General features: G+C 33.4%; 1 protein-coding gene, 2 long non-coding RNA genes and 2 other non-coding genes across 7 annotated transcripts; 2 read left to right on the top strand and 3 right to left on the bottom strand.

Annotated features, from left to right (window-relative positions):
- Positions 1-39615: 39615 nt before the first annotated feature.
- Positions 39616-41773, top strand: LOC141455446 (uncharacterized). The gene is made up of 2 exons (XR_012459292.1): positions 39616-39744; positions 40884-41773. It is a non-coding gene; the product is annotated as an uncharacterized lncRNA (long non-coding RNA).
- A 31356-nt stretch (positions 41774-73129) lies between these two features.
- On the top strand, positions 73130-143442 carry LOC141455376 (uncharacterized). The gene is made up of 3 exons (XR_012459235.1): positions 73130-73349; positions 139908-140199; positions 142817-143442. It is a non-coding gene; the product is annotated as an uncharacterized lncRNA (long non-coding RNA).
- On the bottom strand, positions 78025-78096 carry TRNAA-CGC (transfer RNA alanine (anticodon CGC)). The gene has a single exon. It is a non-coding gene; the product is annotated as a tRNA-Ala (tRNA).
- On the bottom strand, positions 102162-102295 carry LOC141456601 (U4 spliceosomal RNA). The gene has a single exon (XR_012459887.1). It is a non-coding gene; the product is annotated as a U4 spliceosomal RNA (small nuclear RNA).
- Positions 131262-134010, bottom strand: LOC141455883 (protein rolling stone-like). Of its 3 annotated transcripts, XM_074131341.1 has the most exons (4): positions 133803-133973; positions 133085-133204; positions 132702-132963; positions 131262-131915 (listed from the first exon to the last, which is right to left on the bottom strand). In XM_074131341.1, exons 2-4 carry the CDS (start codon positions 133116-133118, stop codon positions 131324-131326), a joined length of 888 nt encoding a protein of 295 aa, XP_073987442.1. In that variant the 5' UTR covers positions 133119-133204; positions 133803-133973; the 3' UTR covers positions 131262-131323. The 3 variants fall into 3 exon arrangements, with proteins under 3 accessions (XP_073987442.1, XP_073987441.1, XP_073987443.1); XM_074131340.1 differs by lacking the exon at positions 133803-133973 and having other exon boundaries at positions 133085-133264; XM_074131342.1 differs by having other exon boundaries at positions 131780-131915; positions 132851-132963; positions 133085-134010.
- Positions 143443-144179: the final 737 nt, after the last annotated feature.

The following is a 144179-nucleotide window of genomic DNA, read 5'->3' as shown; positions in this document are numbered from 1 at the left end:
GAAGGTACCGAATGACAACTCTGTACGCTTTCTCGCTCTGTAGCTGGTAAGTATGGTAATCAGCTCTCTTTTCTGAAAGATATCGAATGATCATCCTATAACTCTCGGTGGTACTAGGGTTGATGACTAGGTCGGTTATCCGTGCTTTGAATGTAAATGCATCTTTTCCTACTAGGTTTGATAATACACCACATAGGTCAGAAAATTTAGTTACATTTCTGACATATATCGGGGGGGGCTTGGGTTCACGCTGGGGCGCTGGCGCTGAAGGTGCTGCCTCCATTTCGTCTGGGACAGCTATTGGTGAGAAAGGGTTATATGATATAACCCCAGGAGGGGCTACAATATTGTTTTCCACCGCTTGTGTGCTAAAATGTTGTTTGCTTGTAGTTGAAGAAGTTGATGCTCCCAATTGTGAGGGTGGTGGTGGTAAATTTTTATTTGATCTTGTTTGCATCTTTTTCTTCATCTTGGGAGGTGAATTTCCTGTCGTGCTCGATCTTTTCTGAGTGATAGACGCTCTAGACGTTACTGACTCGTTGTCTGAGCTGGCAGTATATTTATCGTCGGCAAGGTCCATAAATAGGACCACATACGACGCCGGTTAAGATGCAAACAATTCCCCCGTATATAACTATGGGTACATATATTTAGGGAAAATTTAAATTAAATTTAAAAAAAAAAAAAAAAAAAAAAAAAAAAAAAAAAATTACGAGAATTAAATTTAAGACTAAATTATTCTTACAGATTACTATTATAAAGAGAAGAGAAGTTATGTACAAGGGAGAGAAAAAGAATTTATATACAAGAGAAATATTTACAATTTGTATAATACAATAGAGGGATTAGTGCAGTGCGTATGAGTGAATGCACATATTTACTTTGTGGAATAAACTTTTAACTTACTTCTCTATAGTTCTTCAGTCAATTGTTTCTTTTTTTTTTTCTTTAATTACACCTTCCACTAATCACCTTTCACGCACTAACTATATCAGTTAAATAGAACTCAATGAGAGCTTTATTTTGAATCTAACTAGCACTATATACTAGGTAGTTTTCATTAAGAAAAATGAATGAAAGTACAGAGCGATGTGACTCATATGGCTGCACACAGCGTACTCCCACTTAGATTTTAAACAAAAAAATCAGTCATTCATAATTAATAACAATCAGTTTTTAAATTGGCCTACCTAAATGATGTAATATTATTCAACATTACGCTTTTTTATGCAGTTATTGATGATCCACCCATATACAACTATCCTACCGGAGAGTTTTAATTTCCTTCAAACCTTCTAGGGCATCTGCGTCATTCAATTATCGAGAAACATCATTATACAAAACGTTCAAACTAGTATTGGTTACATTGGCTCAAGAAACAGTTTATTATCCTCCTTGCAATGATAGGATGACGGTTCCGGAATGCTTTCTACCAAGATTTACCTGGTAGGTTATTATTGAAAGGGTTCGGTATATCTAGTTTTTTAATAAGTTGCCACACACTCATCAGTAGATAGCTTTTAGTGATGGGAAACCCAGCTCTGGCAACGGACGTGATCCACAAAACTAAAAAAAAATCCTCTTCCGCAGAGGAGAGTGCTGTACTTGGCTCTATTCGTCTGCTGACTAAACTTTTTTGGGTCATGGTTTTGCTGTGAAATGGGGCCCATATAACTCCCACAGAAAAAACAACAGATTATTCGTACGAAATTTTGTGCTCTTACACACTCTATTTTACTGAGTAGTATGCTATAGTTTTCTTGAGTACAGATCCATTACATGAGAAGATATTGAGAATTGAAATTTTTTTGGGTCATGGTTTTGCTGTGAAATGGGGCCCTTATAACTCCCACAGTAAACAACAGATTATTCGTTTGAAATATTATGCTCCCACACACTCTATTTAACTGAACAGTATGCTAGAGTTTTCTTGAGTACAGATCCAAACTTGAGAAGATATTGAGAGTTGAAATTTTTTTGGGTCATAGTTTTGCTGTGAATTCGGGCCCTTATAACTCCCACAGTAAACAACAGATTATTCATATAAAAATTTGGGCTCTTACACACTATATTTTACTGAGTAGTATGCTATAGTTTTCTTGAGTACAAATCTATTACGTGAGAAGATATTGAGAGTTGAAATTTTTTTGGGTCATGGTTTTACTGTGAAATGGGGCCCTTATAATTCCCACAGTAAACAACAGATTATTCGTATGAAATTTTGTGCTCTTACACACTATATTTTACTGAGTAGTATGCTACAGTTTTCTTGAGTACAGATCCATTACTTGAGAAGATATTGAGAGTTGAAATATTTTAGGGTCATGGTTTTGCTGTGAAATTGGGCCCTTATAATTCCCACAGTAAACAACAGATTATTCGTATGATATTTTATGCTCTTACACACTCTATTTTACTGAGTAGTATGCTATAGTATTCTTGAGCACATATCCATTACTTGAGGAGATATTGAGAATTGAAATTTTTTTGGGTCATGGTTTTACTGTGAAATGGGCACTTATAACTCTCACAGTAAACAACAGATTATTCGTATGAAATTTAGTGCTCTTACACACTATATTTTACTGAGTAGTATGCTATAGTTTTCTTGAGTACAAATCCATTACTTCAGAAGATATTGAGAGTTGAAATTTTTTTGGGTCATTGTTTTGCTGTGAAATGAGACCCTTATAATTCCCACAGTAAACAACAGATTATTCGTATGAAATTTTGTGCTCTTACACACTATATTTAATGGGCGAGGGGGTGGAGGTATGTTTTATCAGCTGGTATGTGGTCCGCCATCTTGAGTACTACAGTTGGTATGAAGCCCGCCATATTGACGTCATCAGCTAATACGAGGTCCGCCATCTTGTGTACTACAGCGGTTAAGCCATTTTGTAGGAGGATTGTTTGGCCAATGAATATGATGACAGAGAGGTGTGATAAAGGTAGGTTTCATGTAATAGTAGTATGGATGGGTGGGGTGTGTAAGGTGGTGTCGTTGCATTCGCCGATTAATGGATTAAGAAGGGGGAAGGGGCGTGGCCTAAAGCCCTTATTCTATTTCCTGATTGGTCGATTAAGAAGGATTGGGTAGGGGTGGTGGTGTCGTCGAATTCGCTGATTGGTCGATTAGGAAGGGGTGGGGGTAAATGTGATGTCGACGAAATTGATGATTGCCTGGGAGGGCAGCCATCTTGCACATTTTAGGTGTGTCGATGATAAGTCAACAATAGGAGGCGTTGCTTAAACCCTCGCCCAATTCGATGATTAATCAATAAGGATGGGCGGGGGTAGGGTTGGGCGGAATGGGGATGGTGGCCATCTTGCACAAAAAAGGTGTACATTTTAGTTGCGCCAGAACCGCCATTTCCCCTCTACTGGCGCTAGCAGGCTTTGGGACGCCGTTATCCTATGATTGCGGTGCCACAGGAGTGGATCACTTGGTTTTTGTAGCATCTAATGCTAATCAGGGGGATAGCCCACTAAATTCGAAATTTTAGAATATAAATGTAATATTTAATTATAAAATAAATTTTCGAATTATTTTTATGTGCATCTGAGGGCATTGGGAGCTTTTTTAAATGCACTACCGGCCTGCGGACTGCATTCACTGTCAATTTCCGGACAGTGAGCTGTAAAAACTCCCAGGTAGAGGAAACGTAAGGGTACTTTAAAATCTTTTAAATAGTTTACATTGAAAATTGGACATTAGTGGTGGTTTTGGATCTAATTACCAAATGCTATTATTTTGAATAACCTTTGTTGTGAGTGCCCAATAATAAAAAGCCTGGAATCTAATTATGGTTAAATCAACTCATTGAACTGCTGCGAATCTCCCTAGAAAAGAAACCCTACCTTGTACAAAATGGCGGAAATTAGTTCATTATATAATATTCTGTTAGTTAGTTTATTGTTAGTACTTTAAATAGGTTGGATCTTGGATTTATCTAACAAAGAGGCATTTTAGAACCGGCGGTAATAGAAGCAGAGCCAATAGAATGTGCTTATCAAGTTCAATGTGAGAAGATATATCCGAAAACAATCAATAATAAATAATTTTCCATTCCACTTTTGAGATCATTCTATAGAGATCATAAATCTCAGTCAATGTGAAACAAATTAGAAAAAAAAATAATAATTTCGAGTGCCCCAGTAAAATAATGTCATAAGGAATGGAACAGTATTGGTTCAAAGTTGGAGCTTAGTCTAGCTGTCTTAAGTAAAATTCAAAAATCTTTATTTGTATATATTACCAAACTTCACTAAAGAATATTAACATTTATAGGCTCTAAGAAATATCATCCCACATCATTATTTGACAATATAAAACGTATGTATTGTCATGCGCATTGAGACTGCCATTCATAATTCACAGCATGCTAAAAACCACACCCACCCTGTCTGAAATTCAAGTTTTCCCTCTTTGTGGTGAATGTATAAAAAAAGACCTATTGTTCTCAACTCGATAATCGATTTTGCCAAGCAGATCTGGAAATTATGTCTCCGTTCATAGAAAAGAATTATTTCTTTTAACTCCCAAATAAAGAAAAAAAAATGAGTTTATTTGTTTTCTGCTTTTTTTTTTCGTATAAAAAATGCAGGTTTTTTTAATTCAGATTTTAGATTTATGTAAATCTGTGCAAGCATAAAAAGCCATTATCAAAGTTAATTTTTGAATATTAGCCCAGATTAATTACTATCTGTTATTATTAGTGCTTGATTACTACATAAAGTAACAATCACTTTAATCGAAAAATGAACTTAAACCGACGATTTTTATTCAAAAACTAAATAACAAAATCATAGAAGTATGTTGGTGTACGCATCACCGTCTAATCAACCCTTTACTTAACTTTTTAAACTGTAAGTTTTTGTTAAAGACTGAAAATTAGTAAGATATTATAATGCAATGATGATAATGCAAGATATAATGTAACTATCATTAGGATATTGTCAGTTGTAAATAAAAACTATTTTTAACTGTGATTTTTTTTTATTTTTTATTTATTTGTAATTTACAATCTGCAGACAGCTGTATACAAACAGTAAATATGGAGAGAGTGATGAACTGGTGCGGGAGGAGAGAAACTACCCAGCGGTAGCACTCTCTATAGGAGAGAGGAGAATGTGTGGAGGAGAATACGAGGAGGAGAATGTGAGGAGGAGAATACGAGGAGGAGAGAGGAGAGATCGAAGAATAATGATTCCTAAATCATCTGAAGACCCAGCTTCATCCTACAAGGAAGTCGCAGAGCCACTGGCGATTCAGTTGTCGAGGAGTATTAGGGATCAGTCAGAGGAAGCGAGAGACAGTACAAGAGGATTAGAGCTAGTCGAGAGAGTAGTATGGGATTTTTGATATTTAGTCTTGGCGAGTTGGTCCATAAAGGGAATGTTGAGTGACCGTAGAAAGGAGCGTCAGCTATCTGTCGGAGGAGTTTTGATTGAAATGTTTTGTACTGTCCGTATGTTTGTAGGTTTGGCTCGACCCCGCAGCTCTAGTCCGAACTGTGAAATAGATTTGATTTAGATAGAAATAGAATAGTTGATTTAATATAATAAACAAAATAATATTCTTTAAACAGGACGCAGGAACTAGGCCCAAATTAGACGTTATCCCTTCATAACACACACTCTCAACATAAATCTCGAAGCTATCCACATTAACTTGAAACCAAACGGTCTCCTTAACGTATCCTCTCAGTGGATAGTATCCCTGAGTGGCCCCTAATCCATATCAATCGAACTGTCTTTCCGCTAAGACCCGCTCTCTTCAGTTGAACTCTAAAAAAGTATAAACTATAAATGAAATTAATTTTAATAATAATAAAACACTATATCCATAAATATCTATTTAGCATTTAACGTTACGCACTGTGTGTAACAAAAACGCGTACAAAACTAACCAATGAGTGTAAAATAGTAAATGATAAAATATGCAAAGCATAAAGAGATAACGTACGAATATTTAAATAGACCTAAACGCTACATTATATATATATATTTACACAAATGCATGTATTTGTGTTTTTGCGTTTTGTGTGTACGTATGAAGAAAAGCAAGTTCCCACACCTCCACAGGGGAGTTCCTGGTCGACGTGGCGTCCGATCTAACATATTTCCGAAGCTAGATTGAGACATATATGTTGAATTGATAAAACATTTTATTTATGTAAAGATTTGCCCACCCCTCTTCCTGTCCGTACATTGTAAAACTATATACGTGGCTTCTCTTGTTCTTCTAATATAACAAAAGCAAAAAGGTTTTGTAACATGACAATAGACCTTGATATAGTACATGGATATAATAATTTTCGTATCGGCCATCTTAGAAAAGTAGCTTGTGTTTCAGTTAGGAATTTAAATTTAATAAAATCAGGTTGTGTATTTTGGCGGGGGTGTATAACTAGATTTATTTCTATTGCTGTTCTTTTTTTTACCATTTATTTATTTACTTTTTTCCTCCTCAGTATCGGATGTGATTAACACACCTGGATATTGATGTATCTCTTAATTCTGGTCTATCTGTGCCCTTGGAATTCAAGGTGTACTAGGTTCCTACTTAGAGGTCACAGTTGCTCATTAATATGTCACAATATAGAAAGATTTAAACTTATTGGGTGACAAATTCATTGTTTCTAGATAAGAAACTGAATTAACATCACATTTAGTTGACTTGATGAATTTTTTTAATCACATTTGGCATTGAGCTAGACCAGGGATGGCGAACCTTTTTGAGACGTGGGTCAAATTTTTATCATTTTTTTTTTTTTAGTCTAGCTCTTGGGTCACTAATGCCCATTTGCACAAGGTTAAGTTTAAAAATTTTAAACTGAATATTTTCAAAACTAAACATCTTTAAAATTCAGATGGCTTAACGGGTAAAACGGGACGAAACAAGTGCTATGGAAATCTCTTTTTAAAACATAATTGAACAAAACCTTACAAAAGAGTGTTTTTTCTGAAGAAAAATCTAAATATGGTTATTCGTTTTGGGTTATCGATTTTTTTTAACAAACAAAATATGAGTAAAATTATACATTTTATTTGATATTTTGTAAACACTTTTGCTTTAGTTCAAATACTACAAAAGCGTTTGTCGTCATTTGCGTTTTAGAACTGTAATGATCAAACTAAAGGTTATAGGTAGCATTTAAATTGCTTTTGTAAATGCGTGATTGAAAAAAATACAGATAGAATATAAATTATCCACACAATTAGAAAACCTAAATCAACCCGCGTAAACAAACAAATGGTTGCCTAGCAATTGTGGGTCAGTGAAAAAGCTTACGCGGGTCAGTGTCTGACCCGCGGGTCATAGGTTCGCCATCACGCTAGTCTAATCAGTTAGCAAGTAAAATCATTTACTGAAATTCTTCTTAGAATGACGTAGAATTTCCTCTACAGAAGTGACGTAGACATTTTTAGCCGCCAGCGAGGTCTAACATGTATTGTGGACCACAATTTGTGGTACTGGGTTCTATTCCCAAACTCTTTTTCTTCTTTTTTTTTATCTTTTATTTAGTTACAAACAACGCATTTTATTTCGTTATAAGCAACAATGATAACAATAAACAACATATCAGGGTGGAGAAGTTACCCAGCGGTAACACTCCAATAACAATTCACTTTCTACTGGCTCTCGACATCAGAGAGGAGATCACGAGGTCCACTGTCTTTTATGACGTCTAGAAGTGTTGTCTGGAAATGTTCTGGAAGATAGATGTTGTACAAGTGGATTGTGATTTGATTTGTTAAGATGGAATGATTCCCAAACTTAAGTTTAGATTTTTTTTTGCCTAGATTATCATCCGAATGGACTTTACCACCTATTCCGATAAAATCCTGACTGAAGTCTACTAAAACCAGAACTTGTTACTTCTCAGGGAGGAAAAACCAAGGCCTGAGAGCTTTACCCAGGAGTCATTCCCCAGAATTAAGAGTCTGATTAAGCGGACGGGTCTGGAGGGTGAGCTCTAAAGTCGGGGAGCCACAATAGATCCATAGGAGTCGCAGTGGCGTAGGCCTTGAGGCCGCCCTAATTTAATCGAATCTAATCTAAAACCAGAACTACCACAAGGCACTACAAACTTAATACTTGATGATTTTTATTAGCCACACGTTATAGATCGAAATTACAATACCGTTTTAAGCTGATAGTCTAATAAAGATTTCTTTTTAGTTGTCCTAATGTATTTCGACTTTATTCAGGATATCTTAAGACACGATTTCGCTGACGGTTCAAGTGCACTAAGTCATATCGGATACTATACGGTACCCGAGGAGCCACTGGCTAGGACCGCAAAGCTAAGATGTAGTGTGGTACTGGGTACGATTGTAGGACTAGGCCTTGAATTTTATTTAATGGTTAATAAAACGGATTTGTTGTTAAGTACGCTACCTTGTCCCCTCCGTCCAGGACACCTAATTTGGTAGTTGGACGTAAAGCCTGCCTGAAAAATTAGGAATTACAGAAACCTTTTTCTTATTTATTAAGGAAATCGTTTGTAGACTGCAAATCTGACAGCTTTATGACATATTTCCGCAAGAAATGACAAATCCTCTGCATAAATTAAAGAACCAAAACTGAAAATGGTTGAAATCTGACACGAACTGGAAATAAACGAAAAAAGTGTTGCACGTTGTCAAAGAATGTTTTAAATAACATTTGTTTATATTATATGTAGGCGCGCGAAGGCGCTCACACCCAGAAGCGGGAGACGCGAGACTTCTAGAGAGGGTTAGTCCTACCATCTCGACAAGGTTGGACACCAACTGGGGTCAAGGCCGGAAGGGCCAGGGCCGTAAAGGGGACAAACAAAAGGCACCGAGACAACCCCTGCAGATGAAGATGGAGAAAAACTGATGCTGAAGAGAAGAGTGTACAATGTTAAGAATTCGGGAAGGCGGTTAATGCTCCTTCTTCTTGCCGATGAACGAGGTTCACTGTAATCTGGAAGGAACAGAAATTAAAACACAGCAAAGGTGTTTAAGATGCGAGGCTACAGAAGTTTGGCGGGAACCAGAAGCGCGGGAAAAAGCCATGGCGGAAAAGTTAAAAGGGCCGCCAAGAAAAGCTGTGTACGACTGAACATCATATAGCATCAACATCGTATAGCATAAATTTATTAAATTGCAATATAAGTTAGCTAACTTTAATTTAATTATATTGTAAATTTTCTCTTCATTAAAACCTTAATAAATTCATATAGGTAGAATTTTAGTTGTAATAGTTTATGGCAGTGATTGTATTGAAATATGATTTGATTGTTGATTAGCCTTGCACAGCGTCCATAAACTATTGGATTATGAAAGTATTTCTTTAAGTGAGAACTATGGGAATATTCTCTATTGTGGTGGAAGGAGGACGGTCTTTTGTCTTCCTGCGAGAGGACGACACTCGCCCGCGATGGAGGGGTTAATCATATACATAGTCGTTAAAGTATTACCAACAAATCGTATTATCTTCAGAATAAATTTCTAAACTTGTATTATATGGTAATTAATTCTCGGGATACTAGCCCATATTAGGCAATAGGCGGATGGACGCGAGTTCGCTTCTTTCCAAATATTGAACGAATAAAGAAATAAAATAAAATTATAGCGATAAATTGATACAGTGTGTTTGTACAAATGTTTCTGTTGTTTATCTACATAACCAGTGTTGACGTACAATTTACTAAAAAATAATTAGGCGAAAGATAGAAAGTATTTGCAATAAAATAAATTACTATTTGGCCAACGCTTCTGCCCTCTCAGATATTTTTTATGTTTATTTTAACCCTAGCCATAAATGTAGGTTTAAGTGAGAGAAAAAGTAGAAATCTAGACGAACTGGAACCCAATTCGGTATTTTTCCAGTGTATTTTAGCTCACATTTTCCAAATGAAGGCTACCCATTATGTATATTTTAACTTTGGCCTCAAAACTAGATATCAGTGACAAAACTACTGGAAATCTAGACGAACTGGAACCCAATTTAGTACTTTCCCGGAGTATTTTAACCCACATTTTCAAAAAAAAGAAGGCTACCCTTTATGAATATTCTAGCTTTGTCCCTAAAACTAGATAACAGTGACAAAACTAGCAGAAATCTAGAAGAACTGGAACCCAATTTACTACTTTCCCGGTGTATTTTAACTCACATTTTCCAAGCGAAGGCTACCCTTTATGTATATTTTAGCTTTACCTTTAAAACTAGATAACAGAGACAAATCAGGTAGAAACATAGACGTGCTGAAACCCAGTTCGGTATTTTTCCGTTTAATTTAAACTCAAATTTCTCCAAACAAAGGCTAGTCTTTATGAATATTCTAGCTTTGTCCTTAAAACTAGATAACAGAGACAAAACTAGCAGAAATCTAGACGAACTGGAACCCAATTTAGTACTTTCCCGGTGTACTTTAACTCACATTTTCCAAGCGAAGGCTACCCTTTATGTATATTTTAGCTTTACCTTTAAAACTAGATAACAGAGACAAATCAGGTAGAAACATAGACGTGCTGAAACCCAGTTCTGTATTTTTCCGTTTAATTTAAACTCAAATTTCTCCAAACAAAGGCTAGTCTTTATGAATATTCTAGCTTTGACCTTAAAACTAGATAACAGAGACAAAACTAGCAGAAATCTAGACGAACTGGAACCCAATTTAGTACTTTCCCGGTGTACTTTAACTCACATTTTCCAAGCGAAGGCTACCCTTTATGTATATTTTAGCTTTACCTTTAAAACTAGATAACAGAGACAAATCAGGTAGAAACATAGACGTGCTGAAACCCAGTTCTGTATTTTTCCGTTTAATTTAAACTCAAATTTCTCCAAACAAAGGCTAGTCTTTATGAATATTCTAGCTTTGTCCCTAAAACTAGATAACAGAGACAAAACTAGCAGAAATCTAGACGAACTGGAACCCAATTTAGTACTTTCCCGGTGTACTTTAACTCACATTTTCCAAGCGAAGGCTACCCTTTATGTATATTTTAGCTTTACCTTTAAAATTAGATAACAGAGACAAATCAGGTAGAAACATAGACGTGCTGAAACCCAGTTCTGTATTTTTCCGTTTAATTTAAACTCAAATTTCTCCAAACAAAGGCTAGTCTTTATGAATATTCTAGCTTTGTCCCTAAAACTAGATAACAGAGACAAAACTAGCAGAAATCTAGACGAACTGGAACCCAATTTAGTACTTTCCCGGTGTACTTTAACTCACATTTTCCAAGCGAAGGCTACCCTTTATGTATATTTTAGCTTTACCTTTAAAACTAGATAACAGAGACAAATCAGGTAGAAACATAGACGTGCTGAAACCCAGTTCTGTATTTTTCCGTTTAATTTAAACTCAAATTTCTCCAAACAAAGGCTAGTCTTTATGAATATTCTAGCTTTGTCCCTAAAACTAGATAACAGAGACAAAACTAGCAGAAATCTAGACGAACTGGAACCCAATTTAGTACTTTCCCGGTGTACTTTAACTCACATTTTCCAAGCGAAAGCTACCCTTTATGTATATTTTAGCTTTACCTTTAAAACTGGATAACAGAGACAAATCAGGTAGAAACATAGACGTGCTGAAACCCAGTTCGGTATTTTTCCGTTTAATTTAAACTCAAATTTTTCCAAACAAAGGCTAGTCTTTATGAATATTCTAGCTTTGTCCTTAAAACTAGATAACAGAGACAAAACTAGCAGAAATCTAGACGAACTGGAACCCAATTTAGTACTTTCCCGGTGAACTTTAACTCACATTTTCCAAGCGAAGGCTACCCTTTATGTATATTTTAGCTTTACCTTTAAAACTAGATAACAGAGACAAATCAGGTAGAAACGTAGACGTGCTGAAACCCAGTTCAGTATTTTTCCGTTTAATTTAAACTCAAATTTCTCCAAACAAAGGCTAGTCTTTATATTATTATTATTATTATTATTATTATTATTATTTTATATATTTCTCAAAAGAAAAGTGATTTTAAACTGTTTCTGCAAAGAAACTATTATTTTCATTTTCAGACATGACGGCTCGCCTCGGCTAGCTTCTTAAATAAAATGATCAAAGAGAGCCTCTTTTTTTATTACTATGATTTAAGAAAAACTGCAAAGACTGAAGGAAGCGATAATGGCAGTTTTTAGTAAGGGAAAGGCATACGCGCGTTTTATATCTGATTCTTCAAGTCAGTCGCATTGATCAACATATTGAACGAAGAACGAAAGTTAAGTGCTCATGAAACATAAACACTTTTACTAATAAAAAAAAATTGCGAAGAAATAAATATAAGAGGAAAATAATACACATATATAAGTGGTGAAGATAGGCCTCTATATGAGATATTGTTGGTATAGTATAGATCGGGATTCTAGTACATATATATATGTAGTGTATGTGTTATAGAACAAGATAAGTTTTAGATTAGGAGAAATAGTTGTTTAGAAAGACTATGGGCGCCTTAAGTTCGACCTCGTATAAAGTCTTAATCAATTGAAACGGGATCTCTGGCTATATTTATTGAAGATCCGTTTAAAGCGAGTACATTTGCTGATCACTTTATGTCTTTAGAACTGGATCTTATCTTGCTGCAGTTAAGTGCGTATTACAACTAATAAATTTTTAAACTAAATGGAATTCTTACACAGCTAAATGTATATATATATATATATATATATATATATATATATATCTTTTACACTTGGTTTTATAATTAATTTACAACTTCTAAATTAATAGCCCTATTAAATTTGTAAATTACTTATATTTTTAAATATTTACTAGGAAGTGGTTAAATCAATGAGTTTGCGTTTTAAGATTCAAATAAATAATTTATCTGTACAAGAGTACATTTCTGGTGTTAACACGTTTTGACTTTACACTAATGAATTGAGAATGTTTAAAATATTTCAGTTTGAACTTTAATTTTGTACAATATTCACTTATTTGACTGACAGACATTTTTTAATTGAACAAATTTGGAAATCCGTTTTACTTTTATTGTAGTTTAAGTTCTGAATATAAGTGAAAAAAATTAATGTGCGTAAGATCTGAAGCGAAGTTAGTAATAACCAAGTTTGGAAATGCAGCATATTACCATTTACTGCAATAGTAAAAACTAGAAAAACCAAAACATTGCAATTTATAGTTATAGTTAACATTGCAGCTATATAGCAAACTTTTCTCTACAATTCGGTAAAGAATTCATTAAAATATAAACATTACGAAGAGAGATATAGAGGTTTGAAATTTTTTTTTTTTTTAATTTATTTATTTTCACAACTGCAGAATAATTCTGCATCAAGTGAAGCTGATACAACATGATACATAGAATACATACATGAATACATGAGGGGAGAATTCACCCATTGGTGAAGCTCCCAAAGTGGTACAGTTCACTACTGTACATTGGCTCTTACTTCATTTAGAAGATCGCGTGGCCACCTGCGCTTCAACCGCCTGGGAGGATTTCCTGGTAGAGTGGTAAGTTGAGCTACTAGAGGATTAGGATGTGAGGTGATTGATGTGTGGAATTTAAAGTATCGGGATCTTACAGCTTCAGAAACATAGGGAACAAGGAAATCTCGGTGCAAGGTATGATTGGAAACAAAGTAAGGAGCATTAGCGATTCTACGGAGAGTTTTTGACTGGAAGGATTGGATTCTGTAGATATTGGAAGCTTTGGCTGAGCCCCAAAGTTCCATTCCGTAAGTCCAGGCAGGTTTTAGTATCATAGTATAGATAAGTCGTTTATTCTGTAGAGAGAGTTTAGATCGCTTGTCAAGAAGTCTAGAGAGAAGTTTGTATCGTCTGTTCAGTTCTTTCCGTTTGAGTCTAGTATGTGGATTCCAGGTTAGGCGTTTGTCCATGAAGAGTCCTAGATACTTAACACAATCTGTTGTGGGAAGAGGAGTGAGGTTTAGGTAAACGGGTGGAAGGATAGTTCGCCTTAGGGAGAATGTAATGTAATTACATTTATTTTCATTAATTTTAATTCTCCATTTCTTTAGCCAAGGCTCAAGAGATTCTATATGGGATTGGAGGAAGCGGTAGGCAAGGACCGGGTCTTTATGAGGAGAGAGGATGGCCGTATCATCGGCATAAGTAAAAAGGAAGGTACGAGGATTGGTAGGAATATCAGCAGTGTATATGGTGTAGAGTACAGGCCCAAGGACACTTCCCTGGGGAACACCTGCTCGAACTGGGTAACAAGGAGAGTAGGAATTTCCACAGACGACACTAAATAAGCGTCCAGTAAGGTAAGATTGAAGGATGAGAAAATATGTAGTTGGTAGGATGCTCTTGAGTTTGGCAAGCAATCCCCGGTGCCAGACGCGATCGAAAGCTTGAGCAACGTCGAGAAAAACTCCCGGACAATACTGTCCATTCTCAAGAGAGGTTGAGATTACATCCACAACACGATGACATTGTTGGACTGTAGAGTGATGAGCGCGGAAACCAAATTGATGGGACGGAAGTATTTCCTGTGATTCTAGGAGAGGATAAATTCGTTTTAGGAGCAGTTTCTCAAGGAGTTTTCCTAAGATTGGAAGAAGGCTTATAGGACGATAGGACGAAACGCTGTTTACTGGCTTTTTAGGTTTAGGAATCATTATTATTTTGGAGAATTTCCATTGAGTCGGGAAAAATGTGGTTCTAAGTACTGAATTGTATAGGTAGGTAAGGAAAACGATAGCACGTTTTGGCATTTGCCGGAGGACTTGGGCGGTGATAAGATCGTGACCAGGGGATTTTTTCCTAGGAAGATTCTGGATAGCATACTTAACATCAGAAGGAGAGAAAGCTTTGGGAGGAAGTTCGAGAGGTAACGGTCTATTAAGTTCATCTACAATTTTGCTGGTATGTTCGGAGTCGAATATGTTAGTGTGGGGTGTAAAAGTGGTATGTAAGTGTTGAGAGAATAGATCAGCTTTGTCGCGGTCAGTCTTGGTCCAAGAACCATCCTCACGTCTAATTGGAGGTGAAGTGAACTTATACTTAAGTAAGCGTCGTGTAGTGTTCCATAGTGAGTTGTCTGTAGTGTTTAACGCTGCAGTGAATTTTTCGTGCTGCTCATTTTTGTACTTACTCAACTCCTTCTTAACAAGACGTGCTAGGCGATTAAATTTACGTTTGTAAGAAGGTAGTCGTGTGTTTTGCCATAACGATCGTATCCGTCTTTTATAAGTAATAAGGATTCGTATGTCACTAGGTACAAAAGAGAACTGGTCAGGTAGAGTACGAGGTCTTTTATTTGTTGTAGAATTCCGCACACTTTGCTGTATGGCAGAGGTAAAGTTTTCTACTGCACTGTCAATCTGTTCAGGAGTCTTGAGAGGTATTTTAAAGTCTATTGAACTGTCCAGTAAGTAGCGAAAGTTGTCCCAATTGACGATTCCGTCAATCAGTCTCGAAGGATTTTGTTTGAATACAGGTTGAGTGTCTAAGGTAAGTAATACAGGACTGTGATCAGAAGAGAGTTCATCTAAGGTTTCAATGTTGGGATGTAGAAAAGAGATAGGAGTACAAACAAAAAAGTCTAAAATATCTGGAAGTTTGGAGAGTGAAGTAGGCCAATAAGTTGGTTTGAGTGGAGATAAAAAGGAGTAATTCGTTTGGGATAGGACATTGTTCAGTAAACAGCCTCGAGGATTGGACACTCTACAGCCCCATTGTGGATGCTTAGCGTTATAGTCACCTCCTGATAAGAAGCGGGATCCGAGGGACTGGAAAAAGGAGAGGAAATCATTGGAAGATATAGTATGATTAGGAGGGCAGTAAACTGATGCTATTGTCAATTGGAAAGAGTTTATTGGGAGAGATATGACAGTTGATTGAAGAGAATTGGTAGGATTAGTTGGGATCAGATTGTGTTGAAGACAGTTTTTTATTAGAATTGCAGTGCCCCCATGGGCAGTATCATCAGGGTGATCAGTCCTGTGGATAGTGTAGTCGGTTATGTTGAAATAAGATCTGCTAGTAAAATGAGTTTCAGTGATGAGTGCGATGTCTATTCTTCTGTAGTGGAGGAATGCGTCCAGTTCGAGTCGTTGGGAGCTCAGCCCATTGGCGTTCCATAGGAGGATTGAGAGAGAATTGATGTTTGAGGGATTAAGGAGCAAGCCTGGGCAGGAGATTCGTTATTAGGGTGGTAAGGAGGTTAATAAGAGGATTGATTGTGCTCTTTAAGTCACTTAAGAAGGAAGTGATTACAGAAGTAATATCAGAAGTAGGATTTGGTTGAGGAAGAGGTAGTTGTGGCTGAAGCGCAGGTTCACTTCTGAGCATTTGAGCATACGATATTTTAGCATTGGTTGTTGTTGTCCTGTTAACTTCTTTCAGTGCAGGAAAAGCGTTGAGAGATGGTGGCCCTGGATAATCTCTTCTCACAGCCGAAGGGTGCTCGTAGACGGGCTTCGGCCTCCTCATTCTCTGGAGCTCCTTATGAACAGAGCATCCCTTATAGCTGGCAGAGTGATTGTTTCCACATAGAACGCATTTACGAGGGACCGTAATTGGTTTTGGGCATTCCTTGCTGAGGTGGGGTTCTGCGCACTTAGCACAGTAAGGTGGATGCCGGCAGTAGGCCTTAGTATGTCCATATTGTTGGCATCGTTTGCACTGAACGATTTCAAATTGTTTATAAGGCTCTTCAACTCGAATGCGAGTGTAGTTTAAAACTTTCAATTTGAATACATCCTTATTATTATTTTGAGGCTCCAGATCCACAAAAAACAGTGGAAGAGGCTTTTTAGTATTACGGTGAAGCACATTTGTAACATTTCTCGGCAGAAATCCAAGATCTGATAATTCTTGTTTAATAACTTCTGGCGGTGTAGTGTGGTGGAGTGAACGGATAACTACTCTAAATGCTTTATCCTGCTTAAGTTGATAAGTATGGTATTCCGCATTCTTCTCAGAAAGATAATGAATTATCTTTCTGTAATCTTCTATGGTTTTGGCTGATATAATAACGTTATTAATTCTGCACTTGCATACAAAATTATTTGCGCCACATATCTGTATAAGGTCTGCACACAGTTGCATGTAATTAGTAAGATTACTTACGTAGATGGGTGGTGGTTTAGGTATTTTTTCCACCGGTGCTCTGTCCTCGTCTTTTTCATGAGGTGCTAGACAAGCAAAAGGGTTAGAGGATAGTACTCCAGGTGGTGCTACATCAGTGGTCCCCGTCTGACTGTGCATCTGGCTGTCTTTGGTTGGTGTCATGCCAAGACGTTCCTTGCTTGCTTGAACAGTTGTAGTAAAAGGTGACGGAGATAAAGAGCAGGAACTGATCACGGAACTTGCAAGTGGAAGGAAATGATTCCTTAATTTGAGCTTTTTTAGATTTTGGAGAAGTGACAGGAGGCTTTTTTCGTTTTACCATTTTGACTTAATTAAAAAAAAAAAAAAAAAAAAAAAAAAGATTTAACAAATAATAAAATATAATTTAAGGAAAATAATAATAATAATAATTAATAATAATAATAATTAATAATAATAATAATTAATAATAATAATAATTAATAATAATAATAATTAATAATAATAATAATTAATAATAATAATAATTAATAATAATAATAATTAATAATAATAATAATTAATAATAATAATAATTAATAATAATAATAATTAATAATAATAATAATTAATAATAATAATAATTAATAATAATAATAATTAATAATAATAATAATTAATAATAATAATAATTAATAATAATAATAATAAAATAACTATAAAGTATGTACAAAATCGTATTTACATAAAATATATACAGTATAATATTAGATACTATCGATAATAACGATCTTCATGTAGTTCGATTTCAATTCGATAATGTTCGATTTAGTTCAAAGATTTGACACGTTCAGTTTTTGATTCAAATAAGACAGCTAACCTAAAATGATTGTTACATAGTTTCACTCACTTATATCTAAAATATTGCTCGATAGAATTGTGTAAAATTGCACCAAAATGTTTCAAAAATGTTAATTAAAATCTGTGCAAAAAATAACTGAAAAACGTCACTTTTTAACTAGCAAACAACTGAAATGAATTTAGAGCGACACTCACTCCGTCATTACTTCAGCGGTACTAGGTTTGAAATTTGAAGAAATTTAAACAGCACCAAAATTTAACCTCCTATAGGTATCTGTGAAATTATGAACATGAAAAAATTGCAATTTAAATGGCTTATAAAGCAAACTTTTCTCTACAATTCGGTAAAGACAGCGATTGTCTCAAGATAGTTTAGCTGATTTTATCCGACGAATCACGTTTATTATATCCCTTATTATTATTATTGTGAATAATTAACCTCTGCTGATGGATGAAAATCCGAAACGAATGCGAGTTACGTCGGATAAAGTCAGCTAGATTTTCCTACACTGCATACTCAATCACATTTACCAAGAGAGTTTTCTTGAAAATGTGAACTTCAAAGTTAGTAAAAACAAATTAAATAGGACATTAAAACTGACACAAAAAAATAAATCTTGATTTTAGCGTGCTCAGCCCTCTCCCCAAAAAAGGGCAAACCCTCAATAATATTAAAAGTTAATGTTGAAAGCGCAAGTACCTACTGGAGTGCGAGGCGCCACGGTAGCCGAGTTGTTAGAGGCGAGACCTGTAAAGCTAATATGTATTTACTGTGCATTATTTTTGGTGACTGAATCATAGTTTCAATAGGATGAAAAATTAATGTCAGTTTCAGTCATTATAAACTTTATTATGCCCAACTTTCGACCTAGGGACTAGAGACTAGGTCGAAAGCTCGGCATAAAAAAGTAAAGTAATGCCTATTTTTTCAGGCGGGCTTTACGCCCAACTACCAATTAGGTGTCGTGGACGGAGGCGACTAGCAAACATACTTTACTATAAATTTCTTTTATTAACCTTTAAATAAAATCCAAGGCCTAAGACTGGGAATCGAACCCAGTACCACAATTCATATTAGCTTTGCACGTCTCGCCTCTTAACCGCTCGGCTACCGTGGCGCCTAGTAGACAGTAAACTCAAGGGGACGACCTATACCACTTTAAAAAATTTACATTTGCTAACTTGGTAGCTGAACCCAGAGTTAACGAGGCTGAATATTTTGCTTACTCATTAGTTTAAGGCACTATGAAAGCTCGGCATAATAAAGTTTATAATGACTGAAACTGGCATTAATTTTTCATCCTATTGAAACTATGATTCAGTCACCAAAAATAATGATGGAAGCCAATCGAATCAACATTTTCAATGATTGTAAATTAGCCCTGAAGATGACCTAGTCCCTAGGTCGAAAGCTCGGCATAATAAAGTTTATAATGACTGAAACTGGCATTAATTTTTCATCCTATTGAAACTATGTTTCAGTCACCAAAAATAATGATGGAAGCCAATCGAATCAACATTTTCAATAATTGTAAATCAGCCCTGAAGATGACCTAGTCCCTAGGTCGAAAGCTCGGCATAATAATGACTGAAACTGGCATTAATTTTTCATCGTATTAATATGTATTGTGATACTGGGTTCGATTCCCGGTCTTAGGCCTTGGATTTTATTTAATGGTTAATAAAAGAAATTTACAGTAAAGTATGTTTGCTAGTCGCCTCCGTCCACGACCACCTAGTAGGTAGTTGGACGTAAAGCCCCGCCTGAAAAAATAGGCGATTACTTTACTTTACTTACTGGAATGCGTGTTACAGAGGGAAACAAAAGCGCTGCTTTTTGGGGTTTTCTTCCTCAAATATCTATTTCAGAAATAGTATATTTTGACAAAATTTTATTCTACTTAGAATCAGAGCAAAAAAACAAAAAAAAAGTACCTCATCGTTCACCAAAAAGAAGGTTACACAACCAAACTAGCTGCCATTGTGTTGCCTAGTAACAATATTTAACACAATGTAGTACATTGTACATTTATTCTAAATTAGCATTTTTAAAATTTACATAAAGTTTTGCCGTTTGATTTTGCTGGTGTATGCCTATTACTTGACAGTCTGCAGGTAACAATTGTGGTCGGAATTGCTGGCAGTGCAGATAGGTCACTCAATAAATTTTGCTTTTTTCGTGTTGGCTGCGTGCCTCACATCTGAAGCAAAATTATACATACCTTTCACTTATTTTACCTATTATTCCCTAAGTAAAAGTCACATTTCTCCATTCACAATTTCGTCATTAATATGTAACATACGAGTATATTATAAATTCTAAAACATTATGAAGAAGAATATTTAGTAGGAGTATTTTGTTGTTATTATTAGGGTTACGAAAAATAAAAATGTATTCCTATGCAACGAACTGTCGACTTTTATTTCCTATAAGTGTGATAGACTGTAATATTTGTTGCGCAACCAAGATCACAGACTACCCGGTGTGTCTAGAAATACAGGTGACACTACCAGTAGACGGTTTGACTAATAAGCAAAGATTAGCGAGAAAGAACTATTCAGCGGCATCTTTAAACGTCAGCTCCTTTTACTTAGTCAGCTGTTAAGAAGTCTTACAGGAAGCGATTCCAACACTCTAGGTTAGCTCGCTCGCGCTAGATCAGATAGAATTTTAAAGAATCTACTGTAAAAACTTACACGTCTTTTACTATTTAGATTAATAAGAATGGAGATATTCATTCTGTTTTGGGATAGTCCTCATAAAAAGGATGTGGCCATCTAAAGTTTTTTTTAACCAAAATAAAAACAATATTAACGTAACCAAAACAAAGTAACGTAATAAAAAAAAAATTCTTTGCTAAAATGAGGAAATAACCAAAATATAAATTCCTTTCAAATCTTTCAAAAATAAATTCAGCGGCTTCTGAGCATCTTCAACTGTTTAACTCATATTTGTTTCGAAATGGTACCCTAATGCTTCTGGCCACTGACGGGTCTCTACCTTACCTTGTAGAAAACTGTCCAATGCTTATCCCAAACCTAACAGTCTGCCTTCTGATATCAGAGACAGGTTTTGCGAACTTCCTCTCTCAGAATTTGAACTTCTTTCTTTTCAAAGACTCTCGAATCTGCGTTGTGCAAACGTGTGCATTACCCGAGTGGCACACAAAATCTACTCAATAGACTCCTAAATCTAATACTTTTGACACTTTGACAGCAGTTATTAATCTTTATGTTGTATAAATGGTGAACCCTAGTTGGACGTAGCTCCTAGAATTATCAGATCTTTTCTTGAACGATTAATATGGCGCTTTTCATATGTATTTCTCTTAACTATTAACTTCTATTTCAATATTTGTTGGGCATTAATAGATATCCCTTTCTTGGACAGCCATCAAAGTATTGATTATATAGCTGCTATATCCTGAATGTAGGGCGCCACGGTAGTCGAGCAGTTAAAAGGCGAGACCTGCAAAGCTAATGTGCATTGTGGTACTGGGTTCAATTCCTTAGGCCTTGGATTTTATTTAAAGGTCGCCTCCGTCCACGACGCCTAATTGGTAGTTGGACGTAAAGCCCACCTGAAAAAATAGGCAATTACTTTACTTTACTCCTGGATGTAAAGAAGAAAAAGCATACTTCCCTTGGAATAACAAAGGATCTGTGCGTTCTAAATTAGTTTATCCTGAATCTCCAGTTTGAAAAAAAACTTGTCAGAAGAGAATTATAACAGATATACATATAAAAATAAGAATCCTGAAAAGGACTCACCAAGTGGTCAACCCAACATAAATGCAAATCGAACCTAAACTGATGTACTGTTGTAATAATTCAAGCTTGTTCGACATTTTTCACATCTTTAAATAATTCTTCGGGAAATCTTCGTCTGCAATATAATAGTTCATTTAGGAATGCAGGGATTAGAAGTAGTACGGTATGGTCTAATTGAACTCCATCATCTCCATTGCACATATCCATATACCCTAAAGATCTTAACTGAAGAAACAATGGCTACTTCATTCACCTCTCAAGGATGCATTCAGTCTCTCTTCTTACAGACAGCAAAACTTTGTTTACACCCTAGACTTTTTGATGGGAAGTCATCATATTTTTAGTGCCTCTTTATTTCAATTACGAATATATTTTTCATCTATGTTATAAGCACACTATTCGTCGTAAAAGTCATGATCTTCAGTGAATTGAAGATCTTTTTAAGTTGATTAAAACTTTGTTGAAAATCCAAATTAGGATTTAGTGATTGAAAAGGATTTCATTTGAACTCATTTGAAGAATTGTCGAGTACATCGCCGGGACAATATGTACAGACACTATCGATGAAAATTCACTGATGACTTAGAATTGCAATAAAATTAATTGAGAATAACGACACGTCATCATTTGGAAATGTTACAGGACAAGCTGATGATGCAAGAAATTGTCAACCAATTCCCCCCCTCATACCTGTAAACATTTTGGCGGGGTAAATATTTTGTGAGACCTTTGTCAGCAAAGAAGAGACAACCTGCTCACGACCATTCCAAGATCAGAGGTCGCATTTAAATTACAGTTCACGCCTTACATACTATTAGCTGGAGGTCATTAATGTAGACGATTACTTTTTTGAAAGTTTTTGTATGAGTGTGGGTGAGCTAGTTTGACTTTGTAACAGCGTACATTACAAATGTAATCGATTATTTTTTTTTTTTTGCATAATTGCCCTTTCATTTTATTGTAACTATCTTTAGTATTATTGTAATTAAAATGGCATTTCGACTGTTTACCCACACATGTACTTTAAATTGGCAGCATACTGTCTTTCGCCTCCTCTGACATTCCTAACAATCCTCTTCGCCGACTGAATCGCAAGTGGCCCTGCCCTGCAATCTGAAGACCTAAACATCATTAACACTAAACCTACCGACATTTATGCATAACTATTCCTATCATGACCGGTCAAATGACCGCACTTTAAAATCACTTAAATTTCTTATTTTAGAATGAAGATAATAATTAGTTAACAATGAAAAAGCAAAGTTTCTTTTGTTTAAAAATAAATCTCGTAGATTTTACTCTTTTTTGCATCATTTTTTATAATTACAGGCTTCTCAATCGCAAATTTCCCGCATAATTACTTTTTACATTTTAGACAGCATTTTTTAGTATTATTGCTTTTGCAGTATCTTATTTGGCTATTTTCCGACCATTTGTTCTTGTACTAGTATTTGTCATGCTTTTGCAATGTTAACACAAATTTTACCTTGAAATTTCACTTCCGGTAGTTTTTGATACAAACTCCATGCATTTATCCCGGGGCTAAGTCTAGGATATTGAAAACTATTTGTTGAGGCCATCTCCGAAATTTTCTACGGTTATATTTCTTCCACGAGTTGTATTCATTTCTGCTAATTTCAGAGCGGCAAACTCCCCAAGCGGAACTGAAGGTTTCTCTGCTTTCACGTTTTTCCAAAAATGGAAAGCCTTTTATTGCATCGAACGCTAGCCAAGATTTGATACCAAATTTGTCCAGTTTATTTGGCATGTACTGAGTAAATCTGCATCTTGACTTTGTTGGGAACAAACGTCCTTGGAAGAGATATATGCCCTTGGTTAGAACAGTTTTGACTGTTCTCTACGAATTTGTTCCAAAATTTAGAAATCAAAGCAAATTTATCGGTTTGTAAACGATTATTTCTTTGATCCACTCGAATATACCTCGAAAATTTCCGTCTATACATTTCTGCTCACAATGTTTGAGAAGAATGCTCGTCCCTATTTTTGTTCCAGTGAAATGGGCAAAAATCGTACATTTTTCGCCTCATATGCACCACATGCAAACAATAATCCGATAAATGCATTATCAAATTGAGTTTTTGAGAGAATTCTGTTACAAAAATAAATAAATAAATAAAATAAAATATTAAATAATAAGTAAATAAAATGAAAATATTTAGCCGGTCAAATGACCGGTCGCGGTAGTTAAGAGGGACTACAAATTTTTCTCAAAAATCAAATATTAGGAAAAGAAGTGAATATTAAAAAAACAATTGTATACACATTTTAGTAAAAGTCGTGCAGTTTAATGGCGGTATGATAACGTTGTAATTAGAAAATTTAAATCAAATTTAAAAAACAGTCAATTGACCGGTCGTGGTAGGTTTAGTGTTAATATCCTGTAGAGTGTGGAGAGTGCTACCGTTGGGTAGTTTCTCTCCTCCTGCCTTCACGCATTCATTTATCCTATATATTCCTATTTACTCATTGTATATATGTATATATTGATTGTAAATAACTAAATAAATACAAAATAAAGAAATTCATTTATTAATAATATTTAATTTTTTAATTTTTTAGATCGGTGACATTGATGCAAAGAAAACGTAGATTAGAAGCACAGTTTAATTCTTCTTAAAACAATCAACATTTCGTAGCTTAGCCATTACAAAATTCAATATGTAAAAAAAAAGTACGACTGCATTTTATGTATGTCCGTGTTATATACTCGTATTCAAACGACCATTCCTGGCTCATAAAAAATGATTAACTGCTTGATATTTGTTAACAAAAAAAAAATGCATTTACAAAACAGCATAAATTTACAAATAAAGAAGTCGTATAATAAATTATATATACAAATATAAATCAACAAAAAAAAATATAATAAAAATCCTAACTAAATCAAAAAGTTATTAGTCAAAATTGTATACAAGATAATTTTACTACAATAATTTTGTTTGATTTATTTGGATAATTATTAATTCGATGCTTATTCATTGTAGCTGGGGTACAAATCTGTTCATGTTCTAATCTGTGAAACCAAAAAACGCTTATTGTGTCAGTATTATTCCAATTTCCATGGCTCTCTGTTCATTGAACAATGTGTAAAAACTGAAGCTTCTGAACTATGGTTGATTCCTTCACTCATTGAAGGCTTGGGTTCAATAATTGTGAAATGGAAAACATCAAGTTATGATCATGTTTTTTCTAGGATTAGATTTCACTAGAATTAGACCTGGAAAGCTGATAGAACATAATTCATCATTATCATGGTTCTACCCTCTTCACGAAATATTTCTTGTCATTAATGAGTAACCATCGTTTGAGACAGCATGGAATTCTTACACCAAAGGCGTTGACCGTAACCGCCCCAAAAGTCCACTCCAAAGGACTCATATAACCGCGCAGGAATTTATATTCAAATTAATTGATACAATTTTTCTCTCAGAGAGGTTATTTTTTACTATTTACTATAGCAAATAAAATCCTGGGCAAAGAAGTGGCGGATTAAAATGAACTCACAGAAATGCCAGCATGCCACGTTTAAATTCCGGCGGGGCTCCTGTCCACCTGTCCTCTTCAACAGCAATCCTCTTTCTTGTACACAGATCTGGTGCGCTACCTTGGGCTCTACATAGACAAACGACTCACGTGGAACCCATACACTAGACTTAAAAGACAAGCTATGACAAAACGTGCGAAACTGCTTTATAGATTACTTGGACGACGCTCCAAATTGCCCCTTGAACTCAAACGCTTAATATACAGTACTATCCTCAAAGCTATGTGGACTTACAGGACTAGAGTTGTGGTTCAGCCAAACATGCGGACTGTACAAACATTTCAGTCAAAACTCCTCCGACAGATAGCTGACGCACCTTTCTACGGTGACTAACCTCACCCTTCACACCGACCTCAACATTCCCTTCATAGACCAACTCGCCAAGACTAAATACCAAAAATTCCTTACTACCCTAATACTCCTCGCCGACTGAATCGCCAATGGATACAGATTTTAAATTAAAAAATAAATTTAAACAAAATATATATTATTGCATATTGAACTGGTTTTAATCAAAATTCATGCCGAAAAAATTTGCAAATTTATGTCCAGAATTGCAGTAACCAGAAACTCGAGAAAATCTTTTTCCATGTTCTTGAGTTTTAATATAACCAAAAAAAATGGTAATTATTATTTTGATCAAGGACCAAATTCAAAAGTACTTAGATAAATTAATTGCTCATATATTTTTCTTAATTCACGGAAACAAAGGAAATTTGAAGTAATAAATGAATGCAATGTCTAATGAAACCTTAAATTTTGCAGATACTTTTGCACTTTGTATCAGTTATTTCATTAATTTTTTTTAAATAATTGAAAACTTAAACGTACAAAACCTGTAAAGTTCTTTAATTAGCAGTTTCTTTATTACGAATTTTTATAGTCTTTCATGCAAGACATAATAGAATTTTTTACATTAAAAAAAATATGTTAATTATAATTTTATGATTTTTTAATGACATTATTTCATAAAAACATAAATCCATATAAAGAGAAACTAATACTTCTATTTATACGCTACTGTTATTGACCATAATTAGTAAATTTAATTTAAGAATTTTTTACAAAATTAATGAACATTGTCGATAGTTTTTAGATTTCTAGACGAAATATATTTATTAACTAATCCCTATAATTGTTTTTTTATGTGTTTCGAACTATTTAGTAATTTCGTTTTCCAGTTTGTAGTTTACAAAATCAAATTTCCAAACTCTATTAGCGTTCCATCTCAAAATATAGTTGCTGACTGTGTGAGGGAGGTCACATAGAATCTATGTTGTTTGAAATGTTAATGACGTTTTCAAAAGTGTGTCGAGTTAACCAGTAGCTAGCTATTCTATACCAAGCGTTAATTGAAAGACTGTTTGGTAGTTACCATGAGGGGCTCTTCATTGGATTAATTAATTTACATTTTCTGTAATAAAATTGTATCTGAAGTAGGGGTAGCCTAGACAGCGAATACAATTTTTTTGAATTAACTGTAGATGATCGATTAGGCTTGATAATGTGCGTCTCCAAACACTACTGGCATCAAAGAATAGATTCCTAACAGTTGATAGTCAACTGAACTCGTTTCAAATTTTCAAAACGGGTTCTCTGAACTCAATTTCTTTTGTGTGGTTTCGATTATAGGTGAGAGTGGAAACTGAACTTCTCAAAAATTAAGAATGACAGAGAGTTCAGTTTTGAAACTAAGAATTTTGCTCTATCATTGCTAAAACTAACTAAATCCCTTACCTATAATGCAATTTTTTTTTTTTTTTTTTTTAACATGATACGAACGAAGAATTCAATATACGAGTATATTTATTGTAAATTACATAAAATTTATTTGGAATAGAGTGGTACAAGAAATAAACGGTACAAACGATTGGGAAAAAGATTCACATATTACATTAAATAAAGTTAGATATCTTGCTGAGAGGGGGTACCACCTCTTTCACTGCCATTAGCCAACTGCAAACCTTTTTCTTCATCGGATGGTGTAAGAAGGTCTGAGACAAGTGCACTGTCGCTTTCCTGGTGGTCCTTCTAGATGGATTTATTGACTTCGCTCTCAGTTTTCTGGTTCTCACACAAACCTGTATGGATTACGTTACACTAAACCAAATTCTTTTAAGCCAGTTCGCGCTTTCTTTTTTTTTTAATATCTTTATATTTTTATATGTTTATATTATTTGTGTTACCTAAAGATGTTTTGTGTAATAGATAGCAAAGAAGAAAAATAAATTGTACATTTTCTCCATCTTTTTACGATTGTAACCAAGAAATGTACATATATAAAGCATTATATATTTTTATTTTCCTTGTTTGGTAATTCCTCATTTTAAACGCTCCTTAAAATGAACGATTAATGTCTTTTTTACTGTGCCATAACCGTAACATGTGTATCAGTAAAAAGCGAAATACTTTATCAGTCCCAGTTTACCATCAGGAATTAGGACAATCCAGCCCAGATTGGATTGATCATTGATTGCCAAGATCTTAATTCAAATCAGCCGCATATTTTCAAAAAAGAAGACTTTGGAATATATCGTACATCATTGCTGATTGCGAGTTGGAAATAAATGATGGAAAATCGGTGGCTCTCCGCAAAACGCCTTTGCTAGAGATCAAGTTTTGAATACAATTTTTGGAACTAGTTTCAACAAACTGAGTAACCCATTCAGTAAATCCACCCTTTGGGTTGAGGATAGATGGCCAAAACAGAGGCATAAATAGTGAATTGGACTAAAAGATTTTCGTAACAGTATGGTCCTCAAATATATACTTGAAATCTCAATTTCTACAAACATTGTGCCATCCTAACTCTTCTATAAATATTAAGATTCTAAAACCAATATTCAGTTTTTAAAAGTTTTTAAACTGCAAAGCAGGAAATCCTGACATTTTATACATCAAAACTAAAGATTCCTCAAAAATGCACACTAAGGTCTGGACAAGAACTAAAACTATTTCGAAACTCTTTATATTGATTTGCTCCTACCGAAATCCAAATTCCTAAACCGAAAATACCAATTTACAAAACTTTAAGATGTTCTTAAAGATGGCTGCAAGGATTTTATCTTTTTACAATTTGTTCACATATTGCAATCGTGTTGCAAAATCTAACTTTCTACGAAAGGTTTTTTCGCAGTATAACTTTATTAAGGACCAATCCTAAGAGTAGACAGGCCTTCCTTTAAATTACCATTTCAGTTTAATATAAACTGTGAAGCCCGCAAAGCTAATATGTATTGCAGGTTTAGTAGGTTCGATTCCCGGGCTAGGCCTTGGATTTTATTTAACATTTAGCTTAAGAACTTTGTAGTAAAGTATTGTTAGCTAATCGCATCCGTCCACAGCACCTAGTTTGGTAGTCTTTACGGCTTTACTGGGTCTTAAGTATGAAAAAGATAGGTTAAATGAAAGTGTTGATAGAATTTAAAGCTAGAAGGAAATTCCATAAAAGAAAATACTGCACTATGGAATAGATTTATTATTTATCTATTCTTTTTTAAGGCGCGTCCAACATCTAAGGTTATTGGCGCCCGTAGCTTTTATCACTGCACTGTTGGCCTCTGGACAGTGTTCTCACATTACTAAGGAACGGATTTTTATGTATTTAAAAATGCCAAATATTTAACTAAAATATGCATTTATTTTCGTCAATTATGTGGAAAATATGTGATTTTCTTAAAATATTTTCTGGAATATTTAAGTAAAATGGACATTTTTTTTTTTATGAAAATGGATTTTTTTTTGGGGGGGGGCAAGTTATAATTATTTATACAAGAAAAGAATATTTTTACAATTTATAATAATTTATTAGGAACAAAATAATTTGTTTTTACAAGTTATAATGATTTATACAACAAAGAACATTTTTACTATTTATAAAAAGATGTGTTAAATTTTCAATTTTGAAAACTTCACTCTTCGAAATTGTTTGCAACCACATGAAATTTCAAATGTTGGAACGTAAAGTGACGACGATCTGGGCGTAAGATGGACTTCTAACGACTAAAAGATCGTTCAACATCTACAGATGTTATAGGTGCCTTGCTGAAAGAAGTTATCTCGTTGGTTGTAAAGGGTACACGATGTTCTGAGGTGACTTCTGTTCCACTGATAATATCAGAAATCTGGCAGATGGTCTCCCACCCTTTGTTCTTGCTCAGTACTTCTACCAGTTTTGATCTGATCAGATCTCCCTTACTCCCAGGTATTCCTTCCACCTTTTCGATGACTTTTTTAACGTTGGACACGTTTTCTGTCAGTCGAACATTTTGGGACTCAAGTTGGGTAATGGCTTGTGCAAGAAATACGCAATTGTCAGAAATGAATGCAAGGTCGTTCCTTAAATTAGGTTTCTCGAATAAAGACTTGGCTGTATTTATCGCTACTGCTTCGTCTTCGAGATGTGAAAGGACATTCTTGATTTTATTGTAGTTTTCATAGTAATACTGAGCTGCTTCCAGCCAAGTACCCCATCTTGTCAATATTGGTTCTGGTGGAAGGCACAAGTCTGGATAGAGATCTTTTAGCATTTTAATGCGACTTGGTGCTTTTAAAAACACTTTTTTAACCACTGTGATTCACAGTCTGTGGTTCACAGTTCCTGTCAACCACCTCCCAATCATGAAAATATGCCCAAAATGAAAAATATGAAAAATATGTACATATTTTGATTAAATATGTAGAAATATTTATTTATTTTAATCAAATATGTATAAATATGCGATAACATCCAAATATGTGGAAATATGTGAAATAAAAGTAGGCTCAAACGGCTTAAAGAGTGTCAGTATGAATACTTCTAGTTGAAAAACGTCTGAAAATTGCCTAGAAAAAAATATGTAAATACATACGAATCCGTTCCCTACTCATTACAGACAATACTATCCATCACCGGACTGTGAGCTATAAGAAATTCCTAGAAAGAGAAAATCTAAGGGTCGGTAGCTGGATTCGAACCCGGGACCTCCGCGTGGGAATCCAGAATATTGTTAACTACTGAGCTAATCCATTCCCTCTATGGAATTAGGATTTTTGTTTATTTTATGATTGTCTTAACTTCTTTTATACTTTAAATAATGTAAATCAATAATTTATGTTTAGGGAAGATCCACAAAGTTAGGAATAACGTTATAAGTAAATACTATTCTCTGGGAGAATGCTTTGGATTAATAATGGATTAGCCTTGAAATATTTCCTGGAATCGGTAGATAGTCGTATCAAAACATTCCCATTGATTTAATAAGACTAGACACTTGAATTTCCTTCTTGTGATATAATTCAATTTTATTACTTCCTTCCCATATATTAATAAAACGAAATTATCATACTAATGTAATTTATCGTCAGATTTCAAAATGGTAGACACATTTTTATCTAACCTTCTAACCTGAATATTTCAGCAGTGAAGGAATCTTAGAAATGGATTCTTCCAAAATACATATCCCTAAAAGTAACGTACCAAAAACAAAGTTAGCACTTTGAAAAATTCTATGAATTTATTTGTTTCGCTGATATTAGGAATGGCTGTAATTGTAGATAAGATATGAGGAAAAGTAGGAGTGTTGACGGAAGAGGGTCATGAGGAGGAGGGAACCTGGTAGCGAGGAGGAGGAGGAGGATAGCGTGTGTGTGGAGGGGTAACTGTGTCTCATGTAGAGGTCACCAGGTCACAACTTTCTGCCGACTTCATTAGCTTTACCAACACTATGACAACTTTACAATGATCGTATAACTTAGCCATTCATGAGTATCGCACGTGTTCCATCAAACACACGAAGGTATAAATAAATATAAAAATACCATTACAATTTGTATCAAGATTTAATTTATACATTTTGCGATAACTGGTACAAAAATCTAGTAATATATCTCTGTTGATATTTTGAATAGAATTTTAGTTTCATTTCCGAGAGAAAGGTCGCAATGACATTATTTACAGCCAACTAAATTTAACAGAAATATTTTTAACAAATAAGAACGAGGTCTCCTGTCTTCTATATTATCCTCAAGTTCTCTTTTTGAAAGTTACTTCCAATTTTCTAAAAATTCTTCTTTCTTTTCCAATTTTCCCAACTTTTCAGGAGGGCCACAAAGGGAGCACATTTATCCCACTCTACTTTACACAGTGTATTCGTCTGCCTTAACAATTCAAATACTGTCTTCTTCACTTACGCCATAAATCCTCAGTTAAACTGTTCCCCAGGTATTAATCAAGTCCGTAATTATCAAACTCCATAGCCAACAGTCTCTTAGCCAACAATCTCATAGCTAACAGTCTCATAGCCAACAGTCTCATAGCCAACAGTCTCTTAGCCAACAATCTCATAGCTAACAGTCTCATAGCCAACAGTCTCTTAGCCAACAATCTCATAGCTAACAGTCTCATAGCCAACAGTCTCATAGCCAAAAATCTCATAGCCAACAATCTCATATCCAACAACAGTTTCTTAGCCAGTAAATAAAAACAAAAGATAACATTTCAGATTCGAACATTTAAATTTACAGTTGAATCAATAAACGAATAATATAAGCCATTATAATAAAAGATGATGCAGTTAACTGTGGTTGACAAAAAACTGAACTGAACTATAGCAATTAGCCTATTTACGTTTACATAATATTGTATATTTACCCTGTACCTATTCCTGTGTACAACCCCCTGTGGTTCCTGGATTGTAGAATAGGGCCACAGTGTCCTGCGCTTGACGTAAGAGGCGTTGACTCGATACCTTCTATCCTACCTTTTCCACCATTTTTTGCCAATCCTATCCTTTCCTTGTTATTTCGGCCTATCCCCTCTTGGGGGAAGCTCCCCGCCCTCTTGGCTTCTCTTGCGCGGTGAGCCCTATAGTGGAGGGTTCTACACTGGGCTCCCAGGCTGTAGGACAGTACATTGGCCCACGTCGGAGTTGCCTTAATGACCTTATCATTCGGCGCATTTTCTCGTCGGCGGGATAGTATCGGATATTGACCGTATTAGGGACCTGCAGCGGGGAGCTTTGTTGAGGCCATCACCTAAGAGGACGCTGGGCTTGAGAGGCCTCTAGTGCGATGGTAGGGCTTCTCCTCGGGAGAGGAAGGGTTGAATACAGTTTCTTGTTCCCTATCTAGCGTGACAGTTTGAGGAGATGAGAATAAAACTAATTAATTCAAAAAAAAAAATAGAATCGAAAGTGTAAAAACTATCCCAGCAAAGATTGACGCGTGATCTAGACGATGGAGTCTCGACACCCCCCGTTGGGGTGATTCTAGTCCATTCCAGAGGAGCTCGTGGTTAAAAATAACGCCGCCTTCCATCACGCCTGTGGCTAGGTGTATGGCGGAGTTGGCAAATAGGCAGAAGCCTGAAGAGGTCTCAAAAACACTGTCAGGGAAGACGTCGAGCAGCGTGACTGAAGAGAGGCGTGAATCGCAGGCAATCTCGCGAGTACTTGCCGCAGGTTCGATTGGTTCTCCTGAAGAGAAAGATTCGGAAGATACTTTAGCAAGAGTAGGCAAATTTTGGAAAGATAGACATAATTTAGAACGTTTCCAATCTTTCTTCACCGCAGTCAGAGAAATAAAAAGACCACTGTGGCAGATCCCTTTAAATAGTTAACAGATTAAAATAAAAACAAAAGATGAACATTTCAGATTCGAACATTTAAATTTACAGTTGAGTCAATAAACGAATAATATCAGCCATTATAATAAAAGTTAATGCAGTTAACTGTGGCCGACAAAAACTGTACTGAACTAGAGCAATTAGCCTATTTACGAATACATAATACATTTATGTCAAGAGGATGTAGTAATGATTTATAAAAAAAATCGATACTGCACCTCGACCGTACACACAGAGAGGGAAGACTGTTGGATGATTTATTGCGAACCACTTTATGATCGACTCCATTAGAATATTATTATCCAATCAGTTAATGATCATAATAAATATGGCTCAGTTTGTACAGATCAGTGTATCTGCTAGCATTTACTAGCTAGAAGTGCTTATTTATGTCATAATTGCTTTTTCCTTTACATTAGTGAGATTGCCTTTCCTAATGCAAATTACCTTTGAGTAAGTGGTAATGTAATTTAGATTACAAATCTCTATTTTTTATTTTAACATTTGCTCAACTGCTTACTAAATCTCCACGTAATTGTAATTCAGGCAGAAGAAGGAGGAAAATTTATTTAAATTTTTACTGTTTACTTTTCTGTTTGAAAATCTGGAAAATCAAAACGAAAAATGCTCGAAGGAATTAAAGTGTGAATCAATAATTTCTTCTTTTGAGATAAGGAAAATATCTACTTTCATTTCCATAAGAAGTTATTCAAATTGTTAGAAAATTAACTTAAAAATACTTTCTGCTTCAATCAGGGAATTACACCTGATTGGTACACCTGATTGGTACACCTGATTGGTACACCTGATTATAACCCTAAGTCCTAGCGCCGGGATGGCGAACCTTTTTGAGACGTGGGTCAGTCAAATTTTGTTCTTTTTTTTTTTCTGTACTAGCTCTTGGGTCACTAATGTCCATTTGCACAAGAGTTAAGTTTAAAAATTTTAAACTGAATATTTTCAAAACTAAACATCTTTAAAATTCATTTGGCTTAACGGGTAAAACGGGACGAAACAAGTGCTATGGAAGTCTCTTTTTACAAACATAACTGAACAAAACCTTACAAAAGTGTGTTTTATCTGAAGAAAAATCTAAATATGGTTATTTCCTTTGGGTTGTCGATTTTTTTAACAAACAAACAAAATATGAGTAAAATTATACATTTTATTTGATATTTTGTAAACACTTTTGCTTTATTTCAAATACTACAAAAGCGTTTGTCGTCATTTGCGTTTTGGAACTGTAATGATCAAACTAAAGGTTATAGATCATTTAAATTGCTTTTTTCTGCAACCATGTAGGAATGTTCTCATTACTCAATTAAAATCAGCTGTGTAATGCCCAGCTTTACCTCACTAGTGGGGAAAAATTCCCATTAGTGTCACTTTCCTCACTAGTGAGTGAAAAAACTTTATTGTGCTTCCTTGATATAAGAAGTTTTGTTATTAAATATTTTCTGTAAAACTTTAATAAGCTTATTTAACGTAACTAAATAATTAAAAAACGAATATTAAAAAAATAAAATAAAAATTGAAAGGAATATAGAAATAAAAATAATATTTTAATAAATAATTATATATTTTTAATTATAACAGTTAAAAAGGTTATAGTGTTACCTTATAGAAATTTAAAATGGATTCTAGTGATTCCTGTTTAGTTTTTTATTTTTAGTTAATAACCCTAATGGTTGCAGAAAAAATATAATATTTAACTCGAGTGTAAAGTATTTTCCTCACACTTGGCAATTTGCACTTGCACTCGCCTCGCCGTGCAAACCCTGCCTCGTGTGAGAAAAAGTACTACTTTCCACACTTATTAAATAAATAACTATTGTGTCAATGCGTGATTGAAAAAAATACAGATAGAATATAAATTATCCACACAATTAGAAAATCTAAATCAACCCGCGTAAACAAACAAATGGTTGCCTAGCAATTGTGGGTCAATGAAAAAGCTTGTGCGGGTCAGTGTCTGACCCGCGGGTCATAGGTTCGCCATCACTGTCCTAGCTGAATGCGTGAAATAAGATTCGTTCGATACTGGTTCCATATCCAACTCTTTTAGATTGTTACTGCTCACTGTTCAGAGTTGTCTCCCAGTATAAGAACCATTGCCAAGGCCCACTCTGAACTCGAAAATGCTTCTGGTGCCTATGACTTTCAGATATTTTAAAAAAAAAATCGTCATCGCTGAACTAATAAACGGAATTGCAAAGGTTTGATAAGATTGCAATTCGACCTTTTACCTTCAAGAAGAGAAGGAAGGAAGATCTCCTTAAATACACGTTCCTCAACAGTAATATAGCTCTGGCAGTACTAAATTTAATGTACTCCACACTTAACTACCGGAGACAATAATACCAGATAAATAAAAAAGAAATAGATATGTCGTAAATCTTTAAATTTGTCAAAGCCATGGAAATCTGAATTTAGTAACGTACTGTTTAAAAAACAAAAAGAAAGAAATCCCCCCTCTCTAAACCAAATAAAAAACAGATTTAGCTACCAACATTGTATTCAATTCTTGTTTATCTTGTTCAAATCTTTAATAAAACAATACAAACGTTTGTCAAATTGTTCCTTAAGTAAAAATCAAAGGCGCTTTGTTATTGTCTCTAAAAGATAAATACCGTATTAGCTAACCTGTTTATGCGATATCAGTGCTGATAACGTAAACTGGTTATTGAAAATAGAATGTAGTTTTTAAAGGCAAGAAAGACTAGCAAATCCATTTGCCTTATTTTAATGTTGTATCTCTAATAAGGTGTTATCTAAACTGGGTATTATTTATTTTTACTTTTTTTTTTTTGTTATACTGTTATTTCGTAAAGGGAAAATAGCATAATTGTAATTGAACTTCCTCATATGCTATATTTAATGAACTACTCATTAATAGTTTTTTATATGATTCGAAATGTTCCTATTTTAGTTTATTTTTTTATGCATAGAATGTTTTTACATAAGGCACAATCAGTGCTTAAAATCTGACATGATTTATTATTAGAGCGGTTATATCCATGGAATTGGTTTTAATTAGAAAATAATGTTGGTAAACTATTCGGTTAAAAGGAAGGTACAATATTTCCATCTAATTTTGTAAAGCACCATGATGGGTAGCAGAGTAAGCCTCAATAAATTATTTACATTAGTATTAATACTTCATTTATTTTTAGGCAAAAAGAATTTATCAAAATTATTTCTTCATTGAAAACTCACGATAACTTCTCGTAATTTATTGCTCGAGATATTACAAAGAGAAAATTTGGACATCAAGACTATATTTTTTATTTTTATTATTAATTTTCAATATATATTTTTTTATTTTTTGAAATTAGTGTACACCAAAAACCTCACACCTACCTACTACACAGTTAAGATTCATATTATTAAAACTGTCCGGTAGGACAGTTGTATAAGGGTTGACCATCAAAAACTGCACGAAAAAGCATAACGTTGAAAAACACCCAAATTTGACAATTTTTTTCTCTTTTTCTATAAAAGATAAAATTCCCAAATTTTCTTTAAATCTTACTCCAAACCCTCCTTTATATCTGTAATATTTTTGCAACCACCCAGATCTAATAGGTTTCGAGAAAAAAGTTGCCGAATATGAGCAAAAACGGTTTTTTCAAAAAATGTTCTTGTTCTTCTTGTTGTTGTTGTTGTTGTTCTTCTTCTTCTTGTTGTTACCTTTTTTGTAAACAACGTAGCGCCTAAACGCGTGAACCGATTTTCATGAATGAGGTGTCATTCGATTCAATATTTTATGCAGATGTGCCTTTTGGGGGTCCCGACGCTGTACATCGAATGGGAGAGGAGTTAGCCCCCTTTATGTAAGGCCCCCTCCAAAATTATTATTACTAATTACTTTGTAAATCTTGGCCCGATTTTGATAAAATTTGGTAGGATGATAGGGTTAGGGCTCCCCTACGTTACATAAGGGTCTGTGATATCTAATAAATTCTAAAAAATAACTTATTAATGAAAATTAATGCAGTAGAATTACTTAAATTAAAACTGTCCGGTAGGACAGTTGTATAAGGGTTGACCATCAAAAACTGCACGAAAAAGCGTAACGTTGAAAAACACCCAACTTTGACAATTTTTTTCTCTTTTTCTATAAAAGATAAAATTCCCAAATTTTCTTTAAAATAAAGGGCAAACCCTCCATTATAACTGTAATTTTTTTGCAACCACTCAGATCTAATAGGTTTCGAGAAAAAAGTTGCCGAAAATGAGCAAAAACGGCATTTTCAGAAAATGTTCTTGTTCTTGTTCTTCTTCTTCTTCTTGTTGTTGTTGTTGTTGTTGTTGTTCTTGTTACCTTTTTTGTAAACAACGTAGCGCCTAAACGCGTGAACCGATTTTCATGAAAGAGGTGTCATTCGATTCGGAATTTCATGTAGATGTGCCTTTTGGAGGTCTCGACGCTGTACATCGAATGGGAGAGGAGTTAGCCCCCTTTATGTAAGGCCCCATCCAAAATTATTATTACTAATTACTCTGTTAATCTTGGCTCGATTTTGATAAAATTTGGCGTGTTAAAAGGGTTAAGAATCCCCTATGCAACATTGAAGCGACGTTCTGCTCTTACACCTATTAAGGGGAAGTATTGTAATCGTTTCATATTATCACCACGAGAACCTTTTTCATTGAATGAATTGTCATTTATTCAAAATTTACATAGATTTGCATCTTAGAAATCTTGATGCTATGCATCTCAAGGGGAGGCGTTTACCCCAAGGAAGTAAGACCCTCTCTAAAACTATTATTACTGATAACTCTGTAAATTATAGCCCAATTTTGATAAAATTTAGCACGTAAGAGTGGTTAACTCTTCCCTACATGGTATTAAAAGACCATCATGCTCTTAACCTACTAAGAGGAAGTACTGCAATTAATCGACTTGAACCGATTTTCATGAAGTATCAATTCTAATAAATTTAGGGTTAAATATTTTTTGAGTTGTTCTAAATTTTACTTTAGAGGTCTCGACATTATACACGCTACAGAAGAAGGTTGGCTTCACCAATTATTATTAATAATTAAAACTCGGCATAACTATAAATCTTGGCCCGATGTTGTTAAAATTTGGCAGAAAGAAGGGATTAGGGCTTCCCTGTTTAACATCAAAGTGCTATCCTGCTCTTACACCTTCTAAAGAGATGGAGTGCAATCATTTCTAATTTTCGTACCGATTTTTAGGAATTAAATTACATATTTGATTTGAGATTGAATGTATAGATTTATCTTTTAGGTGTTGATGGAACAGAAGCTGTATTATATACCTAATACCTAACTTCAGGCATTAGCCCCACGTTAGTTGGATCTCCTCAAATATTATCAACAAAATAATAATTATTAAAGCTGTCAGTCATTGCCCGATTCTGATAAACTATTCAGTTTAAAGAGGGTGGGTTTTCTCTACTTCAATGCCAATGCAATTGATCAAATTTTCAACTAGAATTTTCATCTGAAATAACCCTTTTAAACTACTTTGAGTCTGAAAAAGTAGTTCTTAAGCAATAATTTATATTTTTGTGTGATATTAAGGTTTGCAGAAAATTTCTAACTGAAAGGATGAATTTTATCAAAACATTTTTCTATTTATCGCTATTTTATCAAAAACGGCTCCAACAATTTTTTTTTCAACTTCGTCAACTATTTATCCACCTTAATACATATGCTTTATTTTACTCATTTTCCAGAAAAATTAGTTTGCGGAACGAGAGAACAGTAACTTGAAGCGTAACTTCCGGTACTAACATTCTCTTAGAGCAACGACGCTTACACAATATCTGTAATTTTAAAACTCATTTTATAATTCAAAATGTAAAGAAAATCTGTTAACCGTAAATGCAACTTTACAGAATAAACTTTTCGTGTTTTTTTTTAAAATTATAATAATGAGTAGAGATTTTATATTTCGCACTTTTACTTGAAACGTTCCTCTTCCCCCTCCCCCAAAATAATTGAATTTGGATTCTGGAAAATCTATGGCATTGATATCAAATGTAAGCGAGGCTGTCAAGAACCAGAGCATTATTAAAATGTTGGATTTTTTTATCAAACGTGAATAGATCTATGAATTTTCTTATAACATTTCCGGGAAGATTCTGCCTAAGGCATTACTGGGAGACAGGTGATGTCAAGTTTCCCTCTAGAGTTTCGTTTAAGCATGATGAGTGTCCTAACTACCTCAGTAGTACTCGTATTAAGAGTAAAATTAAGCATTTAATAAAGAAAATAAATCGAGCGGAAGTGCCGCTTTACTGAATAAAGTTTGTTGTTTTTAACACCTTTTTTTATTTTACATAAGTTTTCAGTTGCAAGGAAATATTAATACGAAAATAGCGAATTAATATTAATTGCGTGTCACAGGCCGAGTTGTGTGAGTGTTCCTCCTTTTTTTTTAATGTTTAATTTTTTATTTGTCGCTGAATAGAAATAATAGTAATAATAATTACAATTAATATTAAAATTAAGTTCGGTTATAAACAAATCGATAAATACAAAAATGATGAAAAAACCTGTGAAAAACTAATTGCAAAAATAAATGAAAATGGATCTACGTATTCTAATTAATGATAATAGAGTAATTTATATAAGTTTGTATGTATATGTATATACAAATATTACTAATCCCTAACGTATTTCTATAAAATATAATCAGACTTCAACCTTTCCAATACGTGCAAAACAAACATGCACGAGGATGTTTGTTTCTAAGTCAGCAAGTTGCATCAAGTTCGAACATATCACGGCATGACTTCCCCCCACCATCACTTTTTGAGCTTGAGACAATTGAAATCTAATCCAATTCAAACGTCTTTTAGCTTTTGTTGAAAGAGGTGCTTGCCAATTTACGCTAATATATTTCTTACTAGAAATCTTTTCTGAAGACTTCATACATACATCTTATTGGATTTGTAAGTAGATATTTTGGATTTAATTATTAAGATTAATCTAATTCAGAAACTAGCCGAACTAGAGTGTTGAATAGTTACATGTTCCTATTAATTATTATTCCTTAACTTGCGATGTCTTGCCGAAAAGTGAGCCTAGTTCTGATTAATAATTTAAATTTAATACTGTTGCTAATTGCTATTATAAAATGCATATTGTCTAAATAATTTTTTTTTTTTTTTTTTTTTTTTTTTTTTTTTTTTTTTTTTTTAACAAACTTATTCTGTATATTGCTTTTGCGTACTGCTGATAGGGATAGATTCAATCGTGTAGATTTTACACACCGAGTACTAATAGAGCTATTAAAGATCCGCCACCGGAAGTATCGTTTTATTAATTAATTTTAGTAAAGCGAAAGAAAGTTGATGATATGATAAGAAAGTAATAAAGTCACGGAAAAAAGTAGCGATTCTGGCTACATTGAACATAACAGGAAAGTAGCTCATAATTCAATTTTAGCGGCCGATAAAAATTTACAAAATAAACAAAATTAGCTATGCGAACAGTTCGATTCTCAGGACCTACTCTTACCACAATTTACGAACTATCTTCAAATTTAGAATTTTCTCGGAAAAACTGCCGGAAAACACAAAAAGTTTTACAATAAAGTGGTATTTCCGCTAATTTCAACAAATTTGGAATGAAACATAAATATTTATAATTCCTGTTTAAATTAAAAAGCCTGACGCAGATCCAAGATATACTACTGTATATAGTGCTGAGGTTCTCCTGTTCTTTTAATCTGCGTATTTTTTCTGTTTTCTGAAATTGCAAATTTTTATTTCAGCGGAAATATGGCCTTTGAGTGTTTTGGTTTGAAATTTGTACAGTGTTAGCAAACATATCTACACCTTTTATTAGGAATAATTTTCCGGAAAATTCTATTAAGAAAAGAATTAAATGTCCTCTACAGTGCATTTCTAGTTTATGTACAGTTCTATCTGTTGTTATTGATATGGTAAATAAAATTCCGAGTTTAAAGGAAATATCCTAAACGGAAAGATCTCTTTGCACAATAGAAAGAATATTTATAAATATTTCACTAAATTAACTAAATTTACTTTGTTTTGCAAGCCTAAAAAAAATAACAATTATTTTTCAGAGTCCAAGAAAAACAAAAAGGATTAGTATTTACATTATTTATTATACATTTATTTCTAATTACTTAAGAATTTTACAAATATATAATGCCTTCTAAATATCGAAAAAGAAAACAAATTATTAAAAAATTAGTATCGGAAATTAGACAGACAACTGACAGCACTGCTGAGCTCGAAAACTACTCTATCGTAACTCCCCTCACTGCAACTAAACAAAAACGGCACTACGCTAAAAATCGCAAAGGGATTGTACAAAAACAGAGACAGTATGATTTAGCTCACAAAGAAGGAATACAAAAAAAACAGAGACAGTATAATTTAGTCCACAAACAGGAAATACAAAAAAAACAGGGACAGTATAATTTAGCCCACAAACAGGAAATACAAAAAAAACAGGGACAGTATAATTTAGCCCACAAACAGGAAATACAAAAAAAACAGGGACAGTATAATTTAGCCCACAAACAGGAAATACAAAAAAAACAGGGACAGTATAATTTAGCCCACAAACAGGAAATACAAAAAAAACAGGGACAGTATAATTTAGCCCACAAACAGGAAATACAAAAAAAACAGGGACAGTATAATTTAGCCCACAAACAGGAAATACAAAAAAAACAGGGACAGTATAATTTAGCCCACAAACAGGAAATACAAAAAAAACAGAGACAGTATGATTTAGCCCACAAACAGGGAATACAAAAAAAACAGAGAAAATACGATACGACCCACAAACAGGAAATACAAAAAAAACAGAGAAAATACGATACGACCCACAAACAGGAAATACAAAAAAAACAGAGAAAATACGATACGACCCACAAACAGGAAATACAAAAAAAACAGAGAAAATACGATACGACCCATACAGAGCAAAAAAGAAAAAAACAAAGAGGATACAATGTTGCCCATAAGGCCGAAATATCTACGAAACAGAAGAAAAAAGACAGACTAAACAGAGAACAAAAAACTAAAGCGCAAAGACAATACAATAAAGAGAAAAGAAGCGAAGTCGTTAACAGACAAAAGAGGTATGACGAGAAAAATCGGGCTGTTATTAATTTAAAAAGAAATATTCGGCACTTTTTGTCCCGTCAAGATGTAAACAGGCCTTCGGTTTCATTCGCGACTTTACTCAAAAAACGGATACAGACTCGGGAAAAAATTAACACATTTCAAGGTGAATGCGCGCTAGTTAATAAATTATGGGCAACTTTAAAACGCTATCGTAATTTCAATAAACACCGCGGTGTAAGAAGTAAAATTAAACGCACTATGCTTCATTACCTCATTAAACATTCTAATACATTAATAGGAATCGCTCAGCCTTTCTTTAGATATCTAAACAATAAATTAAAAGCCGTTGTAGATGAGGCGGTTAATAAGTTTGAAATATATAAAATTAAAAGCTTAACTCCCAAAAATATCGTAAAAGTTTTCGGAGGTAAGCAGAAACATAGCGTACATTCTGAACCGTACTTCTATGAGAGTTCCTACAGCGTTATTCCTTCCGGTCATGTATTACTGGCTGATAGCCAGCACGTTTTCGTCAACAGACACAATTTTAAAAAGTGCATTACTAAAGATAATAACATTGTAGAATGGCCTTGCGGCATTACGTGTAAATTTTCGAAACAAAGTATGCGTTCTATTTTAAATAAATTAGTAGAATTTGTAAAAAGCAATATGAATACAATGTCAATCAAAAAGCTTGCGAACACATGTCGGTACAGACATCTCAATAAAAAAGGACACACCTTACACTGCGCTTCGCACGACAGCATATTCAAATGCAGTACGCTTCTGCAAATTCTTTCGGAATTATCGGTCCATTACACCGCGTTTAGGAACATAAAAAGCCAGATATACACTATGCGTAATCTATGTTTCAAAATTAATCGTGTAACTTCCTGTATAAATAAAGCAAATAATGTCGAATCTATTTTACGGTCGGTTAATGATTTAAAAAAGTGCCTCGGAAATCTTAAAATCGACACCAACAAATTTAAGAAATATGTACCTTCTACTAGCTGCGATACTAACGAAATAAATATTTTGAATAAATATAAGAAGAACTTGTCTTTATTAAAAAGTAAAGTTTCTTCTTTTCCGGAGAACTTTTGCGCTTGTTGCGATATGTTATTTTACGACGAAGGTTTAAAAGATTTTATTAAATTTCAAAATAAAGATAATAAATCGTGGCGAGCTATAATTATTTATATTAAGAAAAATTATGATAAAGTTCATTTGGATAATATTAAAATTTGTACATACTGTGCACAAAAATTAAATCAAAATTGTATTCCCGGACGCGCCGCATATAACTGTTTAGAAGCAGATCCCGTGCCAGAAGAAGTTGGTAAGCTGAATATTTTCGAAACTATGCTGACCCAATTAGTTAAATCGTTTCAATGTGTTATTCGTCTCCAGCCGAAAAAAGGGAAAATTGCGGTCAGCGAAAAACTTAAAGGGTTAAAGGGTCGCGTCACTTATTTACCCCTCCCTTTGCAGAAAAACGTGGACCTACTTCCGAACGAACTGCCCCAAAATCATGAAGTGGTTGTACTGGTTAATGGCGTGCCTACACAAAACCGAGTAATATGGCGAGATTTAGTGAGCGCGAATAAAATTTACAAAGCGATTGCCGCTTTAAAAGAAATTAACCCTTTATACGCGAACGTAAATCTAGATGTAAAATTCTTACCGAATATTAACGAAAACATAGGAAATAAATATACTTTTAAGGATGTATCCGGGGCATCCATAAAAAAAGTAGATAGTAAAACTTTTTACCAAACCGGATTTTATACTTTTCACTCCCTTCATCCGATAAATATGAACGCTGTTGAATCGAGCGAAATCGAATCGTATCAAATGCAACAAATGAAGGGAGAGTACGTGTCGGTTTTTGATAAAAATTTAGATTATTTAACATTTCCGCATCTATTTCCTAAAGGCAGGTTCGGAAAATTTGACATAAATAGAACTATTTCTCTCTCGGACGCTGAGTATCGTAAAACGCGAATATTGAATAAAGACGGGCGATTTCGGCGGGATCCTTGTTATTTATTTCATCTATTAAATGACAGTGAATTTAAATACCTAGGCGGGGCGATTGCTCACTTGTTAAACGTTCGCGCGTACAAACCGTACACGGTCAATGATATTTTAACTAAAGTTACCGTAAACGATGAACAGTTGGAACAACATTTAATCAATTTATTTAGTTCGTTACGGGGTACTAAAGAATATTGGCAACGTCGTCGCCAAGAACTCAATGCCATGACACGCGATTTTGGGGCGCCGACTTTTTTTGTAACTTTGTCATGTGCAGAATATGATCATTCCGAATTATTACAGTATATTGTCAAAATTAATAAAGATGTTCCTAACGTGGAGAAAATGTCCGCCGGAGAGTTATGTGCGTTAGATCCGACTAGCGTATGCAGATATTATCACCGTCTCATCCGAAATATGTTCAAGTTTCTAATAAACGATAAAATAAATCCGGCATTAGGTTTCGTGGAACACTATTTTTGGCGCGTAGAATATCAAGAAAGGGGGGCGCCGCATTACCACATGTTATTGTGGATTCGGGATAGTCCGGGAATTAATAATGATTCTTTCGAAAAAGTTGCCGATTTCATTAACACATATATTTGTGCTCGGTTACCGGATCCTTTAGAGTCCCCTATCTTACACTCTTTTGTCCGGAAATATCAATTGCATAAGTGTAACTCGTATTGCCAACGAAAATATCGCGTTAAACAAAAAATGTATACTAAATGTAGGTTTGGATTTCCGCGTAAAGTTACCGAAGAATTGATAATTAATGACATAATTTCCACAATCGCGTCTAGAGTTAAAGGTTTCGGTCCGAAACGTGTTTACGACTTGCCTAGACAGAGAAGTGAGGTTCGCATTAACGACTACAACCCTGTCCTTCTATTAGCTTCCGGCGGGTTTAACGTTGACGTGCAATTTGTTAAAGACGGAGATTTGAGATTGGTAATTTACGTAACTAGTTATATATCTAAAAATGAAAAAACGGAATTAGAAGATTTATGGGCAGATATTTGTAAAGAATCAAATAGAAAAGCGTTGTGGAGTTTAGGTTTGAAAAAATTAACGCATCGGCAGATCGGGTTATACGAAACAGTGGATCGGTTACTCGGGCATCATTTGTACGGTAAATCGGAAGATATGAGATACATAAGCACTACGTTTCGCGAGAATAGAAAACGATGTTTAAAACCGTATAACCAACTACAAAATATGCCGGCTAATTCCACGGATATATATATGAAGTCATGGCTAGACGACTACTATCCGAATCGACCCGATGATCTAGAAAATTTAAACTTATACGACTTCTGTCGTTATTATGATTATTCCCGCGATCAATTAGAAGCCGAAAACCGAATAAAATTAAAAAATAATGTTATTTTAAGAAAGCGTGGAAAACCTTACGTTATTCAACATCCGATGTACAAAACGTTAAATACAGAACAAGACCGAAATAAATATTATCATTCCCTTTTACTTCTTTTTAAACCGTGGCGAAATGAATCGGATATTTTAAAAGGTTTTCGGACGTACCAAGAAGCGTTTGACCATTATTCCGCGGAATTAAAAGAGGCCATGACTTACCACGATAAATTAATTATGATTGAAGAAGGAATCAAAGAACTTCAGACTAAAATTGCGGAATTCAAAGAAGAGAATTTCATTAATTTAGAAGAGGATAATATTATCCGAGAAGTGCAGGATGCAGACGTGGCGATGTTGGAAGTTTGCGCGGCGATGTATACTAGTATTGAAGATCGCGATAATAAATTTTATTTAAACGAAGATCAAAGCCGGATTTTTAATAAAATAACTCAAACTCTTATCGACCAAAGTAATAATAAATGCAACAGTCAAATAAAATTATTCGTTTCTGGAGTAGGCGGTACGGGTAAATCGTATCTCTTAAAAGCGTTAAAAGTTTGGATTAACAATACATTTCCGCCTAAGAAAGACACTGTTTCAGTGGCTATAACGGCTCCGACCGGTTTGGCTGCATATAATGTAAATGGCGTCACCATTTACCGGCTTTTATCGCTCCCGGTAGAGCACCAACAAACCGCCGAATATAATAAATTAAACGTCGAAAGTTGTCGGGCGATTAGACACGTACTTAAAGATATGAAATTATTGATAGTCGATGAAATTAGTTTAGTTTCGAGTCTCGTTTTCGCTTATATTCATCTTCGGTTGACAGAAATTGCTAAAAATAATGAACCTTTCGGTAATTTCAATATTTTACTTTTCGGTGATTTGTTACAGTTGCAGCCCGTTAAAGGTAATCAAGTTTTTAAAAAGTTAACCCGCATCGAATGTAAATCCAAACTCGGATCTATCGGTTCTGTTGATCTTTGGTCGATGTTCGAATATGACGAATTAAAAATTAATGTAAGACAGAAAAATGATAAAAGCGGTTTCATAAATACCTTGCTCAACATTCGGTCGGGTAAAATCTGCGAAGAAGATATTGTACTATTAAACTCGCGTGTTTTGCCAAATAATGATTTAAATAATGTAATTCAAAATTATAAAGAATTACTCGATTCTGGTAGAAATCCGTTATGTCTCTTCGCGACTAAAGCTCAGTGCACAACTTTTAATAAACTTTATTCTGATAAATTCGCGAAAGAAATAGTTACAATTGATAGTATCGATGAAATTGATTATAACTCTAAATTATCGAATAAAAAAACTAAAGATTTGAAGTTGATAATTAATAAAATTTCAGAAGACGTCTCCCGTACGGCTAATTTATCTAAAACAATAAATTTATTTGTTGGCGCGAAAATAATGATTAAAAGAAATATCGATATTGCTAACGGAATTGTAAACGGAACGATAGGTACAGTTGAACGGTTTGTATTTAAAGGAAAAATCGTAGATTCTTTAATCATTATCGTGAATAACAAACCCTTTCCTTTAGAAAGGGTAAAAGCGCGATTTCAGTTGGTAAAAAATATTTACGTGCATAGGAAACAATTTCCGGTGACTCTTTCGTACGCGGTAACCATCCACAAATCTCAAGGCTTAACCTTGGATTGTTTATTCACGAGTTTAGGTAAAGAAGTGTTTGCACCGGGCATGCACTATGTAGCTCTCTCGCGGGTCACTAATTTAAACGGTTTGTATTTAATTGATTTCGATTTCTCAAAAATAAAAGTAGATAATGACGCGATAAATGAATACCGTCGTTTAAATAGTAGTACCCAATATCCATGTTTGCAAACTGCGAATAATAATATTTGCGTTCCCCCCACCATCAATTTATCCAAAAAAGAATCCCTTCTTCAATCGCATGTTAATCGCAAACTTTGTTCAAAAACGGAAATATTTGGCTTACCGAATTCTGACGGCGTTTCATGTTACGCGAATGTTGTTGCACAGTGTTTGGTCAATATAGATTCCGTTAAATTTAACCTAACGAATAACCTCGTCAATAATATAAACATAACTTTTCCGGATCCAAAAACTCGCGATAACTACCAAAAAGCGAGTGTAACTTTCGAATTATTTAATATTTTAACATCCGGAATAACTCGTGGTGCCAAAAAATCGAATACTAAAAGACTCCGCGAATTAATTGCTCACGGTAGTGACGTCAATTTTAACGCAAATATTCAGCAAGACGCCCAAGAATTTCTATTGTTCGTAATATCCGCTTTAAAAACAGAAAATAACATTCCTTGCAGGTTATTTGATTGTACGGTTAAATTCGTTCGAAAGTGTTTTAATTGTAATAGTTATTGGGATGACGTTCCCATTAATCTTGAAGTAATGTACTTTCTAGAATTCGGGGTTCTCCAAAATAACGAGCCGGTTAGTTTTCAAACGTTATTGGACTATAAATTATCGGATATAACTTGTTCAGAATGCGGGGAAAATAAAATTTATATTCGTAGTAAACTAAATTCGGTATCGGATTATCTAATAGTTATATTAAAGCGTTATCAAGAGAATCGTGTTTTAAATGAAATCCACTCTTTCGACGAAAATAACATTAATATCGACGGTTTTAATTTCACACTTTCGTCCGTGATTTATCACTACGGTTCGGACCTTAATTCTGGCCACTACGTTTGCGCGGTAAAAAGTCCAAATAATTCGTGGACTTTGTTAAATGACGAGATTATTAATTATAATTTTAAATTTAATCCGGGTTTAAAAGACGCGTACATTTTATTTTTAAAATCAATAACGTAACGTCCTTTTTAAAAAAAATCTATTTTTATAGTAAAACAAAATAATTTTATATCGAATTTTAGCCGTTAGAGAGCCAGCAGATAACAGACATTTTGACTGACTGTAAATATTTTATTTGATATTATTAATTTATTTGTGCATGTTTCTGTTTTTTGAAGTGAAAAATTTTTTTACATAGAACATGTTTTTCGCAATGAATACCTCTGTTTGGTCCTCACATACTATCACAATAGTAAGTGACTGCAAATTTATTATGCCCACTTACGTTTTTATACTATTTCACTTGAGATCCAATAACTGTGTACATTTTTTTTTTTTAGTTTTTAATAAATAACTTGAATAGTTTTTGGTAAGGTTCCATGTCTCAAGTCAACCACTCGCCTTGAAATAAATTATTGTTTTATTTTCGATGTCAGTTCCCATTTTGCAATTTATTGTATTTAATCAGGCCAAATATAATTCAAATTATAATAACATAAAAGGAGAAAATGAAATTTAATCAATTGTAATTTACATTTATATTTGCGAATAAAACAAATTCTATGTCATATCCTAAGATACTTAAAAGTTATTTTCTTTATTTTATTTAATTGCGTGTTTTAAATTTGTATATATCATTTGCATTAGTTTTTTAATTTTATTTTCTTAATTTTTTTCTTAGTTTGGCCAAAAGGTCAAACGACTAGGGCTAAGCGAGTTTCCTACTTATAAAAATCACTTAATAATTAAATACTATTATTTATAAGGTTTTGATGTTTAGTTATCTTTAAATGAACCTTTCACAGTTTGATCCCCATAAGCAATTAAATTAATAACATAATGAAAATGAATTGCACTCCACTTCTTGTAACTTTTTAAATATTACGCTCGTTGTTTATTCTAAATAACGAAGGAAATTTTATTAATTAACTGAATTTAATTTTATGTTTGATGCAGTTGTAAGAAGATTTACACAACTAATTCAAAAGAAACAATTTATAATATTAAATAAAAAAAATTGTCCACACTGTGAATGATTTGTTTAGAAATAATTATTTTATTCTTTATTTATATATATATTGTACTTTAATTTTTTATATGTGACTAAACTAACTGACGGACTAAGTCCGCCAAGCCGGTCCCAAGCCCAGGTGAGAAAGGATGAGGGGTCCGTCGGAGTTACTTATGTTTCAGGATCTAAAGGCTAACTATACGCAGAGCCAGGAGAGGGAGGATATATTCATAAATGGTTATGCTGTGTAAATATTGTATTGTCTGCAACCCTCTATAAAACTATAAATAAATCTATCCAAAAGGTACAAAAATCTCTTTAACAAAAACTTACAGTTTAAAATGTTAAGTATAAGGGTTGATTAAACGCCAAAAGGTACACAAATCAGTAAGTACCCATCATTTCATTAATACTTCATTGATATCATTTAAGTAATTTTACTGTATTTTTCATTAAAACTTTTTACTGTAACTTTTCATTAAATTTTTTAGGTTTTATTAGATGACACAGACCCTTATGCTGGCCATTTCATTCATAATAATTTTTTTGATATAATATTAAAATGTGAGTAATATCGTTATAATTAGTTATCAAAAGGCACTTTATTTTACCTATAACCCAAATTATTATTGTGATTTTTCTTTTTAGGCCTTTTTGTCTGAATAATCATCACATTCTCACATTCAAATGGAAAAGGGACAGTTACAGTTGGTCTATTACTGCTGAAATCTGAATCACGGAGTTAGAATAATTTGAATCTTGAATTCGTCTTACAGCAGAATATATGAGCACAAATTATGCAGTTAATAACAAATAAACAATACTTGTAATTATAATTCATTTGCAAACTTTAATTGAATGTAGTCTTTAATTGAGTACTTCTCAAAGACGTCTTGTTATCAAATAATTATTAAAGCACTTTAATAATAATTACCATCTGAAAAATTTAAATATCTTTGTCTATTTTATTTTACATATATGTGCATAACATTCACAGTAATCCATCTAGGGATAAATTAATTTAAAAATATCCTTAATTATACTTTATTATATGTAGTTAATTATTGCTGTATATAGTATATACTCTGTAATAAGTGAAGTAAAGTAGTCGCCTATTTTTTCAGGCGGGCTTAACGTCCAGCTACCACTTAGTTATTGCGGAAGGGGGCGAAAGTTCTTACTTTTCTGTAAACAATTTTTTTAACAAATAAAAAGTAGTCATTCGCGGGATTCGAACTGGGGATCTCTCAATTACAAAGCTACGATCTTCACCACTAGACTAACACCCACCCCTAGTATATCAATATTTATATCTATATCTATAATATAAGTTTAATATATATATACAAATGTAAGTAATCAACTTAAAAGTGTAATTAAAGATAACTATACCTTTTGGCGTTTAATCAACCCTTATACTTAACATTTTAAACTGTAAGTTTTTGTTAAGGAGTTGTAGCTTCTAATGTAAATGGTTTTGCCAATATCTATCTTTTTTTTAAAAAAAAAGATTCTCAGTTTTTGTGAAACATGCAAATTTTTTCTGAAGAAAATGGGTTTTCAGGTGCATTCCGAGAATCGTTCAGCTTTTCTTTTAAAGTGTCCCTTTTGAGGGACAGAATTCGTAGGTACCATAACTTTTATTGCGATCATGAAAGTACGGTTTTACAAACTGATAATGTTAACGTGTAGTAAAAACGTTCCTAAACTCGGGAGTTTGAAGAAAATATAAGTAAGAACTTCTAGAATTGTAGAACAACTAATTCTTGTAAATGACTTTTATTTTTTAAAATTTATTTCGTTATTTACAATCTGTATAATGTAATATACAATGAGTAAATAGGGAGAATGAAGTATAAACGGATGCGTGAAGGCAGGAGGAAAGAAACTGCCCAGCGGTAGCACTCTCAACAGGATATGATTTTTAGGCCTTCAGACTGCGAGGAAGTCGCGGGGCCACTGGAGATTCAGTCGGCGAGGAGTATTAGGGATGTCAGAGGAGGCGAGAGACTGTACTAGAGGATTGGAGCAAGTGGAGAGAGTAGTATGGAATTTTTGATATTTAGTCTTGGCAAGTTGGTGTACGAAGGCGATGTTGAGGTCGTTGTGAAGTGTGAGGTTAGTCTCCGTAGAAAGGTGCGTCAACTATCTGTCAAAGTAGTTTTGACTGAAATGTCTGTACAGTCCGTATGTTAGTAGGTTTAGCTGAACCCTACAGCTCTAGTCCGTAAGTCCACATAGGTTTGAGGATAGTACTGTATATTAAGCGTTTGTGTTCAATGGGTAATTTGGAACGTCGTACAAGCAGTCTGAAAAGCAGTTTCTCACGTTTCGTCATTGCTTGTCTTTTAAGTCTAGTATGTGGGTTCCACGTGAGTCTTTTGTCTATAAAGAGCCCAAGGTAGCTCACCAGACCTGTACAAAGAAGAGGATTGCTGTTGAAGAGGACAGGTGGACAAATTTCACTTTTTCTTGTTATGGTTTTTAATGGAGCTCAGTGGCTTTTGGTAGCATATTGCTTCCGATTACAACAATAAAAATAAAAAATTATAAATATTAAACCTATTATGCGTGTGACGAAATTTTCAAAAATGGATCAAGTTAGCTTTAAAGAAAACAATAATATAAAAAAGTTTTAATGCAATTCTCTTATAAATATTTTTTATATAATTTAAGAAATGATTGTATTAGTAAAAAAAACAAGGGGTTATTCATTAAATATTTATAATTTACTGGTGCTGTATTGAAATATAAAGTTGACTATAAGAGCTGAAGCAGTAAAATTGAATGCCCAAAGTATTATGACTTAGTGATTGATTGGCTCAAAAGCAATGACACCCAGCGATCCCACGCGTGTAGATATTTTACGATTTAACACACCTTGTCATCTTGTCTTGTGGTGAGATGTCTGCATCATATTCCTCCAATCCCTAAGGCCACATAGCCGCGCAATATCCAACTTTTGTCAACTTTCATTCTTATTGTGGTCTCTGGCTGAATATTTGAATTTTTTATTACCTTTTTTTTCTTGGTTTGCTATTGTAAAACTTAAAGCACGCCTACACTAGTGCCAAATTGAATTCTGAGTTTTATTAATTAATTTTTTGAAATATTGTATAATTATTGCGTTCTTTCGCTAGGTTAGTATTTTGGCCTGGCTAATTATTTTATTTTGAGTTTTTACGAAAAATGAGTATTATTGAGTTCCCTGAGTCAGAAAATTGGCTTTTTAAAAATGATTTCTTCGTTCGTTTTTGATCCAACTCAGAGACTATTTCTCGTCTTAAGAAAATGGAGCTTAGTATTTCGCTTTGGTCTCAATACTCAAGACTGGAATTTAACGTTTAAATTCATATAATACTTTGCTGAATGGACTATTCACTTTATTGAAACTATCTTAAAATTTGTAAACTTTGTTTAATCATGATGCTCATGTTGGTCGACCAATTTTACTTGAATCGTTTTCCTTGTCCATTTAATTAACGGAATCTCTAGAAGTTGGAGTTCGATAGACTTGCCTCTGAACCACTATTTCAGTACATGGTACAGTCTTATGCCTTGTGTATCATAGTGGAGCAAAAAAAATGTTCAAATTCTTAGTTTGGAAATAATTCTACGATTAGAAGAACTTCATTAATGAGTTGAACAATCCATTTATTTGAATAATTTATAAATATTCAAGCCATTCTAAAGTTTCTTAAGAGTACTATTAATGGATTCACAAAACGTTGAAATCTATAAAACAGATATGTTTACATTATTTTCGAAAAAAAAAAAAAATTGGGGTAAAGTGAAGATTTAACGACGCCAAATAATAGTAATAAACCCTGATATCGCGGGTTCGAATCCAGCTGCTGGCCCTTAGATTTTCTCTTTCTAGGAACTTCTTACAGCTCACTGTCAGGTGATAAACAGTGTTGTCTGCAACAAGAGAACACTGACTGGAGGTCGGCAGTACACTGAAAAAAGCTCCGGGCGCCAATAACCTCAAATGTTGACGCCTTAAATCATAAATACTAAGATAATTTCTTGAACACTTCATTCACTGGCGTAGAGTAGATCAATTAAGATGAATTTTGAGGAATCAAATCGAAGATCTAATCAAGAATTTCCTGAAATCATTGGGAGGAAGGAAAAACATAACGTAAAAGCCGACTAAGAAAACGCAGGTAATGGTATTGTAAGAAGAGTAAAAATATGGAGAAATCGATACCGAAACTTGCTCTGTCCATTTTCTGCCTTTTGCCTCTAACAGGTTACCAGCAAGCTTGATCAACCATTATAATTTCATCAGCTCACGTGAGATGATCAAAGCTGAAATATTTGTACGGATTTTTTTAGTCCAGCCATTTTGCCCGGAAGATAGTAGTGGGAAGATAGAAGATAGTAGTTGATGATTAAACCCTTGTTGGCCTGATATCTCTGACTCAGTACCACTGCAATGTTACAATAAAACCACATAAATCTTGGTCAACAGTTTGCATGTTGCGTACATGGTTTAACATTTCACAATATGAAATGTATTTGGCAATAACTTCTGTGAAATTTTTCACAAAGCTCTTCGAGTTATTTCCGCAAATTATTGAGCATAAATAAACTTTCTCAAGAATCATTAAACTCTAAAACTCCACAGCGCCGAAAAGATTTTGTAGTTTAATGCTGTTGCACTCGGCTCAAATGCAATAATTTAACTGAAGTTTGAGATAAATGAATTCAGACATTTCTGTGCTATAAAAAGTGCACGATAAGGCTTAAATTGTTGCATCTAAATATCCTTTAGAAGTGATGCCATTGAAAATGATCAAATGAGGCAAATAATTCACAATTTAGATTGAGATTTGCCGAAAAATACAGTACTAGATTGTTCCTGCAGATTCGTCGTTGAAACTGGATGGCTTTTGTTTTCAAAAAGCTAATAAAAACTTCTTGTTTTTTGCAAATTTCGAAGAAAGGTACATACTTGTGATGAAATTTTGGTTTCCTTGTTGAATTATTCTTTGGTTCACTAGTGTAAAACTAGTGGCTGCTGAGATATGTCACTAAAATTGGATGTGGGTAGGCTTGGGATCAAGGAAATGGAAAAAGGTGACTTTTAGTCCAATAGCAGAACTCATTTTTTTGAGATTGTTTTAAAGATATGTGTGACTTATTTTAAAATGTACGGCACTTTATTCTTTGATAAAGAACTCAATAACCAGGAAATAAATTAAAACAATTAGCGGTAGCTTTGTTTAAAGCAACAAAATAAATGATGTGTAATATTTTTTCAAAAACAAAATTTAATGTAATAATGTCACACACAAATTACATTCGATGATGTAGAAGTGTAGAAAATTAAAACAGAAAAATGATAAACTAAAAAAAAATAAAAAGCTTATTCTAAGAAAATAATTTCACGCGTAAAGGACTAGAGAAATAATTTAAATAACGCAATAACCTGTCACTTGGTGATGTTTTATAAAAGAATGAAGAAGTGCCGAAATGTGGATCAAAGTATAGAGGAATTGCCGAGTCATGGACAAATGAATTGCCATGTTGAACACAGCATTACGCAGACTTTAATGGTGGAATGTGCAGCTAAGAGTATAGTGGACCTGTGTACACTCTCTTAGCATGCTTCTTTCAGTTTATGTGGCACGAGATTATAAGCTTTATAGTATCTGCGCGCGCGCGAGCGCGTTTGTGTATGCAGTGTGGGTGAACGGATAGAGCGTGCGACGTGTTTGTGTAGAAACTGATAGAAAGAGCAACACATTTGAAAAAGAGAGAACGATGTTTAGTCCCAGCACCATGCCTAGTCATTCTTTCTAATCTCCTTCATAACGGGGCCTAAACAAGAATTATCAGGACACACCGACGCACAATTAGTTATTTACTGTCAATTTCCCTATTGGTATTTCCGTTCGCTAGTCTGGTAGTTGATATACTTTTCTTTCTAGATAGTTAAGTGTAAAAAAGTAATTCAAATGTGTTATTTCTCTATCTATTGATTCATGAGGCTGATGTAGATTATTTATATTTAGAGTTGACCACGGGGCAAAATATGTTCAATTAATGCTGGGGAATGTAATATTAATTTCTTCAAGCTTTTGCTCTAGCCCCACCCAACTTGCAGTAGAATTACTCTCTCTGCAACATACATCAAATCCTTAAACTCATTTACAATTCTCTGGTTTAAATTCAAACTTACTTCTTATTAAAAAAAATATTAATGCTAATCCAGTAGAGGTGAATGTGTAAATAAGTTTTGTTGTACGATGGGTGCCCTCTATGCTTTGGAATAAAAGACGTAGTGCAATTCATTGATGCGATTACACTGTTGCAATTTTTAAATAACAGTTCGTAAATTAATGCTAAAGCATTTGCTGTAATTCTAAAGCCAGGTATCTTCATACCTTCAATTAGATTTGCTCAAAATAAGATTTTGAGTTTAGAGGTAGTTACGGGTACGGGGTTGTAGAATGAATGCTATAAAATGATTACAGAAGGATTACGAGATTTTAATTTCGGTTAAGCTATAAGGATAGCCGGAGCACAGAGTACTGCTCCATCCATTAGCTGTAGTTTATGTAAATAGCGGTATACAGTAGAGGGATGAATGTGTGAAGCGAATGTATTTATAAGTAAGAATGGAGAGTGAGTGTTATTCTAGTGATAAGCACCTAGACTATGCTGGCTGTATACATAGACGATGCTGGCTATATGGCGAAAGCCAATGCCAAAAATAAAAAGGGTACGTGGTTTTAACCGTCGAATATTGATTTGGTGATAGTGTAGACGTTGAGTTCTGGCGACACGATCACCATCGCTGGCATGGTCGCTGTTTTACAAATAAATCTAAATGCTTAACTGATAGATTCATCTAAGTTTGTAAAAAAGATAGTTAATACAAAAAGAAAATGTATCATTTCTTAAAAACTGATTCGTAATCTCATGTTTTTTGTATTAAAGACTCGTCAACATCTGTGGTCATTAGCAACTGGAGGTTTTCAGTGCACTGCCAGTCTCCGGATAGTGTTATCTCGTTACAGAAAACACTGGTCATCACTGGAGACAGTGAGCCATAAGAAGCTCCCAGGAAAAGAAGATCTAACAGCCAGCAGTTTAATTTTCGAACGCGGAATCGTTAGGACTACAGAGTGCACTTAAATAGCACATTCAGTTCAGTCACTGAGAGTGTCATTAATAGTATTTTTCTCACTGAGTCGGATGAAAATTCGTTTAAAAAAAATCCTAGGAGCTAAAACTCGAAAAAAGGGAGTAACATTTTTAGTAAAAAGCTTATTCTGTCGAGTAACGAGGGAACAATAAGGAACTTCTAGCAATTTTTTCGTTTTTACCACTTTTTAGCACTAACAGTATTCACTACTAATAACAGTATTCACTACTAACTAACAGTATTCTGCTAAAATCTAGACTTGGAAAATCTAAAACGATCGCCATTAAAAGAAAGTATAAAATTGAAAGTGTATACTGAAAGTCCTAGCCAATATTTACCTTGAAAATAGCCTTTCCAATTTCCACTAAGATTAATTATTTTTTTGCCAAGTGTAACAATAATTTTAAAAAGTATTTCTAATTAGAAATATCGATAAATGTTGCCATTCTAAAATAATCTCTGCCAAATTTCTTTAATACCAAGGAACCATTAAATTATTCAACAATAAAGTTAGAGGTTAATCAATGATAATGTAATAAAATAAAATAAATAAGATTAAATAATTAAAATATAAATTTATCTTTTTTATTATCTTAATTGAAGCGATATTGAGTTATCACCTAAATTAGTTTATTGTAATGAAAAATTGTATATCAGCGTTTTCCCTTCATAAGAACTTATACAGCTCCGTTCTTTTTTGTCTTTTTAAGATTAACAATCTTTTACGCATATGATCTATTATATCTGTTTGAATTTAGCTATCTTTCATATAGTCGATTATTAAAAAATCTCTGCAGTAGCCCTAACCCAATCCAATTTAGATCTCATATCTTTATTGGTTATTATTCAAAGTTCAGGAATTTTGGTCAATGCCGTATGGCGTTAAAGTTCAAAAGGTTAATATTTTTTTTTTTTTTGAATTACTACAAAATATAACCTAGTTGGCATTTTATATATTTATATATAAATACAATATACATATATACGAATGTGTAATTTGTTTCTACTGTCCACACTAATCTGCAGGACTTGTCTATTGTATTTTTCACAGTTGGTTGTTTGACCTGTACGTAATTGTGGATAAAAAAAAAAATTTTGACATAGATATTTCTAGAGATTAGATGCCTAACTACTTGTTTTTCTTCAATTCAAGGTTATCACAGTTCCAATTTAATAATTTTTATCTCGAATAATATATATTATGATTTTAATTTATTTAGCAATGATTTAAAGGAAGTAAATATATCGTAAGTTAAATAAAGTTTTGAATCAATGAGTTTGAATCGCTCTCTCCACCAGTAATGTGCAATAAATTAAGTGTACAATCAAGTCTGAGTAACAAAACTTAATTTGAAATGAAGTCTAAAGTAATTATAATTTTTTATTGCTACAATAATTATGAATATATAGGTTTCGTGGCCGTAAATTATTAAATTAAGGGTTCAAAATTGGCGAGGAATCGGTCAAATAAAAACAAGAACTCGTCTTTTTCGCCAACGTTTCGACAAATATATTGTCTTCTTCAGGGCCTGGATATTACAAATACAAAAATTACAAATAATTTAATAATTTATTAAAAAATATATTTTATTTTATTTATTTTTATTTTTATATTACTGATTCTCCAGGCCCTGAAGAAGACAATATACAGGGTGTATGCGGAGGAGTGGTCGAAACTTCGGAAGGTGATTCAGCAGCTCAAATGCAACAAAAAAAATTCTAGTCACTGTGGCCCGATTCTCAATAGTGTCCAAGATATTTGCATTTTTAACTTTTCCGTCGTGCTGAATCACCTCCCGAAGTTTCGACCACTCCACCGCATACACCCTGTATTTGTCGAAACGTTGGCAAAAAGACGAGTAGTTGTTTTTATTTGACCGATTCCTTGCCAATTTTGAATCCTTAATACAATAATAATAATAAAATGTAGTGAAAGCTTTTGAAAACTCTCTGGTTTGGGCAATGTTATGATTTTGAACTTTTCTCCCTGACATAAATTAAATAGTTTTATTATTTTGCAATATTCAGTGATATATAATAATAAATGAGGCGCCACGGTAGCCGAGCGGGTTAAGAGGCGAGTCCTGCAAAGCTAATATGCAATGTGGTACTGGGTTCGATTCCCGGTCTTGGCCTTGGATTTTATTTAATGGTTAAATGAGAAATAGTAAAGTACGTTTGCTATTCGCCTCCGTCCACGACACCTAGTAAATGGTAGTTGGACGTTAAGCCCCGCCTGAAAAAATAGGCGATTACTACTACTACTACTACTACTACTACTATAATAATAAATGATAAAGTGTAATGACGAGATGGTCAGTGGTCCCTCTACGTTTCTTTGATTTTATCGATCGTAGAACGAATGTTTATTGTATCCCTGCTCAGTTCCAGACTTCCATCTACCACTAGGTTATGATTTATCTGTTTGGCGTAGAGATTTCGTCTTCAGTCTTGCGCTAAATCTAGAGCCATATTTGTTGACTCAGTAAATTAATTTTATTTAATTATTTTTACGATTCTTAAAAATTGTGAATTATTCACATACACATCCTTACTCACTCCTCAAGTGTAGTGTGAGATAGTAACTAAAAGAAAACGAAATCTCTTTCCCTAAGCTGATTTATCTACCTCTGATATCAGATAAAGGTCCAGAACCGTTCAGGGTTTACAATAAACAAGCGTGCTACGATCGATAAAATCAAAGATATTATCCAATATTGCAAACCTAAGTGCACAGTTATTAAAAGAAAACAAAACCAAAAAATGCGCAAAATGACATTAATGCAGAGCGAAAACTGCAGAGATTTATTCCATGCTAACTGTCCAGTGGTGACCTCTTGATGAATCGCTTTTGATGAACGTTGCTGCCCGCCGCTGATATCTGCCCCCAGCCAAAAAAAAAAAAGTCTCAAACTTTGTTTACTAAATTTTTTTTTTTAAATCTTTTATTGTAATTTACCACTGCAACAGTTGCTGCAACAAGCAAATATGGTAAAAGAAAAGAAATAAAAGAAAATCATGAGTGGAGAAGGCACCCAGTGGTGCCACTCCAGTAACGTGCTTTGCTCTCACGATAAGAGAAGATCACGAGGCCATCTTCTCTTCAATCTCCTTAGAGGATTACCTGGTAATGTGGAGGAAGATAGATGTTCTATGAGAGGGTTAGGATGAGCTGCTGTAGAGGAATGAAATTTGAGAAAACGAGCGTTAGCGAGATCTGTAATGAAAGGGACCTGTAATGAAAGTTTACTAAATTAAATAAATTTTTTGCAGCAAAACGAGCAGGTGTTCCATTTTAAATTAGAAAAACCTTCTAACCTGGGTACTTTGCAATATTATATTCTAAACTAACTTAATTTGTCAAACGATTTAGATTATTTTTCAGTAAGCAAGCGTTGGTACTTGAAGTTTGAACACAGTATATACATGTATGCTTGACAGACATAAAAAAAAAAAAAGAACAAGCAAGGCGGTACAAAGAACCAGTGGCTGGGAACTAAACACTAGAGGGGGGATAGATCATACTTCCTGGGTTCTATGGGAACTAAGAGAACAGGTAGCCAGTGCTTGGTACACAAGGATTTCATGGTGTGGGAACTGAAATATCTTTCTAAGCACTGCTCTTCCCCCACTGTGACAACTTGCTGGACCATTTGTACAGATCATATATTGATAATGGTATCATACTGAGATTATCTCATTATAGTTAGATTTCCTCATTAAATGGAATAATAGTTTAACGAATAGAATCATATCGAAGTTACATCTCAAGAACATATTGTAAATGCGTTCCCAAGTATAGTTTCTAGTTAGCCTAAAATATGCAAGTATAATTGATGTATTCAAGTATATATAGTGCCATGATTCTGACAGTTTGCTCCAGAAAGACAAATTTATAGACATCGATTAACGAACAAAAATTTTATGACTATTTATGTGTTTAAGTTAAATTAACTAATGCTGCAATTACTCAAAGTAGATATTTGGGCTGAAAAAAATTAGCACACAGTGATTTCAGACAAAATGTGTCTCATGAAAGTAGGGTTTTACCGTTATTGAACGTATGATAAAAAACAGTACATTATTCTGGAACTTGGACTCCTTAAGAATAATGACATGTATAAAAATAATGACCTTACCTGGCTGACAAGAATGATTTCATCAATTTAAATGAATGCAATATGAAGAACAAATTTACATAAATTATTATTTGATTGCAAAACACATTAAGTATTAAATATACAATTAAATAAGTATGTGAAAAACAGAAATCTGAAGAGGAATTAGAAATTACAAGCTTGATTTGGAAGAATCATTAAATCTGATGAATTCATTCTCCAGAGAACATTGGCACAGACAGCTATCCTGTGGAAAGCAGAATAAAGGTGAAAAGGACAAGGAACAGGTGTAAGGAGAGGAAGGATAAAGGTCCTTTAGATTTAATAATCTGGAATAGGATAGCCCAAAGGAAATATTGGGTGATGAAATACTGGGTAACGCCACTGTTATGAGGATAAACAAAACTAAGGAAACTGAGCAACGTACGAGGGTCGTTTGAAAAGTCCGTGCAAAGTCAGAGAGATAGCACTACTGGCGCGTATCGAGGTTATGTTTAGTTAGTAGCATCTCTTGGAAGAACACACACCAAGTTTCAGCCAGATCGGTCTAGAACAGTTTGTAAGTGGTTTCAAAATTTTCGGAGTGGCCATATGGGCACAAGTGACGCTGAACGTTCTGGACGCCCTGTTGAGGTTACTACTCAAGAAATCATTGATAAAATCCATGATATGGTGTTGGATGACAGAAGAGTGAAGGTACGTGAGATTGCTAGTGCTGTGGGCATCTCGATTGAACGGGTACAAAATATTTTGCATCAACATTTGGACATGACAAAGCTATCCGCAAGATGGGTGCCGCGATTGCTCACGCTTGACCAAAAACGAAATCGTGTGAAGTGTTGCAAGGACGGTTTGCAGCTGTTCCAGAAGAATCCGCAGGACTTTAAGCGTCGTTTTGTCACTGTGCATGAAACATGGATACATCACTACACTCCTGAGACCAAAGAACAATCTAAACAATGGGTTACCAAGGGGGAATCTGCGCCAAAAAAGGCGAAGACCGTTCCTTCGGCCGGAAAGATTATGGCGACTGTCTTTTGGGATTCGCAAGGAATAATCCTCATCGACTATCTGGAAAAGGGTAAAACTATTACAGGTGCATATTATTCATCGTTATTGGACCGTTTGAAAATCGAGCTGCAAGAAAAACGCCCACGATTCGCCCACAAAAAAGTCCTTTTCCGTCACGACAACGCACCAGCTCACACCTCAGCAGTTGTGGTCGCAAAATTAATGGAAATAGGGTTCCAACTCGTTTCACATCCCCCCTATTCTCCAGACTTGGCTCCCTCGGACTACTATTTGTTCCCCAATATGGCGGAAAAAGATTTTATTCAAACGAGGAGGTGATTGCAGAAACGAATGGCTATTTTTCAGACTTGGACAAATCCTATTATTCGGAAGGGATCAACAAACTAGAGCAGCGTTGGACGAAGTGTATAAGCCTAAAAGGAGACTATGTTGAAAAATAAAAAAGATTTACCCCAAAAAATTAAGTAGTTTTTATTTTTGCACGGACTTTTCAAACGACCCTCGTATTTACCTCATTTCAATATTGTTTAAATTTAAATTCTTACCATTAAATGAGTTTCTTAACCCGTAATTGGTATCCTCAAAATCTCAACTTCAACTGGTATCGTCGGGTCAGCTTTGACCCGAAACTTTAAATGCACATTACTTTTAAAATGTCATTGATATAATTAAATTCGACTTAGTTTTTCTTAGAAAATTTATTTAGCAAACGAAAATGATGAATATTTTGTTAAATTGGTTTCATAAGATTAAGAAAAACAAAAAAAAAGTTAAAATTTGCAAAAGTTGCATTTTTTTTTGAAGTTACAAAAAAAGAAGAACAAAAAATAATATTTACTGAAAAACGTTATTTTCTTAAAGTTAGAAGTTCATTCCAAGAAAAGAAAAGAATTATATAAGAGAGGATTTTTGTTTATTTTTTTCGTAATGTCCCCGAGTAAGACAAATTTTGCTCTAATTCATGGACCAGCTTAACTGAAGAGAACCAGTTATCAGCAATAATATTAAATATTATGTAATATTTACTATATAATATTTAATATTATAGAATAATATTAAAAAATAGAACAGAAGACAAACTCCAAAACATAAAAATAAAAAATATTAAGAAAAAAAGTTATAACGTAAGTGGTATTGTCGGGTCAAATTTGACCCAAAACCTATATTTTATTTACTTGCACTGCTCAAGAACGACTGATTTGTATGGTCGATTGTTGGTGAGGATGAAAGAGGAGAATTCAGAGAAGGGGAGATGTTTATAGTTAATTCCTACAAAATGGCCACACAAAAAAAAAAAACGCGCGGGTCAAATTTGACCCGACGATACCAGTTGAGGGTTAATAAAATGTATTAAGGGTTCTTAATCGAAGTGGTATGGCTAATGCCACCTCCTTTGCCATTATACACATATATGTTTGTAGTTACATCCCAGGCTGCTGCTCTCCACTGTTCCCAATCTATTGGTGGTCGAAAACAAAGCCTCCTTTGTAATTTGCTGTTGGCTCCGGATTCTGTTACTCGAACTGGCCTGATTTGTCTGCCTAATTTGTTTCATTAGCAGGACTGCTTCTGGGTTTCAGCTGGTGCGATGAAAGGCACATTAGATCTACTTAAAGATCGCATTTTGGGGTATTGCAGAATAAATCAAATGTATACGTACTGTAATTTTGACAAGCATCTGCAAAAAATTTATAATAAACCAATGTTTCATTGTCAGAACAGTTCAAAACGTGTGTGTGGTATATCAAATGAGAACTATAGATCGAAAAACAACACTATCGCAAGACAAGGAGAGAATAAAAATCTTACTTAATTGTTTGCAATTAAGTTTATTTCTTGAGGCTGAAATAATAATAAAGGAAAACCTTGCATGTACAATTAACCTCTATTTGGTAACGACTGTTAATTAATTTAGCAGCGCAAACTGAATCCGGAGGGAATATCTTAATGCCAATAATTATTACACAGCTTATTACTCACTTATCTATGGAAACGTTTTTTTTTAAACATCATTAAAAATTGTATATAAAATAAAGAACACATAAAGCAATGCCAAATTTTAATTTGCTTTTAATTTCAAGTTAAATTTATTTCGGTTTTGTCTGACAAATATATTTTTCTTTTTAATTGAACTTTGTCATCGAAAGGACACATAAGCAGGAAGTGTCGCCAGTGATACCATAATAAATATCGTGTAATTTATTTACGAATACATTGACCAAAATAAAAAAATAACATAACGTACATTTCCTAAAACATATCTGAGTGAAACAAGAGCTTAAATTTGCTCTGGGAAAGTGGGACCATATTAATTAATTTTTCAGCTTACTTCCGGCTTAGGTGGGTCTAATCTGCAGCATTCGGATAGAGTGGTATAAAAAAATAATCGAGGTTCAAATTTCATGTGATGTTAAGAAAGAACTGCTTAAAAGTTACCCTCTTTTTCTAACGTTAGCGAGTTCATATCTTCATTTTTTAGTCTCATAGAAAAAGGACTCCATAACCAAGAAATCTGAATTTAAAAATCATATTTTTATTTTTAAAAAAGTCAAAAAGTGTGCTGCGAAAATTATAAAAAAACTTTAATTTTACTAACGGAGTTCTAAACCAATTTTTATTATTATCCTCAAACACATAAAAGAGAATGAAATTGTTGATACACTTGCAAAGGAAGCCACCAATAGTGGGGAAATGGCTAATTATAAATTACCACACACCGATATCAAGGGTATAATTGCAAAAGCAGCACTACAAAGATGGCAGTACATTTCCTAAAACATATCTGAGTGAAACAAGAGCTTAAATTTGCTCTGGGAAAGTGGGACCATATTAATTAATTTTTCAGCTTACTTCCGGCTGAAGATTACAGTAATGGTGATAAAGGTAGATTCTATAAAACTATGGCAGATCAGTTACCTAGACAACCATGGTTTAAGGGAACTGTCACTAATAAATGGGTTGTTACGACAATAAGCAGGCTGAGAGCGAACCACGAGGTGTGCGGATCGTATCTACACAGGATCAACAAAAGGTCCTCTCCTCTTTGCGTAGATTGCAATGAGGAGGAGGATCTCAAACATGTAATAATGATATGTCCACGTTATGTGGTAGAAAGGAAACGAATGTTTGACGATATATACAGGTATTTAGATGCACCATTTCGCTACGAATACATTATATTCTCCACCAACATTTATGTGCTTAAGTCGATAGCAGAGCTAGCAATGAAATATGAATGTATTTAAAAGCTATAGCCGAATTAGAATGAATGGAAGAAAATGCTTAGAGAAGGATTACGTGATTTTAATTTCGGTTAAGCTATAAGGATGGCAGGAGCACAGCGTGCTGCTCCATTCATTAGCAGTAGTTTATGTAAATAGCAGTATATAGTAGAATGATGAATGTGTGAAGCGAATGTATTTGTAGGTAAGAATGGAGAGTGAGTGATATTCTAGTGATAAGCACCTAGACGATGCTGGCTGTATGGCGGAAGCCAATGCCAAAAAAAAAAAAAAAAACCTACAGATTCAGGGAAAGAAAAAGTGTGAAAAGGCGGTAAAAACCTCCTCTTCAGACGCAGAGAAATTCAAGAAGAATTCTTGCCTTACTATTCAGCAATCTCCTTGGGCAAAGAAGTGGCGAATTAAAATGAACCCACAGAAATGCCAGCATGCCACGTTTACTCTCCGGCGGGGCTCCTGTCCACCTGTCCTCTTCAACAGCAATCCTCTTCCTTGTACAGAGATCTGGTGCGCCACCTTGGGCTCTACATAGACAAACGACTCACGTGGAACCCACATACTAGAGTTAAAAGACAAGCAATGACTAAATGTGCGAAACTGCTTTACAGACTACTTGGACGACGCACCAAATTACCTATTGAACTCAAACGCTGAACATAAAGAACTATCCTCAAACCTATGTGGATTTACAGGACTAGAGCTGTGGGTTTCAGCCAAACCTACAAACATACGGACAGTACAGAAATTTCAGTCAAAACTACTCCGACAGATATTTGACGCTTCTTTCTACGTGACTAACCTCACTCTTCACCACGACCTGAACATCCCCTTCGTACACCAACTCGCCAAGACTAAATACCAAAAATTCCATACTACTCTCTCAACTAGCTCTAATCTTGTTGTACTGTCTCTCGCTTCCTCTGACATCCCTAATACTCCTCGCAGACTGAATCGCAGTGGCCCCGCGACTGAAGGCCTAAACGCCATTATTCTCCTATCTCTCCTCTCTCCTCCTCGTATTCTCCTCCTCACATTCTCCTCTCTCCTATAGAGCACTCTCTATAGGAGAGAGGAGAATGTGAGGTAGCACTCTACCGGTGGGTAGTTTCTCTCCTCCTGCTCTCCTCCCGCACTAGTTCATCAGACTCTTCTCATTTACTTATTGTATACAATGTATACAGATTGTAAATTTCAAATAAATTAAAAAAAAAACTAGATACTATATTCAAATATTCAAAAGTAACTAGATCTGAAAAGAGCTGACGTAACCGATTTTTGAATAAATAAAAAATATTGGCGATTATCCATAGTTAACAATAATTATACTCAAAGAATCTACGATAATAAGCAAAGAAGCACTATATTTAAAAAGCGCTAAAATAATATCACTAGTTTTATTTATAAAAATTGACAGGGACTAAGTGCGTTTGCAACTGCAGCGAGCTTCTCAGTGCACTTTGCTACCAACAATATGACGATGCAGAAAGGTTTCCACTTATGCACAATTAAGAGTTCAGAATTATGTGTTGATGAAAACTTAAAATCTATAATACAATACGCCATTCCAAACTACAAATCTTTCTTACAGCTTATTTTCGATTTGGTTTACGTAATATAATATGTGGAACGATAATAATTGTAAGTAGAGGTGATTACTTACACAGCGGGCAGTTATAACTCATTTCCATATTTAGATTTAAAGAAAAAACAAATTCTTTATTCATTGAATAAAAAAACGAACACTTCTTTAGGTCAAATATAAAAACACCTGTCATGAGTGTGGTTTAAGGAATGTACGCTATAACAGATATATAGAATATTCTCGTTAATATATGGGGCTTGTAAAAAAAAAAAATGAAGTTATTAATTTACATAAGTTATATTGAGTAAACAACACACCCTCACTTGGTATATTAGCATTAAATACAATAATCGACATCGATTCAAATCTGTTGGAAACCTTCCACCTTCTATTAATTAGGAAACTAAAGAATGAATTGTGAAGATTCGTCACTGATAGCTTCCAAAATGCCACTTACTCATTTTTAAATAAATTTGTTTATACTTGTGTTTAAAATTTGGGAAGATGTCTTTATTTCTTAATGAACCACAAAAGGCTAAACTTTAACAAAGGGGTACTCGGTACTCATATAATGTTAAGCCCAAATGTTCACTACATGAAGATTGAAAACGTAGCAATTAATAAATGTCTCTAATTTAATTAGCTTTTAGAATTTTTCAATCGCAAAATACAATTTTTTTCCCCCACAAAAGCCAAAGTTTTGAATATAAATACACAGAAAAATCTGCCAAATCTGACCTAACTTTGAAAAGATCAATAGTTGAGATTGCGTAATGGTAAAAATTCCCACAGTCCTAGAATAAAGAAAAGTTTGTTTACAATTGGGTTATCAATTGATACTTCCAAAAATAGGATTACTATTTTTGTGGGTTATAAGGTAAATGAAAAATCTTGACAACAAAACCTAAAGGGCTGTTTACCACAAATGTAATGAATAGGATGCAGTTTTAGGGCTTTCATACCTGTGTTAAGGTACATTTTCCCATCATTTCAACTAAACTACCTGTAATCCTTTGAAAACCTCTACAAAAACCTGGAATAAAGGAGTTGTAGCAAAGTATTTATTCTGAGCAATAGTATTTTATATTCTTTTACCATAAAGTGTTGCCGATCTTAACCAAATTTTGGTTGCTTGAGATCACCGTAACACAAAAACAAAAGTGTTTTTTCTTCGAAAAAACTCAGACGGAACATAAGTTTGCTATTTACACACTACTAATATTCCTTCCGAAGTTATAGTGACCGAAATCGCCACCCAAAAGTGGGCGTAACTTTTTTCAATTTATACGAGATCAATGAACGCTGAAACAGCAGTAGATAGATGAGCAGTTTGCTGTACTACTCGTAAACCTTCAAGTGTGTAGACTATGCAGGACCAGGTTCACGACGAACGCAGTTCGCTATCTAGAAATCAACATGAATCTTACAAAAGGGTAGTTCTTTATAACTGTATAGATATATTTGTCAAAATACAGTCTTTTAGCAGTAGGTAATCATTCATTTTATTTTTTTTAAATATATGATTTAAGGCGCGTCAACATCTAAGGTTATTGGCGTCCGGAGCTTTTTTCAGTGCACTGCCGGCCTCCTGACAGTGTTCTCTCGTTACAGACAACACTGTCCATCACCGGACAGTGAGCTGTAAGAAGCTCCTAGGAAGAGAAAATCTAAGGGTCAGCTGCTGGATTCGAACCCGGGACCTCCGCGTGGGAGTCCAGAATGTTAACCACATAGCTAATCCCTTCCCTCATTCATTTTATTATTATTATTTATGTTCGTATGAAGTCTATAATAAAAAGTCATTTAAATTTTTTAAGGGCACCACATTATGAAAGTGGTAACTGAAAAACTGATTTAACAAAAACAAAAACTACTTATTTTAATCTGACTGAACCACAATAAATGGGAATAGGACTAGATTTCTATTTCGAATCAACATCGCGGTCTATCTTGGGAGCTCTTTCCTATTCATCGCCAAAAATATTCGGAGCCACAATACTGATTATAATCCCATACAACAATATTTTTAGTGGATTTTTCTTCACCGAATAGTTTAATGAAAGAAACTAAATAACAGGCCTAAGAAAGAAAAACTGTTTTGAAAATGGATAATATTAAACTAAAACTAAGCACCAACTAATAGATAGAAGAGTGAAATTTTTAATAACTTACTTGGCTGGACGAAGTGGCGGACCTGCATTTAGTAAGTGCAAAGAGTTAGTAATAACAGGGAAAATGATTTTTGGGGAATATCGAGGTGCGGTCTTGAATAAAAACAACTTTTTTGCTTTATACCAACGTTTCGGTAATTTTTACTACCTTCTTCAGGGTAATATACAAAAAGTTTGTGAAGTTTAATGTAGAGCTATATCATCATACTGCTCTACTGTTCTACAGTTACGATGATATACTCGTAGCTCTACATTGAACTTCACAAACTTTTTTTTTGTACAGACCCTGAAGAAGGTAGTAAAAATTGCCGAAACGTTGGTATAAAGCAAAAAAGTTGTTTTTATTCAAGACCGCACCTCGATATTCACCAAAATTCATCTATCAACAACGGTCGAAAAAACCAACAGGGAAAATATTTGATAACTTTCTAGCAAAGAAAAAAAAAATGGCAGGATGGTGACAAAATGCATCCTCCATGTCCGCTGGAGAGTTGATTATGGAGGCAAATTATATCGCGAAACCTCGTGACCACTTAGCATTAACTTCTTGGATGGCCAAACTAGCCTGGAAGTACCCTAAGAGGAGAGGTCGCCTTTAGCAAAGATGGCTACAGGATTTTGGGAGGTGGTCTCTGAAAATACGGATCAGAAGATGGTATCACAAGGTGTGACGTTAATGGCAGTTATGGACCGAGGAACCTTTCAATAAAAAAGAAAGCATCAGTACTTGATGTTCAAATGAACAACCATAAAATATGTTTCGGAAAAGTAACCAACAGAAAATAAGTTTAACGAGTAGACTAATGAAAGAGAATTTATATAATAGTGGACTTTACTTGGAATGATCATCAAAACCAAGGAAAGAGCATTTTCACTAACTAGATAATGAAGTTATCTCTATCTTAAATAATTAGAGCCATATACATTATTTAATATCTCAGTGACAGTTGTTTGTTACTTGGTATGCTAATCTTCAAATTGAATAAAACTCTCCTAACCAACATGTAACCACTTTAATAATGCATAAAATATAATCTGATGGCATTATTTCTTTTATGCAAAAGTAGAACAAAAAAAAAAAAGAACTAGAAGTACAGGGTGCTTGCTGTTTAAAGAGATGACATCGAACTGCTGGAAAAGAGAACAGTGACTGGAGAAACAGTTCGTTAATAATGGATAGGATAAGCTTAAACTGTTTATAGGTCAAAGGGAAGTTACAGCTAGGCAAATAATAGGTCAGATGATGAGACAGTGTGGCCTGTTGTGATTAAGTCAGCACAGTGAGCGGAACAGCTGTAAGGTCTGGTGGAAGGACGTCCGGGGGTAAGGAATAGCAAGTTAAGTGTGGTGCCTAGAGCGATTCAACTCGTTTTCTAAACAAAAGAGCTGCACAGCCGACATAATCAGTTCTATTTACATCTAGTTGAAGGTTAAGATACGATTCAAATGGCTCGCTCGCCAGCACAATGTGCGTCCCAATATTCTATTAATTAATCACATTGCATTTCACTTAATTAAACTGGATAACTAGTTATTAATATTATTTCCTGTACAGGTATTTTATTATCTAAAAAAAAATGATCATCCTTATTTTGTAAAAGGACTACATTTTCAAATTATGTTTGCACGTAAAATACAGTATCCTGGATTATGGTGACAAAGTGTTTTTGAGCATGGGGTTTGGGAAATGGAAAGAATATGTCAGAAAGAAGTCTTAGAGAGATCAAAATTAGTATACCGTTTTGGTACCATTTGGTCGCTACTTAAGATTTCAAAATTAGCCAAAATAGCAATTGTGTTATTGATTTTATCAATCGTAGCACGTATCTTTTTATTTTATTCCAAACCAGTTTGTTTTTTTTTTACTTTCATGCATCATCAGAATACAATTATCAGTTTGGTGTAGAGATTTTGACTTCACTTATGTCTCAGTCTCATTCAACGCTGGACTGACTCATATGTATTATAAATGTATTATATAAGTACATAATATTCTCTGAAATGGGATATCAAAGTAATGTCTAATCATTTCTTTCTAATCTAATAGTCTAATCAGCTATTTTCGATTGGCTGATTTCGGCCTATGGTTGGATTGACACTTTAATTAGATATCTAATTTCCAACGATTTTATTGATTTTGAGTTTTGCTTAATCCACTCTTCACTGATTGAGAGACAGGTAGATTGCCATAAACAAAAACTGAAAAATGGATTTCTTTTTGTTTTTTGGCATTGGCTTTCGCCATACAGCCAGCATCGTCTAGGTGCTTATCACTAGAATATCACTCACTCTCCATTCTTACTTATAAATACATTCGCTTCACACATTCATCCCTCTACTACATACAACTATTTACATAAACTACAGCTAATGGATGGATCAGTACTCTATATTCCTGCCATCCTTATAGCTTAACCGAAATTAAAATCACGTAATCCTTCTGTAATCATTTTCTTGCATTCATTCGACAACTTTTAAATACATTTATATTTCTTTACTAGCTCTGCTACAGATTTAAGCACATAGATGTTGGTGAAGAATATTATGTCTTCGTAGCGAAATGGTACATCTAAATACCTGTGTATATGTCGTCAAACATTCGTTTCCTTTCTACCACATAACGTGGACATATCATTATTATATGTTTGAAATCCTCCTCCTCATTGCAATCTACGCAAAGAGGAGAGGACCTTTTGTTGATCCTGTATAGGTACGATCCGCACACTGCGTGGTTAGCTCGCAGCCTGCTTATTGTCGTAACAACCCATTTATTAGTGACAGTTCCCTTAAACCATGGTTGTCTAGGTAACTGATCTGCCAGTTTTATAGAATATCCCTTTATCACCATTATTGTAATCTGTCTGCCATTTTTGTAGTGCTGCTTTTGCAATTATACACTTGATATCGGTGTGTGGTAATTTATAATTAGCCATTTCCCCACTAATGGTGGCTTCCTTTGCAAGTTTGTCAACAATTTCATTCTCTTTTATACCACAATGACCCCTTACCCACAAAAAATTAATGCAGACTCCCTTCTCTTTAAAAATGGCTATAATTTCTACAATCTCTGCGATAATATGATTCATTCCTGCAGACTGGTTGTGTATATGTGATAATTTACACAACGCACTCTGGCTGTCGCTAATAATGGTATATTTTTTCTCCGACAACGAATAAATGGATGTTCCTCGTTAAAAATCGAAATTTAAAATTTTGTGTATTAGAATATGTATTTTAAAAAAAAAACATAATACCTAATGACTAATTAATAATGCATAACGTGACTGGAGAAACAGTTCGTTAATAATGGATGGATAAGCTTAAACGGTTTCATCTGGTTTCTTATGACTTTTATTTCAAATATTTTCCAAGATTAATTGATTGAACTCAAGAAACTGCAATTTTAAAAATGAGCCTTAAAATAGCACGTCAATAAGGTGTATTGTTCCAACAACCATCTTGATGCATTTCTAGATTTCCAAATATGGAGAAAATATAGTAGCCGAAATGGTAACTTTTCTGATTTTTCAAGTAATTAGATAATTTAGTATTTATTGGCACGACTTTGAGGCAAGTTTTCCGTCTTTATAAACGCTTAAAGTAAATGTAGATAATTAGTTCTAAAACTTTGTACAAAGCAGACAGATGTTTAAATTTGAATACTTTAGTCAGCAAAACTAATTGGACCATTAAAAGCTCATTCATTATAGAAGTTCAGAATCTAAATTCAAAACATATTATTTATTATACTCTATTTCCGGCCCCCAATCAATTCAGCACCAGTTAGAACATATTATATGCTACTTCATAAGGTTGTTATCCTCTTATGTTCTTACACGTATAAAGTCTGCATCTACGGAGGGGAGGAAATAGCTTTGTCAACGATCATTTTGTAATTGTGAACACCGCGGGATATCCACTAACATTGGGTACACGGACAATATTACATATGTTACATTACAAATATATGTCCTTTCTATTACTTAAGGTATTATCAACACTCATGTACCTTATGTACACATAAAGGGTGCAAAGGCTACATATAATAACAATATTGCATAACTGTATACGTTGGTAAAAATAAACCTGCGAACGTATCGATAATATTTATGTTATTACATTTGAATTCACCCCTCTTAAATAATATGGATACTCTTAAATTATTTTATATATAAAGGAACAGTATTTCTCTGTAATCGTTTTTAATGGACTCTAAAGTATTAACAAAAAAGAGAGAAGTCTTTCTTCTCTGTTTTTAAAACTGGGAATATACTCACCAACATTATTATGTTTTCGTTAAAATGTTTTAACTTATAATTGATTAAAATAAAAATAACCACCGGTAACTGGCCAGCCAGATCAGCTGGTAAATGAAGGTTACCTAAGCAGAGCGACCAACTTTTGATTTTGTTTTCTTTATTTACACAATCTATCAAAATAAAGTGTACAATTCACAACAAATTTTTCTTAATTTGCATTGACTTAATTAAATCTATTTTGATGTTTTAAAGTAGACTTTAAAATAAATCGATGAAATAAAATTCCTAATTTTACATACACTAATTTCATTTTATTATTTTTGATACTAAATCAATTCAAATAAATAAAAAAAAAAGAAGTTGCTCACACTGCTTAGATAACCTTCCTTTACCAGCTGATCTGCCTGGCCAGTTTACCGGTGGCCATCTTTAACTCGTTAGTGGTGTCTCTTTATTAACGCGATTTTTTTAAGTGAATATTAAATGCGTGTTAAAGTGAAGTTACAAATAGTGTTAATGCTATAAATAGTGCGTTATATACAGTTTTAGTGCAAATAATGTTATGAATTATTTTAAATAGTGTCAAGTGCTATTGGACTGGTGATCTACTGAGATGCTGATGGACTTTTATATTATTTAATAAACAAGGTAAGACTTTTTTTATCAATTATTTAATTTATATATTTTTATTACTCTTGCATGGAAATGGCATGTTATCATTAAATTATTACTTACAAATTAGCGCTATTTCTTGACTGCGTTCAGTGTTGGTTAATTCTTAAGTTTTGAAAGCTTCAAAAAGTATTTAAATTGATTCCTAAACCTTTTTGGTGTATTCTTTAACATTTTCGAATAATAGACTATAAGTTAAAATCAACTTTTTAAAATAGTTCTTTGTTTACCTAATTGTTTTTTGGAACAGTTTTTAAATTTTTGTTGCTGTATTCTTTAATTTAAATCCAATATTAGCATCCTTCATTTCCCTAAATTGTTCTCTTTTTTACTAAACTTTCTTAATTAACTCATTAAACTTTTCATACTCAATTGACTACCATTTTAAAATTTACATTTTTCGTTTCCATTTTTTTTTTTTTTTTATGACTGATTTCTAAACTCTTTGATGTTTTTTTTTAAATCTTTCTATTTAATTAACTATTAGTTTAAAATGAGCATTATTTGTTTTATCAAATTGTATTTTGAATTCATTTCTAAACTTTTTTCATATATTTTTTAAACTTTTCTCTTTAATCGGCTATAAGATTAAAATTAGCATTCAAGGTTTCTCTCAAATTGTTTTTTGGAATTGATTTCTGAACCTATTTAATGTAGTCTTCAATTTTTTTTTTTTTTTTTAATGTACTATAAGTTCTAAATTATCGATTTTGTTTCTCTAAATTGTTTTCTGTCTTTTAACTGTATTTTTTGGTATTTTATTTTTTATTAAAACTGTCCGGTAGGACAGTTGTATAAGGGTTGATCGTCAAAAACTGCACGAAAAAGCGTAACGTTGAAAAACACCCAACTTTGACAATTTTTTTCTCTTTTTCTATAAAAGATAAAATTCCCAAATTTTCTTTATAATATAGGGCAAATCCTCCTTTATAACTGTAATTTTTTTGCAACAACCCAGATCTTATAGGTTTCGAGAAAAAAGTTATCAAAAACTGGAAAAAACGACATTTTCAGAAAATGTTCTTGTTCTTCTTGTTCTTGTTCTTGATACCTTTTTTGTAAACAACGTAGCGCCTAAACCGCGAACCGATTTTCATGAATGAGGTGTCATTCGATTCGGAATTTTATGTGCCTTTTGGGGGTCTCGACCCTGTACATCGAATAGGAGAGGAGTTAGCCCCCTTTATGTAAGGCCCTCTCCAAAATTATTATTACTAATTACTCTGTAAATCTTGGCCCGATTTTGAAAACATTTGGTAGGATGATAGAGTTAGGGCTCCTCTACGTAACATTAAAGCGGCGATCAGCTCTTACACTTGTTAAGGGAAAGTATAGCAATCGTTTCAAATTATCGACACGAGAACCGATTGTCATGAATGAAGTGTCATTCGAATCGAAATTTTGTACAGATTTGCACTTTAAAAGTCTGAACGCTGTGCCTCATAAGGAGGGGAGTTTGCCCCACCCAAGTAAGGCCCTTTCTAAAACTATTATTACCAATATTTCTATAACGGTTAGTCCGATTTTGATAAAATTCAGCTCGAATAAGTTGTTAAAGCTCCTCTACTTGGCTGTGAAGTGCCATCAAGCTCTTGCACCTACTAAGGGGAAATACTGCAATCGTTTAAATTATCAATGAGTGAACCGATTTAAATCAATGAATTGTCGTTCGATTAAAAATCTTTGCCTCTTTGCCTAGAAGTACTGCAATCGCAGTTTATTTTTCTTACTTCTCTTAAAAGGAAGTACTGAAAATGCAGTTTAATTTTGCTATTTACGTACAAATTCCTTCCTACGTTATTCAAAACGCTTTTTCAAAAAAAATTGTTATTGAGCATGGTTTGGGGGACCGCAACTATAATCATTCTTTAAAAAGATCTCTCCAGTGGTAGTTACGGTTCCTACTTAACACCTTATCAGGTTATAATGATAGAATTGCTTATTCCAAATTTAAAAAAATCTGTAAAGCAGATATGTAACTTTGCAAAATAGACAAAAAGGAAAATCTATCCAAAAGGTACAAAAATCTCCTTAACAAAAACTTACAGTTTAAAATGTTAAGTATAAGGGTTGATTAAACGCCAAAAGGTACACAAATCAGCGAGTACCCAACTTCATTAATTCATTAATATTTACGTAATTTTACTGCATTAACATTCATTAATATTTTTCAGAATTTATTAGATGTCACAGACCCTTATGCTGGCCACTTCATTTATAATATTTTTTTCTTATAATTATGATAAATCATATATACGTACATGCATGTTAAAGTAGAAAAATACAAAGTTAGAGTCGGCTACTGTCTTGAATTCGTCTTACCGAAATATTCGAGAGCACAAATAACACATAGTTATTTTTAATTTTTTATAACGTTTTTCTTTTTAACCTGTAATTAACAGTTTGATTATTATAAATAACTAGATATTACAGTCAATCTACAGTTCTACTTGAACATATATTTTGTAGACGAAAATGGCCAGCATAAGGGTCTGTGACATCTAATAAATTCTAAAAAATATTAATGAATATTAATGCAGTAAAATTACGTAAATGTTAATGAATTAATGAAGTTGGGTACTCGCTGATTTGTGTACTTTTTGGCGTTTAATCAACCCTTATACTTAACATTTTAAACTGTAAGTTTTTGTTAAGGAGATTTTTTATGTATTTGAGAATTCATTATTAAATCTTTACTCTTTTCAATTTGAATCGACTATGTTTTCTAAATTAGTTTTCTTGGTTCCCAAATGTTGTTTTTGAAATTGATTTCTTATTCTTTTAAGTGAATTCTTCAATCATTGTTTTCCCAAATGGTTTTTTAAACCTTTTTGTTGTACTCGTATTCTTTGATCATTTCTTTTTAATCGACAATAACTTCTAAATTAGCTTTCTTGGTTTCCTTATGTTTTTGGAATTGATATAAATTTTAGATTGATATGTTTGTAATAAATTTATCATGTTTAAATAAAATCATAGGAATAATATCCTTAAATACTGGAAAAATCTATTCGATAAAGAGGCACTTTGTCAGCTAATTTTTTTTAAATTTGGTAATTCAGTTCTAAGTATAATTCTTATTAATTATATACGATTAACAAGTCAGTGCAATTAACAGTAATGGTACTTTGGACGTTAGCCCAATCTACTACCTATCCGTCACAGATATGTTCTTAATAATAAAAGTTTTCTTTACCAATGTTACAAATAAAAGTTATTGAGAAAATTATTAAAAAATAAAATAAATTAATAATTGGTACTTTTGGTCAGCCATTTTCTTTAAATTTTGAAATATAGTTTCACAATTTAACTTTATTATTTTTAATAGGGTGATAAAATAGAACAATATATGTACGGTAAATAGCATTACTTTGGGAAAGGCCTAAGAGATGGCCTTAATCGGTAAAATGTTTTAGCTAAAAATTACAGATCTACATACATAAAATTAGTACCCCAAGTTTTTTTAAAAAACAAAAATAGTTGCCGTCTTTAAGGAAATCTTAAAAAAAAAAAAAACGCGGTTAAGTGGTACATTCGGTTGACCGATTCTAACCCAAAACTTTATTTATCACATCCTCTGTTAGAACATAAGCGACATATTAAATTACATCTTTTTTGTGACCTTTTTTTCCTTCGTATTTGAATAACGGTAGATAAATACATACTGACAGGTGGTCTTACAGTCACACTAACTGTTTTTGTAAAAGCCATTTTTTCGTTCACAGAGATCCTCCAAAATGGTGCAAATTTCAGATAGTTAATTTGAGATTACAGTGAGCTAAGAGAATGTATAAAATTACTGAAATAACTTGCAAGTACTCGTGGCTGAAAATAAGCAATTTTTCATTAACAAAAAGTTTTAATTACTTAGTTTTATGTATTATTCCACAAATATCTGTTTGTTTTTAATTAGTAAGTTTTCTGTTTTCTTTTAATCGAAAAGAACCAATTTTATTACATTTTTAAATTAAATATTGAAAATTTGATGAGAACAATCAAACATCTTTCTCTTAATTTTCATGAAAAAATAAAAAACTTAATTTATTCAGTAAATTAGCAGATCATTTTGTAAAAACCACTTTTTTTCTGACTCAGGGGACCTTTGAACGAGTATCTCCGGCGTAAATACAAAAATTTAAATTCTGGACTAACTAGTCACTAATTACTACTTCAATAAATGCAGAGAGGGAAGGGATTAGCTATGAGGTTAGCATACTGGACTCCCACGCGGAGGTCCCGGGTTCGAATCCAGCAGCTGACCCTTAGATTTTCTCTTCCTAGGAGCTTCTTACAAGCTCACTGTCCGGTGATGGACAGTGTTGTCTGTAACGAGAGAACACTGTCCGGAGGCCGGCAGTGCACTGGAAAAAGCTCCGGGCGCTAATGACCTGAGCTGTTGATGCGCAAAAAAATAAATAAATAAATAAATGCGGATAATAACTAAGTGATCACCATTTACATATTTACATATTTTTAATAATTTTGATAACATTTCTTCGAACTACTAATGTTTAATGAATTAGTGGGCACGTGAGCACAAACTTTAAAATTTTAAATTAATTTATAATAATATTTTGAGTATGAAACACAAATAAAAATGTAGGTTGCAGTTAATAGGATTTATAAAAAGAAAAAAAAAAATAACGCAATTTGGAGATGCTGGGATTTGAACCCAGGACTTTCAGCATGCGAAGCAGACACTCTACCACTGAGTTACATCCCCACCTGTTCCGAAGTTGGTAGTTTTATGTATATACTATACCTATATTACAACAGCTCAAAAAAATTTTAATTTTTGATTAATTAAATTAAAAATATTGTCTCTTCTGTGGCTAATTCTCATTAAAAACAATCTATACAGACCATCTTGATAAACTAAACAATATTAAAGTTCAAAAAAAAGGTTAAATCGACTGGAAAAGCCTTTGTTTTAAATTGTTTTTTTACTTTATCGCTGGTTGTATGGTGAAAGCCGAAGCCGGAAATAAAAAAAATAATGAAAAAGTTTGCAACTGTGGAACAGGAAGTGTTTTGTGATTATTTCAAAATGTTCTAAATTTAGTTTTCACTGCAATTTGACATTCTCTCTGGGTCTGATAGTTCATAGACTATGGTGTGTGACGTGCAGCAAATTTTTATTTTATTTTCTTTGTACGCTAATGTCCTCAAGATGTTGAGAATATTAGTTTTGTTATGATTTAGTTTGATTTTCTTTTAAGTGAAGTATTTAGCCATTTGTTTATTGGTAAAGTGAGGATGATAGTATGTGCACCGATTTTTCACGATAGTTAATGATAGTTTTGGTCTTCGACCGTTGTTAATTGATGATTTTGGGAGTATTGAGTTGTGGTCAATCAATAAATTCAAACACAAATTTTGTTTCATCTCACCAACGTTTCGGTAAATCTATTACCATCTTCAGGATAGTGTAAAATTTGTGGTGTTTAACTTTAAGCTACATTATTATAACTGAATTATGATGGTAATTAAGATGGTAATACGTAGATTTACCGATAAGTTGATGGAATAAAACAAAATTTGTGTTTGAATTTATTTTGACCGCACCTCAATACTCCCAAAATCATCTAGTGATTAATATGATGAGACCCTGGACAGAATCTTGAGGATCGCCCGCTGCTATTGGATAGTATTTGTTGAAGGGGCAGGGCTTTGGTGTATGACAGACTTAAGTGAATGTTACATTGAACTAGGCGGAAGAGAAGTCCAATTTGCCAGGTTATCGAAGGTTTTATGTAAGTTGAGCCGGCGTCGTCTACTATTCTAGTTAGTTAATGTTCAGTATAGAGTAATGGTATAAAGCTCGTTAGTTAGTATTTTGTATGGGTCAATATATTTTTAGTATCTAGCTAGAACAATTTTTGTAAGGATTTGGTTTTAACGGAACATACTAAGGAATTAGGACGGTAGCTGGAACGAATAGAGAGAGGTTTGCCAGATTTGTGGCCGAGGATGACTTTGAAAGACTTCCAAGTCTTATGGAAACAGCTGAAAGTTAGCATTTTGTTCAAGAGATGCACAACGTCTTTGCGGAGAAGATTTTTAAGAAGGATGTTTGAAATTCCACCGTAGCTTTTAAAGGTTGGTTTCATTTCTTCTGGAACGGATGACTCCCAAAAACTTCTTTAGATGTAGTAAGTTTGAAGACCCAAGAGGTGAATGCTTTAGTCAGTTGTGTTTTAACCATCTTTACGTTACTTTGCGTTAGTGGGTTCTCTGTCACTAAGTCGAAGTTCTGTTTGTGCAAGTGGTCGAAGTATCTGCCATGTTGCTGTATTTGTCAAAGGCGGAAGAGTGATTTGTTACTGTTGTTATGAATTGAGATCCGCGGAGTTGGAGAGTGTATCAAAATATTTTACTGCGTTCCAGAAAGAGCTGCCGTTTGGTCAAGTTCAGAGATGAAATCACGCCAGTTGTATTTTAATTCTGGTTATTTCCTTGAATGAAACTCCCATTGCCTTTTCATTTTTGTGTTCCAATAAATGACATTTTTTTCCCCAAGGAAAAGGTTTGTGGTCTGACTATTTATCACCTCCATAATCGATGTACTTTTTTTTTAAGGGTTTTCCCCACAATGAGGATTCCCTCGCCCAAACTAATTCCCTTCTCCAAACCTCTTTGTTCTTTGCGTCCTCTATTGAAACGCCATAACCAGCCATATCCTCCTTAGCCATCTTCAGCCTTGACAGCTTCGGCCTGCCTCTTCTCCTTCTTCTCTCTGGGTCCCATTCCATGATTCTTCTTGGAATCCTTTCCTCTTCCATCCTTGAAACGTGTCCGAGCCACTCCAACCTTTTCTCCGTAATTCGTTGGAGGATGTCCTTCTCTACTTCCATAGTCTTTCTTATCTCAGAATTTCGAACTTTTTCCAAACGAGATTTTCGAGCGGACCTTCTCCAAAAATCCATCTCGGTTGCCAACAATTTCCCTCTCTCTTGACTTCCTGGAGTCCATGTTTCACTACCGTACAGTGCAACGCTTTCGACTATGGATTTATACATCAGCCTTTTAACTGACAGTAGTATGTTACTGCTCCACAGTAGAGGATTAAGCAACCCTATGGCTCTGCGACCCTCAGAGATCCTTCATGACACTTCTCTTCTAGAGCCGCCATCTACTTCAAGGATGGTACCCAGATACCTAAAATAGTTTGAATTTTTAATTCTTTTCCCCTCGATTTCTAGTAGCCCTCCTTGGGTACTCATGAACTCAGTTTTTTTAAAATTTATAGCTAAGCCCCATTTTTTGTACTCCTGGGCTAGTCTAGTACACATAAAATTAGCGTCGTCTGAGTCCTCAGTAATCACCACCTGATCATCGGCGAAGAACAGATTATGTAAGTATTCGCCATTATTTATCTTTAATCCCAATGGTTTACAGCTGCGGGACCATTTACGAAGGGCTACATCTACATATATTTTAAATAATGTTGGGGAAAGGCAACAACCCTGAAGGAGTCCTTTTGATGTTCGGATCGATGTACTTTATTTAATAAATATTTTAAGGTGTAATATATACGATCAAAATTAGCATCACTTTAAAATTGAATTAGAGTAATAAGTTTCAGATTAATAAAAAATGTTCAGCATCCTTAAAATTATTAGATAAAATATATAATACGAATTAATTCTTTTAAAGAAAATACAGGAGACAAGTGACCTTCGATTATTGATTAATTTGCCATAATAAGAAAAGAATTTGTCAATTTTTTTTATATTTATTATTTTAAGAGACGTTTGAAAGAGATTTATTTTATAGGAGGACGTAATTCTCACAATTTACTGTTTATTTTATTTACCATTAAACAATAATTTTTAGTAGGCCTCGTTACATTTTTTATTTCTGACGGAAAACTTGTTAGTTATAGTAGTATCTTGAATGTGAAAAATTTAAATGATGAGAGATTAATTAATACCTCAAAAGATATTTGAGCTAGAGAAATTGAATTTAGAATATAAATAACAAGTAAATAAGAAAACCTCAGTCATCTGAAGTGTTAGTAGTAAAAAAAAATCAACCATTCTTATTGCAATAATTTGCCGCTAGGTTGCTCCACGTTATAGGGTGAAGTGAGAGGCGTTCATTTCTGCAAGTGCCGTTTCACATTTTATAGTTATTAATTTCGCGTCAGGGCGCAATTTCATTTTCGTCAGCTAACCAACTTTTTGGAATTAATTCACTTGAAATAATCACTTGAAACTGATTATTGTGAATTTCAGAATGCTGAATGGTAGGCATCTCGATATTGGTACCTCCATATATGCCATCTTGTTAGAAATTTGCTGAATTAAAGCCAATTTTTTAGGATTAAAAGTTCATATTTTGCACTGTGTGGTTATATGAAAGCTTTTTATTGAAGAACTTTATGCAAGAAGAGATCACAGGTAGGGGTACGGGTAAGAGGGTTATTGCAATAGGTTGAACCAAGGCAGATCTACTAGCATTGTCAGATATATTTAGGTCTAGAGCCGAAGTATTTACAGTTGGTTTAAGCCCCCTCAGCTTAATAAGGATATGAAGTCCCTTCGACGTTAAATTTCTCAACATTAGAGCAATAATTGAATTACATAAAATTTCACGATCAAAGTGTTTTTGTACCAAAATATTTTTAACAGTTCAATGATCTGCCATAATCCTCAAACTTCTACAGAAAAAAATAACACTTAAGAAATCTCCCGTGACAATTTAATTTCTTGAAAGTAGATACATTAACAGAACGGAAGTAGGGAAAGAATTAGAGCTCATCTGTGAGCTATTTAAGAGTGTAACACTTAGCTGTTTTTGTCGTGATGTTCAGCTTTGCATAATGTTTGGACCACACTGGCCGGAGTTCACCTAGTTTTCAAAGTATATACAAGCTGGAGAAATATTTATACACACAGTTACTTCATTTCACCTCTAAATAATTCACTGGGGAACATCGCGTCATTCTTTTATTTTTTTTTTGCAACAAATAAACTTTATAATCTTCATCTGGTCTAGTAAATAACTTTTTTTTTATTTATGATTATGCTTAATTTACTATTTAAGAAATCCTTATATTTCATTAAAATTGTAAAATGAGCTTTTTTCTTTCGCAACTCTTCAAGCAAAATTTTTAAATTTGAATTTGAACACTTAATCCATCACTTTTAAGGTCATAAATGAGTACCTGGCTTGACTTGCTTTGTATTGAGCTATTTTGAGACAATCTACCAATTTACATTTCGTATCAAAGAAATCGAAACCTCACTCACAAATATTGGACAAAAAAGAAAGGCCCCATTTACACAGAAAGTTTTATTAGAATCTCTACCTTTAGAGATAAGGTATATTCTAATAATAAGTTAGATGTGTACAACTTAAAATACGAACATTTATTGAGCGAATTAAGTGTTAACACTTCCTTCGACTTGATAAAGGTACCGGAAAAGATGAGAACCGCGGCCTTCGAAGATTACATTTCTTCCCATTATCCGGGCTCATATCGTTTATTTACAGATGGGTCCAAAATCAATAATAAAGTCGGAAGTGCTGTGTATGATCCGGTTCGGAACTATTTTACGATAATTAAATTAGAAGATGAGGCGTCCATCTATACAGCGGAGCTAATTGCTATTTTAACGGCTTTAAAATATATTTATTCGTTGTCGGAGAAAAAATATACCATTATTAGTGACAGCCAGAGTGCGTTGTGTAAATTATCACATATACACAACCAGTCTGCAGGAATGAATCACATTATCGCAGAGATTGTAGAAACTATTGCCATTTTTAAAGAGAAGGGAGTCTGCATTAATTTTTTGTGGGTAAGGGGTCATTGTGGTATAAAAGAGAATGAAATTGTTGATACACTTGCAAAGGAAGCCACCAATAGTGGGGAAATGGTTAATTATAAATTACCACACACTGATATCAAGGGTATAATTGCAAAAGCAGCACTACAAAAATGGCAGACAGATTACAATAATGGTGATAAAGGTAGATTCTATAAAACTATGGCAGATCAGTTACCTAGACAACCATGGTTTAAGGGAACTGTCACTAATAAATGGGTTGTTACGACAATAAGCAGGCTGAGAGCGAACCACGCGGTGTGCGGATCGTATCTACACAGGATCAACAAAAGGTCCTCTCCTCTTTGCGTAGATTGCAATGAGGAGGAGGATTTCAAACATGTAATAATGATATGTCCACGTTATGTGGTAGAAAGGAAACGCATGTTTGACGATATATACAGGTATTTAGATGCACCATTTCGCTACGAAGCCAATGCCAAAAAATAAAAAAATAAAAAAAAATAAAAAAATCGAAACCAATAATAATAATTAATAGTATAACTTTTAATCACTTTAAAATCTACATTACTAAGAGTGCATTATAAGTAAACTACGGCATGGGAAATTGTCTGCCAGAAGTTGGTATTAAATAAAAAACAATTGGCCTTAAGTAAATATGGGGTCTAATTTTTCTGAGATAAAAAAGAAAAATTCAAAAGAAATATATGGTTGACTAGAAAATGCATGCGGCATATTATACTGAGTGAGATACTTGATATGTTGATCTCGTAGTTTTCAAAAAAATAATAGTATTTTTAATTTTAATCAACATGAAAATAACTATACGGTTAAAATTTTCAAATTGTAGAAAATAGTAATGTAATTCTGTATTATGTACGGTAGAGGCCACGAATTGATATGCACAATTACAACTACAATTCGGGATTCAATCTTTCAGCAGATCATCGTGTTCCTCCGTGAGAACTTCGCGCGGCCAAAATATGATACGAATTTCTGATTAGAGCACTTAAACAAGAAATTAAAGACATCCACTTTAGCTTGGTTGTTGCATAGGGAACATACATAGTTCCACCTATGATGTATAGATACCAATATTTCGGCTGTTGTCTGGCAAACGACATAAAATTGCTTTACGATTTTTTTTTTTTTTTTTAAATTATTGCATTAAAATTTGCAACCGCTGGTGCGATAGTCCTCTGTGATAACAAGTAAATCTGATGATGTAAGAAAAGTTATGAAGTATTGGTGGCTTCTCTACGTGTCAAATATTGACCTCCTACGCCGAGTAACTCTAAGGCCAACGTCGTCTCAGTCCACAGTTGGGATGGTCAGGAAGAGACGAAAATTAAAGCTGACGAATGAAAGAGTTGGGATTTGGGGGAAAAGCGAGAATGGAATCGTGCCAAAATTGAGACTTTTACAAAAGGTTAGATCGGAGAGAATGGGTATTTTAAAGATATAGTATGGAGAAATTGGAATTCGGATTTTTGACTGAGGCGCTTGTAGCCGTTAGGTTTTTGAATGTGTGTATGAAATGCACAGTTCTCGTCCGTAAAGCGAAATCTGTTTCAGTAAAGCTCATATTACATAAATTCTTTGATTACCGTCAATTTTGATAGTCTTTCAAGGAGTCTTGCCAGTTAATAGTGGTGTTTTTGAGTACTTGCAAAATTTTTTTTTTAAAAAAATCTTAAATTGTGAAAATCTTTAATTCAATCAATTCTGATGGATAAAATATCCAAAGAATTTCAATCTTTTAGCCTATACCTACAATCAACAATCTTACGCAATATCACAATTATTTTTTTTGGCACAATAAGGAGGCGACCTCACAAAAAACTCTACATCTGTCCATTCCATGTGTCCCCAATCACCTTAAATTTTTATCAAATATTTTACAACTTTTTGGAGAGAATGTTAATTAATTTATTTATTTATGAATGCGTGAATTTTATGTGCTGCAATTCTAAACCGGTAATTTTATACATTTTAAAAGATTTCATAAGATTTTTATGGTTTTTTATGATGAAGATAATGTTGTTTTATGGTTTTATCAAAATCTTAAGACATTATGGCAGCCTCTAGTTTGAAATGAAAAAATCAGTAACTTTAGAATATTCTACGAAATCGTAGGTGAAGGTGTGCCAAGTCGTAATGTCCCGTCACTACTTTTCCAAAATCACTCTTCAATTATTTGGTATTCTTTCAATACTATTGTAAAAAGTTTAACTAAGTTTCAATACAAATACTACTAATGTATCATAAAAATACATCAAAATAGAAGTATTTGAATGCAACTAATTAATTATTCATTTTATGAAACCTTGACAGTAAAAAGGAAATGTTAAGCTATACAATTGTTTAGAACCTAACAGATAAAACAATACCAACAAATGGATAACATTCGACTTACTATTGTTTGAAGTTTGCCTCTTTATGGTGGTACTTTATGTGTATATTTATGAATGAGATAGATAGATAGATAGATAGATAGATAGTGTTTTATTTAAAAAAATAAAAGGAAAACTTACACTTTTTATAAACAAAAAACACTTAAGACAATGGACAATTTGTCCGTCTGCCAAGTTACCTTCTAATTGAAAATAAAATGATTTTTAATTATTACAAAATAAAATAAACTAATTAGTTTGAATTAAAAATAAAATGTACATTTGAACCTTAAAATTTTCAGGTCTTTTTACCTTCCTTACGACCTTCTTATAGGTCTTTACGTGAATGAATAATGAAGAATTCTTTATTCATTCATTATAGTGGTCTATTAAAAATTTTCTATATGTGGATGCCCTGGTCACGTACTGGTATAGATGGTTCCAGTTTTTACCATTTAAATATTGAATCACTTCCTCCCTTGACAACTGGGCTTTCCTCAACCACCTGCTACGGTACTCATTCAGCACAGGACATACCGCTAAAAAGTGAAAACAGTCTTCTTTTTCAGATCGATTGCACATGGTACAAAGTCCGCTCGAGTCCGGAGAAAAGGGTTTAAAATTTAGGTTTAACAGTTGGCATCTCGACCAATGATATATATAAATGTATTATAAATTTCAAAAAAGGATTTTTATATATTCGCCGACAAGGAGCTGGTGACCTGGTCTAGCTCAAGTATTCCACTCCATCTGATATGATAATAGTTACAACTTTCTGATCTACAAAAAAATATTATGCCTGTTAAATACAATTCAGTGCAGTATAATTCACTGAACTTAGAAAACTAACTAAAAATATAACTTGGAAATTTAGCCGCTTCGCTGAACTACACCTCGCTACAGAATATCGAAAATCTTTCTTGACATCTTTATTAAGATTGCTTGGTTATTATCTCTAATGTAGATTGTGCTAAATTATTAAATCTGTTAGATAGATCATCTTTACAAGATTCTGCTTAATTGATTGATCTCTGTAATCACATACTGATTTCCTGATTCGTCAAGATTTAACTGATTATTTTTTTTTTTTATCATAACCTCGCCCATCTGGAAGCAACAATAGTTATTTATTTAACAAGTGTGGAAAGTAGTACTTTTCCTCACACGAGGCAGGATTTGCACGCACGAGCGAGCGAAGCGAGTCTAGTGCAAGTGCAAATTGCCGAGTGTGAGGAAAATACTTTACACTCGTGTTAAATTTTATATTTTTACTGCAACCATTAGGGTTATTAACTAAAAAAAAAAACTTAACTGGAATCACTAGAATCCATTTTAAATTTCTATAAGGTAACACTATAACCTTTTTAACTGTTATAATTAAAAATATCTAATTATTTATTAAAGTATTATTTTTATTTCTATATTCCTTTCAATTTTTATTTTACTTTTTAATATTCGTTTTTTAATTATTTAGTTACGTTAAATAAGCTTATTAAAGTTTTACAGAAAATATTTAGTAACAAAACTTCTTATTTCAAGGAAGCACAATAAAATTTTTCCCCACTAGTGAGGTAAAGTTGGGCATTACACAGCTGATTTTAATTGAGTAATGAGAACATTCCTACATGGTTGCAGAAAAATTATAATTTTTCATACCATCAGATTTGTTTAAAAGATATTTTTCTGCAACCATGTAGGGAAGTTCTCATTACTCAATTAAAATCAGCTGTGTCATGCCCAACTTCCCACACTAGTGGGGAAAAATTCCCATTAGTGTCACTTTCCTCACTAGTGAGTGGAAAAACTTTATTGTGCTTCCTTGATATATGAAGTTTTGTTATTAACATAAATATTTTCTGTAAAACTTTAATAAGCTTATTTAACGTAACTAAATAATTAAAAAACGAATATTAAAAAATAAAATAAAAATTGAAAGGAATATAGAAATAAAAATAATACTTTAATAAATAATTAGATATTTTTAATTATAACAGTTAAAAAGGTTATAGTGTTACCTTATAGAAATTTAAAATGGATTCTAGTGATTCCTGTTTAGAAAACACTCCTCCATCAATAAAAGAAACAGCAGAAAATGTAATAAGTAATGTAAATACGTAAGTAATGTAAATAATTGTAATGTAACAATAAATGTTTATAATAAATAAATTACTTTTTGTAGACTGTAAAAATGAAATTTTTAATTTTTTTAGTTAATAAATCTAATGGTTGCAGAAAAAATATAATATTTAACTCGAATGTCAAGTATTTTCCTCACACTCGGCAATTTGCACTTGCACTCGCCTCGCTTCGCTCGCTCGTGCGTGCAAACCCTGCCTCGCGTGAGGAAAACTACTACTTTCCACACTTGTTAAATAAATAACTATTTTTAATAATTAACTATTTAGTTGGAAATTGATTCTAAGTGGTTTCTCCAATTTCCTTTAACGAACGAAATTCAATTTTTTTTTTAATCATGCTTATTACCTCCATATTGTTACGTAAAAATATGTTGATTTATTTTCTTCTGGTCATTTCTAATTTGGACTAATTTTTTCCTTGAATACTTCAGACTCAGCAATCGTCTAAAGACACTTCTTTTTTATCTACACTTACTGCTCTTTTTTCGTAAATATCGTCTCTGTAATCGCTTGCAATTATATTTGTTCAATTTTTTATTGTTAATATTTATTTATTTATTTATTTATTTATTTATTTTATTTATTTTATTTATTGCTTATAAAGGACAATGTCCTATAGCAAGGGTTTGGTTAGACATTTCAATACACAAGAAATAATTATACAAAAAAAGAAAAATTATCATCTGGTTAACAAATCGATTTACACAAAATAAAATTGCTCTTGGCTCTTAAAAAATAATGAAGAAATAATAACAAAAAACTGAAAACTGAAAATACACTTTAATGTAATGGAAATAATAATAGGAGCTATAACTTAGGTTTATGTTAACTATTATACTGATTTATTAATTAGAATGTTGTAGTTGACAAAATTTTGAATTCTATTATTGAAATTTAAATTTATTTATATACGTAAACACCTGCATTTAAAACGAGATTGTCAAGTCAGAATGAAATTTCTTAAAAATAGTACTGATGAGATGTAATTGTAATATAATATGACTTGTTTTGATTTGGGGTCTAATATTGTGTTCGGCCACTTCTCTCCCATATCATGAACTTTAAAATGTTGTCTGACTGACTGATAGAAGGGACATTCCACTAGAATGTGGTCGATGTTTTCTAATACTTTTAACGGACAGAGTTTGCAATTCAACTGAGGATTAATTTTGTGTGTCATGGATCTGGAGGAAATTTTTATGGCGTATTTACCGGAAGTCCTGACTTGAGCAAACAATCTGGTGAAATGAAAAGGTATGTCGCATGATAAATAGAACGGTACAGTAACAGAAGAATTGAGGATTTTGTAAGAGTGGCTATTGAAGTTAGAGTTAAATAAGCGTTCACAGTCCAAGGCCTGAAGATAATCACCGGAAGTCTGTAGAATTTTAGGAATTTTCTTTTTTAGGCTGTAACCATCATTCTCATATACAATTTCTGATTGACCTATTCTGTCTAAAATGGCTTTTAGTTGTGAGACCCAATTATATTTGTTCAATTTTTTATTGTTAATATTTATTTATTTATTTATTTATTTATTTATTTTATTTATTTTATTTATTGCTTATAAAGGACAATGTCCTATAGCAAGGGTTTGGTTAGACATTTCAATACACAAGAAATAATTATACAAAAAAAGAAAAATTATCATCTGGTTAACAAATCGATTTACACAAAATAAAATTGCTCTTGGCTCTTAAAAAATAATGAAGAAATAATAACAAAAAACTGAAAACTGAAAATACACTTTAATGTAATGGAAATAATAATAGGAGCTATAACTTAGGTTTATGTTAACTATTATACTGATTTATTAATTAGAATGTTGTAGTTGACAAAATTTTGAATTCTATTATTGAAATTTAAATTTATTTATATACGTAAACACCTGCATTTAAAACGAGATTGTCAAGTCAGAATGAAATTTCTTAAAAATAGTACTGATGAGATGTAATTGTAATATAATATGACTTGTTTTGATTTGGGGTCTAATATTGTGTTCGGCCACTTCTCTCCCATATCATGAACTTTAAAATGTTGTCTGACTGACTGATAGAAGGGACATTCCACTAGAATGTGGTCGATGTTTTCTAATACTTTTAACGGACAGAGTTTGCAATTCAACTGAGGATTAATTTTGTGTGTCATGGATCTGGAGGAAATTTTTATGGCGTATTTACCGGAAGTCCTGACTTGAGCAAACAATCTGGTGAAATGAAAAGGTATGTCGCATGATAAATAGAACGGTACAGTAACAGAAGAATTGAGGATTTTGTAAGAGTGGCTATTGAAGTTAGAGTTAAATAAGCGTTCACAGTCCAAGGCCTGAAGATAATCACCGGAAGTCTGTAGAATTTTAGGAATTTTCTTTTTTAGGCTGTAACCATCATTCTCATATACAATTTCTGATTGACCTATTCTGTCTAAAATGGCTTTTAGTTGTGAGACCCAATTATATTTAGTGTTAGAATCAGAGATATTGCGTAATTTGGTAAAACATAATTTTGGATATCTGTAGTTATTCATATTGAGTAAACACACCAACCAATTTAAAGTTAATTTTAGAATGGTATAATGGTATTGTTAATATTTTGATTACTGTTCATTATTTTTGGTGACTGATTCATAGTTTCAATTGGATGAAAAAATAACTTCCAGTTTCAGTCATTATATATTTTTATTATGCCGAGCTTTCGACCTAGGGACCTAGGTAAATTAGGTAAATAACTTTGTAAATTACGTTACATTATACTTATTAATTTCAATATCATTATTGTTAACACACTGTAAATATGTTCCACAGCCCTGAAGATGACCTAGTCCCTAGGTTGAAAGATCGGCATAATAAAGTTTATCATGACTGAAGCTGGCAGTTATTATTTCATACTGTTAATATATTGATTTAAATGTGTAAAAATATAACTCCTATAGTTACTGTGTCTAACTTTTCTTAAAGTATCTGTTGAAATATTTAAATTTAAAAAGCATTCTACCTGGCGACACCTTCAGACAGTACAGCTCATTTTGTTTATTTTCTCTTTCTTTAAACATCAGCATTTTTCTCTCACTAGCGTTTTAAATCTTTTAAAGCGATATTTGTTCCTTTTAACATGTGGGAAGCCACAAGGTTGTGGGAACTGGAATATGAATGAATACAAATTATTTGTGAATATCGATGATATAAAGTACAAAGATAGGTCTTTATTTGAAGGGTGTGCATGTGGTTATAATAGGTGTGAGTAAACATGCAGGGCCCCTGCATGTCCAGAGGTGGGTAGAAAGGGTGACGCATTCATCACATCGACTTGCGTGCACAACTTAACGTGATCACAAAATAACCTTTTTATGTTCACTCACACACTAACATATCATTGAATAAAAAAAAAGTGTATCAACTAGTTAAATCACTTATCAGTTCAGCTATAAGGCATTTCTTTAAATGTAAACACCATTCAGACAGAAGTTAGATTGTACTTTAAACCACTAGTACTGTTTACAGAAAAAAAATAAAATGGAGTATTATATTTAGTCAGGTGTCCTCTGTGGGATAAATACAACAAAATGAGATAATCTATTTTTGAATAGTATCAATGTTTAGCGCTCATAGGTTATCCTTATTCCCATTTGTGTACAATTTCGTGTAGTTTCATCAGCTAGGGTTCTTACAAGAACTTGGCTGTATCCAAAGAATTAAAGATTTTAGCAGACAAGACCACTTCGTCTTGTTCCGTTTTGTCTTGAACACCCGTCCAGCTGCTGGCACTTAGATTTTTCTCTTCCTAGGAGCTTCTTACAGCTCATTTTCCAAACGTTCGACTGTACTCAAAAGAATGCGGAATTAATTCGTCTTTCGATTTTTTAGACAAATAACTTCTTATGCTGATTTTAAATGGTTCTTTTCATTCAACTTGAAACCAATAAAAAAGATGGTTCTATACCCTGGATGAGCAGACTGAAATAATGTTCTAAAAATCTTTTTTTCTTTTTTTTTTTTGAGTAAAACATTTTCGGAGACATTTCTGAAAAAACACCAGCTCTTTTAATGACCCCTTAATTTATACTTTTAATAACTCTTTGTGGCAGAGCTTTCATTAAAAATTTACAACCATTTGTCTTGTGTTTCTGTAGCACACTTTTTAGTCCGATATATTAATTATCTTAAAATTAGCACTTCTTTCTTTAAAATTTAAAACACTAAACAACTATCTCCTGATATCTTTATAATCGAATCGATGACACCTGGAATAGGCTAATTCTAAACTTGTCATACCAAAAGACAATTATTTCAGACATTAGCAATGAAATCTAAAATGAGCGCACAATACTTAATAACAGTAACGGTATTCCACAAGGTTTAAACTATTGACCCAGTCTTAATTACATCGTTTATTAACTCTTATTTTTCACAAGTTAAATCGGTTGGACAGCCTATGCATAGGAAATGAGCGTGGCAAAATTCCTAAAGGTAGAATAGATTAAAAAAAAATATTTTATTTTGCTATTAGAGCTGAGCTATACTAAGTAATGGTAATTGTTCATGACAATAAAATTCTTAATGTTCGCAAATTTCAATTTTTAAAATTATGTTCTGTTTTATATTTATTTCAAAATCTATTAAACATTTCAGTTTTGAGTGTTTTCAAATTAAAAGATTGCAAAATTATTTCATTTTTTTTTTTTTAAATTAGCAGGTTGTTAACAGGTCTGTTTGGTAACTAATTTGTCCATTAACATCACCATAATTTTAAACACCCATTTTAACACGAAAGAAAAGGTGTGTTAACGTTGTAATTCAAATTCTTTAATTAAAGAATAGTATTTATTTAAAAATTATTCATTATATTTATTCTATTATCGGCTTTAAGAATATATATTATACATATTTTAAGCAATTTATAAGCATACAACGTTGTCGAGGGTAGTTCTACTTTCAATTCCCAGTAAATTTTAATGTAAAGTGACCATATGTTAGCTGGCCACCAATTTGTTAACTGTAACTACTTTCCAAATTTCAAATTAAGTTTTATTAACTACAAACAAGGAAAGTATTGCGATGTCTCCTAATTTATTAGTTAGACGAAAATATCTAATGAAAAAATAGGCATTACTTCACTATTTTTAAGAGAAAAAATTATTAAAAAGAAAAAACAAATCTGTCGCGAAAAGAAACCGATTGGACCCTCCATTATTACCATTCCTCAAGGTTCTAAGACATATTTTCCAACATACGCAAACATTATCTAGATCATGAAATGCCCATTACCTCCATTCTCAAAATGACTAACAAGAAATTTTTATTTTGTAAACTTAAATGTACGGAACCATTACGGGTTTCATCGATTTTTATTTCATATTTTGTACAAAATGTTTTTGGACAAATTACGCTTTAAATAACCAACTTGCTCACCTTGTAACTTTCCTCCAGCTGTGCGAGACTGAAACGTAAGTGAAGTCGAAATCTCTTCATCAAAACTGATTAATTACCCCTCTGATGGTGGATGGACCAAGACTGATAAAAATCGAAGATATTATTCATCACTGTGGAACTAACCACATTTTGTATATGAATTTTGGCTAAAAAGTTTCTTGGAATAAAAATTATAGATTTGCTTGTAATGTAATGGTGAAAACGATGGTAAGAGTCAATCATTGGAGACATTTTTGAGAAATCCCCAAACAAAATAGTGAATTTAGAATCTGTTTGAGGACTTTCGATGGCTAAGTAATGGTCAAGTTTCTGGGTAGACCCAAATCTGGGTATGAAGTTTTAACTTTGGGCTACTTTTCTAATCTTAGAAATTTAGTAAATACAAACACACATACCGAGCTCTAAAAACCAACTTTTTTCCCAATTCAGGGAATATAAAAACAAATACATTATTTTCGGTAAAAAACGTGATTACAAAAATTTAGCATTATCGCATTACTTTCCTTACTTAGTAAGAGAGATTAAAGTAATAAGTAAATTTAGTAAAGCTTATTTTTTTTAAAGTGGAATTTAACGTCCTAGTTAACCTGGACGGAAGCGGCTAGCCAACATACTCAATTAACAATTTCTTATATTAATCATTAAATAAAAAACTAAGTCCTAGAACGGAGTATCGAACTTATAGTATTACTACAATACAGGTAGTCCTCGACTTACGACGTTGATCCGTTCCTACGCTACGTCGTAAACGTTTTTTCGTCGTAAGTCGGAACATACGTAAACTGTACCATATACAGTACAGTACTGTATTACCATAATAACAGTACAGTACTTTAAGCACTTAGCCTATCCTAACACAGTACCCTACATAATTATCAAAAAACACATATAAAATACTGTACAGTACGTTTAATAATGAAATGAAACAGTAATAAAAAACAGTAGTGTACTTTACGATATCTAATTTCACTTCCATGGTGATGGCCTTCCTTTTCTTCAATGCACTGCCATCAGAAGAGTCTGCCTTACGTTTGGGAGCCATAATGAAGGGCAAAAAAGTGATCGTGACAACGATATTAATGGCGTACTGGGATGCTGGTGATGCCGTCTTCCTTGGTCCCGAGCCGCTGCACACCAAATCACGTACAGTAGTTCGCGGGGCTTTTCATAGTACATACTGTACAGTATTATACTGTAAATGGGAGTCGTAACCACAAAACGTAACTCGAGACCGTCATAACCTGAGGACTAGTCTGTACAACTTAGTTTTGCGGGGCTAGCCTCTAACCGCTCGGCTATCCTGGTGACTAGTATGAGAGATTAATATACCCATTAAGCATTGCTTACCTAATTCCAAAGCATTACCAGACTGTAGTAAATAATAATAATATTATTCAATAAACATCGCCATAAAGATCAAATTGCCTGCTTGACCCCTAACCAACCACCATCAGCGATCCTCTTAATAATATTATTCAACTGCCATTTACGCTACCCTTAACGTTATTAACATCATATGCTACAGTTACGCTTGGCTAATCTTTTACTTGAATATTCATGAATTTCGTAAGCGGCACGTGAGCTACCATCACTAACAATTTGACTAAATGATCTTGCCCAGATGGTTCCAACCAGCTGACACCTGTTAGAATCACATACCATAACATCCCCTGCTAGAATATCCTCTTAAACCATCGCATTACCGGACATTCAACAGTATTGATATTTTAGTACATCGTTTCCTGTTTAATAGATATTTATTTTGCCTAAAACAATTTTCTCTATTTTTGTTATAAAAAGGTTCTTATTTTATTTTATACTTGCTTGTAATAAAAACTATTTTTGTATACCACGAACTCAAAAATGTGCCTGTATTCTGACTGCTCCATTTAGAGGTAAGCACTATTGAATGAAGACTTCCTGAAGATAGTGAAACGCTTGCATAAGAAGAACATTTAAGTCCTGCATATTCTTTATTTTATTCTTCTTAGCATCCTGGAAGGTTTCTGACTTTTAACCAACATCAGAGTACGATTTAGCGTAGACATTTCGACTTCACTTACATTACCGTAACGCACTACTTTTGCAGTTTTAAAGTGGTTTAAAACTTGGTACTTGGTTTCCTACATATGTAGCAAATGTAATCAACAAGTTTAGTGTTAGACGATAATGTAAGTGAAGTGGAAGTAGAAAATAAAATTATTATTCTGGAACTATTGTCCCCTAAGAATAAGTGTCAAGAATACAAATGCAGTTGGAGGCCCTATTAGTTTGGCCAGTATTTATAAATAAAAATAAGTATTTACAAAAATAAAAATAAAAATTAATGAAATAAAAGAATACAATTATAATTTCGGAGAAAGCTGGTTAGCAAAGAGATAATTGAACACAAGGGATTTATAGATGGAAATGGTAGGAGCATGGCGGACAGATGAAGGTAAGGAGTTCCAGAAAGAGGTAGCGCGTATTAGAAAGGATTTGTCGAAGGATGAAGCACGGTGTGAAGGAATGTAGAGATCGGAGGAACGAGATCTAGTATTGCGAGAATGGATCGAAGATTTGAACTTGAAGAGTTCGGAAAATATAAGATGGCCTTTTGAGATTGGATAATTTGGTAAAGGAATGAAGTCAAAAAATCCTGGCGGCAGAAAAGCCACTTCAAATCTTCGTAGTAGTGCGAAATGCAAGGAGTCTCTGGGAATGCTGAAAATAAATCTTATGAAGCAGTTAATGAGGCGCTTGAGCTTAGCTTCACTAGAAAGACCGCGCGATACACTAAGCAACCATAGTCGAAATGGGCGCAATGAGAGAGGAAACTAGGAGTTGCCGGGTCCTTAATTGGAATTTGAAGTCGAAATCTCTACACCGAATTGATTTCTCTACCTCTGATGATGGGGATAAGTCCGAAACCTGTGAGGGATACAATAAACATTCGTGCTACGGCGGAAAGAATCAAAAGGCATTGTCCCAGCACTGCGGATCTAACCACTCAGAATCTTGTTTATATTTATGGTGTGTGGCAAGATTCTTTGGACATTATTTACATTAAATAATACCTATATATTTACGTAGCAAGCCAGAAAGAATAAATCTAGAGAAGTAAGATACATTTTTATAGTCTGAATGGTAATGGTGAGGTTACATATTTTGAACTAAGCGCTACCTTAAGAGAGTATTTTATATTTATATTATTTCTTCTTCCTTTTTTCTCCCCTTGAACCAAAATTGTGGATAAAAAGATGGCGTTGAAGGAGGAGAAAATATTGCTGGACTCGGCGGACGTCTGGTGACCTAGTGGCCTCTGCCCCCTGTTACTCTGACCTGGTCCGTTATCGTTACTTACGTTCAAACCAGAGAGAGAAAAAGGACCTCCCTAAACTTCATTACACACACACACACACACACACACACTTAAAACCACCCGGAACATGACACATAACGCTCACAGACAAAACCTATATATACCCATATATACATTGCTATTTATTTTGTTGATCTAAATTTACAAAACTGTGCTAAAACCACATTTGTCTTTTGTTATTGTATAGAATAATGTGGCTTTCTTACAAACTGCTGTTGTCAAACTGAAGCTATAGAGGACAGCTAAATAAAAATGCTACTAAAGAAACGCCACAATCTGTTCTCCTGTTCTTCTTACATACTTAATTACATACAAGTAAAAATATCCAAAAAAGATTCAATGTTAAATTAAATAAGTTATAGATTTATTTATTTTCAGCCAGATCGCAATTACAGTCCTAAAATACATTTTAGATTCACATATTAAAAATAAATTTGGTAGGAATCCTCTCAAGTCTTTTCTTGCTACTATACTCAAGGTTCGAACTCATTAATGTTCCTCGAACTCGGAGTATTAGACCCATATTAATTCTCACCAAAATTGTAGTTAGTAAAAACCGTACATTACCCTGAAATGTAACATTACAGAAAAGGCCACCTAAACCAATATGGAGTTTATAGAAAAGGCTGAGGTCCATTTTCGAGAAAGTGAATAATATATTAAATAAATACATACCTCCGGATAATGAATTGTTTTGCCAAATCGATTATAGCAATCGATTCAATAAATAAAAGATAGTTTCCTATTTAGATGGCACTTAAACGTCAACCTCTCTCACACCCTTTCTCCCTGAAGAACATTAAACGAATTTACTGGAAAAATCTTTAAAATATAAGTTGAAATAAAAAATAAGCAGCTGAAAATGAAATCGTAAAAACCGTTTTCGAGATAATATTAAGATACTATACAATTAGGATCTTTTTATTCCCTCACACCGTACTTCATCCTTTGACAAATTCTTCCTAATACGCGCTACCACTCTCTGGAACTCCTTACCATCATCTGGTCGCCATGCTCCTACCCTTTCCAGCTTTAAATTCCTTCTGTTCTACCCAGCTTCCTCAATAATAATTGAATGCATTTATTTCCTTTAATTAAAATTCTTATTTCTGTAAATACTTGCATATTTTTTTGTATACAAATATCTGAAATATAGGCCAAACCAATAGGGACTCCAATTGTACATGTTTTTATTCTAAAGGGACAATAGTCCCAGGATTTTCTTTCTTTCAATTATTTCAGTGAAGTATCACTTCCAATTAATTGATTAAGGTAAAACCTAATAATGGGGTCTCCTTAAGCAAAGTATCAATTTTTTTCTTCCTGCAATTTTCCCCTTTAAAAGTAACGCTGGATTCAGACAGACTGATAGACAAATCCACACAAAAACAGAGGAAATTTTTTTTAAACTATTTTTATTTCGAACTCTAGAGGGTGGAAACTCAAAACAGAAAATCTTCACAATTTCTGTAATTTCAAACCTTGTAAAAATAATAATAATAATGTATCATTTAAATATTTAATAATATAGTTAAGTATTCCCCTAAATTACTATTAAATAGGTCTAAGTCGGAAAAATGGAAATCAATCTTCATCAGAGGCCGTAGATTGCTCCACTTATTAAAATAGTCCGATTCTTCACGACTCGTGGGCAAATTAAACTTTTGCTCTGCTGTAAATAATTAGTTGTACATGGAATTTTAGTAATTCAAGTAATGCGGGGGACAATTTGTTAAATGAAGACTCCAACAAATCTTGAACAAATCCTGAGCACCCCCAATGAGTCTATAAATGCAGAACTTTATGGTGTTTGTAACAACTAATATTTACGATTTACAAAATAATCAGTAACTTTTTCGGCCAAGTGCAGTTTTTTTCCAAGACTTGAAAACTTCTAAAATTTCCATTTGAATCTTATAATTTAGAAAATTAATTGCAAAAAAATTATTACAGATTCAGATAACCTCAAAGAACAATTTTAATTTGATTAACTGTAACTTTGTTGTTAATAGTAGCAGATTTAGGATGTGAAAATTTAAATTAGGAAATCTACAAGTAGAAAGTCGGATGGCGTGCATAAAATAATGAGTTAAATAATAATTAAATTTATCATAATAAATAATAATATACATAAATGAAATAACCGTTAACATTATTATCCACAGGTTGAATTTGTTAGCCACTTAACTAGCCAAACAGATCTCTGTTATATTCTCCACGTTCAGTATGTGTCACATAAATTTAGATACAATCCTTTACTTTATTTCGACTTTGAGAAATTAAGATAGCTGTATAAAAATGGAATGGTGAGAGGTATAGGGGAACCTTTTAACTGTTTCCCAACTTTATTGTACTGACCCCCTCCGCCTAGCCTTCAGTGGACCAGATTAGCCCAAAGATGTATGACTATTGTAACTTAGATATAACTACAATGTTGGTTATAAATAAAAAAAATAAAACACAAATCAATGTTATAAATGAATTATACTTTTTAAGAACATAAATTAGTTTACTTAATTTAAATGGACAGATTTTTTATCTGCAGTTATAAAAATAAAACTAGAAAAATAAACAAAAAATATAAAAAAAAGTTATTTGAAATTCTCTCCTTAAAATTTGACAACTCAACAAACAAGGCTTATGTCAATTAGAGCAAAAATAATTTTAGAGGTGTCTTTTTTTTACAAAGATTGATCTCGTTTTTAGGATTATTACTTAAAAATATTGCTCTAAATATTCTCAATTAGATTAATGAAATATGTTATTGTGCGTTTTAATTTTTGATAAGGTTATTGCGCTATTTATTCAGAAACGTCTTGCTCTTAAGAAATGGTTTAAGCCAGAGGTCGGCAACGTTTTTAATGTAAAGAGTGAAATTCTAAATTAAAAATTCATGGCGGGCGCCAACTATTTTTTGACCTAACAAATATATAAAAATAATATTCATATTTATAAAACATGTTCATTTATTTATTTTATAATTTATAAATTTAATTACAGAACAAGGTTATTATTAATCTTAAATAAAAAAGAAGAGTGTTTGTAAGTATATTAAAGATGGTGGCAAGAGCAATGACATATTTTTTATATAAAATTATTTTAATGGGATATTTGGGTTGCCATATCATCTGCAATTTTTTCATAATCGATCATATACAACGAATTACCCGCTCTTAAACAGTTATCTAAATGTGCATCCGTAAGCTGTGATCGATATTTAGATTTTAAATATGTCATATTTGAAAAAAGGGCTTCACAATTATAGTTAGTTCCACAGTATGAAAATATTTTTAGAGCGCATTTTCTCAAAATAGGAAAACTTTCCTCAGTAACTAATTTCCAAATTGATTTATCAACATAATGTGATTTTAAAACAATATCATTTTGCAAATTAATTATTTCCATTTCTAAGTCCTGCATGTTAGTAACATCGAAATAATTTGAAATTTTGGAAATGGATTGACGAAAAATGGAATTACTGATTCTAACGGTAGAAAATCTTGAAATCTCGAGGAAAATTCGATTATTAATGTATCAATGGTTTTTATGTACGATGTAGTGTCAAATTCATCAACACTCAAATTTAAATTAATTTTCAATTATTCGTTTGATATTTTGAAAGTGAGACAAGGAATTTTTCAACAAATGCGCTTTTAACAATTCCAACTTACATTTGAAAGAATTAACTGCGCTAATCGTATCAGCAATATGGGAACTCTTTTTTTCACTCGGCATTGAAATAATAAGTACGTTTTCTTTTCGATGAGTCCATAATAGGGATGGCATAAACCTGTGACAAACTCTCTTGATCTATGCTCTCTTGTGTACTGACTACTACTGACATGATTGCTCAGTTCATTTCAGTTCAACGCGTAAGCGCGTCACCGTTGACGTACAGTAGATTCAAGAAATTTTAAAATTTACGTTTTGAATTTCTTGTCTAAATTAACAATAGTTTAAGGGCGCACTAAAATTTATTGAAGGGCGCAGTGGCGCCCGCGGGCGCCGCGTTGCCGACCTCTGGTTTAAGCAAAGAATTCAGCTGAACGAAAGTAAATATCAGGAAGTTACTTCTATTCATAGAAGAATTGCTTTCCTTTCTCTTTATTACAACAAAATACCTCTTCCTGCCACTGATACAGTACATATACCTTGGGATATACACCTTCGAGCGTCGAGGGACTTGAAATCCCTGATTTAGAATACTGGAAATGAAGAATAAGCTTCAGAAAATGGCAACGAATCCTAGAAAAACATATCTTAACTGTTATAACAAAACAAACGTGTACTTTATACTTCACCAATCAAAGCGATCTGGAATTACGGTATCGAATACGGTGGTCCAACCTAACGATACAGCCTTTACCGCATCCATTCTACCAGACAAAATATCCAAGCTATCCTACAGAATAAACCGAGATCTATTACTTAAAAATCCAAATCATGAAACCACATTCTTTTTCTAGTTAAAAAAAGCAAATAAAATAACAAAATGAAAGAAATATTTATCATATTAGAATAACAGATTGTAGTTTATTAGTTCCTTTCACCGTCAGTAGTTTACCAGGTAGGGCGCTACAGGACAAATTATTAAGAGATAACTGTTAGTTGTGAGTACCATGACAACGGCCATCATGTATGATATTAATAAAGAGTATGGGCCAAGGTAATCTCAGGTAATTTATTTAGTTTGTTGTTGAATTAGTTTACATGATCTCTCCACTGATTGTCCAGTCCTTCAGACAACATCGTTATTAATATTCCCAACTTCACTGGGATCTTTGGTTCATTTATGATAGATTTATCCTCTCTTTGACTCTACAGCCTCTGAAGGGAGTTGGCCTCCATAGACTCGAGGCCTACCTTCTTCAGAGACTTTCTCCAAAATTTCTTAGTCCTTCTTCACTTCCACAAGCCATTTCCTCATAGCTCTTACGTTTCCATCCTTTCTCGTATGTCTTATTTTCTTTTTAATCCCTTGATACAATCCAAAAATTACTCCTTTCATTAAATAAGTACTAGCCTTTGGTATTATCAAATGCACCGTGCGAACAGCCTTTAAGCAATAACTTTGAAGAAAAAAAAAACGAAAAATACTAACAGGTTGTTTCTAGTATCAAAATTCTGTTCAAAATTAGAAATCGGAATGGCACGGCAGGTTCAGAAATCTCTACAGGATGGGCTTATTTAAACCGGAACCTCTGTGGAACATTTTTCTGCTGGAAAGGAATCGGCTTCTCATATCCTGTTTGATCGGCGTTGTTATCACGAGTTTGTGTACTGAGCTATTTGGCTCTGTGTGGCCAAAGATAATTTCACAATAATGAACAGATCTTGCAAATTGTAAAGAGGGTTTACCTACTAGACTACCATGGAGGGTTCATAACCCTCTCTGGTGTTCTTGGGGAATAGGACAATTCTTACCGATTTCGTATTTCCGTTCGTATTTAAAAAAAAAAAAAAAAAAAAAATCCAGTATTCCAAACTTCCTTCCTGAGCCAACCAACTCTCCTGAAGGTTTTTTAGAGCCTAACATTAATCCTTTTGATTGGGAGTCAGGTAACTCTGATGGCTAAGGACTACCAACTGGTTGGAAAGCCTTTTACGCTGAAGAAAGTGTACGTAAATATGTATATTCGTTCGTTGTATTATTTTTTTTAGTACTTCCTTTTAATTTACGCCCAACTACCAAATTAAGTGTCGTGGACGGAGGCGACCAGCAAACATACTTTACTGTAAAAGTTTCAACTAGCAATAATCGCACCTCAGAGACCTTCATTGGTTCCGATATTGCCACTGCGCAAAGTTAAAGCCGAGCAGTTAGAGGCGAGACCTGCAAAGCTAATATGTATTGTGGTATTGGGTTCGATTCCCGGTCTTAGGCCTTGCATTTTATTTAATGGTTAATAAAAGAAATTTACAGTTAAGTATGTTTGCTAGTCGCCTCCGTCCACGACACCTAATTGGTAGTTGGACGTTAAGCCCCGCCTGAAAAAATAGGCTATTATTTTACTTTTTTACTACTTTACTGTAAATTTCTTTTATTAACCATTAAAAAAAATCTAAGGCCTAAGACCGGGAATCGAACCCAGTACCACAAAACATATTAACTTTGCGGCCTCGCCTCTGACCGCTCAGCTACCACGGCGCCTTCGTTCATTGTATATTAATGTATATATAAGTTTATTTGTTGCATTTAGTGTGTAGTTCCAAAATAAATAAAAAACGGGGGTCATTGAATTGTGCATTTTCAGTAAAAACTTATAATCGAACCTGTACACTGTTTGTGGTAATAACTCTTTCGAGTAATAAAAAAAACAAGTAGAAAAGCTCGTCAACATTAATTGGTGATTTGTCTCTCGGTTTATTAGTAATGCATAAATTTAATAATATGTATTTATTCAACTTGCTTGGCTAATCAATTCAAAACTAATTCATGTCCACCATAGTTGTTTAACTCTGTCTTCCCATTGAAATAGCGCATAGATTTTATAATCCGTACAACCGGCAAAAATTTGCACTACTACATAAACAAACAAGAATCACTCGTTTCGATTCTCTACATCGATTTATTCCCAGTTTATAAATATTCATTATTATGGAATGTGTGGAAGAATTATTTATCACTTGCCGTACTTATTATTTGTAATGTAACTTCTATAATAATAAATTTGTTTTAATATCAAATTATTTTAATTTAATGAACGTATTGAACAGGTTAGCTAGAGAGGAAAAAATCTGTGTATATAATGTTACTCGGTTCTACTCTTGTTCTATAAAATGTAAACACAATTTTAATTAGTTATTCTAATTCTGTATTAAGGATAAATTATACGTGACAACTACTTTCTCCTAAAACTGGTCCCAACTTACATGCACTGCATCGTTTTTTTTTGTTCCAGCTGAGATGGTTTGGTTTAAACCAGACAAAAGATATATACATTGATTTGCTCTAGATTCTCTTATAATATTAACTAGAAAATAATAATAATAAAACAGGATACGTTGTACACTATACGTACATTGACTTTATTTCATCGTGATAATTATTTATTTACACAAGCACAACAATAGATGATTAGGCTCTGTATATACATATAAAAATTAGAACAAAGAGGTATCTATTTAAGTCTAGACACTGTACACCTTAAACAAAAGGTGAAATCCTTAGTTAATGTTCGTGTGGTCCTTGCTTGCTTGCCAGCAGAGTTTCGTATTGTATTGTAGCTTATAAAATTTTTTTGTCTGATTCTGATTAGATAAATTTCCTTTTCACTTTCTTTTAATTTAATTATCAAAGTATGCTTCAAGTAAAATACCAAAAACTCCCTGGTTAACTGCCATGGGCACTGAAATTTGACTTACATTTTACAAAGGGTCGGCCAGAAGCTTACTTCATCCAGACCAAGAAGATCTTACTCTGGCACTTATTCATCACACCAAGCGATGAGTGAGTATTGCCATTGTGTCCAATTTTCTAAATTGAGTGATTACAGAAAATAATTTTGCTTCTAAATTATTAATTTGGTTTCAATAGCAAGTCACTATCATCGAATGAGCTCTGTAAGGTATTCAGAAAGTTTAAGGACGTCACTGCTGTACCTAAACTTCTTAAATCAGCGATCTGTCTACCAATCCTGAAACTCCACTAAAAAGTACAGCAAACATAAGCCATTTTTTTTGCTTAAAACTTAAATCCTCTAAAAATTAAAAAATCAGAACATCTGAGCGATATTTTCCATAAAATATATTGTATTACAATAAAATAATGGACATGAAGTTTAGTGATTTCATGAGGACATGATAAAAGTCATTTTGTCACTTTGTTAGCGTGCAGCATGCAAGTCATTCAATGTAACATGCAGTTCACTCTGCCACAAAAGCATGCCTTTTTTTTTATTCAATAAACACTCAACACCCAACATATTTAAATTCTTATACAAAAAAACTAACCACCTGTTTATGAATGCAAGCCACATAACTGCTGCAATAAATCCCTAAAAACGGTAGGAACTATAAATGTTGATAATTTTTACCAAAGCCAACTGTATATTCTCTCACAACCACAAGATAAATAATGACTCAATTTGTCTTATAAAAAGACTTTTCTGTAAGATGATATAAAAGAAGTTGTTGATTTTAATCCCGCTTTCCAAGAGATGGTGATACATCAGCGTATAACTTGGGCAACACGCACAACCGCCATTAATTTATTATGTATTTGTATACACATTATTAAATACTAACTTGAACATAATATTTACGCGAATAATATGACATCTTTTAATTCAATAGCCGCTTATTTATTTATATTAATAAATGTATATTACACAATTTAAGTTTAGTATTTCTAATATATTCTGTCAAGTAATATACATTTAGCCATTTCTTTTTTTTTAGTACTTTTAAGAGACGGATTTTGGCTATGAACGGAAGGAAGAATCGAACGGAGCGAAAAGTTTGAAGGCTTCATTATATGCTACAATCTTTAGGGCCGCAACGCTAAGATGCATTCCTGGTCTAGGCCTTGGTTTTTATTTAATGTTTAATATGAGAACTTAGTCGCCTCTAACTCTAGAATTTTTTTTTTTTTTTTAACTCTATTTAATTTACAACTGCCTATTGGCAACAAGTAAATCGGATTAAATACATAGATAAAAATGGCTTGAAAGATTTGAATGAGGGCCATCCAACGGTAACCATCATGAGTCGGCCGTAGAAGTGAATTCGAAGGATGCCCTTTTTTTTTATCATGCGATAAGGTGAGCGTAAGGCCATCGACACTTCAGTCTTCGGCGAGGATTTGAGGGAAGAGTAGTTTGGGATAGATTGTTTATGAGCGTGTTGAAGTGTTGGGAAAGTTTCGAATGAAATTTGGTGTAACGGAATTTGGCTAGGTCAAGGACAAAAGGGATTTGGCTAGGTCAAGGACAAATGGGATTTTTAAGTCAGTGCGGATGGTGTGATTGCTTAAGTAGAAAGGAGCGTTAAGGATTGTACGTAGGATTTTCGTTGAGATTGGATCGCTTTGCAGTACGGATTTTGTTCAAGTCCGTATGTCCAGATTGGGGCTAGTAGAGCACTCTAGAATTTAAGTGTCTAAGCACTTGGTTCAGTCATAGCTTTTTATATTTATAATAAATTTCCCAAATAATAAAGACTAACACTATTAACATTTTTTCGCTACTAAACAATAAATAAGTTATTTCAGAAGCCATTTTGATTAACTCCGTTAAACAACGGACATCGTTGCTATAATTCAACTCAAATTCAGTGGCAGGCGCTGAATGATATCGGGAGATTTATTTGAATTTAAATTATTAAAAAAACAACGTACATTATTTCATTGCATTTCTCCATTTTTTGTTTTATGGAGTCAGTAGAGATGTGCACTGGTGTATATATATTAAGGTGCATAGCAGTGGCGTAACTAGATTTTTTTGGGCCCAAAAGCAAATTCTATCTACGGGGGCCCCTACTAATATTTCTTTTATTTCAACTGTTTATACAAAGGAAAATTATTTTTTACGAGGGTCGTTTGAAAAGTCCGTGCAAAAATAAAAACTACTTAATTTTTTGGGGTAAACCTTTTTTATTTTTCAACATAGTCTGCTTTTAGGCTTATAGAACCCTATTTCCATTAATTTTGCGACCATAACTGCTGAGGTGTGAGCTGGTGCGTTGTCGTGATGGAAAAGGACTATTTTGTGGGCCAATCGTGGGCGTTTTTCTTGCAGCTCGGTTTTCAAACGGTCCAATAACGATGAATAATATGCACCTGTAATAGTTTTACCCTTTTTCAGATAGTCGATGAGGATTATTCCTTGCGAATCCCAAAAGACAGTCGCCATAATCTTTCCGGCCGAAGGAACGGTCTTTGCCTTTTTTGGCGCAGATTACCCCTTGGTAACCCATTGTTTAGATTGTTCTTTGGTCTCAGGAGTGTAGTGATGTATCCATGTTTCATCCACAGTGACGAAACGACGCTTAAAGTCCTGCGGATTCTTCTGGAACAGCTGCAAACCGTCCTTGCAACACTTCACACGATTTCGTTTTTGGTCAAGCGTGAGCAATCGCGGCACCCATCTTGCGGATAGCTTTGTCATGTCCAAATGTTGATGCAAAATATTATGTACCCGTTCATTCGAGATGCCCACAGCACTAGCAATCTCACGCACCTTCACTCTTCTGTCATCCATCACCATATCATGGATTTTATCAATGATTTCTGGAGTAGTAACCTCAACAGGGCGTCCAGAACGTTCAGCGTCACTTGTGCCCATATGGCCACTCCGAAAAATTTTGAAACCACTTATAAACTGTTCTAATCGAAGGTGCAGAGTCACCATAATGTTTATCAAGCTTCTCTTTTTGTCTCCTGAGGCGTTTTGCCTTTCATAAAGTAGTGTTTAATCAACACACGAAATTCTTTTTCGTCCATTTTTTGAAAATCACTCGACTTCCTCGATTCAAACGAATGCCAAACACAAAGAAATAGACCGATCTGGCTGAAACTTGGTGTGTGTTCTTCCAAGAGATGCTACTAACTAAACATAACCTCGATACGCGCCAGTGGTGCTATCTCTCTGACTTTGCACGGACTTTTCAAACGACCCTCGTAACTTAAGATCAGAGAATGAAATAGGTATATTAAATGAAACATTTATACATATATTTTAGGATTTTAAATTACATGTAAATACGAGGATTAAACGTTTAAAAGAAAACTGATTACAAATAAAAAACAAAACATATTTGAATATAAACAAAGTATAAACAGTTATTTAAATGATTTTGTCGTCTAGATTTTGCAGCCGCAAATTTGTCAATTAGAGTGTTCGTGTTTAATTAACTTGCTTCTTTATTCTCAATAGCAATCAATGCTAAATATTTCAGACGAGAAACCAATAGATAAGGTTACGTGGATGATTATTTAATAATATTGTTTTCTAGTTACAATTTAATTTTAAATAAATGAATGTATTTGCTATTTTAATACTTCTAAACGATATTTAGGTATAAACAAAAAACAAAACAAAAAGTTAATTAAATATATGATTTTTTTATTTTATAATTAGTAAATAAATAAATTTTTAAAGGGGCCCCCGGCTCTAGGGGACCCGAAAGCGTTGCTTCCAGTTGCTTCCCTGTAGCTACGCCACATGCATTCGCTATAAACATAATTTTTGAAAAGTTTTTAAAAACTTCAGAAAGAAATTGAATGATTCAATATTGACGAAGTTTAACTAAATTTTTTGAACCTTTTTTTTTTACTAAACTCGAGAGTTTAGGCTCCTTTAAAACATTTTTTAGGTAATAATTAACAAAAACAAAATTATTAAGATAACATCAAACTTCTAAGTTCATTTATAAACCACCTGTTTTAAATCCAGTTTTTTTTTTCTTTTAAGTATCTTTTAACATAGCGTGATAGTAATTTACAGAAGGTTAGTTGGAGAAGTGACCTTTGTGAGGCCAGCCGAATGTGTGTAGGAGTGATCGCCCGAGATTCCAAAAACAGGAATACCCCGCTCTTTAACTTCATAACGGCTGTCGGGGTCAGTGTATCCGCCAGGTACATGAGTTAAAGTGGATCCTCATATCGGAAACAAGAGGATATGTCCGTCTCCATGATCTACAACCTCGTTCCTATAAAAGGCACGCCATAGTCTTTCCACTTCTTCTGTGTTAGGGCCAACACTACATAAATACAAGACGCTCAATCTGGCACCAGGTTCTCTGTACACACATACATACAAATACACGACGTTTCCCCTTGCACTGCGCATTTAAATATATTGTGAAGAGATGTGCCAAAAAATAAAATCCTCTGCTCTTACAACATGTAGCACACATGTTTGTCCAGCTGGCTAAACAGTTACAACAATCGCGAGTTTAGAATGTAATGCAAATAGACGTTTACACTCAGAGTCTGGATTAGATAGAGACAGGACAGATAAATCAGGGCACTAGATTTTCTGACAAGAATTTGTACAATCTGTGATAAATGTTTGGATAGGATTCCTCATGTAGCATTGCCAACTCAGATGGCACACCAGAAGTAGTTGGATCTAGAAAGTGATTGTACTTGCAGATTCTAAGGGGTGGTATAGCCTGCACAAAATAATCCCCATAGAAATTAAGTTAAATGAGAGACTGATGAAATCGTTTCGCACAGTTTCAGCAGATTAACGCGTACACTTGTTCATACCCTTGTTGATTGGTTTAAGCCGTGCTAACTTACGCTACAAAAATTGTTCTAATTTATGCAAAGAACTAAATTTTACTACCTAATTAGTAATATTACTATTTAGTAATCGCATCATTTACGTTATTTCTCTCTTTCTACTTCAGACAGCAGTGCTATTAGTAAGATAAAGGAAACATCCCACCAAATAATATTCTTATTGTATTTTATTAAAATTTCGTATTTTTAAAGTTAATGGCAATTTTATATTTTTCACAACGAGTATACACGTCAAACACACTTTACAGGTTAAACGGTATTTCTGGAAAAACTAAAAATAGAACATTTCGAAACGATCTCATTAATTCCTTACTTAGTGTAGAAGAGATAGTAATGAGGGGAAAAACATGAAACAAAAATAGCATATCATTTAACGATAGAATAGTTTATTCTGAAATAAATCATATTTATTCTGTATTTATACGATATAAAAACAGATTATGGGTCTGAGCTCTGAGACTTAACGTTTTCAAACGATAAGTTTTTTATGACGGAAAGAAAAATTGTTAGAGCTTTCAAACTCATGGATGGCAATCTCCAAATATCCACAAAAACAAACCTAAAACTAGTTACATCGTGCAAAACTCCACTTTATTTTAATCAGCCCGTCAACAACTCTTCTACTCCTAACATTCTGTTAGCGCATGATTAAACCGTGACTTTAGACAAGAATCACACTTAACAAAACGACCGCTTATGTCATCTGAAAGGGCCACGGTGACAATAAGAGTGTAGAACTGTCTAATTACAACATGGGCTATACCCCGTTCACTATTGTCGCAACGGCTTCAAAAGCGTGCACTCTGCACACAGTTCTCAGTTAGCTACGTGACCTGATCAATCAAAAAGTGACGTCATATGTGTGGACTTTATAAACAGTATTGCTTAGTTTGTGGTACAGCACAAGGCGTTATAAGTCTCTGGTGAATGTAATTAAGGCTAGAAGGAGTGAGGGTCTGTGACGGAGAACAACTAGAAGACCTCACATTCTTTCACACTCTGTATCGCCTGTGATTTACTGTAAATATGACAAAAATATAAATACAAATTCAGGCACCACGGTAGCTTGCGGTTAGAGGCGAGGCCTACCAAGATGTATTGTGGTACAGGGTTCGATTCCTGATCCAAGCCTTTGGGATTTTATTTAATGATTAATATGTTTGCTTAGACACCACCGTCCACGATACCTAATTTGCTAGACGGAAGTAAAGCTTGCCTATAAAAATAGGCATAACTTTATTTTTTCTTTTATTTTTTAATAAAGAAAACTTCTCAGCTAACATCTAAATACTACTTTCTGTCAAGTGACTAGTTTACAATGAAGACTGCACTCAGATTTCCTGACCCTAGAAGCCTATTGTCCTCCGGTATGGGCAGAGTTCTTTGAATTGAGATAACAATGTCCAGAGAATCACTGAAAAATACTCTACGCCTCAATGACCTCAGATGTTGACGCGTCTTAGTTCCACATACAGTTAAAACTTTTCACAGATTTAATTGTTAACCTGCGTTTTTACTATCTGTGTAAATCTAACACTACTTTAGAGTTAGTTCTGCTACCTTCTTCAAGACGTATATGACTCTGGATGCTGCGAGATGTAGTTTTTGAAAATTCTTCTCTAGTTTTAAATGATATTTTTCCAATACTCGCTGGAGTTCCTCAAGGAAGCATTCTAGCCCCCTTACTTTATATTCTCTATACTGCCGACTTACCAACTAACCCGACTACAATCACTTTCACTTTCGCCGACGACACTAATTCTTTCTCCTCATCTAGATCCTGTAATAGCGAGCCGTGCCCTCCAATCACACCTAAATCTTCTCGAGCCTTCGCTGCAAAAGTGGAGAATCAAAGTGAATGAATTGAAATCTAAATACATAGTATTCACATTAAATAAGAAAACTCTCCCTCCTCTCTAACTGACGAACTGACTGACCTCAATCTGAGGTATAAAATGTTGAAAAGACTACTCGACAAACGATCAAAACTATCCCTGACGAACAAACGATCACTATATACCGCTCTACTTGCCCCAATATGGACGTGCGGAATACAACTTTACGGAAGTGCCAAAAAATCGAACATCAACCGACTTCAGACCTTACAATCAAAACTTCTAAGAACAATAGTTAACGCTCCCTTCTACGTCTCCAATCATACTATACACTCTGATCTAAACATTCCTCTCGTCTCTGAAACAGCCCAATCTCGATACACAAAACTCCACTCAAATCTACACAGTCACTACAATCCTCTGATCCACAACATGACTACCACAACACTTCCTTCTAATCCTCAACGCAGACTAAAGCGGCGGTGGCTACGCGACCATCCCAACACAACGCCGATCTCCTAGGATGGTTGCTGTGTAAGCTTGCCAATCTGGCGAACTAACGGCTTCCATCACTGAAAGGCCGTCGTTCACTCCAATCACGCCCTTGGCGCACATGCATGTGCGCGTGTATGTATGGATATACATATGCGTGCATGTGTATTTGTGCCATCCCTTATCACTCATCACTTTTGCCTATTGTACTGCATACAGTTGCAAAATAAATAAACAAATACAAAATAAAAAAAAGTTTTCAATGATAATTTTTAGACTTCTTTTTCGCAGATCAAGTTATATTTCACAGACTCGTTTTCTCTCTATTTGGCCAATAGTTTGGCTTAACATTCTTCTTGTTACGAAGATAACAAATAAAAGAATATTAGAAATGTAGAATGGAAATCAGTTGAGAGAGACTTCTGCTAAGTTTGGAAGGAATATCCAATTTGCGAATTTTTGGTTCATAAAAACCACAAAAAAAGGTTATTTATGGTAAAAAACAAAATTAAAAATTTTCACGGTTAAGATATTTGTTTTTACATGGAGTAAGAGAAAATTAAAAATTTATGAAATTTAAGTCATTCTATGGCCGTTTAATTTTTACTCGAAAACCTAAATTCTTGTTCACTTATTGCAAAATTAAAGACAACGTTTTGTTTTCTTTCGATTTGTCTCTTGAGCAATTTCATACTAAACCTACAAAAGCGTGTATTTCTCGAGTGTACATTCACTTCCGGACGCTACTGTACTTGTCACGTATCTCACGAAAATAATGAAACGATTTTATATGTTGTAGTTTTATTTTTAAATTGCAACATAATGTCGTCCACGATGTTTACCCAGATTGTATTAAATTATCAAAGAAATATTCAAAAAGAGTGAAACTGATGTGTAATTATAGTGCAACTTTTTTGATTAGTAGCGATTGATTTGAGAGAGCAATACTACTTGCAAGATAAATATCAAATTTTGAAAATCTCTAACAGCAGCGTTCTACCTTTAAAAGCCGTTAGAGTAAGAACTTTGGATGAATTTAAACTAATCAAGGAATAGAAGTAAATCTTTTCATTACTTAAGAATTTTTGATCAATGATTACAAGAGGAAGGAGTGGCCCTAACGAACAGACGCACTGTCTCTAAAGTGATTGTTTCTTATCAAAGTTTCCCCTTTGTATTTAAAAATTACTTATAAATATTTACTAGATACTTTGCCTCATAATCCATTCATACATAAATTATGCTGATATTTTGTAGCATCTGCAATTCGATTCTCTTCCGATCTCTTAGATTAAAAAAACCCATATTCTGTTTGCTAGTCTCAGGTAGAAGAGCAATCTTGCCAAAGGTCCTACCCACCTTGAACTCATGACTAAGAAATTCGTCACTTTGATCGGGCGATTAACATGGGACCACTCATGTCTCGCAGAACTCGCCACCCATTATTTTTAAATTATTATAAACGATCTAAACTAGACACAAAAGAAAACAAACTAACTACCAATTTAAAAAGCCATGGTTAAGACTAATTTGACTAATTACGTACTGCATCTTTGGGGGATCTGCTAAGTCGTACAGAACCAAATTTTTCGCTCTATAACGGCAGTACCGTTACAAATACAGACTTTGCTAAACTGAACTAAACGTATGATTCGTAAGAGACTAAATGCAATAACTTAACAAAGGAGTCCACAACAAACTAGGCTCGCACAACAATCTACAAATCACAAATATGTTCTTCTTGACGATGGCCGCAGAACTGTCAGCTAATTGACCACATGCATTAGTTTGCAGATTAAAAATTAATTAATTAATAAAGAGGACAGTTTAGTAAGAAATTATTAACTATTTTGAGTACGTTGATTTTTTCTCAGTTTAAAATAATAATAATTCTTTTTTAATTCCTGGATTTTGAGCTTTGAAGTTGAAATTCATATATTTAAATAATTTCTCTTTCTATAGAACTCCAGCCTGAAGGCCGAAGTTTCAGAGACTGCGGGAATATTCGAATAAAGACATTTACTAAAAAAATATATAGAGATTTTTAAAAGATTTTGATAAATAATAGAAAAGCAAAGTATTTATGCTAATTATAATGCAAGAAAAAGTACATACTTATATTTTACTTCATAAATAAATAATTAATTCAAAGATTCCTGGGGTAGATAATTCTAAATTGATGGACTGTTTTATCTAATAATATGCGCATAATAATAATTTACAAATGCCAACTAGTTTTGTATCAATAATTATCTATTTATTCATGCATTATTGAAGAAATCTGATCACTTCTTTTTAATACCTGACAACTTCTGTGCACTATATGTACATCGTCATCTTGAATAAGTTATACTAGCCTCAAACATAACATACTTCAGTAACCATAGTTATCTACTTACTTCATTCACATTGAATGTATGCATTCACTTCGACTGATGTGCTTTCATTGAGTTATGAGGAGTGTATATTTTATTGTAAATATACTTTTTATTATTTATTTAAGGCGTGTTAACATCTTTGATGCTAAGCATTTTTTTTTTTAAATTTATTTGTAATTTACAATCTGCATACATTGTATACAATCAGTAATTGAGAAGAGTATGATGAACTGGTGCGAAGGAGAGCAGGAGGAGAGAAGCTACCCAGCGGTAGCACTCTCTATAGGAGAGAGGAGAATGTGAGGAGGAGAATGTGAGGAAGAGAATAATGGCGTTTAGGCCTTCAGTTGCGGGGCCACTGGCGATTCAGTCGATGAGGAGTATTTGGGATGTCAGAGGAAGCGAGAGACAGTATAAGAGGATTAGAGCTAGTCGAGAGAGTAGTAAGGAATTTTTGGTATTTAGTCTTGGCGAGTTGGTCTATGAAGGGAATGTTGAGGGTGTGAATAGTGAGGTTAGTCACGTGGAAAGGAACATCAGCTGTCAGTCGGAAGAGTTTTGACAGAAATGTTTGTAGGTTTGGCTGAACCCCACAGCTCTAGTCCTTAAGTCCATATAGGTTTGAGAACAGTGTTGTATATTAAGCGTTTGAGTTCTATGGGCAATTTAAATCGCCATCCAAGAAGTTTGTAAAGCAGTTTCGCACGTTTTGTCATTGCTTGTCTTTTAAGTCTAGTATGTGGGTTCCACGTGAGCAGCTTGTCTATGTAGAGCCCAAGGTAGCGCACCAGATCTGTGTACAAGGAAGAGGATTGCTGTTGAAGAGAAAAGGTGGACAGGAGCCCTGCCGGAGATCAAACGTGGCATGCTGGCATTCCTGTGGGTTCATTTTAATCCGCCACTTCTTTGCCCAGGAGCTAAGCATTCTTAGAGCTTTTTCTCTGAAATCTTCAGAGAACATTTTTCCTTGAAATTCGATCAACTTATATTTATTATAATATCTCTATCTGGATGTAGTAGATTAACTACTTTTCAGGGTTGTTGTTGCTTCAGCGGATATTCCAGCAATAAAACTGGTACGCTCTGGCTGCGCGTTTTCTTCGGCGATAAATCACTATAAATAACTTCTATATTCTTAATAATTGGAATAAACTTAATATATGTTATTCTACTCTTTCTTTATTACGAAGTATTTAATCCCTATTTATGTCAAATAAAATTTTGTCATAAAAATTAAACCACCGAAGAATGTTGAGTTACAATAAGTAGACAATTTAAAAACAGAATATTTATACTTAAACAAATAACCAGTAAGAAAAGCGTATTGCTTGCGTGCAAAGAATATACGATGGTTTTTTTTTAAATTGAAATATATCAGCTCCGAAAATAATTCCAGAATTATCTAAAAGTTTACGACTGCGTTGTTACTACTAAAAAAAAGAGCTTGAGAGAAGAACGGAAGTGACATTATTTAGTAATAGGACACTAATACTCAGGGGATGTATCAGAACACGTTTCCTTCGACCATTCAACCTGCGATTACATCCGGCTCAAGAAATTCTCCATTCAAAACTTTAGATAATCTTGCCCCTTCTGATATTATACAGTAGTTTATACAATATTCAATTGAATATATAACTCTGTTCAGAATAAATTTATATTCTGATAATTGTGTTTATGTAAATATTTAAATGTTATAAATGCATGACGAATCTGGTCTTATTAATAATTTATAAATGAGATCCATAATGCCATAATTCTTTCAACTGCATGTATCTTCATGGATTCTCTCTTAATTTATATGAATTTCAAATATTTCTTACATTAAGGGTACATACCATCGATAACTTTATTTCGATAGTTCAATTTATTGAACGCTTTGTGTTTCAAGAATTCTTGTTGGTGAAGTTATTAACAGAAAACTCGGGAAATAGGCTTAATAACAATCATGTAAGAGTGAGAGATGGCGTAACATCAATATTTTATTCATAATTATAAGTTAATTGTTCTTTGTAACTTCTTTTTTTTTATTATCTTCTGTGTTTTTTCTTTTGCAATGCATAGTATTTTAAATCACACTAATAATAGAGTGATTGCCTCGTAATTTCTTACCAAAAAATGGATTGGAAGTGGGGTAGATTGGATGGACATTAGAGAGAACTGAGATTAGGGATTCTGCTACATTTGCTTTGCTGGCTAGTTTTAGGATTAACTTGCGCTCTCGATGATGGCACTTTGATTTGGTGGAAGTTGCTTCTAGTGCTGCACAAGAAACGAGACAAATCTCGGTCTCGGTCTCGGTTTTTCAAATATTAATTTTTAGCTACAAAATTATAAAATTGTGTTCTTTATTAATAAATAATCACTACGGGTATTGAATTAATTATTAAAAGATACGATTTTATTATATATGTTCAATATTACTACATCTATTTGACTTCGAATTACATAAGTAAAGTAAGCAAAGTAAAGTAATCGCCTATTTTTTCAGGCGGGGCTTTACGTCCAACTACCAATTAGGTGTCGCGGACGGAGGCGACTAGCAAACATACTTTACTGTAAATTTCTCATATTAACCATTAAATAAAATCCAAGGCCTAAGACCGGGAATCGAACCCAGTACCACAATACACATTAGCTTCGCAGGTCTCGCACCGCTCGGCTACCGTGGCGGCCCCCTTCGAATTACATAATTTTTACATAAATTCACTAAATTTCACTATTCATATCATTCATTCATTCAATTTCATAAATTTCACTATTAATAATCTAATACTTTGAACTTTGATATTATTTGAATTATATTTTAGAATTTTGGAATTAGTGAATTTGAAAAAAAAGACTATCTATGCACCTAAAAAATATTGCCACAAATTTTCGTTTTTAAGATACACTTTGCCCAAGCATTGATACATAAAAGAGCTTTTCTGAGTCAGAAGTAAGAGAAGATTTTCTATTGGTCATTATCATCGCAGCTTGCGAAAATAATCTTTCCGATGGCACTGAAGTTGCACAGATACTAAAAATATCTTTCGCCATTCTAGACAAATTTTTGAAGGAATTCTCAAGTGTTTTCCACCATTCTAAAATGTCAACGTCTACTGTTGCTTGGTCTAATTTGGTGTAATTAATTATTTCTGTCTTCCATGCTTCGGTGATATTTGCTGATTTTTGAGCAAATGGTGCAAAAATATTGATGCTGTCGTCGTCATCGTCTAAAGGTGACTCATCAGATTCTTTATCTTCTCCAACAGCCATAACTAATGGAGCGGGAAGTTTGTTGGGAGGTGTATTTTTTATTTCACGAATCGACTTGTTATAGTAGGCAGATATGTTATTTGGGTCTTTCATTTGGCGCGTTTTTAACATCTTTTTGAAATTATATAAAGATATATATCAGAAATAGTAACATATGATGCATTGAAGTGTAAGTAGTTGTCTTCTTTTACACACATTTTCATTACCAATATATAAATTAAAATAATTATTAGAAAATTATAACATTTTTTGAAAAGATTATTAATAGCAAACCACTTTTAATACTTAAACAAAAATTCAAAAAACCAAGACCGAGACCGAGACCGAGACTTGAGCGACCGAGACCGAGACTTGAGCGACCGAGACCGAGACCGAGATCGAGACTGCATAAAGTCTCGCCTCGTCTCGGTCTCGTGCAGCACTAGTTGCTTCCTTTACTTCTTAGATAGAGACTTTCTGTTTATTGATGGATTGAGTAGAACAAGAACAGACTTCAGTTCTATTACTTCAGTAAATTTTTAGTAAGTTCCTAATTATAGTACTTCCTATTTTGAAAAGAATCTATTTGTTTTTTGTTTAAACAAAGTCAGCTTGATGTAATGCTATATTTCATGTAACTCAGTCTTTAAACAGAAGCGGTGTGAAGAAATCTTGTTTCGCTCAAATTAGTTTTTTTCCTGTAATTACAATATTTAGCTTCAATAGCTGATGCTCGAGGTGGCTTCATGTGTAACCCACAAACTATTTGTTGAAGAAAAACTTTTAGAAGAATGGAGAACAAGGTTACAGAAATGGAAAACTGAGCATCTTTCTAGTTAAAATTGGACATCTTTTTCCCCGACACTTCCTTCCATATTTTTAGGACTTTACACTACCAAAAATGTGACTTGGATTCCGCGAACAAGACTAAAACGAACAAGAAATAAAGGAACGTTTCGCACTTATTAGCACCCACACTCAACAGAAATAAAAATTAACAATGACCAACAAAATGGGTATATTACAACTGCACTACGTTTCATTGACTTGAACTACGAGGGTTTGCCAAGGATTCAAATATCTATTCTCTCTCATATCATTACAGTCCAAAATTCTTCGTCGAATAACATATGTTCCTTACTAATGTCTATAACCAAAACAATCGTATATTTTAAAAATGATCATCCTGACCAATACACACTTCTCGGAAATCCCACTTTACGTCTGAGAGGGTATGAACCATACGATTTTCGTGACGGCGAAAGTCTATAAAAATACTAATCATGGTTTTAGCAGAGTCACCACTGGGTGAAACAACTCCATTCGTGTTTCTGTTCTCTGCAAATTCACTTATTTTAGGAGCATAAATTAATGAGCATTCCCTAAGTTACTGTAAATTGGTTTCATTAAAATTACTTTAAAAAAAAGGGTTAGTTACAACATTTACATTGAACAAGAGTTCATTTACCTAATTCTGATAATTTATAGTTTAAAAAAAAAAAATTATTTAGTTATTTACATTCTGTATATACACATATAATAAGTAAATTAGAAGGTGGATGAGATATATTGGTGTGTGATGAGCAGAAAGAGAGAAACTACCCAGCGGTAGCACTCTCGACAGGAAACCGATTATGATCGTGATAGTCTTCGGATCTCAAGAAGGTCACGGGGCTATTGACGATTCAGTCTGGCAGAAGGATTGTTAGGAATGTGGCGAGAGGCTGTATAAATGAATTAGAGCAATTAGTGAGAGCAGTATGAAACTCTTGATATTTCGACTTGGCGAGTTGGTCTATGAAGGGGATGTTGAGGTCGTAGTGAAGAGTAAGGTTAGTCTCGTAGAAAGGAGCGTCAACTATGTGTCTGTCTAAGGAGGAGTTTTGACTGAAATGTTTGTACAATCCGTATGTTTGTTGGTTTGGCTGAACCCCACAGCTCTAGTCCGTAAGTCCACATAGGTTTGAGAATAGTGTTGCATATTAAGCGTTTGAGTTCTATGGGCAATTTAGAGCGTCGTCCAAGTAGCCTGAAAGCAGTTTCGCACGTTTGTCATTGAATAATTTTAGTTAAATAATAAAAATTACTGTTTAAATAATTACTAATTCTGATCCTTAACAATAATTATTTAAATATAATGTCAATTAAATGTAAATGACATGGAATCCCCACACTGACTGAAAAGACAAGAAACTAATCAACGCTACAAACTGCTCGCCAGACTACTTGACAAACGTTCGAAACTTAACCTACACAACAAAAGACTCTTATATCTACTGTTACTGCGACCTATTTGGTCATACGGCATCGAAGAATGGGGATCGGGCTAGACGCCTCCAGACATTACAGTCAAAAATACCTCGAAAACTTCTTAACGCTCTCTGAGTCCCTAAGCACTTTTCATGGAAATTTTTGTCCAGGAAAGCTCGAACCACTCTCGCATTATGTGCCGGGCAACCATCTTGTTGAAAATACATATCTAGTCGACGTAGTAGATGAACATCTGCAAGCAGAACTGGCAAAATGTCTCTTAAAAAAAGTTAGATACCTTTCACCAGTTAAGTTCTCTCTGTAAGAAGTATGGGCCGATTAGTTGATTTCCTAAAACTCCACACCAAACGTTAGTAGAAAAAACAATCTGAACGTCGAATAAATCTACCCTGCCTAGATCTTGACTTCACCACCATAAGTGCTGCTACAAGCAAAGCGTGAGAGTCCAGAGTTTTGGCTTGCCTATCCGTTGATTGTGCCCAGTTTGAACAGATTCTTTAAAAAAAATAACGTAACTTTGACAGTAAACTGAAATTTGTTTTTCATATTTTAAATTACTATAACTTTTGAAAAACCTAACCGATTTCAAAATATTTTATTCTGTTTATTTTAGGAGCTCAAATACTATAAAAATATGCAACAAAAAATATAACGTTTCATTTAAAAAACAAAAGTTGGATACTGTATCTCGAGATACAGGGGTTTAAAAAAATGGGTCAATCACTGAAAATAAACTAGACTAAAAATGATTAAATACGTGTTTTTTATTTTGTCGAAATTTCCCGCCGTTAAAAAAAAAAGTGGGTGGAGCATGTAACTCTGGTCACTCTGTATATAATGTTAAGAATATACTTAAAAATTATTGTTCAATAGTGAATTAGTTTAGTTTCATATTATTTTTGTTAGTAAATGATTAGTTTATAAGCGACTGCGACTATTGCAACTCTGGCAGACGGTACTACTTGTACTTTGCTAGATCATTATTGTATTCAAGTAGAATTGCTTCTTTTTTTAAAATAAAAATCTTTCTTATTGTTATTATTGTACTTAAAAATATAAGATTATTAAAATTTTTATGTTTTTGTTTGCTAGACATTTAATTTTTTTTTTTTTATTGGGTTTGTGGGCATGTAAAGATTGAGTATGTGAGACTTCTGTTCAGATCAAGTATCAGTAGTGAGAGCAAAGTGTGCATTAAATCATTACCATATTCTGTAGACTGCGGCTGTAGAGTAGAAAGTGAAGGCAGTAGATCACTGTTAGAGCTACCCCCAGTAAGGCCAACTATTAGCTACCTTATACATTCATGTTATACGAGGAATTTATGCGCTGGGAAAAATTAATGTTTTTCTATTTAAATAACGTTCTCTTATAATGTTTATGGAATTATGATAGTGGTTGCTAATATTAGAATAACTAACTATAGTGTGAAGGTAGGCTGTGGTACTGTTTAAAGGAATTTAAAACCATTGCGTTCACTCTGTGCACTGTTGATTAACGGCCCTACACGTGTTCAACTATGATTAATGAATGCCAGTAGGGAGAGCTTGCGGTAATAGTAAATCATTTCTCAAATGATCTACATTAAATTCATTTATTACAAAAAGTTTCCTCACAAATCATTATTGCCTTTAATAAATAATAATATTAATAGCCTTTTATTAGACTTAGTCTAAACTAATTGTTTAATATTTATGGGCTCCTAAATTGTATGCCTCTACTATTGGGTAAGTATACCAATTTTTATTATATCTTATGGATGATTGCTGAAAAGAGATGAAATTGACTGAAAATTTACTATTGTAATGCGAAAATTTAAGGCCGAGTGAAGAGTTATAATTTACGGTACTGATTTCGACGTCTAAAGATGTTCATGAAATTGAAATTAATAGAAAAAACTTTAATCAGATAAGGGCTTTTCATTTTCATACATCTATCTGCATTTGCTCAGAGCAGCAAAGTTGACAAAAATTTTATAAAGGGTAAAGCTTGTTTTATTTACTTTTTCTAAAAAAAATAAAATTGAATCGCAAATTAGGATATAATTCTGCAAAGAGTGATTTATTACAAATTACACCATCTTTCTATTACTATTCGATGGCTCTGAAAGCTGTTCATTTATAAATTAAATAAAATGCTTCACTATTTTAATATTCCGTTTTCTTTGGAATAAATTAAGTAATATTCGATGATAAATTTTACCAGAATTCAAACTATACAAAACTTTGGGTCTAAATATCTGGTTTGTTCATGGTTAGAAATTTATGTAACTTGGAAAAATTACAGACAATTTACATTTCCCAATTATTTCTTTCCGCTATTTCCATTCTCACGTTTCTAACTTGCAAATTTCCTTCTAATTCCAAAGATTTGAGACTATTTCCAACATTATATAGTTTTAAAAACCGTACATTGCATAGAAATGGAAAGTTGGCAGGGATTTCTATCCCAGCCACTCCCAGGGACTATTCTTAAACGAATGTTTCATGAAAAAAGATTCAAAAAAATATATGCGTGTGTACAAAATTTTTCATAATAAGAGCTATTTTTGAGTAAATCACTAAAAAAAAAGTGAAAAACTTTTCCCTTGAATCGAAATACAAGACGCAGGACCGTAAATTTTTCAAGAGATAGGATTATAAATTGCCCAAAAGAAAGGACTATAAATTGCACAAAAGAAAGGACCGTTAATTGTACAAAAGAAAGGACGTTAAATTGCCCAAAAGAAGGGACTATAAATTGCACAAAAGAAAGGACCGTAAATTGCCCAAAAGAAAGGACTATAAATTGCACAAAAGAAAGGACCGTAAATTGCACAAAAGAAAGGACCGTAAATTGCACAAAAATTACTGTTTAGAAAGATGATTTCTATCCATCTTCTATCTCGAATTATTCTAGAAAAATGGTTCAAATAAATGTTACAAATCTATTTTTTTACGCAGCTAGTTCGTCGGAGTTTTAAGGAAAACGCAGTATCTGTTTTTGAACAATTTTTTGAAAACTAGAAAACTGACTCTATAAAGTAATGCTTTCGGTTGACCGCGATTTAACCAACATGTGGCGTTTTATTGTTGCATCTTTCAGAAATGTGTGATTTTTCTTTACCGTTGTTTGTTTTTTTATATCGATTTGTTTTTAGAAAATTCAAAATCCAAATTCTGCGCTAGGGGAAGAGAAAGTAAAAATTACTGTTCTGTTTGTTTTTTAATCATTTGCTTTCTAATTATCCAGATAGCTGAACAAACTGAACTTACGGAATGATAATGGAAATTACGATATACTAAATCCTTGTTATCATGCGTTAAAGGATGTTCGAATTTAAATCTTTTGTTTTTTCACATTCATAAAGTTGAATAAAGATACAGATACGAGGTGTGTTCAAAAAGTAACGGGAATTTTTAAATTTCGCGGGTTTGGAGAGTCTGATTGTAAAATTTTTTTTTTATTATGTTGGTACACATGCCCCTGAAGTACGATAAAATTTTCAGTAATATTCATTGTTTACTTCTTAAGTGGCAGCCGTTAAGGTTAGACGTGTTTTTCGAGCTTGGCGATTTTTGTTTGTTAAAAAAAATGGATCAAAGAATTTGTATTAAATTTTGCGTAAAAAATGAAATAAAGTGTAATAAAGTGTGTTAATAAAGGCATATGGTGAGTCTGCTACGAGTAAAACAAGGATTTACGAGTGGTATAAGCGTTTCCAAGATGGCCGCGAAAACGTTGAAGATGACGAACGACCTGGACGTCCAAGCACATCAACAACCGATGAAAACGTGAATAAAGTGAAAGAAATGGTTATGAACGATCGCCGAATCACAATCAGAGAAGTCGCTGATGATGTTGCCATATCAATTGGCTCATGCCATGAAATTTTTTCGGATGTTTTGGGTATGAAACGTGTGGCAGCAAAATTTGTTCCAAAATTGTTGAATTTCGAACAAAAACAGCGGAGAATGGAAGTTGCTCAAGAGTCACTCAATGAAGTCGACAACGATGCGGATCTACTGAAACGTGTTATAACAGGTGACGAAACATGGGTTTACGGATATGATGTAGAAACTAAGGCTCAATCGTCCCAGTGGAGGCATTCTGGATCGCCAAGACCGAAAAAGGCTCGACAAGTGCGGTCGAATGTGAAGGTTATGCTCACTGTGTTCTTCGATTTTAATGGCATAGTGCATCATGAATTCTTGCCACAAGGTCAAACAATCAATAAGGAGTACTACCTACAAGTTCAACGCCGTTTGCGTGAAGCAATCCGAAAAAAACGCCCGGATTTGTGGCAAAACAATTCATGGATTTTGCACCACGATAATGCACCTGCTCACCCTTCATTGCTTGTTCGTGAATTTTTGGCCAAAAACAAAACTTTAACGATGCCCCAGCCTCCATATTCGCCAGACATGGCTCCATGTGACTTTTTTCTATTTCCAAACATAAAGAGAACATTAAAAGGCCGTCGTTTTACAAGCATAGATGACATTAAAAGCGAATCGCTGAAAGAGCTGAAAGCTATCACAAAGATCGAGTTTCAGAAGTGTTTCGAGGATTGGAAAAAGCGCTGGCACAAGTGTATTGTATGCGAAGGGGACTACTTTGAAGGCGACAATATGTAGATGAATAAATAAATATTTTTTTCAAAAAACGAAAATTCCCGTTACTTTTTGAACACACCTCGTACATAAAATTTAACCATTACTGTTGGAAAAATTGTTTAAAAGTGACTAAAATATTCAAAAATATCGCCAGTCTTGAAAAGTAAATACTATTTTATTCAAAATTTAAAGTGTTTAGCAAGAAATAGTGAGCTATTCAATGTGTTGTGATATAAATACTTGGAGAAGGTGGGACGGAAGTTATGAATGGAATACACCTGCTCAGACTGGGGAAGGATATTACAATGGGGCGGTGGCTTCCTTCTGGCTGAATGATGTCGTTGTCTGTCTCAAGTTGACGAAGAGGAAGTAAAGAAGAGGATATGAGTGAAAGATTAAAAAAAACGAACATCTTGTCACGTGTCCTCTTACTATTTCCTATACACATGTTTCTTAACTTCTCCCCACACTTGGCAACTTGTTTAATTGCGACTTTTATTCTTTAAATTAAACTTTAAAAAAAATTCTTCACTCAAAAGTGCGAACAGATAACTTTTACTCTGCGTCGTAATTCTTGTCCCACTTTAAATTTTAACTCAATTCCTCTTCTTTCTGCTAATTTAGTTCGCTACCTTTGGATGTACATCGACAAAAGACTAACGTGGAATCCGCACATTAAACTGAAAAGACTTGAACTCAACCGACGAAACAAATTACTACTGCGACTAATTGGCAGACAATCTAAGCTGCCACTGGAACATAAACGACTAATATAGAGAGAAGTTAATAAAGTGACAACAGACTTGGCTCGTTTTCTTGCAGAGACGACAGTTTTGGGTGTGCGGGTTAATACGATCTCAAATTTTCTTCAGTATAATTTCCACGGTTAGTGTTCTGCCTTTTATGCTGAGTTGGCATTTTTCTGCAGTGAATTGGAAACTGAGCCAAACTATAGCAGAAAAAAAGTAAAAATAATTGGCCATCTATCCCTACTGTTTTATGGCCATCTGTTCCGAATGCTAGAGAGAGATGGCTAGCATGATAAACATAACTCAACGCATACTTTTTGACAGTTTTAGAAGTTAGGATTCATTAATGTATACTGTACTTTCCTAATATGTAAAAAACAACACTAAAATTTCGACACATACATTCGCTGCAGCACGCAATATGCAACTATCATAAAATTGAGAGTGAGACCAAAATGAACTCACTGTAGTCAAACATGAAGGTTCATCACTGGAGAGGTCACGCAGCGCCGTCGGACGACATTTCGGTTAAATTTCGACTGTTGGCCATCTCTCCCGATTGGCCATCTCACCCGACTTTACCCTACATCAGGGTACCCTAGTTGAGTTTAAAACCCGACTTTACCCTACTTAAACCAATCTGGACTTACGGACTTGATTTGTGGGGTTCAACCAAACATTGAAATTCATAAAAGATCCAGTCCTTCCAATCCAAAATACTCCGTCAGATTACGAATTCTTCATTTTATGTCTCTAACTCCACCCTCCATAACGACCTCAAAGTCTCATTCGTAAATGACGAATCTAAAATCTAAGTCTAAATACAGAAAATTCTTTGACTCTCTTCCATTCTGTACCAATCCTCTTGTTCAAAATCTTGCCTCCAATATGATTCCAGATCGTCCTCCACGACGATTGAAACGCTGTTGGCCTCTTACATTAGTGTAAGGAACTCCAGCGAGAGTGTTGCCGGTGGGCAGCTTATCCAGCTGATCCAGTCAGGAAGACTTCTTTTATCGTATTCACTAATTACATTTTATTCTTTTTGTAGATTGTGAATAACAAATAAATTAAAAATCTTCTATTTTATTGAATTAAAGATTCACTTTCAAAATTAAGAAACATTTACAACAACAAGGTGCTTTCTTTTTATATTTTGAAACTAAGAAATTTTGAAGTTATTTTCTCAAAAACCTGTTCGATATATCGTACAATATTGAGCTTCGAAACTGTCCTGGAGCTTGTCGTTTTTTATACTTTGCGCTAACTCTTTAGGTTTCTGTTAACGGTTTTATCTTTTCCCTAATCACGCTTCAAACTCTGAGTAAAAACAACTCATTGAATCTTTATCAAAATATTATACGAGTACATTGCTCTCAAAAGAAATATAAAAGGCAAAATGATGCCCCAGAACTACCTTAAAATGCATTTCCCTACAGATATGTTTTAAATAAAATTTGAAGCTCTCTATGCGTAAGTACGGTGTAATTAAACAAAAAATTGTAGCAATTTTAGTAAAATTGGGGGACTTCTAGTTAATAAGGAATTTTAATTGCCAACTTGTTGTTGGATCCAGTTGGCTAGCTACACAAAGTGTTCCGGCGTGTTTCAATAACCCCATTTACAACGCACTTAGGACCTATCAAGTTTTATTTTCCAAATTTTCCAGGTCTTTTTGTTTTCATCTAGTTTCTAGGAAAAGTGCATGCATCAAACAGCTCTAAAGCAGTTTGGTATCTAGGTAGTTATGCAGCTATCAGCTGCAATTAACTGTTTGATTGGTCCAAGTTATTTTTAAAACATAAATTTAAAAAAGTCGAAATATATTTGATAAAATTGAAATAGTTAAAAAGAAGTGTTAAAGCAGAGCCAAATATGGACGTGATGCACGCAGGTGACGGAAACAGGATGCTGGGGGAGAAAGATCCCTGTTGCACTAAATCACCCCACCACACACTTGTTCATTTAACACCTCTACGTCTACGTTTAAAAATTCTTCGTCTGTTCCTACGCCATCTTAATAACTGACAAGATTTAATTATATATATATATATATATAAACACTTGAATGGTTACTCTTTTTTCGTAACTGAAAAAGTTTTATGTATGTAAATGTGTTTAGTTTTTTGTAGCGACTGTTAAAGATTTTTGAAGCAAATGTGGTAGTTTGGACCACTATGTCTAATAGGATATCAGAGATCTTTTACCACTGAAATGGGTCTTTAGTAATATGATTGGGATATTTGGTAAAAGAAAAAAAGTTTGGAATGTAAATCATAGTCTATAAGTTTACAAACTATAAGATTTTTGAACAATCACACTTAGACTTCATGGTGTAAACAACTACGATAGGAGTTAGAGCTAAAACATTGAAGAACGTCAAGATCCTAGAAGCAAAGTGTAAAATATTTTGAAGTTCCTTTTTGGTTACTTCTTAATTTTATCTGTTCCCTGTCTTGCTCAATAAAAAGCAATTTTGCCTATGATAGTGTGACCGACTGAACCTATAACTTCTGTAAATGAAGCTGGTGAAATGGACCTAAAACTGCCGTATTTTTATTATCATCTTGCTAAAGAAGAATCAACGAACAATTTTTTTAAATTAACGTAGAGTAATGATTCTTTTGAAAATATTCTGGTTCAATAATTTTTTTAAATTTTATAATTAGTTTTTTTAAACTCTAAAAAGTGCAAACACATCAAAAATAGAAATATTAATAATTTATTACGATTTAAAGAGCAAAACATATCTAGAATATAACAGCAATGCTAGAGACCGTCTGTCAGAATTTGGAACAGTTAACATTATAATGATAATAAGGGAAGGAATTAGCTGTGCGGTTAGCGTACAGGACTCCCACGCGGAGGTCCCCAGGTTCGAATCCAGCTGCTGACCCTTAGATTTTCTCTTCCTAGGAGCTTCCTACAGCTCACTGTCCGGTGATGGACAGTGTTGTCTGTAACGAGAGAATACTGTCCGGAGGCCGGCAGTGCACTGAAAAAAGCTACGGGCGCCAATAACCTTAGATGTTGACGCGCCTTAAATCATTAAAAAAAATTATTGATTAATTTCAAAAAAGATAAAAGTGAAAAGGATAAATTTTGATAATGGAATGCTACTGTGAATTGTGCAATTTATCTATAAAAATTAATGTTCCAAGGAACCTTATATCTCATTTAAAAGAAAAATCTACAAATTATAACTGCTCTGATGAAATGTATCTATTATTACTGTTGGTACAAGAATTATCCGTAATATATTTATAATATTTTGTACATAATTTTGTCATAAATTGAGAAGAGGAAGGATTGTATTGGATATGATGAAAACGTGACAAGTGAGGTGACATGCGCAAGGAGAGGCTGCGGTGACGGAGTGTCACCAGTGGACTGACTTGGTGGTTAGTTTACGAAGAGTGGTGCGCAAGTCTTGTCCATAAATAATTCAAAAGTCCCATGACATTAGAATATTCCCTTGTTATCGTTGTTGTTCTATTGAATTGTTCTGTTATCTAGTATAGAAATCTTTTACAATCTAACATTATACAAGAATACAAGAGTGGTGTTATGGCGTGTGGAACCAAACATCTATAGGAGGTGTTTACAAATTATGTAGCTCATTAGACTCCAAGCCTGTTTATTATAATTTCTACCTGATTATGTGGGTGAAAGCTTACTAAGTTGTGGGCTTTCAATTATATACGCTGCCTTGCAACTTGCCAGTGAAGTACAAACTAGTCCCTGTACCAAACAACCACTAAAACCATTGAAACATTAAACTAGGTAGTACCAAAACCACAAAGAGAAGGTATCCTAATGAGATAACATGATAGTCCATTATCCGAGAGGGGGATTCAACACTCTCCAATAGACAAAGTAAGTCTATTACTAGCCTGGATTGACCACGGATATTGCCAGATGTATGTCAAGTTGTTCAGTTTGTCTTTAAAAGTAAACAGAACAGCAAGCACCTGCCCTAAGAAATTTCTACCCTAAGAAACTGAATTTTGCCGTTTTGATTAGACTCGTTGCCTTTATCTCAAGACAAACAAATATAGGTTAGTAGAAGTTGACTACTTTTCCAAATATAGTGCTCTAGGATCTTTAAAAAATGCCAACGTCCCTTCAGTTATTCAGACGAATATTTGTTTGATTTAAAATACGTACAATAATAAAATACAAAATTCTAGAAATCACGAAATTTTGCCAAAAATTTGTAACGAAAGTCTTTATAATAATTCTGAGAGGTACTGCTTATTCAATTACTAAGACCAGAAATGTAAATAAACTGCAACAATTATAACAGATTTATTGTATTTGATCCTTTAATTTACGTTTTTAAACCGAAATCTCTACAAAAAAGTTGCCGGCAATATTTGTTTCAACCGTTGGTAGGATGAAGTATCCAACACCAAACCTCACCGGCCCAAAAAGCTACAATCTGAAGTCAAAAAGAGGTATCATTTTTACTCTATCTAGAGAGTAGCAAACATTAAAATGTTTACAATTTTTTGAATATCTGCTCCAATAAAAGTTAAATGTTTGATAGAAGATACTTTGTAAAGAATATTTTGTATGAAATAATAATTGTTCAACAATAATAATTGTTGAATTTGTGAGCAATTTAGGGATACCCTTAATTTTATGAAATTTATAAGTAATAATATAAGTATAAATAATAATAACATAAGTATAATAATAATAAATAATATAAGTAATCGTACCAATTTATGGTTGATCCAAAAAGAAGAATGATTATTGCCAATTTCAGTCATAATTTTTTATTATTTTTTGCCAAGCTTTCGACCTAGGCACTAGGTCCTACGACATAGTTTCGGTCGTGACATCTTTAGTGGTAGGTAGGTAAAAACGGAAACATTGGTGATGAAGCTAGAAGGAATTTAAAGTAATGGCTATTTTTTTTCAGGCAGGCTTTAATGTCCAACTACCAAACTAGCACACTTACTTTACTACAAAGTTCTCGTATTTAACATTAAATAAACATCTAAGGCCTAGACCGGGAATCGAACCCAGTACCACAAATACATATTAGTTTTTGCAGGTCTTGCGCCTCTAACCTCTCGGCTACCGTGGCGCTACAGAAGAAATGTTAGTAACTTACCGTATAGCCGCTAGCAGTAGAAAAAAACAAAAAAGAATTTTTGATCTTCTGTATCTCAATGTAAATGCGTGAAAATGGATTTATCTGAATCCCTAATCCAAAAATCAGCAATACGCCAATGAAAAGCAAAGAGGTGCCTGAATAGTTTAATGAATTATACATGAACGTCATGTTACCTAATTAGATTATAAATTCACTTAATATTATTAAGATCCTTTACGCTTAATTCAAAGACCTTTCCTTAATAAAATCTTTAGATTCCACGATGATGAGGTTACTTTATCCGATAAACAGAATCCTGAATCCCCAATCTTAGTAATAATTGGACATAGTTATGCAAAAAGGAACCAACCTACATAAATTCTCAAATTTAGCTTATGATGAATATAGGTTGCTAAAAGCCTATTTTAAATTTAGCAAAAAAGAACCAAGCCACTACTTTCGTTTTTATGATATAAATGGCACTGTGAACCAAACCACAAATTATATTTGAAGATTTAAAGTTTAAACGAAACAGAACCAAGTAACTTGGCTTTTCTTTGCAAAATTATATGGAAGTTATATAAAACAGAACCAAACAGCTTGGATCTGTTTTGCAAACTAGTGAATTACTGCATGTGCGTTGGTTCTGTTCAATACGAGTACACAATGAGAACCAATGCAAATTTTAACATTTTAACATAGGAACTCTACGAAACGCGTTAATATTGCACTAAGATGAGATCACAGTCTCTATGGCTTGCTAAAATAGTGAATTTACAGAAAAAAATTTCTCAGTGTTTAATATTTAATTTAAGTCATTTCACTAGTTTTTTGTGCTAATTTTGAGTTTAAAACATTTATTCTTAGACGTCTATTCTTAGACAGGGTGTATCTCCGGTTGATTGCGGACGACCAAAGTTGGTCGTGTGTGATATTGTCAGTGCGCTTTGATTTTATTTGTGTTTATATGTAGTTATTTTCCGAGCGTAATACATTGCCTTCGAATTCTCCCTCATAAATCTTAAGTTTCATCGATAGAGTGAAATTTCGGCAGTCAGCGAAGGCCATGGGCCTCCTGATAATACCAGTTTAAACTCAGATAAATCATCTTTAACCAACAATATTCAATCTATGAATTATAATAATACTAACTTACTTGCTAACACGATGGAAATGGTAAGTACTAATACTCTGGGTAAGGATAATAATACAAAGAAAAGTATTCTAAGACAAATAAACGCCCTAATAAGGAAAATATTGCATATAGTGAGTCTAATGTTCATGTACTAACTCAGCTAACTCAGGTCCTAAAATGAATTCAGCAAAAGTCTATTTTGCATCTTATTCCGAATGATTGTCTTTCTTTTTACCGTAAGTTATTTGCTAATAAGAACGAAAAAGATTATTACATAGATAGATTTGGCGCTAACACAGATTTCACACGAGAAGATGATAAAAGTAAAATATATTTTACATCCTTTTTTTAATTTTGAAGTTTAATTTAGTTTGAAAAGATAGAATTCTGTTCAGTTTTACAAATGACTTATATGAAAATTTCGATAGACTTTTATTTTTCTCTCTATATTGTTTTCTGCAAAAAAACCATGCAGCATTTTCAGAAAATTTGAGAAATAAACTGATTGTAACTGAAAATAATTACACTCTTTAAATAAGTTATAATGATTGCTCGAAAAATGAATTAACTGTAAAGAACCAAAAGTTAGCTAGAATTAATTATTAGAGTTAAACTTTAAACCTTATTTACTCGAAAAAGAGTTTTTGTTCGTTGGTTCTTTTTTGCATACATTGTTATAATTGTAATCAAAATTTTGGCCTTAGTTAAAATAAATAAATAAATAATTTGTTAACCAGTGTATTTATCTAATATTTATTAAATCATTAATGGACGCTAACAATACATAATACAATTACACAACATGTTGAAAATGGGACTTTCTTCTGAAATGACCTCTAACCAACTTTCTGAGGCCTCCTTTAAGTGTCGATATAAACCATAATGATACGTAAATCGTAAGAACGGTAAGCATAAACGTTGATAAATATATGAACGTTGCTTTAGGAAGTTTCCAATTGATGCTAGTGTAAATATAACGATTTCCTTTACCATCTTCTCCTCCGAAAATATAATAAATTGCGGAGAATGCTATATACACTATTGCTAACATTATTGGAACCGTTATATCAGCTATGAAGTAAGATAGTTCACAATACAGAAAGTCCATTAGCATTACTATTGGTGTAAACGTATGAGTTAGTAAACTCACTAAGTCTATTATTGAAGTTTCTGGTTTGTAAACGAATAGCCAAAATCCTATAGCTATAAATACTGAGACCGTTGTTGAAGTTGAATGTAAAATTCGATAGATGTTCGCTGCAGATTCCAAACTGCAATAGTAGATCCTTTCACCTTGTTTGTACAGGCAAGTTGTTAGGGTTGCTCCTGCTAACGCTTGAATTACGTTTATCACCAAGCCCCAGTGAGATAAGAAGATTGGCCAACTAAAAAATCAAATTAATTATTACAAATATGTCGTGTATATGTTACTGTGAAAGACTGAAATTGGGGAATATGTCCTAGATTTACTTGGTGAGTGTCAACACATAACAAATAAGTCGGTGAAAGACCAAATATTTTTGTATATTCGTGTCCATTCGAACCATCATCACCAGTGTATGCCGGACAAGCACAGATATATTGTGGTAGAGGTCGAAACAAGAAGATGTCTGTAGCCAAATCTTTTTGTGCTACCGCGATTGAGGCGACGTGGCTTCTATCTATTCGTTACACACTGTTGCTTGTCAGTCTTATGCCAGCAGTGCGTTTTCTTAAATTAGATAAGGTTAGGTTAGGTCAGAATTTACTGTTCGTTTTATGTTTTAATAATAAAATATGATTTAAAAACGTAACAAAAATACTCGTATTTTTACTCTACACTCCCTATCTGTGCATGGTGATTGTCGACATTTACCGCAATAAGTCTGAAATAAGGATATTTAGAAAATATTTCGGACAAACACTAAACTACTATGTTAATCTCAACATTCACCAAGTGAATTTTGACATTCTCAAATTTCGGTGTTTCATGGTAACATATAAATTTGTTTTTAACCAAAAAAAGCACCATTAATTTATTTTCTGCATTAAAACTAGCAGACCAGAATGTGAGGGTACCATTCTAGAATTTGAGCAAGATCGCTTTCTACTATTACATGGAAAGATGTAGGGATGATGAGGATATCGGATTATTTACTGCGAATGCGTTAAAAACTATTTTGATCACTTACTACTTAATTTTGATTGCGTGCACCTCATCTCTGCCGAATTGTAACATAGATAGACTCAATATTACAATGAACATTAACATAAGAAACCATTTATATAGCAAAAATTTGATTGATAAATCTTTTTTAATCTCTAATTCCGTTGGACTCACAGTGTTTAGTTCATTATTTAGATAATTTCTTTGACCTTGTCTTGAAATATTTCTTTTAGGTTTTGCTCTTGTTTTAAATCTTCGAATCTTTTTGATCTTGTTCATAATAAACACTATAAAAAAATATTTATTTATAACAATTTGTTCTATTTAAACAAATAGTACGCTTACAAATTAGTTGTAAGTATTAAACCATATGCATCACAGCTTGTTGAATAATTTTAAAATACCTACATAAAATACTTTGTAAAATATTTGAAGTTCTCATCTCGTCACTAAATTGCTAGTAAATAATTGAAGTGTTTTTATAACAAACACAAAAAATATAAACTGGCATAAACGTTTCATTTCATCCTAAAGAAAACAAAACAGAGTTATTATTGTTTATTACGTACTGAACCAATTTGTATTTGTTTTAATACGATGTGTGGCATAAAATCAGTTGATTTTTTTTTTTTTTTTAATATTATCTTTTAAGATTGTGATGATATAAATCTGAAGTTAATACTCTGTCAACCTTCTACAATTCTACAATTTCTGGTCTTGTAGGAAAATTTTAACTTACACTTCTAAGTGCCCAAATCAAATTTTTCGCGTAATAATTATTCAAAAACATAATATTATCTTTATCATATTATTATTTATAATAATATATGATAAATTTTGGAAACGAATTCTAAAATCTGTTCTGAATAAGTTATACTGAATGGGGACTTTTTTTTAAATCTCTTTGAACTCGGGAATGTTAAGCAAGACTTTTAGATCGTCCTTTACTTGTAGAACTAAACATGTAGAACTGTACAAATTACTGAAATAGTACTTTAGATAAAGGAATAACCAACTCCTCATTGAAGAGTCATCTTAAACCAAATGTTTTAGAAGAATTCCTAAAGTTGTACACCATCAGCAGTGCGATTAAAAAATAAAATTAGACAATACGAACAGCATTTACATCTGGAAGACTGATGAATCTAAGTATAAAATTCCAATATCACACTGACTAGAATTTATAATAAAATTCTTTAGGATTTTCGAACCCTTTCATACAGTTGGCTTCAGGAGAATGTTAATAAATGTTTAACTAAGAACTGCTTTTATTACCTAAAGCAATTTTTCACAGAGAACTGGCGCATTCAGCATCAAAAGTACAACTAATACAACCTTTTGTGAAGTAAATTAAAAATCTACTATTTTAAATTAAAATTTGTCTGAATTAAAACATTTTTGCATTAAGTGTAAACACTATTTATTTTGTTACTGTAGTTTGTTTGAACGACGAGTCTGTTGTTTAATAAATATTAACAATCAATAAAAGCAAATCAAATAATAACTCTTGTGTGAACATTTAAACGGCTTATTCTAACTATTTACTATTCTCGAAAGGTTAGATTATTGTTTTTTAAGAAAATCTCAAATATTTTTTCATATTAAAGTATAATTAAATTATTATTAAATATTAAATATCTTTTCATGAAGTGACAGTTCCTGTAAGCTGAACTGCCACAAAGTTACAACTGTATTTTAACATTTGATTCTTGTTAAAGTGGAAGCAAGAAAATTCAATGTAGAAAAGAGAAGAGAGATGCTAACTAAATTTCAAATGTACAAAAGAGAACAAAGAATATACAATATAAGAAAATATAACTAAGTGTACGTACTAAATAACTAACTAAAAATACTACCTACAACAGAAAAATGTTAATAAATGAGAAGTTCTTAACAATAATAATGAAAATATACATACATATATACAAATAATGGTTAATTATCTAGAAAATAAATAGAAAACTTGGAAAATTCAAATTATAATAAACAATTACTACTAAATAAACAATTTCCTTACTTTAAGAAGATTGCCAAAAAATAGGAAACAATCATTCAGCTTATCTAATTGTCCTGGCTCCAAGAAACTCAGTAAATTTATTAATTGCTCCTCCCGATTTTGATTTGAAATATATTTGTATAAATATTTTTCTCTTATTGATGTAAACGTTTTGGACAAATTAAAATTTAATTTGCTAAATAAATTAATTAAGCGAAATTTAATGGTTATTTAATATACAGCTAGCAGTGCAATACCATAAAGCACACACACTGAGCTATTTTCAAAACTCAAAACTAGTATTTCTGGTGAGAATTCAAGTTCGAAACTCTGCGTATTTACAATACATTCATTTAGTAGAGTACAAAGTTGTGCGTAAAAACTAGTAAAATAGTCTAAAATGCAAGGAATAATTTATTTTGTAAATATATAAGAATGTCAAATAAGAGAAATACATCTTAAGTCTTCACTCTGTTAGTGAATGAAATTCGTTTCACTTGCTCCAGCAAGGATCCGCCTCTACGTTCCCATCCCTCTTCCATCAATAAAGATGTTGCACATCTTTTGTGAATGAAATATTCTCAAGCTTTTTTATATTAACCCAATAGATCTTTCTGCATTGTACATCTTTGACAGGATTTTTACTAGCCATCTATCTTCTTAAGTGGTTGTTCTTTTTTGCGCATTACAAGAAGTGTCCGCTTTGCCGGTGGAGCGTAAATAAAACTCCGAAATTTAAGGGATACCAACAAACGGAATAAGATTAAGTGCTTTTTGACACCCAACAATCTTATATGGTATTTTCTGATTTTAATAAATAATTATAATACTTAAAAGTGTAGATAAAACGTTGCTATGTAAATTTGGGTAATAATTATTTATTAAAAATTTAAAAGTTTTTTATTTTCACCACTCATAAATTTAAATACTTTGAAGCTGTCCACTCCTGGATGTCTGCAGCTGGTTCAGGAGTAATAAAGGAGCGCCTAATTTGGCCAATCTGTATACCTTCTCATTTTCCCAATATACCCTTAACGCTCTGGTGCCCGGAATAGAAGTGCTTCCAAGGCAGAAAATACTTCTTTCAAGTTACAGCAACGCACTATACCAATATCGACTTGAGGAATAAGAATTTAGTGCCATCAGCCTGCCTAACCGAGCAGGTACAAATCGCTGTCAGAATTTGTCTATTAGTAGGATAAAAAAATTACTGCCAGTTTCAGCCAATATAAACTTTATTCTGCCGAGCTTTCGACCTAGGGACTAGGGTCATCTTCAGGGCTGTGGAACATATTTACAGTGTGTTAACAATAATTCTATTAAAATGAATATGCATAATGTAAAGAAAATTTACAAAAATATTTACCTAATTTCATCATTAGATGTAAAATTGAATGTACAGTCACAAAAAAATATATAGGCGAAACATCACAGAATTTAAAAAAAAGACTGTACCAACACTCTTACGACACAAAACTACCTAAAAAAGAACACCAACAGCACTTTCCTTACACAGCACAGAAAATCATCACACATTCGATTTTCCAACCACGAAGATACTTAAATCAGAAACCAACACACAAAAAAGGAAAGTACTAGAAATGATATAACATATCTAAGACAGAAAACAGTCTAAATTTCAAAACTGACACCAACAATTTAAACAACATATACGCCAACTTACTACAAAATACTTGACAATAGGTAACACTGACTTCCTCACAACCAAACACAATCACACACAGACCGATCACATTCAGTCCATGAACAGACAAGACAGAAGACACACCAACCCTCTAATGATGTAAAACAGCATATTGTAAATTAGGTAAATATTTTTGTAAATTTTCGTTACATTATACATATTCATTGTAATATAATTAATTGGTAATATAATTGTTGACACACTGTAAATATGTTCCACAGCCCTGAAGATGACCCTAGTCGCTAGGTCGAAAGCTCGGCAGAATAAATGTAACACGATTGAAATGGCAATTACTTTTTTAATCCTATTGAAACTATGATTCAGTCACCGAAATAATGAACAGTAATTAGTCTATTAAAAAAGATACCAACGAGGGCAACCATTTTAACTTCCTGACTGGTGTCTAAGTGCCAAAAGTAAAAACCCTAGCTACACTGATCGAAGTGAATGGAACGATATTTACACAAAACTTGTGTAAATTTCTTGCACTACAAGAAAACAATATACAATAAGGTGTTTGAAAAGACAAAGAGACAAAAATAGTTGGGCAAATTAGTACAGCTGTCTCATATAAAAAATAATAGGCACGCACATAAAATTATAAGAGACACGCAACTATAGAGGCGTCAACTGTTCATCGATGGTGTCAAAATTATCGTCATTGCACTTATGCGGCTAAGAATAACAATAAAAAAAAAATGCAGCAGATTGCTTGCACTTCAGTAATTTTTTAAAAAAACTGAGTATTGTGCACATGGCATAGATTATTATTTCGCCACGATAGCTGACTGGTTAGAGGCGTGGATCGCAAAAGGTAAAAACTAAGATAGGTCCGATGGGTCTTGGTTTTTATTTAATGGTTTAAAACATGAAGTTATTGTGAAACATGCAGTTAAGCATCTCTGTTAACAACAACTGAATGACTACTCAGTAAGCGATGTTGAAATATCAGGAACCGAGCCAAGTTTTCATACATTTTCAAGTCCACTTCACAGCAGAATCGATTTTAAAAACAAATTTGAAGTTAATATAATTTGATAGTGGTAGTTTCAAATTAAAATTCAAACAAATGTTCGTTTTTTGCCCACAGATTTAACCAATTCAAACACAAACAGGAAATTTGCAACGGCTACCACAACTATTCTTGCAGTTCACAGACAAAACATTTTCTACAAATCCCAATATTTCCTCTTTAGCTAGCACTAAGAGTAGCAAAAAATAAATAAATAATGGTTACTTTTTATATTTGTATATAACCTTTGATCTAAACAAAAAAATACTAAAATGCTGAAAGTTTTCGAAACTATAAATGCAAATAAATAATGGACGGTAGATTGTTTTGTATTATAGAACCAGTAAAGTTATAGAATCCTTTATTTTTTTTATTTGACAAACAATCAAATAGTAATAATATGCAAATAATGTGGGTGGTTTAACTTATTTGTAAAAAAGTAAGGTAGTTTATGATAAATGTTCTTATTCTACCAATAGAAAGGACATTTGCTTTGATAGATTTAATTCTGTAATATTTTTGCCAATAAAATGTAGAATAATGACATTTAAACAGTTGACAACTTTGAAAGAATTCAGCATAATTTTACACTTGGTGGGTAAGAAGTAGGACACGGATATCATGGCGGACTTGTACCAGAAGAATGGCTAACAGTTCACTGATATGCTGTTAGGAAAAAGGTAGGAATATTTAGTAGAAATTAGGATAGTAGGTCCTGTTTGTAGATAAATTATCCAACTATAAATGAGCTGATTGTATGTAAATTTTGGTATTTTACAAAGAGTTATTAATATTGTGTAAACTTCATATAGAACGGTCAGTCTGGAAAAGGATGATTATTATTCGTCTGTAGTAGGAATAGGCTAAACTCTGAATAGGCCGCAGCCTTTCTGGTCCTGAACAAAAATACAAGCAATCTAGAACAATAACCTGACTTAAGTGATCGTAGAGTCATATAATAGTTATTGGATAATTGGAAAATAACAGATCCACGTGTATATGGTTTTCATTTTTTATCTACAATTTGTAGAACTCTTTTTTTTTAAAAAAAAAAAAAAATTGATGCTTGGTATTATTTTACAGCAATTAAAAATTCACTTCGATTTTTGGCATTTCTTAAATTTTGGAGTTTTCATTTACGCTTCACCGGCAAAACATATAAGCATTTACACTTCTTGTGATGCGGAAAAAAGAACAACCACTTAAGAAGATAGATGGCTAGTAGAATACTGTCAAAGATATACTATGCAGAAATTAACCTGAAAATTAAATAGTAGTAATATAATACCATGCCACAAATATAAAAAGTATAAAACTAAGGATTCAAGATTGGCGAGGAATCGGTAAAATAAAAACAACTCGACTTTTTGCCAACGTTTCGACAAATATATTTTAATATTTAATAATAATACCTAATATTTTATTTTATTTATTTTTATTTTTATGTTACTGACTCTCAATTGTTTGTATTTTTGTATTTGTAATATCCAGCCTTGAAGAAGACAATATATTTGTCGAAACGTTAGCAAAAAGACGAGTTGTTTTTATTTTACCGATTCCTCGCCAATCTTGAATCCTTAGTTTAATAATTTACGGTCACGAAGCCTATATATTCATATAAAAAGTATACTTTCATATCAGTGACTGAATGAAACCATGTTTAATAGTTTTAGTTATTATAATTAAAAAAATCTTAAAATTTATTATCTTGATTAACTGACACTAAACAACAAATGACTAATTTATACTTCTATTTTAAAATCTATCTGGGTGAATGGAGTAGAGTAGTGTGGTTCAACCAAAAGTACCAAAGGATTCAATCGCTACAATCTGAAATACTTCGATCCATAGTTAACGCTTCGATTGACATCTCTAACCGAACTACAAATACAGATCTGAACATTCCTTTTATGGTATCCCACAAGCTGCTAAAACCCGATACAGGAAACTCCATTTCAATCTGCAATCCCACGAAAATCCTCTAGCAATTTCTATTCAATTCACTGACATACTTTCAAATCTGAGTTAGATTTCTCCCTAAGCCATAAAGGTGTTAAAGAGATTTTGTTTCCTATGGTGGAAATTTAATAAATTTAGCGATTGTAAGTGACAGGTACAAAGGTATTCTCAGCTATTAATGTTTACAAGGATTACTTCTAATAGAAACTTGAGCTACAGGAATTGATTTAATAAGGTGATAAATATCAGCACAATCAATTTGCATACAATAATTAAACTGAATTTTAATCACCTTACTATAAAGAAACGAAGAATTCAACAATGAAAGTTTTGTTTTTAACGATAGTCATAGTAAATATTTGGTTACGAAATAACTATCAAAGTGATGTTGAAAAAAAAAATGTTTTATTCAATGATGTTTTGATGTAAATGATGTTGCAATTATTGTAAATAATCGAATGATGTTTTTTTACCAAATATTTAATATCCACACAGTAAAGCTAAGCACATCTTCGGCCAATACATCTGAAGGTATTAAAGTTAATTTGTTGGTTTCCAGATTCATTTTAAGCGCCATTCAGATTGCTGAGGAAGAGTTCTGTAAAAACTATGGCAGATCAGTTACTTAGACAACCACGGTTCAAGGGAACTATCACTAATAAATGGGTTGTTACGTCAATAAGCAGGCTGAGAGCGAACCACGCGGTGTGCGGATCGTATCTTCACAGGATCAACAAAAGGTCCTCTCCACTTTGCGTAGATTGCAATGAGGAGGAGGATTTCAAACATATAATAATGATATGTCCACGTTATGTAGTAGAAAGGAAACGAATGTTTGACGACTTATATAGGTATGTATTTAGATGCACCATTTCGCTACGAAGGCATAATATTCTCCACCAACATTTATGTGCTTAAATTTGTAGAAGAGCTAGTAAAGAAATATGAATGTATTTAAAAGTTATAGCCGATTAGAATGAATGGAAGAAAATGATTAGAGAAGGATTACGTAATTTTAATTTCGGTTAAGCTATAAGGTTGGCAAGAATATAGAGTACAGATCCATCCATTAGCTGTAGTTTATGTAAATAGCTGTATATAGTAGAGGGATGAATGTGAGAAGCGAATGTATTTATAAGTAAGAATGGAGAGTGAGTGATATTCTGGTGATAAGCACCTAGACGATGCTGGCTGTATGGCGAAAGCCAATGCCAAAAAAAATTATTTGTTGAGCCCTCAGATTGTAATACTTTTCCTCAACAAGATTTAAAATACGTCCTTATGTTAAATACCTGCAAGAGGACAGGCGAGGTAAACGTCGATATTCCCTTAGATAGCAATAATCGCAAAACATTGGATAAAAATAAGAGCTAGTAGTCAAATTGAAAGATATATCAATTAGATGCAGTAAGGATCATCCCAATAGCTATTTTCTTTTTCGGGAAATGGTGCCAGAGAAAGTCGATTAGAATTTACACGCGCTGATTGATCAGGTCCTCGACAAAGCTAGGATTGTAAAGTTCCTCAACATGTGATATATTTTAATCAGTGTGATGGAAATAAACCCCCACCTGACAATTAAAAAGCGAATAAGAAAAAGTAAATAATAATATTAAAACAGTAGCCCCTCAGTACTGTGATATGCAAAATATAAATGCATTTTTCAACATGTGCAACTCTTTTCTTGTAGAAGAGTATTTAATGCAAATTAATCATTTTCCCTTCAACAATTAGTTTTATTCAGAATAAAAAAGAAGAAGAAATGATTAAGGGAATCAGTGTTGTAAAAATGAAATCTTAAACTAAAAGTTCCTTCGCATTGTAAATGAATGCTATTACTGCAGGAAACTATAAATAACTGGACAAGTTGATTGGCCAGCCAGCGCCCACGTCACTACTTGCTGTCTTATACTAACCAATTATAAAGAAGTTAAGCAAACTAATGGAAATTCGTTTTTTTTTCTGTAATATGTAGTTGGTTCTTTCTTGTTCTATATATTTATATTTTATTTGAGATGCCTGATGAAAAGTAATCGTTTTGAAATAATATATCCAAGATGGAAACAATACTGTACCAATAATAAAGTGCCTCTGATAAGAACTTGAGTATAACCTTTACCTATTATAACCTTTAACAGGAAAATGAGAATGAGTATAAATTTAAGATGCTTTAAGATGTCTGCTGATTTCTGAGGGAACGTAATGCTAGCTAATGCAGCAGAATCATAAAAATCTTTTAATCCAAGGTTTATAACCGAACCATATCGCCGATAAATACATTAATATTATGTACATCAACAAATATATTCACATAAGGAGGCAATGCTCGATATTCCTTCCCTCTAAAATAATTGAACTTACCTAAAAGGTGAGGTATATGTTGATCATTCACCTATGTTTACCTAACCTAATCTAATTACTAATCGAAATAATGCCTACTTATCGATATTTTTTAAATAGGCAACTAGCCTTTTTAAGTGAAAAGTACTTCCTTGAAGAATAGCGCGCAAAGCCTAAGATATTACTTCGTTTTCTTAATATATTTGATTTAAATTCTTCTTTTTAAAACATTTTCACTGAGAAGAAACAGCCATTGGGTTTTTCTCGGGTCAATACTCTGCCCTAAGTTAAAGTGGATTCGTAAAGGAGAAACAGAACGTGTTCAAAGATGGAATCAAATGTGTATGTTTATTTAGTTTATACGCTTGTATGTGTGGGATTTGTGTTACGTTTTGTGCAAGACAAGTGCCCGGGGGTAACGAGGCAGGCCATTACAGAGAGACTGGTACCATTGTCTTGTCATCATAACAGGTATACCTTCCAGTTACCTTGCCAAGACCAGAAGCGCTTGCAAATAGAGGCTGGCAAGACACGTATACAAGCCGACAACTGATCACAACAACTGTGTCCTTAATATAAACACACAATGCAAGGCTCCATTGCATTAAATTACAAAAATCAAAATAAAACAAAAAACTCTTACCATCTTTCATTTAACTGTACCAAACGTTTAATGAGCTGAATATTATCATTACCAAATTTAGTTGAAAATAATTAATTCTGATTAATCTCAGCCATGAATTTACAACAATATCCTTTAATAATTTGTGAACAAATTTAGAAACAGTTTACAGATTCTTTTTTTGCGTTTGTTTTATGACAACAGGGTAGTTCAGGGTCGACCTGAACCTAGCCTTAGTTAGTAGGATAACTTTGTAAACTCAGATAACTGGTTTTTATTGTGCTTTAAAAAGTGCTTAAATTTTCTAAATTGCATCATTTTTTTGTTCTCGGTGAACTTTTGATATACTTTTTTTCCTAAATTCTTGCTGCTCAAGTGGAGCCTTAACTACGAGTATTTTGGGATTGCTTGCAAACATAATTTTAACTTCTTTGGTCTCTTATTTCTTCTTATTATTTATTTATTTATTTTTTGTTAAGATAACTTTCAATAATTTTTTTTTTTAGATACAAGATTTCAGCCACGAAGTAGATTATAAACTGCAGTAAGAGAACGTTGCATAAAAGATCGAACATTGAGTTGAATATTTCTCAGATGAAGTTTACAAGTTAATTTAAGTGTATTATTGTGAATAAACCGACATTAGTCAGTAATTTGTCATTAAATGGTTAGATTTGCCATCAATAATTTCATAAATTTATAAGAATTAATGAGGCATCTGTTCTATGTAGGACACTCGAGGATAGAGTTGTACCGCTCTTTGTGTACGCTTTAGTACCAATCTAAAATGTTGAGCAAACCTGATCTAATAACTAAATCGAGTTCACACAAATTAAAGAACTAGTGGCTTATTGCTTTAAATAATAAATAAAAACTGACGTTTCTACATTATAAGGGTGTACATTAATTATTTGTAGGGCAACTGGCGCGTGTTGGTGAATAGTAGAGAATACAAGATCTTTTTTCTAGTCATTTGCAGCGTGACGAGCGCCCCAGGAAGTGGTATTGTAGCGGAAGCAGAACTAGGAAGCCAGTGTGATGGATGTTAGCCTTCTGGTAATGGCTTAATAAATATAAAGTCCTCAGTCATTATTTTGACCCCTGAACACCCGTAGAATCGGAACCACATCATCCCTATATAAGTTCATTTTATATATATACATTTTTTCATGGTCTACCTTGTGGCTATGCGCATTAACCGAATAATTAACGCTCGTACATCATTTTGTAATTAAAAAATAACATCACTAATTCTATTTTTGTTAGAAAGAAGATCGCTTTTATATTATTATATAAATTATATTTATTTCTAGAGTGTAGATTCAGTGGCAGTTCACTAAGCGATTTATATTAATTGTGATATGTTTCCGATTCCATAACTTGCTCTCTGTTTTGTAAGTGTTCTTTACTCTGCAGCCCACGGCAGCCGATCGGTTAGAGTCTTGGTCCGCAAAGCTACAATGTACTGTGTTAATGGGTTCGATTCCTGGTCAAGGCCTTGGATCATTTAATGCTTAATTAGTGAAACTTACAGTAAAGTATTTATGCTCTGTCCAAGACACCTGATCGAAAGTTGGACGTAATGTCTGCCTAACTTAAGAGGCATTACTTTACTTACCTTTACTCTGTAGTTAAACACACATAAGAAACACCTTTCAAAAACAAAAGCAAGAAAAAAACGATAGTTATTAAAATAATTTGCTTCATTTCTACGTATCTCAAAATCCTCTACTTCAGTACAAGTGCAGTGCAGAAAATTTGACTTTTTTATAATGGTAAATTGTTTTGCTGTATAATGTGCAATCTTTATTTGATTGCATAATTTGTATTGTATGAATATCATTCAAAAAATAGGGGTAAAAAGGCAAA

This window comes from Rhodnius prolixus, unplaced genomic scaffold (genome assembly GCF_049639745.1).
Source record: "Rhodnius prolixus isolate KJV_2025 unplaced genomic scaffold, Rpr scaffold_4, whole genome shotgun sequence".
Lineage (NCBI taxonomy): Eukaryota > Metazoa > Arthropoda > Insecta > Hemiptera > Reduviidae > Rhodnius > Rhodnius prolixus.
The sequence above is the reverse complement of the archived record's forward strand: the minus strand, read 5'-3'. Positions and strand labels throughout refer to the sequence as shown.

Excerpts from the sequence above, each read along its gene's own strand:
- LOC141455883 (XM_074131341.1), bottom strand. The coding sequence starts at position 133,118 with ATGAGAACTTCAAATATTTTACAAAGTATTTTAT. Across the intron at positions 132,964-133,084 it reads TATTTTACAAAGTATTTTAT|TGTTTATTATGAACAAGATC; the intron begins GTAGGTATTTTA and ends ATTTTTTTATAG. Across the intron at positions 131,916-132,701 it reads CACGCAATCAAAATTAAGTA|TTGGCCAATCTTCTTATCTC; the intron begins GTAAGTGATCAA and ends TTGATTTTTTAG.